This window comes from Diospyros lotus, chromosome 1 (genome assembly GCF_014633365.1).
Source record: "Diospyros lotus cultivar Yz01 chromosome 1, ASM1463336v1, whole genome shotgun sequence".
NCBI classification, from domain to species: domain Eukaryota; kingdom Viridiplantae; phylum Streptophyta; class Magnoliopsida; order Ericales; family Ebenaceae; genus Diospyros; species Diospyros lotus.
In genome coordinates this window covers 27211311-27332108 of record NC_068338.1, presented here as the reverse complement: position 1 = coordinate 27332108, position 120798 = coordinate 27211311, and the positions used below count along the sequence as shown (strand labels likewise).

The window sequence follows — 120798 nt, the reverse complement described above, 5'->3', positions numbered from 1 at the left end:
TTTCTAGACAAAAGCAAAAAACACAAACTTAGGTATGTCGTTTCAGTTCCAAAGGCTAACAAAAACCACATTTGCAATTTCTATCTTTTGACATAAAAAATATTTGGCATTTTTTTTTTTTTGTTTGGGTTAATTACAAAAAAGAATGCCCATATTTAACCAAATTTTTAATTTTTTTAAATAGCTGTCATCTGATAAGTTATCAATTTTATTTTGACAGAAAAGTAATGGGCAATATTTTTGTCTTAAGTTATCAACCCTTTCTTTTAAGCCGTACAAGGCAGAGAGAGACAGAGATTCTTATTTTGAAAAGAAAAATAACTTAGTGTGTTTGATTACATATATTTTTTATGAAAAATATATAATTATTACATATTTTTTATGAAAAACAATCAAATACTCTTAATTTTTTCATAAAAAAATATATATGATACAACCATTAAATTTATTTTCTAAAGGGGTGAGATAATTTTTATTTTCTAGGCAATATTACCTAAAATTAAATTTTAGGTAATGGAATCAAACACACATTTAGTTTAATTAAGAAAAATTAAGTCTAATTGCCTACAGTGAGGGTGGGCCTTGGATTATCAATCAACTGCATCCTAACAAATTTCTCCGCGTACCACCACTGTTACTGTTAGTCTGCTACCACCCAGCACCCAGTTGGTAGCAAATAGCAATCGATGGCTGGCAGCCATTGATGTTGTGAAAAGTTTAAACATAAAAAGCTACATAAGCCAGTAATATTTGGTGATCATATCAAATCCTTTACATATCAACCCACCAGCATGTAATCTGCGCAGAGAGGAAGACGAAGAAGAACGAAACAAAGACAAAAAATGGTTCCTGTTGCTGATGTTGAACAGTGCACTACCAGCAATAGCCCATTTTGGTATACACACTTTATATTATATAAGGCCACACCAACGCAAGACCAGCAGTGCCCTTTTCTCATAACTACACAATTAAGTGCTCAAGCCGACCAACAAATTATAGCATCAACACATCAAACTCTCAAGCAAATATTCTTCTAGCGATTATCTTGCCACATCCATCAAAGTTTGCAGAATTTGAGATATATTAAGATAAGAACAGAAGCAAGCTCATGATTACTTTCACATCAAAAATGGCTCCAGCAACCGAGAAAATATGATGGATGGACAGAGCCTCGTCTTATTGATCTTTTTAACGAGAATTAAAAGAGCACAAATACAATGAAAGAGGTATTCTTGAGACAGAAAAATAGGGAACTGGAATTCCATGTGCTCAAAGTAAACTCATTATATCGTTTATGATCACATCCAATATGACATTCGGCGTTCACTCTAAGGATGGAAACTATTTTACACTAAGAAACAAAGATATACAACTTTGTAATGTTCTCTATATGGATAAGGGAGGTTAAGATGCTATCTAATTTAAATAACTCAGAAAAAGTGGGAAAAAAAAAAATAAAGAGGAAAAAATGGAATATATATATATATATGCTTGAAATCTTACAACACATGCTACGGTCCAGCTCCCTCCACCTTTTCTATCACTTCCAACCTTGTTTTTCTTTTCCAGCCCTTCATGGCTGCTACAAGGTTGATCAACCCAATGATTTGGTTTCTACTATATTCCTGAAAAAAATTCAATTCCTTGATCATAATAAGTAGTCAAGCTGAGTAAAAAACAAATAGTTGTCATGTGATGACATTTACCATCCAGCGATAAGGCAAAATCTTACCGGGTGAGCACGAGCCCAGTGTACATATTCAGTTTCTGGAAGATAGTAAGCCTGTGTGATGAAGAAAATGGCAGTAAATCACCGTGACAGTACATTGAATTCCATTGATGAGTTCAAGACAGAATCTCAGATCATAACCACTACTAAAATTTCAGTCATTTCCTTCCAAACTTCAAAATTTACCATATGTACAGGTATATGCCTACCTTAATGAAAGTTTCAACCGTTTGTAATTTTGGTTTCACATTTGTGGAGACAAAATGCTGTAGGCCATTTATTAAAACCTGAGAGCAATAAAAGGAGTAATCCACTTCATAAATATACTACAGAATATATTAACCATGTAGACATAAAAACATAGGTCCCCACAGAGAGTTCAAGGAGAACAATACATAGGTTTTGACAGAGAGTTCAAAGAGAACCTGAAGATCTAATGACATAAGAGCACGACCCTCATCAGAACACCTCTTCACTCGTGATAAGCCTTCGATGAGAGTTTCAGCAACAATTTCAACTCCATATTCCAAGAGGAGGTCCTGAACCTGAATTCATCCATTCACAGCAGAACAGGAGTAATTTGTGATTTCTCAGTTTTCAAAGAGGAACGCTAGCTGATCACATTTATATCTTCTATTTCTAATCATCAACATTTCCATATAGTTCAAGTCAATAAATTCTCAGTATGTAGGGTGTGTCATGTGTCATGGGTAAACACCATGTGATCAGATCCAGAAACTGCAAAACATTTGGCTAAAAAATTTAGAATTTCTAGCTTTGTAACTGAAAGAACCAATCCACAAATGCAAAAGAAAATATTTCTGAGTGGACAAATTTCTAGGGATTCCAATAGATAGGGACATTTAACTGACTAAAATACTTCAGCCCGCAGCACCCTAAAGTTAATACCATCGCATGCATGCACTACAAGATTCACACTCAGTGTGTTATACACCTGTAATTTTTGATGATCATGTGCAGCCAAGAACATTACAAGTTATTCTTTTTCCAGTACCAAGAGATTACCAAACCGTCTAAATGTGCAGAAACTCCAAATATAAGTTGTCAGATTGTTCGAAAAATATGTTAGTGATCAGTGAAACAAACTTATAATTGTTTGCTAGATGGATGAACTGATGAAAGGCAAATAAAATCTGATATCCAAGCTTCATTCTTTAGATCATGCCATCTCTTTTTCTTCATTTTTTCTCACGTGAGCTCTATAGATAAAAAGTAAAATCTGACTGAGAGTGCAGATTGTTTATTTAAGGTCAACAAAGCTCAAATTCATGTTTGGTGATTAGAATAAAAAAGAGCGCCCCCTTTGCATGAGGCTCCCCACTTTGAGAGGATTGGGGGTGGGTTGCATTAGTAGGCAGCCTTCCCCTTGCTTTTCTTTCAAAGCAGCTGTTTCCACAGTTTTGGTTATTTGGATATGAAGCATAATTTAATAGATACAAGAACACACTAGGCTTAAAATACTAAACTTGGGTAGGTTCTGCAGAACATCAATGGTGAAGAGAGAAATATAGAATCCGAAAAATATAACTATATATGTATGTAGGTGCAACTGTGACTGGCAAATGTAAAATTAGGCATTTTGCCTGGAAAATGACCTTAATGAACATATTTATAGTACCAACAGAACATATTACCTCCTTCCGAATTCCCCCATGAGCAAGCCTTGTCTTGTAGTGCTTAAATTCTCCCAACAGCAAATCAACATACCTATTTACAGAAGTCAGCATGAGAAAATATTTTTCATGCATATGCTAGAAAGAACAGGAAGATGATTCCTATTTCATCAAATGATTCTAAGAACTCAGAACCAATTACAGTATTTTCTTTCTTTTTTATTTTTTGTTTTTGCTTGGTCCAAACTACAGTATTTTAGAGAAGCAAATATAACTTCACATGTTATAGGTATATTATTTTTTTTTCCTCAAAACTGGGAAAATGTTCATACTGATATAAAAACATAGACATTAAATCAAGAATCCTATCACATCAGAATCAATGTCTCAAATTTCAAAGTAAACAATGCACAAGGATGACAATATATATCATTATACCAAGCCTTAATCCTATTAGGAGGGTGTCCACTGTCCCCCACATTGATTCTACCTTGACGGTCATCTCTATCCATGACTACATCCTGTAAGGTCATTCTATTCTATGTCATGTTAAGCGTTTCCCATCTAGTTTTAATAGATTTTCTTCTACCTCTTTTGTTACAAACTAGTTTCATTTCATTCACTATCCTCAAAGGTGTGTCTATAGGCCTTATTCTTACATGTCCAATCCAAACCATCTTAATTTTAGTAGGTGCTCCTCTAACATTATTGCAGATAATCTGGTTGCTGTCTTTTTGTCCATACTATCCTCGTCACAGTTACACTCAAATGTTGTGCATGTTTGTCTGAATGCCTGATATCTATGTCATATAATAAAGCTAGTCTTATATATATCCAATAAACTTTTCTTTTAGCTTAGAAGGAATTTTAAGATCGTGTAAAAAAAGCTATAATCACTTCTTCATTGTAACTATCCTACTTTGATTCTGTGAGTGACGTCCTTAATAGTCCCCCCCTTCCTTGAACAACCAATCTGAGATATTATAGAGCATAATATTCATCCATATTAGAAATTCAAAAAATGTATTCCCAGTGCATGGAACTCCCTGCTTTGCAGAAGTCAGGAGAGGGTAATATTTGTATGCTACCTTACTCTTGTACATTATGTATTCTTAAAAATCCCCCCTCTTTGGACTATGGCTGCATAAAACATTATGCACCACTTTGGTACCGTGTTGAACGTGCTACATGTTATCTGTATACAGCATGATTTGAGGATTTGAGAAACAAACAGCTTTCATGTCATTGATACAGTTTGTCATTTGGGATTGATAGTAGTGTTACACGAGTGTGTCAGAAAATTTTCACAGGTTAAGGAAAACCAAGGATAACAAGCCTGCCTCAGCAGTCACAGCTAAAGGCAAAAACGGTCAATAGTTCATTATTAACTGTAACCTGTCTATGTGAAAATAAAAAGAAAAGAGCTAGCCATCCAACTGTCAACAGGTTGACATAAAAGTGTCAGAACGGTTTTTAACCAAAACGAGGAAATGGTCAGAGTCTGAAAACAATCAACCAAACTTGTGGGAATGTGGAGACACCAAGAGCAGGCATTTTAAGTGTCAACCAGCCACCATATGCAGACAGATTAAATTGTCTTGACAGTGTGGTGCAGAACAGTCAACAGTTTGAATCCAAAATGATTAAATCTTCAGAATTAATAGAAAACTTTAGGCTAAACACAAAATAATGGAAAGGATTTTAATTGAATGACCTAAGACAGAAAGTTGATGGGTCGGGTCTCCATGCTAGGCCTAATATCTGATTAATAGGAAGATAATTTGCAACTTAAAGTAACGGGACTTGTTCCCTAGCAACTTGTCACACAAGGGTTGCGGGATCAGACCTAAGAAGGGTCATGTCAGACAAAACTTTTTATTTTAGAATTCTTGAGCACAAAACTTTCAACACGTTTATTGATGGAGTTTTCCAAAATAGATATTAGAACTTTTTATTCACCTTCTTTTCTTCATATATCTATTGTGAATTCATTTGTCTAGAATTCATGATATTTGATTCAACAAGTTTTAAACTATTTTCAGCTAACTAATGCAACCCTCTTTCTTTATCTAGGCATAGAACTAGTCAGAGGTCTAGAATTCATATAGCTGAGCTCACCTAGTAGGATTTAAGATTCATGATGGCTGACTGGTGGTGGTTGCTGTGTTTTATATACATTGTAAACTATTTTTTGTTGTTGTATATCTATCACATCATCCTGATTTTCTAAAAATTTTTACGACAACATGTTCAGCTTACATGTACGTATCTGTGCTGCTTAGCCCGAAGCTAATGATGTCACTGCTTAACATCATCAAAGCCATGAATTATATAACATCATCCACATGAAGTTGACAGTTTTAATGTTTAGTGAAATCGAACAATGTGGTGAAAGTCATGCAATATAATACATATACCATAACATGCATCACAAGATCATGTCTAGAATATTTTTGTCTCAGCAATTATGGAAAATCTTGCATTATTGTATTCTTTCTGCAGTGATACCTCAAGGTTTAAATTCTTCACCATGTTTACCAAAAACAAATAAAATTAGAATGCCACTTATACTCCCAAAGGAAAAAAAAATAAAAAAAAGAATGGCAAGAAAATCAACATTATTGAATTGGATGACACGTGACTTCAACATGAACTAAGCAAAAAAAATACAATAAAAAATTTAACATGCAGAGATATACATGCCAAAAAGAGATTTGAATATTTAAAACTTGTATAAGTGCATCAGTTTCATGCTCCTCTACTTTCATGCTAAAAGAGACTAGGAAACTGGATATTTTGAATCGTAATGTTGCTCAACTAAAACTAGCATTTTCCACATCATCATTAACACATACAGAGGTCTGCAAGACTGCCCGTATTATCATTTGATGAAATAACAAACTTACAGGTTATAAAATAAACATTTAAAAGGTTTATATCTAGAAAATTACCCATTATGCTCCAGGCCAAGCTCTTTAACTTCCCATTTAGCATTGGCAATCCGATCAACATACCTGTTAAAATTGCATAACAATAAAAAGTGCACCAAACACTTACAACAGAATTTAAGTTCTCACTTTAATCAATTTGGATAAGTGTGCACCAATTTTACCCATTAATATGAAGAAGTAATCTTGCAGTTGTTCTATGAATATGCTGAGTAAGATCTGGTACAGAATTCACCTGATCAAGAAATAAAAAAGTCTTTTTCCATCAGCTTCACTACAACAGATTTACAGTAAGGATAACAAGAAGGTAACAAAGAAACATCCTTCAACGGATGAGGACTAAAAATAAAGAAGCAGTTGAATAATAATAGAGATGTAATTACTTTGCTACCAAATGAAAGAAATACCATCACACATTTCTGAAAATAATACTTAAAAAATTGGATAGTTTCTCTCCTGATAAGCTTAACTCATTTTGCAATTAAAAGAAAAAAGTAGGTAAATATATTGTAGTAAATTCAATATTCTAAAATCTCCAGTCAAGTTTTCTCTCTCTTTATTTAAGTGTGACAAATTCATGACCAAGTTAATCCTCCCAGATACACATAATTGCCTCTACATATTCAAATATCAAAACTAGTACATTGTACCTATAAAGTGTCTGTTTGAACAATTGCATTGACTATACAAAACTTAGAAATTTAAGTTCCACTAAATGGAATGAAATAACACATACAGCACATAGTTAAAGCATGGTTTGGATGCATGCCCACATGCATAGAACTTTGCATGTAAGATCATAAAATTTTCCATACCCAAAAGAAGACAAGCAGTAATTTTGTATGAATAATTTTGGCAGCATTCACAAGCCATCGGGATAAATTTTAATTCATCAAAAGAAATCACATAAAAACAATACCAAATGAGCATAGAAATCTTCAACTATAGCTGGATTATTTTGCAGAAGCATTGATTGAAGATGAGCTTTGGATTTATGCAATAACCGAGCAACAAGAGATACAGTGTCAGCACCTGCACACCTTTCCTGCAGCGTAACATCAATATTGTTACTCTACAAATACAACTGAAAATAATGTCTTTTAATCTCATAAAGAACCATAGTAGGGGCCATAATATTGAATAATCAACAGATAAACATGAAATAGACTGGAAAATAGATAACCTATCTGCTACACCTTCACATTTCTTCATAGTATGGCAATAATTGGAAATAAGAAACATAAATGAGCTCCTCTTCATGGTGTTCAAACACCAAAGTTTGTAGAAATTTGATTATTTTTGTCACAACTAGCGCCTATATCGATAGTATACTAGGGTGGTCTTGGGTAATATTATTGGTTCCATGAAACCAAGAGTCACCTTTAGCTAGCACTTTTGAGCGAGGATATGTGGTGTAACAAGTGGTATCGGAGCAAAACTTGGGACCAATATTAAATGGATGTAGGCCAGGAAAGTGTTTTGAGCCTAACTTGGGTTAGATTGAGATACAAGACTTTTAGTCTAGCAAGGACCCCAAGACTTAAAAGGAGAGGAGTTTATTTGTGCCCAATCCCACATCGATAGTCTACTAGGAATGTCTATTACTTGATCCCTCATCTTCAGTTAGCATGTTTGGGTAAGGACCAAGTTGATGCAAGTTAGGAAAGTGCTTGAGACTGACTTGAGTCAAATAGAGACGTGGATTTCTACCCTAATGCGGACAACAAGATTTGTTTGGGGGGGGGGGGGGTGTTGGAGGAACGGGGACGACCCAATCCCACGTTAGGTAGTTTACTAGATGGGTCTTAAGTAATATTACTCGATCCTATGAACCCACCAGTCACCTTTAGCTAACACTTTTTGGTGAGGACCCATGATGTTACAATTTTAAGACCAAAGCAAGTAGAAACCTAAATGTATTCAAATCTACAACATTATGGAAGGGACTACAACACGATGGGTATCCAACTAGCTACAAGATTTAGCATATGATTTTTGCATAAAGAAAGTTGTTGTATTGGGAGCACTGCAATGCAATCGGATTTGGCCGAATAGAATCACACACACACCTAGATTGATCCGACACAATCACAAAATACAAAAAGAATTTAAATGATAAAGTAAAGGAAACAAACCGCACGAAGAACACCAGCAATTATCTTGGTTCAAATCATCTATGAGTTAGATGATCCTACATCTAGCCTTGAATTTTCCCCCGAGAGCAATCTTACTAATCAATCTTGAGCAATCTTACTAATCAATCTTGAACAATCAGTATAACGGAAGTCCCTCACGAGTACAACAGAGACCTGAGATTACAAAGGCTATCTTCTCTAGACTTTTCTCTCAACATATGCACTCGTTCACATCATCACTCCAACGAATACCCCTGTCCTCTATTTATAAATGATAGAGGCAGACAATACAAGGAAACATATAAAGATATGACAATACCTATTATACCCCTCAAATAGAAAGTTAACATTAGGAAACTCTAACTAACTAATTGTCGCTTGAGATTGACTAGACTCCACTAAGTCTTTAACAGGCTAAACTCGAAGCAAACTTATAACAAATCTTCACCATTTGCATGAGTATTTCGCGAGCTTGATTTCCACGATTTGCTCTCCTTAGAACCTGCATTCATACCTGATCGTTCACAAAACAATACCAGTAGGAGCCTTAAACAATGATGCAATTTGGATATAGGAATTGCTTTGGTAATCCCCTGCAGCCTTAATTAGATTAATTTCTTTCTTTTCAAAAACTTCTCTAATAAAATGATACCTAACATCTATATGTTTGGTTATCTCATGGTGGGTTTGATATTTAGCTAAGTATATAACACTTTGACTATCACACATTAGGGTAGCCTTAACATCTTTCCCTATCAATTCACTAGCTAAACCTTTCAGACATAGGGCCTCTTTAATAGCTTCTGTCACTGCTATATATTCTGCCTCTGTGGTTGAAAGGCCCACCACAGATTGCAAATTAATTTTCCAGCTAATGGTTAAGTTCCATAACTTGAAAACATACCTTGTGGATGACTTCATTTTATCTAGATCTACTGCATAATCAGCATTAGTGAATCCTAGAATGTCTGGCCCTTCTTCTAAGCCTGCTCCACCATAAATTGATGGTTCCTTTTAGATATCTAAATGTCCACTTTATAGCAGTCCAATGATAATTTCTCGAATCAGCCATAAACCTGTTTGTCACACTCATAGCATGGTCTAAATCTAGCCTTGTGCATGCCATACAATACATAAGGCTTCCTACTGCACTTGAATAGGGAATTTTGCTCATTTCCTTAATGCTCTCTTCCTCTATTGGGGATTGCTCATGAGATAGCTTAAAATGCTGAGCAAAAGGAATATTCACTTCCTTTACATCAAGCATATGAAATTTTCTAATAAGCTTTTCAAGATAGGACTTTTGAGATAGCAGGAGCTTTCTTTGTTGTCTATTTCTAGAAATTTCTATGCCTAAAATCTTCTTAGCCTCTCCTTCATTTCAAAAGTTGATTTCAACTTCAGCTTTAATTTCTGAATGTCCTCATCTGATTGGCTTGCAATCAGCATGTCATTAACATAAAGGAGAAGATATATAGAGATCTGAGGAAAAATATGCCTAAAATAAACACAGCAGTCAAATGAACTTCTTTTGAACCCTTGGTTTAACGTGAATGTATCGAATTTCTTATACTACTGTCTAGGGGATTGCTTTAATCCATAGAGAGATTTTTTCAGCAAGCATACCTGCTCCCTTTTACCCCTAGATTCAAATCCTTTAGGCTGTTCCATTAGAATATCCTCTTCTAATTCACCATGCAAGAAAGTAATGATTACATCTATTTGCTCTAGGCTTAGGTTTAAGTGGGCTGTAATGGCAAGCAAGACTCTAATGGAAGTATGTCTCACTACAGATGAAAAAACTTCATTAAAATCTATTCCAGGCATGGGTAAACCCTCTTGCCACTAACCTAGCTTTGTACCTAGGTTTCTGATTATTTCCAGCCCTTTCTTTAATTTTGAACAACCATTTACAGCCTACTATTCTTTGACCTAAGGGTCTATCTACCAAGGTCCAAGTTTCATTCTTCCTTAGTGATTCCATTTCCGATTCCATGGCAGCAAGCCATTTCTTGGAGTCTTTTGAACAAACTACCTCTTCATAAGAGAGAGGCTCTTCTCTTGAAATCTCCATTACACTTGACAGTGCATATGATACTAAATCCGAGAATCCATACCTAACAGGAGGTCTGCTGATTCTCCTTTGTCTATCCATCGCTACATTTTATCTCCCAAGGTCAGGCTAACTGTGTACCTTCACTCTCTTCTTGTTGACCAGTTTCCTGATCATAAGGGCTATCAAAGACATTATCATGAGATTCATCTTGCTGTTCTACTTCCACAACCTTAGATTTGTCCTTCCCATCCTTTGGGTCATCTATCTTAATGTCTTTTATACTGGTACTCTCATTAAAAGTAACATCCCTACTTACCATTGTCCTTGGCATTCCTAATTCCAGGTTCCACAACTTATATCCTTTTTACCCCTGAAGGATAACCAATAAACAGACATTTCTTAGCTCTAGGTTCTAATTTTTCTTGTTTCACATGGGCATAGGCTAAACATCCAAACACTTTCAAATGGTCTAGGCTCGGCTTATAACCAGTCCATATTTCATAAGGGGTTTTAAAACCTATGGCAGCTGATGGGGATCTATTTATCACATAAGTTGTAGTAGCTACAGCTTCACCCAAAAATGCTTTAGGTAAACTAGCATGAAATAGCAAGCATCTTACCCTCTCAAGTAGGTTCTGTTCATCCTTTCAGCTAAGCCATACTGTTTAGGGTTTCCTGGGGCTGTTAAGTGTAAGGATACCATTTTCATTACACAATTAGGTAAATTCCCTATTATAAAACTCCAGACCATTATCAGTTCTAATGATCTTAATTTTCATACCTTTCTAATTTTTTATCACGGTTTTCCAGGTTTTAAAAGCTTCAAAAGTGTAGCCGTTTGCTTTTAATACATAAACTCAAACCATTCTAGAGAAATCATCAATAATAGATAGAAAATACCTAGCACCTCGATGGGATAAGGTCTGTGTAGGGCCCCATAAATCCAAATGAATGTATTCTAAAGGGGCCTAAGTGGAATGGATTGCTTTCTTAGGGAATTTAACTTTTACAGATTTACCAAAAATACATGATTCACATTTATCTAGTTCTGTAACACTCCTAGCACCTAAAATCCCTTGCTTGGACAGTTCTTTAAGTCCTTGCTCACTGATATGTGTCATCTTAAAATGCCATAGTCTAGTATGTTCATAGGTCTTATTTTCACCTATTGTTGCATCACCACATAATGTGGAGACTTGCAGCACATAAATTCCATTATGAAGGACTGCCTTCATGCATATGAGTGAGCCTCTAGTTACCTTAAGAACTCCACCATCTCCTTTATAAGAGTAGCCATTCTTATCCAACTTACCAAGTGAAATTAGGTTTCTTTCCAAATCTGGAACATATCTCACAGAAGTCAATGTTCTAATGGTTCCATCATGCATTTTAATTTTAATGTCTCCATTTCCCATAATTTTACATTCTCGGTTATTTCCTAACAATACCTTACCGCCACCAATGTCCCTAAAATTTAGAAACCAATCCCTACGTGGTGTCATATGAAAGGAACAACCCAAATCCATGATCCAATCCTCTTTATCTGCCTTATCAGATGTAACTAAGGCATCTGCACTATCATAGTCAAATTCACATATAGAAGTTGTAATTTCAGGATTACCTTTTCCTTGAAATTCCTTCTTTCTCTTAGGGAAATTCTTTTTAATATGTCCTTCATGGCAGTGGTAACACTTAATTATTTTCCTGCCATTCCTAGATCTTGATCTAGATCTATTTCTGCCTCTAGGGTCTCTCCTATCAGGCCTTAATTTTACCGCAAGAACATCTCCAGCAATGTTCTTGCCTTCCACCTTTTTCTGTAACTCTTTGGAGTTTAAAGCTCCTATTACATCATCAAGTGTAACGGTATCTCTACCATGTTTCAGAATATCCACAAAAGTCTCATAGGATTTTGGTAAAGAATGCAGCAATACTAGGGCTTTATCTTCATCATCATATTTGACTTCTATGTTTTCAAGATTTAGACACAATTTATTAAATTCATCTATGTGATCTTGTAATTTCTGCCCTTCATTCATCTTAAATGTAAAGAATTTAAGCCTTCAAGTACAGCCTACTTGACAAAGACTTAGTCATATAAAGACTCTTTAATTTCAACCATAATTCTGCTGCAGTCTTCATTTTGGAGACTTCTCCTAGCACGTTATCACCTAGGCTTAGAATTAGAGTGTTAAAGGCTTTCTTACCTATTTCCTTCTTCTTTTCTGTGGAATACGTGGCTGACATTTTGGACTCTCCTTCGAGTGCTTCTTCCAGTCCAAAATTCCCTAACAAGGCCCTCATCTTCATCTTCCATAGGCCAAAGTCGTTCTGCCCATCGAACTTCTCTATATCATATCTTATGACAGATGCAGTTGAAGCCATTACCGCGACTTGGTTGTCTCTAGACTAAGAATCTTGGCTTTTCTTGATGAATACCCATGCTTTGATACCAATTTGTTGTATTGGGAGCACTACAATGCACTCAGATTTGGCCGAATAAAATCACACACACGAGGATTAATTCGATACAATCACAGAACACAATAAAGAATTTAACGAATAAAGTATAGGAAACAAAACACACGAAGAACACCAGAAATTATCCTGGTTCAAATCATCTATGTGTTAGATGATCCTACATCTAGCCTTGAATTCTCCCCTGAGAGCAATCTTATTAATCAATCTTGAACAATCAGTACAATGGAAGTACCTCACGAGTACAACAAAAACCTGAGATTACAAAGGCTATCTTCTCTAGACTTTTCTCTCAACACATGCACTCGTTCACATCATCACTCCAACGACTACCCCTGCCCTCTATTTATAAATGATAGGGGCAGACAATACAAGGAAACATATAAAGATATGAAAATAACTATTATACCCCTCAAACAAGAAGTTAACGTTAGGAAACTCTAACTGACTGACTGCCGCTTGAGATTGCTCCACTGATTCTTTAACAGGCTAATCTCGATGCAAACTTATAACAAAAGTCTATTCAACATATTGTGGTAGCTCCCAAGTCTTTGCCAACAATATTCCTTGCACTGAAATGGTGATATGCATATTGCATGAGTTCAACTATGGGTATATATGGCATGCAAACACATAATCAATGCACAAGCACACACAACATGATGGCAGCTCTCTTTCTAACACATTGTTTGTTCTCAGATGCACCATAGTTTCATACCCATGCCCATATTGGCAACCTCTTTCTTACAGCCTAAGGGGTTTGAAGGCTCACCTTGACCAACATTGTTCCAAAAGGGTATCGTAGGCTCATCCCTGGCAACATAGAACAATAAGCATCATCATTCCTTTATTACTTCTTTACAGAACAATACACAGCATACCAGCATATTCATATGTCCACATCAACAAATACAATCACTATGAAGATTATGCTATCTGCTGCCAAACATTTCGTGCACAGATTATGCACCTTACCTTAGCCAATGTAGATCAAGAACTCAGCCCTTCTTTCTCAACTCCTTGCTTCCCTAGCAACCTTCCTTTTTTCCTCTTCCTTTCTTTTATCCTGACCTTTCTTTCATTCCTCATGTGAGAGCCTAAAAATTCTTGTGTTGGATAATGAGATGAGTGAGGCATATTTTATAGGCACTTCAAGCTGCTGAGGCAACTAAATGGTGGGCACTTCTCCTTGCTGCCACATGGTTGCCTTGTGGTGCAACTCTCTTCCTTTGACATGTCAACACCTGTTTAAACAATGGGGAGACCATCTAGAATGCTCTCCATTCATCTCTGACATTCTCCTTATCTTCCAGAATTCTGGAGAGTAAGCTAGAGAGATGACATTCCTCTAATTTGCTTAATTAGTCTCTTAATATCCTAACTTAGCCATTAGTCTAGCTTCAACGAATCTTAACCAAACTTGATGAATTTTATACCATTGGTATCCTTTCATGATGCTAAACGATATATCCAAGAGGTACTCAAGTCTCCTTCTATTTAAGAGCCCTCAAAATTGCCTCAAAGTAAGCTGCTTACCTGAGTTGTTCACCTGCTTGTAGTAGCCAATCTTGTAGTCAACTATAACATTGACTAAAGCCTTAATACAGCTGAAAATCCTCTGTAGTCAACTATCTAATTGACTATAGGCTGGACATGCCATTCCTTCTCACAGCTGACCCTTCAGTTAAATAGGTAGACTCCCAACCCATACTTCATCCTTAAAAGCAAAGTACAAGATGTTACAATACATGTGGACATTCGATGTTACAAGAGTAGCACCCAAGTTTCAAGTCACATAAAACTTCAAAATGCTCCTTACCCATGTAAAGTAGTTCTCTAGATAACTAGGGTGCTAGCAAATGCCATATTCCAGGAAAGCTAGGTTGAAAGCATGCAGAATAGGCCAGGAATGTCATCAAGGACAATCCATCATCACGAAAGAAGATCAGCAGAGCAAGTACCACACAAAATGGAAAGCTAATAAACTGATCCTTTCCTCAGACAGCTGCAGTTAACTCTCAAGTTGCATGGAAAAATTGAAGTTGGGAGCCAAGTAAACCAGCCCTTATCTCAAGCCACCAAACCAATACCTTCAACTAGCCCTTATCTCTAGATCCACATCTCCTAGCTTGATCAGAATATCTTAACACTCCTACTATGATAGGAAAAAGTTTCGATTCCTGGCTGGGAACTCACTACATGCATGTCTTCCTCATTAAAATATGTGCATATACTTATAGAGATATCCAGTTGAAGAAGAAACTAGAAGTGACCACACAACTGAACTTCAGAATCTCTTTAAACTTGGAGAAAACTAAGTTCTAGAAGATACAGCAACAACAATCACAATCCTTAATCCGCCTAGATGGGGTCAGTTAGGAAGAGAAAGTTCTAGAAGATCCATACATAAAATTCAGTGAAGTCCCAGTTCTCCAATCTTACTTCAAACTTATCAGCAATCAAATAAACCTTCACTGTCTGGCAGCCAACCAAGTCCATTTCCATAAGTCCCAGTTCTCCAATCTTACTTCAAACTTATCAGCAATGAAATAAACTTTCACTGTCTGGCAGCCAACCAAGTCCATTTCCATTGTTTATTCCCAACCTTTTTCCAATTTTGGCCCAACCTTAGCATTCTAAGAACCCACCTGCTTCCATGAGGTTGATTCTTTCCAGAACAATGATAAGAAGATAAGCACGAGGATGTGAGGGAAAAGGGGAATCACAGAGAATGAAAAGATTATAATGACAGGGTGTCAAATAAAATGCTTAAATCTTTTCCACATACGTTCATGGTTGCCACAATCATTATATGTAATGATGTTCACTCTACCAGAATATTATAGTGTAAAGCAGAAAACAAGCTGATACAGTATAGAACATTTGAATACATTAAAAGGTAATAACAGAGGGAGCCTTTCTAGCAATGGTAAGCTTAAATCTTTTCAGTCATTGGTTCAAGTTGTTGAAACAGTCTCTTTGCACCCGAAAAAAAAGGTTTAGGCTGCATACAAATATGACCCACCCATGACCCTCGTGACGCAGGGAACCTAGTGCACTGGGGATGTCCATTAAAAAAAAAAAAAAAAAAAAAAAGCTAATAGCAGAATTGATAAAATTGAAACCTCAGAATAAATCTGAAAATCAGACAAAAGGCTGACAATTTTTGAATCATTACTTATACTTGATTCAAATATGAAGAAAAGGGTAATAAAAACTTACCAGGATCATGAATCAATATTCAAAAAAAGACATTCAATAGTGGCATCATTAAACAGATTAATCACAAAGCAATTGAATTCCACCAATGTGACAAAATCAACCAACAATTTTCTATCAAAACAGTAAGAAATCAACTTCCACATTCCTTGTATCTGAAAAGTATTATGAACACAACATCAAATATCTTTTCCGAAAAAGGTCTATTCACACAAATGAATGTTAGAGAAAGAATTTAGAGGTAGAAATCCTATGTTATCTGGACTCATGCACAAGTGTCGAGTGTAGGTATAAAGTATCAGATTCATCTAATTCTAATGTCCACGGACACAATGATATGAGTAAATTCCAACTATTTTAATTTTTATTAAGGTAAATGATTTTTTACAGGCTAGGTTGAAACTTTTGGTCCATGGAGTAACGGCTTTTTTTTTTCCTTTTTGATAGATAAGCAAAAGGAACCGACCAAAGAGGGGTTCAAACTAATACAAAAATAGCGGGAAAAAAACAGAAGTATAATAAAAACTCAACTACAGAAAGGAAAAGCTCTATGGAAGAATGAGAATCTCCAAAAACCAAGTAGAGAGAAAGAATGTTTACCTTACACAACAACTAAAATTCTCTAAACACAAATGCTCGTGAATTTCTTTGGCAGCAAACATGCCACATGACACAAGGAATCAGTTTCCAAAGACCGCACAGCCTCCTGCCCACCCAAGGTCCATTCCGAGCATTGAAAAGCATAACTACAAAAGCTAGCATACCCACTAAACCCCAAAAAGGGAGGAAAGACTCTAAACATTCTTATCCACATCATAATGTAAAGTAAACAATCCATTGACTCAATATAGCTTTAACACAGATAGTACCAATCAACCACCCTCTAATGCTGCCTCCTCAAATTATCAGAGGTAATTTGGGCAAACTCTAAATGTCACTAAGCACTTCGTAATGTAAAGTACATGATCCATTGACTCCCTATATCTCCTACACAGATGTACCAATCAACCAGTACCTAACCCCTCTTCCTCAAATTATCATATGTAACAATGAGTGGAAGAGAAGCAACCAAAATAAAGGAGGATACCCAAGGAGGAGCTTTAAACCTCCACAAATAAAGGAAATACCTCAATCTTTGCACAAAAACCTCATTAAAGGACCAAAAGATAGACACTTGCACTCAATGGTAGCCACACCCATCTGTCCTCTCACTGCCCCTCTGACTAAGAATAAAGATAATCAGAAACAACCATAACACAATCTAATTCCCAACCAGAAAATTTCACCTGAATTGTGGGCATCAAACTTAATAAGGCACAGTAGGAAGGACTCGCTAACAGGAGCCTCTCTATGGCTAGCTACACTAAAAAATGTACTAGAAAGTGTGAAAGAACATATTACCTGAGTTGCTGCTTAAAGTTTGTTGTTGATGATTTAATTAATTGTGCTGTTATTGTTGTAATTTTGCTTGTATGCTTATGTTGTTGTGTAGTTAGGTGGTGGCTTAGGCTTGCTGAGTACATAATCAGCGTTGCCTTCATTTTATGAATCTTGATTTTCATTTTGTTCATTCAGTTTCTCTAAGTAAAATCCGAGCATTCCTTTCTCTCGGTTATGCCCTAGTTTCGTCTGTTTCATAGTATTAGAGCCAACGACCAAAGTCTATGGCATCTAACCCCAATCACAGTGTCTCCTCTTCCCTTCCACCTCATTCCTCTTCCTCATTCTCCTTTGCCTCGGAGTCAGACTTCACTGCGATGGCGAAAGCCTTCAGTTATATACCAATCAGGCTAGAGCAGAATGACTATATATTTTGGAAGGCGCAAGTTTCGTCTACGATCAAGGCTTTTGATCTCCAATCCTTTCTCAACAAGATGTCACCTCCACCAAAGTATGCGGTAGATTTGGATGCTAGTGATGCCGAATCTTCTATAGTGAATCCAGAGTATTTAAGCTGGATGTGATCTGATTAGCTGCTACTAGGCTGGCTTTTCTCCACAATTGACAAGGAAGTCTTGGCGCAGGTGATTCATTGTGAATCATCTGTCAAGGTATGGTTGTCCTTTGAAAATTTGTATTCTCGCCACACTATTGCCAAGCCTTTTCAATTAAAGCAGCAGCTTTGATCTATTAAGAAGGATTCTGTCTATAAATGACCATATTCTCAAGATAAAAACGATAGGCCATTCACTTGCTGCTATAGGAGAGCCTCTAAGTGACAAGGATTTGATTCTTGCAATCCTTAATGGAATTGATCATGAATATGAGACAATTGTTAGTCTTATTACCTATCAAATGGATGATATTGATATTGAAAAAGTTCAGTATTTGTTGCTAATGCATGAGCAAAGATTAACTTCTAAGAATCTGTCGCATTCATTTGTTAATGTTGAGTCTATTGTGCCATCCTCAATGCATGTTAATATGGCTGCATATACACAGAGAGGTGCTGGAAATTCTATGAACTATAGAGGTGGTTTTGCACAAAATAGCGGTGGTTATGTAAATCAAGGGAGAAGAGGACCGGGTAGACAATCTAGTAGAAAAATTTATTGTCAACTATGTGGCAAGCCAGGGCATTTTTCTAATAGATGTTACCATCAGTTTGATAAAAAATTTCAGAGGAATTCTGCTCCTATGTATGGTCAGAATTTTGGTCGTCCCCAGTCAGATTCTAAAGCATTTATGGCCTCCCTTAGTGATTCTAGCGAGGCCTACATGAGTGATCTAGGTTCTGTTCAAAGGGCTCATTATAGCCATTTTTCTCAGCAGCCTCTAGATAATACCTCACAGTCCTCTTTACCATATCCTTCTTGGTTTGTTGACTCTGGAGCCACAAATCATATAACCTCCAATCTCAGTAATCTCTCCTTGTATGCTCCTTACAACAGAAGTGATAAAGTCTTCGTTAGTAATGGTAAGGTACTTTCTATCTCAAATGTTGGTCTTGGACAGTTGCATACAACTAACCATATCTCTACTATTCCATTATCAAATGTTCTACATGTCCCTAACATGAAAAAGAATCTGATTAGTGTCTCTCAACTCACAAGAGACCATAACCTTGTTGCTGAATTTAACTCCCATTCTTGTTTGATTAAGGACAAGAATTCCGGGCAGGTGCTACTCAAAGGATGTCTTAAGGATGGGCTTTACCAGCTAAGTTCAGCACTTGATCATGCTGCTTCCAGTGCTTTTGCCCAACCTGTTGAGTCTAGTTCGTTTGTTGGCAGTACATTTTTGTCAAATTGTAATGTTTTTCCTTTAAACAAGTGTAAAAGACAGCATCCAATTGGTCATGGATTGTCACCCAGTGTTCATGTTGCCCACAATGATAAGATGTGTCAACAATGGCATGCAAAGTTAGGGCATCCATCATTCAATGTACTACGTTTGGTTCTTAATAAAATTCACATTCCTTGTTCTTCGATTCCTTATTTTTGTGATTCATGTAAAATTGAAAAACTCCATCAACTTCCATTTGTTGATTGTCCAGTTACAGCAAAGAAACCACTAGAATTGATTTACTCAGATCTGTGGGGTCCCTCTCCTACTTTGTCTATTGAAGGTTATTGATATTATGTTGTTTTTGTGGATGCCTATACAAGGTATACATGGCTATACCCTTTGAAGCTCAAGTCTGATACCCTATCCGCTTTTGTAACCTTTTATAAACTTGCTGAAACTCAATTCCAAACCAAATTAAGGCCCTACAAACTGATAACGGGAGGGAGTTCAAGGCATTCTTGTCTTATCTTCATAATAGTGGCATACAACCTAGATTTACTTGCCCCTATACACATCAACAAAATGGTGTGGCGGAGGGAAAATACAAGCACATAGCAGAAATGGGGCTCACTCTTTTATCTCATGCTAATATGCCACTTAAGTTTTGGGTTGAAGCTTTCTAAACCGCGGTTCATACCATAAATTTGCTTCCTTCCTCTCCTCTCAAATTCAAGACACCATTTGAACTTTTATATCATAAGTAGCTTAATTACCTAACGATGCAGCCCTTTCGATGTGCTTGTTTTCCTTATCTTCGGCCTTATAACAAGCACAAGTTTGATTTCCATTCAATCAAATGTAATGTGTTTTCATTGGGTATAATCATGTACAAGTAGGTTACAAGTGCCTGCATCCTTCTGGTCGGATTTATGGATTTATATCTTACGGCATGTGCAATTTAATCTAGATAACTTGCCTTTTCTCGTTTATTGTCCTCTTCCTCTACTGCATCTCAATCATGTTCTAATGGATTTTCCACTATATTCTTTCAGTCTCTTCCTTCGTCTCCTACCTCTAAAGTAGCACAACCCTTAAATTCTTCCTTGTCAAACACTGATTCCTCGGCCATTGGCTCATCTCCTGTTGCTGCCATTTCACAGCCTCATTCTAGACCTGCAACTCATGTCCTTAAATACACAGCTGCCCCAGCACCTTCCACTCACCCTATGCTTACAAGGTCCAAGGCCAAACAACTTCAACTTACCTCTCCTCATGCCCTAGTGAGTTCCCTAGAGCCTAATTTTGTTCATAAGGCCTTTTTAGACTCACAATGGGTTAAGGCTATAAAGGAAGAGTTTGCAGCCTTGCAATGCAGTAATACTTGGGATTTAGTTCCATTTTCTGAGGATATGAATCTCATTGGCTGCAAGTGGGTTTTTAAAGTTAAATATAATCCTAATTAGTGCTCAAGCACAAGGCTCAGCTGATAGCAAAGGGTTTTCTTCAAACATCCAGAGTTGATTATGCTGAGACCTTTAGCCTTGTTGTTAAGGCCCTACTATTCGAGTTTTCTTCACCTTAGCTATTACTTTTGGTTGGGACATTTAGCAGGTGGATGTAAACAATGTCTTTTAGAATAGTGATCTTACTGAAGATGTGTTTATATCACAACCAGAAGGGTTTGTTGATGCTCGGTATCCTTACCACGTGTGTAAGCTAAGGAAATCTCTTTATGGCCTTAAGCAAGCTCCTAGAGCTTGGTACACAAAGTTGAGAGTTGCTTTATAGTTGTGGGGTTTTATACGGACTGTGTATGATGCTTCATTGTTTGTTAAGTGCACTTCTCAATTTGATTTGTTTGTATTGATTTATGTAGATGATATTTTAGTCACAAGATCTGATCCAGCAGCCCTTTGAGCATTTATTCAAGATTGGGACACTAATTTTGCTGTAAAAACTCTAGGATCTATTCATTACTTCCTGGGGTTTAAAGCTCATAGAAATCACAATGGAATTTATCTCACAGAGTCTAAATATACCTTGGATTTATTGAGGAAAGCTGTAACGGTTGGGGTCCACATAGCAACGTATTGTCCGGTTCAGGTTACAACCAATCTCCGATTTTGTGAGTCTAGGATTTAATCCCAAAACGCGCGTCACTATGTAGAACACTCTCCGCACTTATATGCCCAATTTGTAACATCTCGCATCGAACGATAGGAAGGACCGGAACAACTTACCCTGATGACCCTACGCGAACGTCCCAAGGGATCACCCATCCTTGAGTTTCCCTAACTCAAGCACGCTTAACCCCGGAGTTATTTACCTACATTTAACCCAAAAGGTATCCAGCTGATATTGTTTCCGTCCTTACTTATCCTCGATATCTACTACCCTTCTCTAAGCTCTTAGAGTATTACATTCTCCCCCCCCCCCCCCCTCTTGAGCACATGATGTGCTCGTCATGCGACCTTACAACTAGTCCCAGATCTTCTCCCATTTGGGGGCTGCCATCTTAGAAGCCTACCAGAAGCTGCTCCTTGTACAAGCCCTTGAGCCCCAGCGCCACTCCCCACTCTCATCAAACCGCCTTCACCAAGGGTCAGCTCTGATACCACATGTAATATCCCGCATCAAACAATAGGAAAGACCAGAACAACTTACCTTGATGGGCCTACACAAACTTCCCAAGGGGTCACCCATCATTGAGTTTCCGTAACTCAAGCACACTTAACCCTGAAGCTCTTTGCCTACATTTAGCTCAAAAGGTATCCAACTAGTGTTGTTTTCTTCCTTACTTATCCTTAATATATACTACCCTTCTCTAGGCTCTTGGAGTATTACACAATTCCCCCCCTCATGCATGGCCGATGTGGGATTCACCTAAGGTGCCTACACACACCCCCCCTTAGGGACTCAGCGTCCTCACTGAGGTTTGCCCCACCACCGCGCTCAAAGGCTCGGGAGTCGGCTCTGATACCATTCTGTAATGGCTGGGGTCCACATAGCAACGTATTGTCCGGTTCAGGTCATAACTAATCCCCGATTTTGTTAGTTTGGGATTTAATCCCAAAACACGTGTCACTATGTAAAACACTTTCCGCACTTATATGTCCAATTCCCCCCTTTGCACAGTCAATGTGGGATTCACCTAAGGTGCCTACAAAGGCAGCTATGCAAGACTGTAAACCATATGATACTCCCATGAATTCAGCTATCTCCTTAACTAATGAGAGAGATTCTTTCTTAAATCCATCTCTATATCGAACCATTATTGGATCCTTGCAATATTTGACCTACACTAGACTAGACATATCATTTGTCGTCAATAAACTAAGTCAGTTTTTGTCCTCTCCTAAGCAGCAACACTGGATGGCCTGTAAAAGACTGCTTAGATATCTCAAGGGTACTCTTGGCTTGGGCTTACTGTTCTCACCAGCACCTACTGATTTACCCTTAGTGGTTTATACTGATGCGGATCATGTTGGTTGTAGGGTTACCAAGAGATCAACTAGTGGTGTTTGTGTATTTTTTGGGAATAACCTGATAGTATGGAGTTCACAGAAGCAGTCAGTTGTTGCCCAATTTGTGGGAGAGGCTGAATATAGGACCACTGCTCAAGGGGTAACTGAAATATTGTGGCTAGCATCATTGTTTGCAGAGTTAGGATATCAGTGTGTTCATACACCGATTGTATGGAGTGACAATATGGCTGCCAAGAGTATTGCTGAAAATCCGGTGTTTTATTCTCGCACTAAACACATTGAGATTGATGTGTATTTTGTGCGAGAAAAGGTGGAAAATGGTGAGGTAGAGATCCGTTATGTTCCTACTTCACATCAGATAGCTGATATCTTCACTAAGGGTTAACCGAGCAGATTTCAGTGTTTGTGTGATAAACTTAGTCTAAAGTTGTCACCTGTCCAGGCAGCAGTCTCTCAAGAATTTTCAGAGAAGCAACCAGTCAAGAGGAAGTCTAGTTTGAGGGGGAATGTGAAAGAACATATTACCTGAGTTGCTGCTTAAAGTTTGTTGTTGATCATTTAAATAATTGTGCTGTTACTGTTGTAATTTTGCTTGTATGCTTATGCTGTTGTGTAGTTAGGCAGTGGCTTAGGCTTGCTGAGTATATAATCAGCGTTGCCTTCATTTTATGAATCTTGATTTTCATTTTGTTCATTCAGTTTCTCTAAGTAAAATCCGAGCATTCCTTTCTCTCGGTTGTGCCCTAGTTTCGTCTGTTTCAGAAAGAAAACAAAAGGTCTTTACCCACATCAATTGCCCAACCAAAAAGAAGTCAAAATATTGGTTCACGAAAAAATTGTTTACTGTCATCTCAAATGGCTACTTCAAATACAGGTCAATGTCCTATGGTTAAGTGCCTGACATGGGTGTTTCACAATTCCAGAAGAGCCACAATATATCGGGCTCTTTCCTAGTTAGCCACATCAAAACACATATCTACAGTATGCCAACTATCAAGGGTCTGACACTGTTATTTTATAATTTGGGGGAAGTCCATGTAACATTGCAAGAATTATATTGTTTCTTATCTTATTATTAGATATGAAGTTGTGCCCTTCAAACTTGCATTATGTTTCATGTGCTCTAAGCCTCTAGAAATGGATACAAGCATGACCCCCAAGTTTCCGTATAGGCAAAAAATAAACAATAAAAAGCATGCGCTTAAACATGTGTAGGACAATTGTATGGTGCCTGTATAAGGGTCTGAAAGGACAGTTGTTGGACATGGCATATAGGCCCTTGCATAGGTATTGCACCCTTGAAAAGAATCCATGCTTCCTAGAAGGAGAATAGCAAAAACCTCTTGGCTAGGTCTAACATCCATGGCTCAAGAGCCCTGTTAACTATTAACAGGACAATAAAACAGCTTCAAAAGTCTTCTTTGGATAACCTAGTTTATTCAGGTATACAGGTTAATAATTCTAGGGGAAGGACAATAGTACACACTCTTGAAATTTCGGTTGAGTCTAGAAGAGAACAACCAACCAAATACCAAAACAAATGCAAGAAAAGGAGGAGGCGGAGAAGAAGTAGGGAGGAAATAAAGAGAAACCAGATGTGAGAATAGGAGAATTGGAGCTAACTCATTCCTTAAATTTGATGTAGCACTTTAACGTCAATAAACTATATGATCTTTTTTCAGATAAATAATATGATATAATATCTAAGTTGTTCATAGTTTGAGACCTTAGGGTTTATCAGAGGAGTTTTTGGGTTGGGGGGGGGGGGGGGGGGGAGCAAAAGTGAAAGCACCATCGGGTGTCATTAGGCTCTCTCTCAAAATAACTTCATTATCAACAATGTCATTTCAAGAATAGACATGTATATATATATATATATATAAAGAGTCAAAACTTTGTTAACCACAAATCCAGGAATGAAGTTCCACAATCAGAGATGACAGTTTTATCTTTTCTTTTCTTCTTCTTTTTTGATAAATGATAAGGGGGCAATCAATCATTAAGCAATTGGAAACGAGCAGAGCATTACTTCATATATAAATATACCTTGAGGCCAAAAGATGTACTAAGTGGATGACCCAAATTGTTAGCAAGTAGACTAGTAGGTGCCACATCCATATGACTGACAGAAGTATTCATAGCTGTTGGTGAAGAAGAACCAAAAGATAGAAACTGGGGTTTTATCCATTGCTCACAATCTTGAGATATTCTCGATAATGCTGTCTTTAGCTGATCTGCAATCAAAAAATAGAGGGCAATTTATGATCTTGAAATTGCCTCCAATAAAAAATAGCTCATTATGGATTAGTGTACAAGGATATATTAACTTAATAAGCTTCAAGAATACAACATAACAAGAAAGAAATTAAGAAGAATCAGAAAAGAGAAATAAAGAATAAAATAACGGAAAATACTATAAAAGAAGGCGACTAATTGGTTAAAAGATACTTACAATTAATCGAGTCACTCAATCCTTTTCCAGTAGAAGTGTTCTGTTGGCTAAACGTTTCAAAAACAAAATAGAAAAAAATTCCAAACAATTGGCATATTCCCTGTAAGAACGGACTGTCAGACAGAAGTTAAATAGAACTGGAAGTATCTTTGAGAATGAATGAACAGATATACTAAAGAACAAGGAAAAAAAGGCCAGTAGCTATGAGTTTACCTTAAAAAACTCAACATTCACTATCTCCAGTTTCTGTATCAGCCTTGCATATTTATCCATCAACCTAGAGCCAAACACTTTCAGCTAAATGCAACTATGGATGTATTTAATATTTCAAATGTAAGGGTAAAGAATATGTCACCTCAGAAGACAAAGCGAAGATCCTGTTTGAGCTGTCATTTCTTCATCATTGCAGTGAGATGAATAATTCCTTGAATGATTGGGCTTAGAGATCCTGCTCGGTAGTTGACTATCTTCATCAATAAAGTCAGCAAGAAGATCTTCATTTTCATCTTCTGAGACAGAATGACTATGACTTCCATTTATATGATTTGTATCATTGTCTTTTGGAAGAAGCTTATCAGAATGACTATAACTTCCAGAGTCAGACCCTTTAGGTGAAAAGGAATCATGGAACTCTTTGGAACTTAGTCTCACCAAAAATGGATTTCCATCTTTAAGCCAACAGGAAAATCCACTACTCTTGGAGCCATTTCCAACTGAATCTGCAGATCTACTGGAATGCATCACTCTTTTACTAGAAGAATTATGATCAGATGGAACAATCAGTGCTGCCCCATCACCAGTAAGTCCAGAAAAACTGATGACTTGTAGGGTCTCTGCTGGCAATTTTAGCCAATTCTCCTTTTCCAGAACCATTTTTAGTGCCTGCAAAATAAAATAAAAATTAATTTTCGGAAATGCATAATGTTACTTGATGCAATATGAAGAACAGATGGTGGAAACAACCAAATAGCTTATGGTACAATCACATGGAAAAGAATATTATATGCCAACAGACAGAAGACAGTTCGGCTTAAATTGAAACTGGAAGGATTACAGATGCTGGAACACAGCCTCCCTCGGAAAGAAAGCGAATAAATGGAGGGGAAGGGGGCAATATCTCTATATAGGGATAGGAAGGTGCACAGACTTGCTTCAAATTGTTAAGGATACAGATGGTAAAACACAGCTGAAAAATAGGAACAGAGGCCAGGGGGAGATTGCAATATCTATATGTGTCAAGGCAGGTAGACAAGGTTTGGGAAATCATTGGATGAGAGTTTGGGTGGATTGGTGTCTTGGTTTTTGTGTTGGACCTTTTTTTTATAATGAAAAAGAGAATGAACAATTGCTGAGGTAGGCCAAACTACAAGGAAACAAAGCAAACCTAAGCTACAGTAATGCTCATGCAAACTAAAAGAAATAATGCAAATAACATGCCATATGTTTATAGTGCAAACATTAAAACAAGAAGATACAAGGACTAATACTTGGCAAAATCATGGAAGAACAAGTTATATGGCAATATGGGAAAGCTCACATGTTGCACAAGTTTTGGGGTCACACAAATAAGGTTTTCTTGGTCCCATGCATTCTATAAATTTTTCCTAAGCTATAATCAAGTTCCAATGGGAAAAGGTTGACCAACCGTTAAAAAAAAACACCCAAAAGTTCCTATATTCTGACTTGGGCTATGGTTTAATCGGTGAGGGGCTGGTTTGGTTAATTAGGTGTTGGACTTGAGTTTAAAAGAATTAGGTTCTATCACGGTCTGGGAGTGAAATGAACTACGTTAAAGATAAAAACTTGGACTGGGATAGCCGGGACTAAGATATAATTTGGGGTTTGGCTTGGGGTAATAAGCGGATATTGGGTTTCTGGAATGGGAAATTTGGTTCCAAATTGGGTCGAGTAAGAAAGCAATTGGGTTAGAGTAGAGAAATTCAAATAGGGTTGCTGGAAGTTGGGGGGGAAGAGAGAAGGTAATCAGGCTGGCAGCAGAAATCACAGTGGCAAGGACTTTCAACCATGGTGATGGTGTGATAGAGGGTAGGCACCGTCAGCAAGGCCTCTGGTGAGAATTCAATGACTAGAGTGAAGCTTTTGGCTGTGTCGGAACCTGTCAGCAAGTGTTTCCAGTTGGATTTCAACACAGCACGACTTCGCACGACTTCATGCAATGCTCTTGCTGGAAGAATATGCATTGGTCAGGGCATCCAATGCTTCAATGCTGGAAGAATAGGCATTGGTCAGGGCATCCAATGCTTCAATGCTGGGTACTTGAGCAAGTTGAGGGTTTCAAAGGTTGCTAAAGCTCATCCGGAAGTTTCAATGGTATATTGATGAATATGTAGCTTTGTTGATGACTGATGACAGCTTCACAAAATGTCGCTTTGTTGATAAAATCAGGTGTCCTGAAAGATGGATGCCATGTTGATGATGGTTCGATGAAGATGATGCTGTGCTGGGTAGTGGACAATGAACTGTAGCTGAATGTTTCTGATAGATGCATTGAGAAGCTTCAGAATGAAGCAAGATGGATCAAGGTTTCCTCTGATACCAAATTGATGTAGGACAGTTGGGAATGAAGAAGAAGAAGAGCAGAGAAGATTAAGAGAGAGGAGAGCAGTTGACACAGAAATTTATAAGAAAACTGATCACATAACTACATTCCACATTCAAGTACACACACATATATATCCAACGTGAAACAAGAAACATACCCACAAATACAAGAAATTATAGAACCCCCCCCCCCCCCAAACAAAAAATAAATAAATAAAAAAAATAAAATAAATACATCCAAAAATCTACTCCTACACCTACAATCCAAATTTCCCTCAAGACAGTCCTGCATCGCAAAGTTGTACCTAGTCCTTGAACCTACTAAGAAGCCCCTTGAAAGACTCAAGACAGTATAGCGATTGCCTCATTTCCTTCCAAAGAAAAAGGCATAAAAATAGTATCAACCACCTCTTTCCTCCAAGTTCCTGCACCAAAGATCCCTCCAACCCTCTCCACTACCATCCTCTTCTAGGTGAAAAGAGATTGAACAGAACTCCCTAGTCCAGTTAAAGAAATATGGTTATCTCTTTTCAGATTACACTTCAAACCAGGTGAAGGAAAGTCCACCCGTGGAGCAAGAATGCTCAGCATCACAGGACATCCTCAAAAAAACCAGAGGTTAGCAGACAGCCTCCAGAGTCTCATTCTGCACAAGAGCAGCAGGATGGGAACAAAAAAGATAGCTCAGAAAGGAAAACACGGTCACAGAAAGATCTGGAGCACTTACAAAATAAGAAGAGGAAAAGAATGGACTTACAAAACAATCCCCATTGGAACTTTCTGCTTGCCTTTTCCTTGGACTGAAATAAGAAGAGGAAGAAAGAGCTACAAAGATCCTTGACACCCATCCCCATTGGACTTTCCATGTCTGATTTGCCCAATCAGTCAGTTCTAAAGTACCTGAAAAATATCATTCCGACCTTTGGGAGTCACAACCAAGCATCAAAAAACATCTGCGAAGCAGCCTCATCCACAGTCGCGACCCTCATTCTCTCCAAATTTCCAGAGGCTTTTTTTATTTTCCCTAATAACACAATCGGGTTGGCACTGCTGGCATACATCCAGTAGGAAAATACCTGTGGTTTCCCAATGGTTACCTGGTCACTCCACCTAGACTTCAAACAAGTCCGGTGCCTTGGTTTGGGAAAATACCTTTTTAGTGTGGCTAATTAATCTCGTTTATATTATTTTATTTTCCTTAAGGACTTAGAATTCAAACCCACCAACCTTGACCCTCCATGGTCGATGATGTTATTCCCTGTTCTCCTTTTCTTTGTTTTTGGCTGACTCCAGTCGACCAAAATCCAGGTTCAGTTAACATAAGTCATCCAATAGCTCTCAATTGAGCTTCAAGTTTCAGTTGACCAAAGTAAACCAATGAGGTCCTCTTGTCTCTATGTCTATCTTTGGTTCACTAAAATTGACATTCGATCAACCGAAGCCACTCTAGCAACTATTTTACTCCCCTTTTTGTTATAATTGGGAGCACTGGCAGTCCTTGAATCAAGCCCAAATACACTCACCCTTACACACTGATTTAATTCAATACAGAAATATAACAAGAACAGAATTGAAAAGATTAAAGAAAGAACATGCAAACCACACAAGAAACACCCAGCTTTTATCCTGGTTCAGGCCGCATAAAACAGTCCTACATCCAGCCGCTTTCAGAGACAGCAATCCACTAGAACTTGATGAAAAACAGTACAAGAAATACACTTGCATAATCCCTCTTCTCTCACTGATACATGATAATTCTCACTATGAGATTACAAGACTATCTTCTCTAGCTTTCTCTCACAATACAGCTTTTGCACACAACAATAAGAATGATCAATCACCCACTCGGCAGTTTACCCCCACGCCTCTCATTTATAGACATAAGGGCATGAGTTACAAAGGGGGATATAACTGGGAAAATTCCTTAACTACCCCTCACTTAATATAATATACAGTTAGCCTAATTTACCTAACTGCCACTACCTCACATATAATCCTAAATGGGAAGTCTGAGACCTTCTAATCTTTCCAAGGACTGCCAGTGCTCCCAATTATAACACTTTCAAACGATTGACTTTTTAACGTTAATTTATGGTCTAAATGGAGTTGGATTTCCTAAAAGCTTTGACAATGTTGCAGCCCTTCCCATGGGATCTCCAACAACACGTCATGGGCACAAGATCGACTTCATTGAGTCCATTCTTTTCCTTAATCATAAAAAAGCATGTCAATTTTGCCCCCAAAAACTCGGCTTGTCCTTAAAATCATTTCATTTTTGTAAAACCCTTCTTCCCAAAACTCTTAATGGCTATTTTAAATATTAAGATGTGTTACAATATTTGTTTTAAAGCAACTCTTTGCTGTTGAACACAACATTTTGAATAAGACCTCCATTTTCAACTTCAAACCAAAACCCAAAACATTCATATTCGTCTACCCTTGTGAAAATACCATATAGGGTTACATCCATTACAAAAGATACATGCCCACACAACATCACAATACATCCCAACAATAAGATGTCTATCCTACCAAAACATGATACAAAAATAGTATAGCATGCTCTTAAAACAGCTCAATTTATGAGCTACTCTAATGGCCTCTGCTAGCGGTAGCTACCTCATGATCATCTAAACATGTAGAGTGAGAATGCAAGTCATGAGCGTCTATAGCTCAGTAAGAATTCCATGCATACCATGAATGCACCCCCATTTCCCATACTTTCATTTTCAGGGCCTCTTTGACCAAGACAATGCCCCCTTTGTAAAGGGAGTGACCTTTATGGTTACTGTCTTCAGAGAAACACCGTCACTTCCGCGGCGAAAGTCCCCCATGGACAACCTTGCCATACCATCATCTATGCACTCCAAATGCACATAATAGTTATATAACATGAAAATAAAATGCATCACACAAAAATTACATGCCATGTATGTCATGCACCTCAAAAGGGGTTTAATGAAAGACCTACAGTGGTTATGCTTCCAAGCACCAAGGGTTCTCCCTAAGTTGTTGCTCACTCCTCTCCTCAGTCCCTTACCTTGTAAGAGTTTGTCACCCCCAAGCTCCCAAGACTTCTCTCACTCTCCCTCTCTTTCCCTCAATTTTCTCTGCAATAGCATGCATGAAAATGAGCAAAGACACCCTTCTCGAGGCCTTCTATATTGCCCCTGCAATTACCCAATTCCCCCTACTTGATGCCCTAGTAGTCTCTTCCATAAAGGCATTTTGGTCCACCAAGATTTGCAAACAAATTTTCTGGTTTGTTCCCTCTTCTTTCCAGCCCTGTTCAGGCTTTTCTTGACTTGGTTTTTAGGGCAAACATCAGCCCTAATTGCTTTTTCCAGACTTGCCATCAGTTTTGACACTGGCCCCCTCCAACTTGGTTGGCCTCTTGCATGGTAATTCCCTCATTTCCCCATCCTTTTATTCCCCACGTCTATCCAACACTCTCAGAGATACCAATGGGGAAAATTCCTTGTCATTAGCCTAACCACCTCAATTAATCAGTCATTCCATTCTTCTTGTCCTAACTCACCTTAATTGGTCACGTAATCCCCGTCAATTAATCTGTACATGGGCCCTCTTAATTGGGCAATTCTAATCTTTAGAAGTGTCCCATTAGGTGCTTATTAACGTCTCAATGAGATCCTTTTAATTCCAAAAGTCCATGGTCCAAAACCCAGTTGTAATTCAAATTGGTCGCCAAAACCCATTGTTCCAGCGAGCATCTCTTCGGTCGACTGAAACCCTAGTTCAGTCAACCAAACTTGTCTAGCTTATAGAACAAGTCTCGGCCATCTAGCTTCGGTAAACTAAAGCCCCAGTCCAATCAATTGAACTTGTCCAGTGAGCAGAACAAGTTTCGATCAGTTGACTGAAGACCTCCTCTAGGGTATTTTCGCCTCCTTTTTCCACACCCATTTCTTCATACCCTTGATCATTCACATGCCCATCTCAGGCCATGAATTTCCCTCTAAGTTTTTCCCATATAAACCCACAACAGGTCCACTGGGTCCAATCAGGGCCCAGCAGAGATGATCTGAAATATCCCTTGAATATCCCCAAATACCCATTTTCTCCCAAAAATTCCAACTAATGAATTTAATCAATCGAAGCAAAATTACATGTTTTCACATCCACTATCCTTACTCTTATGTCACAACCATCAACTTCTTTTGAAGGAAGAACTTCTAAACGATGCTCAGGCCAAGAAGGTTTAGACACTACCTCCAACAACAATTTCCCTTCTACAACGCAATTCTGGTCCAATCTAAGGCTAACAAAATCCAAAATAAATAATAAATAAAACTGTCACGCACCTTCCCAATCCATATTGCCCATCTCCGATGAGTAAATTAACCTCGACATCCTACAAAGAGCCAATACCATTACAACAAACCCCCATTCCCTGTTAGATAAGCTTCTAAAGCCAACTCTACCAAACTCTCTTTACATAGAGCCTTTGATGCCCAAAATCCAGCCTGAATGAGAGAGTTCTAACACTTTCTCACAAAGCCAAAAACAACTCTGCATTAGTCAGCAAAAGCCATCTGAGGAGCCCTCTTCTTCTCTTGACGACCGTGGAAAGTCATCCCCTTCCTCCCACAATGAGGAAGGATCAAGATGCAGCAACTGAGATCAGGCGCTCTCATTTGGGTCATTTGTTCTTTGAAAAATAAAATTCCTTAAAGAACCAAAATAACAAGCTGTGCCTAACAGTATATAATTTATTTCAAGAAATGATAACTAAAAACTTGTATATATACTTCAGGACAAGGACTTACATATATATTCTGCCGATGAAAAGCAAGATAATAGTTTTCACAGACTGCCTTCACTTTCTGCCTGAACTCAACTGCTTTGGCTCCACAAAAAGCTTCCCCAGCCAAGATGAAGACATTAAGTTCTTCATAATTTTTCAAAAATTGATGAATGCTGGTTGAACAAACAGCAGAAGAAGAAAGCAACACTGATACACGGCTTGTTGTGAGTTGCCAAAGATTTTTGCGGCCACGCTGCAGCGTCTGTGAAACAAATACCATAGCATCTTTCCTCAGCTGAAACCATGGGGATCCACTGCTTGACGCTTCACTCCCACCATTCCTTGATTCATCAACCAGATCAGAAGATTCTGCCGAAATGGAACTATTAGTTTCAGTAGCATTATCTGAAGAGGCGGGCACTGTTGCTTGAACTCTGTCCATGGGATCGGAGATTGAGACATCATCCATACTTGATTTATGATTTCCTGTTACTGAGTCAGCCTGCTTTATATCCCCAGGAAACCCAGAAACATCACCTGGCTTCTCCTTTATATTTGAAGTATGGCATGCTGAAGCCTGTAACAGTGACATAAAACTTCATAAAAAAGCTTATTATACGCTTACACAGCAGAAGCACATCTAGAGTCCCACTATTCTCTCACCAAGAATCAGAAAGGTTTGTAAAAGAACCTTTACCCCTAAAATTTGCTGCAAAAAATTGAAAGTGCTCATACTAAAGATGACAAGGCAATAATTCAAGATCACAAAGCCAAATGCAATTTTGCATCTCTCTCTCTCTCTCTCTCTCACACACACACACAGGGAGAGAGGGAAAGAGAGATTAAAGCAGCTAGGTTCTTTAAAATCTCACTAAAAAAAGAACAGTAAACAGATCGATGATCATGTCAAAAGCAGCTAGTAACAATATATTAGATATATAGACTTCCACTGCTAGAAACATCAGTGATACATGAATAACTAATCTTTCAATAATCCTATAATTTCATTTTCTTTTAATTTTATGTTCTTTTCATTAATTGTTATTTTTTTACTCTTTGGAGGTTAAACAAAAAGAGATCATATTATCATATTACTTTTGAAATGAGCTGATAAGACAGTTTTGGGTTGAGGAAGAACCACCGGTGGAGCTTGATTATCAAAAATGTGAGAATGAAAGCTATGAATAGAATGCATTCCAGTTGGTAATGACCTCACTTCTAGTCTTCTACTCAAGGTATATGCATTTTACACATTTCTTTACAAGAATAAAATGTTGTTCATATAATCCATTATCCCCTATTCTTATACATTGTTTTTTCTCTTTCATTTTTATAAGATGGAAAAATAACGATAATTTGGATGATTTAGAAAGGCTTGACGAAGGTTCTGTGGACATCATCCATCCTTTTAGTGGTTCAAGTTCTACTAGAAATGAAGGAGAAGGATAACACAATGAAAGAAATTACAATGATGATAAAATTCATCCATAAACTTCATATTGATGCATCAACAGTTTTCTGTAAATGTTGACTTGTAATTTGAAATTTTAATCTAGAATTTTATTTTATTTTCATCCTATGTTTGTATTAACATTGTTGTGTAGACTTGTTCTAATTGTAGGAGAATTTTAGTTGATGAAATTTTGATTCTATTAAAGTATTATGTGATATATTTGAATTTCTTTTATCTTTTAGATCTAATTCATAGTTGTTTTTATTTATTTAACTAATATAAATCAACCCCAATCCGACTGCAAAATGCCTGGCCCTTTCTCCTTCCTGATTCAATATCCCAGTCCAGCTTTCAGAATATTGCTTCATGGACCCCATCATCCTAACAGGCATACAAGTACCAACTCACAAATGGAGTTTGCAGGACTTACACTTCATGGGAAGAGTAACACTCATAGAGAGCCCTCATTCCCAAGTCAAAACCAATGAAAACCTTAGAGGGCTTTAATTAGTCCATTAAGCAATTCACCAGAAAACCTTTTACAATGTGCTTTGGTTTTAATTTCAAACCAAATAACCTGAAAGAAAAAATAGTAAGCTCATATAAATTTTAACATGAAAAAGTTGTAAGGATATTATGAATCAGATTTTGAAAAGGATACAGCTTTATCGTCACCTTTAATTGATACAAAGCAATATCCAAAAAATGTTTAATACAACTAGAACCAGCCAAGGCTGCACAAATAGTAAACTGAATACATACAGATGACCTACAAAGAGAAATTTATATGTAGCTAACAATAAATGTATACCAATCCAAATTGAGTAATTTACACAAAGCCACCCATGGAATTTACCTTGTCCTCCGGCTGAAAACTCATGATTGCATAATATGAACTCATCAGCTTAAAAAGGGCAGCCAGTGTTGCTAATAAGCATTGCCTAAACTTGGATTCAGGTATCTGATGGCATAGATCACTGTAGGTAAGTCTGGAACTGGAAATTCAAGAATTAAATCAGAACAAGCATTGTATACATGCAAAAACCAAACAAGTTATGCAGACATAAAAGTACTACCTACTACTTTGTACACTGGAAGTTTCCAAATCCTGCAAAATGTAACCAGTATTTTAGTGAGGTTGTGATTTCATAAAGTAAAAAACAAATGTGGCCAAACATTACACAAAAAATATGCTAGATACTGCTAGGTGCAGGTCAAGAAAAGCAAGCAAGAACAAACAGGCAAAAAAGAGCATCTAATGGGATCTTTATCTTGTTTGCATCTAATGGGATCTTTATCTTTTTAGGCTCCAGTGTGCGGTTCACATACTGTATACAGAGAGGAAACACTATGGAACCTGAAACGTTACTTTTTTTAGGCTTGTAGGTTTTCAGACAAGTGAAAGTTTTAGAAGAGTGTCAATGAAAAAATGAATGTTCGAATGTCTTTACTTCTGCAAATATAATTTTTTTAAGCATATCAAAATGTCCATTATTTTGAGTTAGTGGTACATAAAGAAGCTAAAAGGAGGTGAAAAAGCCTACTATCCAGCACAAATACTAATACCTAAGAAGCGCATAGAAAATGTTGTGAGCGTGTTTAGTGTCAAGATCAAAAGAAAAGTGGTATGTCTCAAATGTCCAAAAAGTGCATAAGGTATCATTAAAGCATAACAAACAGGTATATCATAAATATCTCTTTTAGGTTACTCAAGCTTATAGTTTTACATGTAATGAAATGGCATCAAACTGTTAAACATTATGGAACTCCTATTTCAAGGAATTACTAACAAAAACCACAACTAGGTAATTGAAGGGCAAACCATTGAATATTTTGAGACATAACAACGAGGAGTGATGAGACTTACAGGCACACTAACAGTTTTTTTATTTCTGATTCAGTAATAGGCACACTACATTGGGTAGACTTCTCTTTCTTTTGGTCTTAGAAAATAAAAACACATAGAACTAAACTAGACTGAAAGAAATCCAAAATCCATATAATAGAAAGGAGGCTCTAGTTAAAAGTCAGACAACTTTTAAGAGGGACACACTTCTCTTGGACAGAACACAGTTCCCTTTCTTTTGTTCCAAAGGAAATGTGACAGACTGATACATACACAACTAAGCCAAACAAATCCAAACCCATACAAAATCATAAAATTATACAGAAGTATCTTGTTTCTTTGTATCATTTATTTGCAGCTTCCTCTCTAACAGATTCAACTCAAAAAGAACATTGACTGCGGCACCATACCTCCTGCAATATATTTTTTAAGACTGAATGAGTTTCTGAGAGAACCTCCTGCATAAAGAAGCTTTGTATCTTTTCAGCAAGACCAGAAACATCCCCAATTAGTGCATAGGCATCAACTACCTGTGGAACATTGTGACACATTATTAAGCTAAAAGGTCACACAAAACTTGGAAGAAAATAACATTCATTGATGTATAACATAATATTGAAAAAGATAATAAGGCGGCTCATGATTGTTGTTCCGAACCCAAAAGCATAGAAACCAACCTTTCATAACAAAGAAAATAAGAGTTAATTGCACAAAGCTTCCCTCATTTATGACTTCAGTATCACTAAAAAACCAAAGTAGTCCAGTCAGTTAATATTAAGTAGGATTAATTGCACAAGAAGTGCCCCCACCCACCCACCCCAAAAAAAAAAAACATTTATCCCCTTCCATTAGGTTGTCATTAAAAATGTTAGCATGTGAATTGCACACAATCAAAGAAACGAGATGCCTTTGGACACAGATTCCTTTCCATAAAAAATTAAATCCTCTAGAAAAACTATTTAAAAGACCTACTATTCTTCCCAACTCTAATAATCATAGTTTGACTAATTTTGGTTTTGATCAGAAGTACTGAAAATTTCTCTAGCTAATACTAAGAAAGTAATTTTACAGTTTTAGTTAAAGGATAAACTCGATTTTTTTTTTTTTTTTTTTTTGTGATAGTTCAGGGAGTTAACTTGTGGTGTTTCTAGTTTAGGAGTCATCATGACCCTCGTCTATTAAAAGACGTTCTAAGTTTAAGGGTGCTAAACTGACATTGAATCACATCTAAGAGGGCCTCTCATGTAATTAACCAAAATGATAACTCAAAATTTAGGCACAACATTATTTCCTACCAAAAAAGTTGCAAGATAATTTTTTTTGGTAAATAAGTTACAAGATAAATTACACAAAATTTTGGTTAAGAAACAACCAAGTTTCTACTATTTAGATGTCAATCTCTGGACTACAAGTCATAATTTAATGTGCCCAGATCAGCCATACCAGTGAGATAAACAGGCACTACAAATCTAAATTCCCATCAAAAATCGAAGTTCAGTTCTGGTAAATTAAAATAAAAAGATTCTTGAACCTGAACCATGGAAATATAAATATAAAATTATCTGTAATTTAAACTAAAAGTGCTCTCCCAACATTGAGGTAGGTCCCAAGCCATACTTGCCTTTTCTTGTAACTCTTTAAGGTACTTTTCATTTTCACATTAAAGAAAACTAAAAGCACTCTCCCAGTGCAGGAGGCTCCCCATTCTGCAAGGTTTGGGGGAGGATTTTCTTTGATATGCAGCCTTACCCTTGCTTTGCAAAGAGGCTGTTTCCGCAACCTGAATCCATGACCTTCAAGTCACAAAGGAGTAACTTAACATAAAAAATAATTATCTACTATGATATGCATATGAAAATAAGAAATATTCTTGTTAAAGTGTTGTCTCGAGTAGAGGATAAGAAGATCGGTGAAGAAAGCAGTGCATTTGAGGGCCAATGAAGAATTAAATAGGAGTTTATATCCCAATCTATAATTAGTGATAGTTGGGGGGGTTAAATTGTAAATATGTTTATTTCTTCATCGGGATATCCGCCTAGTCTATAAATAGAGGGCATGGGGTGTGTGTGTGACACGATTCATTCTCATTCTCTAATTTCAAGTGCAGTGTGTGAGAGGAAAGACATGTGTCCAAGAAAGTTCTTAGTAATCTCCAAGAAGATTATTGTACTTGGGTATAGAAAGAGAAGGGCTGCCATTGTACTGATCGGTTTAATCAATAAAGAAAGACTGCTCTGTGGGGGTTTGGACGCTGGATGTAGGGTTGCAAGTGGTGCAATCCGAACCAGGATAATCTTGGTGTTCTTGTGAATGTTTGGTTTGCGCATTCTTACTCTTTTAATTCCGTTTTTTGTTCTGTTTATTATTTCTGTTGATTCTATCAATTCTGTTCTTAAGATTAAATCCGTGAGTGTGTGTTGATGAAGAGTGGCTGAATTCTTGTCTAAGAAAACTGATTCAATGACCCGAGGATTAACAATTCCTTCATGTTTTAGGTATTTCCTTTAAATTAGCAAGGTATGATATGTCTCTAAGCAATAGCACGTAATCCTCACAATATATACATCCCTCCCCTTACCTACCCAAAGAGTGTTAATTCTTGAAAATTAATGAACTCACAGAACACATTTTGTCATGTGGCATACACATTGCGACAAGTTTCTGGCAAGTGTTGCTGTCAGATACATGTTCAACATGAATAAGCCACCTATGTAGAAGTGTTCGTGCATTCTAGAATAGCCCCAATTTGAACTTTGGGCTGATGTTATCTCAAAAGGTGAGTATAGGACACTAAATTTCTCTGTAAACAGTTGTGTGCATGCAATGTTTATTAATGTATTCTAAACACAAAAATAGAACACGTGGATTCCATGGACCATTGATTCTCCCACTCTTCTAAACAGAAACATCGAGCCCTTCAAGTTAAAATTTTAAGTGATCCAAACAACACCAAATTTCTCCACCCCCCCCCCCCCCCCCCCCAAAAAAAAAAAAAATGTGTACCATGTATAACCATCAGCTAAATCATATCATTGGAACAACACCATTAGAAGAAACCAAAACCAACCACATTGCATGCGCAATAAATGTTCCCGGAGAAAGCAGGCAATTAAATACTTTTACAATGATTAAATCAAATCCATAATTAGTATGAGAAAATAATTGTAAGAATAAGTTATCAAATCCAGAATGAGAAAGACTGGTCAACTCTTGCGATTTTTTTACATTACAGTTCAACATTGTGGAGGGGTACCACTGGCTGGGAGGTTCTCACGTATCATTCAGGTTCAGTTGGCAATGGAGGGAGTGCAAGTTTTGGATGTTTGTGGAGCCATCCATGGTGTGAAGATTTTAGGGAGCAGCAGCAAGATATTACCTTTGTTTTGAAGGCACAGAGATGTTCTAGATGTTGCTTTTACACTTTACACTAGGATTATGTGACTGTGCAATAGCAATTTGAAATTTTGGATATCCTTTATTCATTACCAACCCAAGGGCCAACAATCAAAAGACTGGGCTATTTCCGTATCTGGTTGCCTGGAGGCCACACTGTTTTATGATTTGTTGGCTTCCAGCAGAAATACCTCATTTTGTTGGCAAGAAGTTTGGCTTTGTAACACTGCATCCAAGGTTGCCTTCTCTATGTGGACAGCATTGCAAGGTAAGATCCTCACAATTAACAATTTGATTGGAGAATTCAGATTATCATTTAATTAGAGCTATATGTGTAACCACCTAGTTGGAATAAGGCTTGAGATTGTTCTTGTTGCCATAGTGCTACAAGCATAAATAAAGAGTTGAATATGTTAATCGTGTTCTTGTTCATTGACCCATGACTAGCGTATTGTGGCCTTCTATCCTATTCTAATTTGGGTTAGAGGAGATCTATTTCCAGCTATGTCATATGGACCCTGTAATGAAGTGCTAGGACACAAGAAAATGAAATTACGAAAAGAAAGACGGAGACTCTCGATTGATTTACAAATCAGGAACTACAACAATGATAATACAAACAACAGCAAGAGGTGCAGCTATATATATAATAGCAAGACACCGTCAGAAATAAAACAGCGCCTATGCGCTATGCACCTGACTAACTGATTAGCAAACAATGCTAATAAAACAAAACAAACATAACAGAAATACTTATGCTTCCACACTTCCCCTCAAAGCAGACTCCTCTCTGGAGAAGAACAACATTCTGGAACCTGCAACTTATGTTTCCACACTTCCCCTCAAAGCAGACTGCTCCGGAGAAGAACAGTCTGTAATCTTCAACCGATTTAAACAAGAGGATGTAGGAGAAATATGTTGCTGCACAGGAGACACCTTCAAACCAAGCTTAGAGCATAAAAATCAAAACCGATCTTTGGCCAGACTTTTAGTGAACACATCAGCAATCTGATATTCTGTAGGAATGTAACGAACTTCCACTTCACCACTCTCAACTCTTTCACGCACAAAATGCACATCAATCTCAATATGCTTGGTTCTAGAATGGAACACAGGATTTTCAGTCATACTCTTTGCTGCTAAGTTATCACTCCAAACCACGGATGTAGCATGCACTAGATATCCCAATTCGGTAAATAAAGATCTTAGCCACAATAGTTCAGTAACTCCTAGAGCTATAGCTCTATACTCAACCTCTCCTACTGATCTAGCCACCACAGATTGCTTCTTAGAGCCCCATACAATCAAATTGTTGCCAAGAAACACACTGAAACCACTAGTTGACTGCTGAGTTTCTTTGCAGCCAGCATGGTCTGCATTAGTATAAACCTTTAAAGACAAATCACCTATAGAGGAGGAAAACCACAAACCCAATCCAATTGTTCCTTTGATGTATCTAAGTAGCCTTTTACATGCAGTCCAGTGTTGAACTTTAGGAACAGATAAGTATTGGCTAAGCTTATTAACAACAAAGGCAATATCGGGACGTGTATAGGTAAGATATTGAAGAGATCCAATGAGAGTTCTATACAAAGAAGGATTAGGAAATACATCACCCTCATCAGTCAACGGAACACCTGAAACCATGGGTGTATCACAGGGTTTACAGTCTTGCATGTTTGCCTTTTTCAGCAAATCTAACCCATATTTAGATTGAGTCAAGTACAATCCACTTGCATCTCGAAAAGCCTCAAATTCGAGAAAATAATTGACCGAACCGAGAGTCTTTAATGCAAAATGTGTATCTAAATCAGCAATACAAGATTTAAGAGCTAGACTGTTTGAACCAGTAAGCAATATATCATCCACATATACCAGAATAAACAAAACATAAGCTGAGGTCCTTTTAATGAATAAAGACACATCAGATGTTGCCCTAGTGAATCCCCAGCTCTGTAAAGCCATCCTCAACTTATTATACCAAGCTCTAGGTGCTTTTTTAAGACCATACAAAGACTTTTTCAGCTGACAAACATGTGAGGGAAACTGAGAGCTAACAAAACCTTCTGGTTGAGCCATAAACACAGCTTCTTGCAAGTCTCCATTGAGGAAAGCATTGTTTACATCGACTTGCTGCACATCCCATCCAAAAGCTACGGCTAAAGAAAATAATACCCGAATAGTAGGAGCTTTTACAACTGGACTGAATGTATCACCATAATCCAGGCCAGGATTTTGAAGAAAACCCTTTGCAACTAATCTGGCCTTGTATTTAAGAATAGAGCCATCAGTCTTATACTTGATCCTAAACACCCATTTGCACCCAATTAAATTCATATCTTTCAAAAATGGTACAAGAACCCATGTACAATTGCGATGCAAAGCAGAAATTTCCTCCTTCATAGCTTGAACCAATCGTGAGTCTAAGAGAGCTTCATGAACTGAATCAGGTTCAAGAGTACTTACTAGAGCATGAGGAAAAGTAGAAAAAGTTCTGGATTTAGATCTAGTGACCATAGGATGAATTGAGGGTGCAGAAGCAAATGTGAACCTAGGTAAAGAAGGATTTTGAGCTGGCAATGAAGTAGAGGATGAGAAACTTGATATGGTGTGTGGAACAGAAGAAGAGGAAGATAGAGGAGGATTAGGATCCGGAGATGGTGCTACACAAGGAGATAAAGGAGCAGATACTGCAGAAGAAGAAATAGGAAACGAAGAAAACACAGCAGTAGATCTTCCAAATTGAGTCTCACTTGAAATAGGCTTAGAAACAGAAGAAGATGGAGGAAACAAAGAAGGATAGGGAAACTCAATGGGATTGAATTGAACATGCCTGGACACATATACCCTTCCCGAAGGATGCAAGCATTTGTAACCAGCTTGAGTGTGACTATATCCAATGAAAACACACTTGGATGTATGAAAATCAAATTTGTGCTTGTTATAGGGTCTAAGATAAGGAAAACAAGCACAACCAAAAGGTTGCAACAAGAAATAGATGGGAGATTTGTGATACAGCAGTTCAAAAGGATTTTTAAACCTGAGAGGAGAAGCAGGTAAAAGATTTATAATGTAAACTGCAGTTTGAAAAGCTTCAACCCAAAACTTTAATGGCATATGAGCATGAGCTAACAAAGTGAGTCCCATTTCAGCAATATGTCTATGTTTTCTCTCAACCACACCATTCTGTTGATGGGTATATGGACAAGTAAATCTAGGTTGAATACCTTGACTTTGAAGATAAGGTAAGAAAGCCTTAAACTCACCCCCATTATTAGTTTGTAAAGCTCTAAGTTTGGAACTATACTGCAGTTCAGCAAACTTGTGAAAGATGACAAATACTGACAAGGCATCAGATTTCAATTTTAGAGGATATATCCATGAATACCTAGAGTAGGCATCCATAAAGACAATATAATATCGAAAGCCTTCAGTAGATAAAGCTGGAGAGGGTCCCCACAAATCAGAATATACCAATTCTAATGGTTTTGTGGCCTTAATTTCACAATCAGCAAAAGGAAGCTAATAAAGTTTACCGAGTTTACAAGAGTCACAAAAAGATAAGTCAGACTTAGAAAATGGAACATGAATTTTATTCAATACTGTTCTCAATACATTTGATGATGGATGCCCTAATTTGGCATGCCATTGTAAGCTATCAGTATTACATTGAGTATTGGAAGACTTCTGCTCATGAACAAATGAGCGGGGTTGATTACAACTTGAAAAAGCTGAAACATTTGACACCAAAGATACATTTGGAGAATGAGAATGAACGGAAATGCTGGAATCACCATGAGCAAGAGCTGGTGACAGCCCATATAATCTATCCTTAAGACCTCCCTGAAGTAGCACTCTCCTGAAATCCTTGTCCTTAATCAAATAAGAAGTAGCATGAAATTCAGCAATAACATTGTGATCACGAGTGAGTTGTGAAACACTAAACAAGTTCTTTTGCATACTAGGAACATGCAAAACATTGGGTAAAGAAATGATAGAAACAGGTTGTTGATGAGTGTATAAATTGTTGCAACCAATATTCGAGATAGGTAAAGCCTTACCATTACCTACAGCCACTTTGTCATCACCAGTATAAGGAGCATGGATAGAAAGATTGTTTAGATTAGATGTGATATGATTTGTTGCACCAGAATCAACAAACCAAGCAGGATCTGTAATGGATGTTGAAGAATGAGACAGATTATCAGGTTACGGAGAAGAAAAATGACTATAGTAAGGACCACCTGAAACTGATCCTAAATCATTCATGCAAGCTCCATTAGAACCACTAAAGGCAGCCATAAATGCCTTAGAATCTGGCTGACCACCATTATTATACTGAACACCATTATTAAACTGATAAAAGCCTTGATTAGACATTCGTTGAAAGTTCCTGTCAAATCTATGGTAGCATTTGTCAACAAAAGGTCCCGGTTTTCCACAAAGCTGACAATAAATTCTTCTATTTGAAAATCTACCCCGGCCTCTTCCTCCTCTATTAATAAAACCTCCTCCTCTAGGCATGAAACCTCCTCTATTAGAAACAAATTCACTAGTTCTAGCTGTTTGTGCAACATTAATCGTTTTTGTAGAGGTTAGATCCGAATCAAAATTAGAAGCAACCAAAGGTGAATTCTTAGATGACAGCCTTTGCTCATGCATTAATAACAAATACTGCACTTTCTCTATATTGATCTCATCCATTTGATAGGTTATTAAGCTGACAACAGTTTCATAGTCGTGATCGAGTCCATTTAGAATAGAAAGCAGCAATTCCTTATCATCTAAAGGTTCTCCAATTGCAGCTAATGAATGTCCTATAGTTTTAATCTTGAGAACATAATCATTCACAGACATTGCGCCTTTCTTAAGAGATCGTAGCTGCTGCTTTAACTGGAAGGACTTAGCAATAGTTTGTCGAAAATAAAGATTCTCCAAGGAGCTCCATACCTCAGCAGATGATTCAGAATGAATCACCTGTGTGAGAACTTCCTTTTCAATTGTGGAGAACAGCCATCTGAGCAGCAATTGATCTAATCTCATCCAGGTCAGATACTCTGGATTAACTTCATCAGCAGCTGCTCCATCTAACGATGCTGAATCTGGATTCACCAGATACTTTTGTGGTGGAGAAATCTTATTAACAAAAGGCACTAAATCAAACGCACGAAGAGTCGCAAGAATCTATGCTTTCCAAAATATGTAATTGCTCGAGTCGAGCTTGATTGGAATGAAACTAAATGCTTTAGCCACCGCAGAAAAATCAGATTGCGAGGCTAGTGACGAGGAAGAGTTACGAGGAGACGCAGAGGTAGAATTCGAATTACAGGCCATAGGCTCTAATACCATGTAATGAAGTGCTAGGGCACAAGAAAATGAAATTACGAAAAGAAAGACGGAGACTCTCAGTTGATTTACAAATCAGGAACTACAACAATGATAATACAAACAACAGCAAGAGGTGCAGCTATATATATAATAGCAAGACACCGTAGAAATAAAACAGCGCCTATGCGCTATGCACCTGACTAACTAATTAGCAAACAATGCTAATAAAACAAAACAAACATAACAGAAATACTTATGCTTCCACAGACCCTACTAGTTTAGGGTTAAGTACTCATGCTGAAGATTTGACATGTCATATAGGATATGGAACATGAGTGTGAAAAGATTAGTTGGACATGGCTCAAAAAACACATTAATTTTCTCTGAGTGATATATAACAGTCTTGCTCTGTGCATTAAATGCCATATGCTAGTTTACAAACATAATTTTATACTAAATAATGAAAAAATTTGAAAATTTGAGATTTAGCCAGATACACATGTCCTCATCAGACTTCAAAATTAGATGAGTCTGATGCTTGCCTACAGACCTGCACCCAACATCCTATCCAAGCAGGTTTCCAAAGAGAAGAAAAAAGCCTGCTTATCAGTGCCACATGCTTGGATGTGGAGTTTATGAGGAAAGCATTGTATAAGATCCTTCAAATGAAAGGGAAACACCTATACAGATTACATTGCATATTTTTTTACAAATAATTTGCAGATGATATTTTCTTGGTGGACTAGACAAAAGAAGGCATGAATAATAAACTTGAATTAGGGAGAGACACTGTAGAATCCACAGTTTTAAGTTGAGTGAGTCAAAAACTGAATATGTGGAATCAGTTCAATAAAAATAGAACTGGGGATGATGTCACTGTGAGACTTCAAGATCAAATTATCCCAAGAAAAGATTAGTTTAAATATTTAGGATCAATTGTTCTAAAAGAATGGTAGATAATGGAGGATGTTACTCATAGAATCAAGGTATGATGTCAAACTGGAAAAGTGTAGCATTTTATGCGACATAAAATCCCTTCAAAGCTGAAAGGGAAATTTCATCAAATGGCTATAAGACCATCCTTTTTTGTATGGCTCAAATAGTAGACAACTAAGCCCCAACACACACAAAATATGAGCATAATGAGATAAGTATGTTACATTAGATATGCAGCCACACACAAGAAGAGACAAAATTAAAAAATAAGATACATGTAATAAAGTTGAAGTGGTGCCTATTGAAGATTGGATGTGGGAGATGCAATTAAGATGGTTCAAACATGTGAGCCGAAAGCCAATAGATGTACCTATGAGGCAAGTGGATGAAATGAAGCAAGTTTGTGGTAAAAGATGGAGAAGGAAGACTAAAGAAACTTAAAGAAAACCCTTAAACATAACAAAAAATATAATGCCTCACAAAAGATATGACCATTGATAGACATGGTTAGAGGTCTAGAACTTAGGTAGCGGACCACAACTAGTGGGGTTGAGACTTGTAATGAAAGCTGTTATTGATGAGTAGGAAATAACAATATCAGTTCAGGTCTGGGTGCCTAGAGGGGAGAACCCCCTACAAAACCAAAACCTGGTGAGAGTGATTATCTTCAAGGCAAGCCCATCATCAAAGTGGTGAATGAGGAAAAACAAAAGGCATGACCTCCTTTAACCATTGAAAAATACAGGAAAGCAAGAAGTGTTTCCTTCAAAAAATGTAAAGGACTCTCATGCCATCAAACACTAAAGCCTCTCCTTGAAAGCTTCTTGGCCATGAATAGAAGACGTCTAAAACTCTCTTGGGCATTACCCAACAAACACCAGGAAAGAGAAAACTAGACCACAAATATGGCAAATCACCAAACAATGTTGAAAAAGGTGGTCCAATGTTTCTCCACCCCTTGTGCACAGGATACACCAGTCCACCATGGCAAGTCCTCTCTTTCTCAAGTGGTAAATAGTGAGGATAGAACTGTGTAAAGATGCCCACACAAGATGGCAACACTAGGTCGAGTTCTTACTTTCCAAATAGCCTTCAAAGGTAAGCTATTCCACTTGCAACTCTAAGTGCTGTCACGAACCTAGGGTTCGTGATAGGTTAAAGAGGAATTGGGGAATGAAATCAAAGTTGTAGGAGGGGGAAATGGGGCAGAAATGGGGGAAGAAATCAGTAGAAAGGGAGAGAGTAATAGAGAGAAATGAGAGGGAGAATTGGAGAGAAATGTAGAGAGGAAAATAGAGATTCAATATCAATTTTTCAGCATATCAATCTTCTCTTACCATGGCCTTTTTATAGGCATAGGTAGCCCCTTAACTAATTTCTAACAGCACCCATGTGCTCCTAACAAACAACCAAATATCTCCTAACAAACTAATATGAGCCTATTATAATATTACCCCTTTTATTATATCTCTATCCAATATTATCCTTCTAATCCTCCTAGGGACATGACAAGTGCTTCATAAGAGGATCAGATGGTCAAGTATCAGCCACCATATCCAACTTTCCACCCCCTGCCAGACTAGTCATCAAATAATGCAAAGAAAGCCACATCAAAATCCAATGAACAATCCTAGTGATTATGCCTAAAAAGGAGTGACCAAACAATGTGTGTGTGTGTGTGTGTGTGTGTGTGTGTGTGAGAGAGAGAGAGAGAGAGTTACAAATGTGACTGTATCCGCAGCAATTTCAAAGAAGGTCATCCAAACACCTCATAAAGAGACCTTCTACAACTCGCAAAGAGGTTTGTACATGCACCAACTAGACAACCAAAATCTAATAAAACTGGTTGGGAAAAAGATTTCCAAAACAAAACAAATTCCCCTCCCCATACCTGAACTAGAAAAGGACCATGGTGGTACACCAATCTTCAAATGCCAACCAAATTTGTCTTCCGCAACCCTCCTCCAAATGCTATTTTGTTCAACTGCAGATCTCCACAACCACTTTGTATAACTAACTGGAGAAAATTGGTGCAAATCTCCAAAGTGCAGATTTCTTTCTCTTGGTATAGTTGTTTTCCAGGCTGTGTTCACTCATCATTAAACCAAGACTTGGACTACGATGAGCTATTAGTGATTTTTAATGTGTTTTGAACCTATTCTGCTGTATGTGTTAGCTTTTTGGCACCTCTTTATATGCATATCTTTTGCTTATCAGAACACACACAAAAAGGAAGAAAATGCAAAAAAGTTGTTTATCACAATCAACAGACTCAAAAGATGAATATATAGCTAACAGAAAATAAAAGCAAAAAAAATAACAGAAAATCTTGGTTTGCTCGAGAAATAAAATGAAACAGGAAGAACTTTCTGGGCTGAAGTATAAAAAACATAAATCACAACAAGGTTTTGTACTCAACAAAATATTACACAGTAGCCAGTTGAACCAACAATAACCGGTAATCAGTTCAATCATGCCTCTGGAAATGAAGGGCACAATGAAAAAACATTTCAGAGAGAAAACTATTATCCCATAGAAAAGTAAGATACTAATGTACTGACAGTTATATAGCCCTGCTCTTTGAACTCTTGGCACACCCCTAATAAAAGTGAATCCAGTTTTTGAAGAGTTTTTCCCAGCCAAACCTGCAAGAATAATACAAAAAGGCCCACAACATAAACAACTGCTGCATGCAAACAGTGAAATAACAAAATATAATAGATGGTCAGTCCCATGGTCAAATCATTGTCAAAGGAAAGCTTAAAGATGGCTTTCATGTACCCCTGGCAAGACAAAAGAAACATAAATAGTTTTTTAAAGTTTCACCTCAACACCACGGCTCATCTCTTGTACAGCTGAAAGCCCAGAAAAACTATCTAAAATTTGCAAATACTCAGATAGGACTTGGAATGCCTGCATAATACAATAAGTATTTGGTGAACAATTTTTGGTAGAAAACCTATAACCAACAAATTATATGCAACCTAAGTAAAGAATGGAGAATTGAACTGCAATATTTCACACACCAGAACCAAAAAATTCAACATCCAACCTTAAAGAAGTTTCCTTCCTCAACATGGTTTTCAAGGGCCACTTGCATGTCCAATGCATGACGAAGCTCAGTTAAAACTGGAAGCATGTCCTGAATGTTGCAACATATGGTTCAGGGAAACAATTTTTATCAGATTCCTGTGATTATGTTAAGCATGAGGTCAACTCTAGACAAGCTGGCAGGCATTCAGCATAGAATCTGAGCAGCATTACGTGCAACACCAATCAATGACAAACTAACCTCTTAATCATTCAATAACTGAGAAATTGCAGTCAATAATTTTTATAGTTTGTGATTAGTAAAAATGCATTCCCCATAATCAAATAACATCTTCAACACTTATCCCAAGCTGTGAAAAGAAAAGGAAAGAAAGAGAAGAAAAGAAGCAGTTTGATAAACTAATAAGAACAGGAAACAACATTCTACCCTTAAATTTTGGTTGCAAGAAAGAAGCATCTAGCACATTTTAGCAATTGCAGACTTACTTGGCAGTCAATCCAAGGTCTTAAAAGTTACAGAAACATTTACCGTTATAGTCAAAAATGCAATTATCTCAGCTAAAGTAAAATATCATATGCAATTATAACAGAACACGGTTTCTCAATGCTCACACAAAGTAGGAGCAACAAGAACTTACAGAAAGACTTCATTGAGGCATCTCAAAAGATAATGTAAGCTTCTGATACAATGAACAGATATTGATATAATCTTGCGAGAGAAACACCGAAAGGGCATATGAACAGATATTCATATGAACAACTATCAATTTGAAAGTCTCCAGTAAAATTTCCCACAAAACAACATTAGCCTAGGGATAAAATTGGAAAATATCAAATTATTGCAAAAACCATTAGATACCTCAAAAATATCTTCTCTTAGAGCAATCCTATGCTTATGGAAAACAACAGAAAAAGAAAAAAGGAAAAGAAAAAGAAAAAGAGAAAAAATAAAGATTGATTTGCCAGAGTGTCTGGGAAACAAAGAATGAATACCAGAAGAACTTGCTTCTTTCTGGAACTTGTTGTGACAATAAGATCCCTTGATACCTCATTCCTCGAGGAGGTTAAATGCCTTCTCCCATTCTGTGATGCCAAATGAACAACAGTAATGAAAGCCATAACTTTATTAAGGTAAAGTACCCATTAATAAATGAAATACCACTACCGAAAATGAATAAATTAAATAGGATAATTGAAATATCTCAGTTGTATTAAATTGACTGCCAGTCAAATCTGACGGTGATTTCAACTACAATACCATCACCCGCTTACCATGCAAATCACATTTGCCACCTTCAAGTCTTTCTCCAATTCCCTCACCAAATGCATCCCCTTCACTGGCCCCAAAAAAAAAAAAATCACACATGTTGATACCAAGTAATATAAACTAAGTGCATTCACATCTCAACTGCAAAAAGGCAAGGAATCCTCTTCCTCCCAGAAAAGGAAAAACAAAGCTTCATCCAGTATAATAATACCATTGAAACAACTATAACACATATGAGGAAAAGGGTAAGACTGGGTCCTGAAAAATATATTTTAATAAGCCAAAACATTCAGGAAAGAACACCAACAAAAGGTCACAACTGATACCCATTTAAGGTATACACGAACAGTGAAACATACTAATGGCTACTCACACACACAAAAAAAAAAACATACTAATGGCTGAAAGATTTGATTGTTCTCAAAAAAACAGCACAAATGACAAAATCCAGAAACTCAAAATAATAGCAAGAAAATAGAAGAGACTCCTCAAGCCAAAATAAATAGGTAAATAAAACAAGAAAGAAACAGAAAAGAGAATAAAGCAATAGCGCAACAAAGTCAAAGAGACTCCTCAAGCCAAATATATAAAATGATGATATACTGCTTGATTAAATGAAATTAAGTCATCTATTACATTCTAAAGATTAATGTTGTAAATGAAGTCAACCAAAACAAAACAGATAATTATCAAAAGGTAGAAACTTCCAATCACAAGGCGCACAGTGAAGTGATGCCATATTTTTTTGACATTCTCATGGAAAAGAATGCATCAGCTCTTCAACATTGTAGGAATGGTAGGCAAGCTACTATCACTGAGAAACTAATGGTATCCAGACTTATATTCTTACAATAACTTGAGCTTAGTATTGACGCCTTCTTTTGTTTCATCACCATCACTACAACATCAGCAAATAGCATACATCATTCCACCTCTACTTGAACATGTTTATTAAGTTCATCTATTACTATGGAAAACAGGTAAGGACTTTATGCATATCCCAAATGCAATCCCCTTGTAATTGGAAAAGCTTCAATATCTCCTCTACATGTTCTGAAACTTGTCTCTACTCCATGATACATGTCTTTAATAACTTGCATATGAGCAATTCCGACTCCTTTCTTCTCTAAAACCCTCCATGAGACTTTTTTAGACACTTTACATAAACTTTTTCTAGATCTATAAACAACATATGTAAATCCTTTTAGTTATCTCCATGCCTTTCCATTAGGCGCCTCAACAAATATGTAACTTCCATTGTTGACCTACCAGGCATGAAATCAAATTGATTTTCAGATACCTTGGTTTCTCTTCTTGACCTTTGCTCAATCACTCTCTCTCAAAGTTTCATAGTGTGACTCATTAACTTGATTCCTCTATAATTTTTGTTAAACCAAGGAGCATTAGAATTGCAATTATACCGAATTGGAAATGCAGCGTGCGCACAGATGTATTGGATCAATTAAGAACAACAAAACAGTAATGAAAAATACTGACAACATAAACCAAACCATGCGGAGACAACTAATTTATCCTGGTTCAAATCATTCGATTGAATGATCATACATCCAGCCTTCAAACCCCTCAAGAGTAGTCTTCCTTTGAATTGAATGAATCAGTACACAGCCTTACACACGAGTACACTTCTTGATCTTTCCGAGATTACAAACTATTACTTTTCTAGCCTTTCCTCTCACAACAGAATGCACTTGTCTAATCATGTTGTCAAATGACTAACCTTTGCCCTCTTATTTATAGACTATAAAAGGGCGGACTGATCTATACATCATAACCGGGTTAGATATTACCGGTTTTACCCCCAAATAAACAAGTTACCATTGGAACAAAACCGCCTAACTAAACCAGCTGCTTGACACATTTACTACTTCACTGACTCCTGGGGCCTACTCAAGGCAAACTTGCTAACAATTACCACAATTTTGAACATCCTTTGTTCTTGTAAATAGGCGCTAAAATGACCATCCATCAGAAAGAAAATGCACATTAAATATAAAACTAATATACTGAGAAGATATGACCTCATTAGATATGACATAATTCTGTGCAAGTATTTTATTGCTTTTAGAAGTCTAGTGCTAAAAGGATTGAAGTACACCAGGAACATAAAAAGGACTTAGCAAGGAAGTCTAACAAAATACTGCAATTTATACATCAATTGCAGGATGGATATTAAACCAAACCTCAAACATAATTTGGAAATAACTTGGAACTAAATATAAGCATTTAAAAAACAACCAAATAAAGGTAGCTGATCTTTGACAAGAACATTACCCATTTCTTCATGATGCTCCATAACATGGTGGGATAAGCGTTCAGCAATCCTATCCAGTTGTGCTAATCTAAGAGCAGCCTGTAAAAGCATGGAAAACAGATTGTTGTGTAAGTAACAGGATACAAAATGGTACCCCTCAACAAGCACATACCTAAAAAGATCAGCCAAACTCCCTCCCAGAAAGGAAAAAAAAAAATAACACAACAAAAAATAACAAAGAGCAGAGTAGAGAGACAGAGAGGTGAGAAAGGAAAAGAACACAAAGAAATATTCCAGGGAAGGTCAAACATGAGTCAATAGGTCATGGACATGTCCTCCAACTAATCAACGAAGACTGAATGTGTCAACAGCAATAATATGCATGAACTACTGAAATAATGAGTACATAGATCTTATCAATCAATATGACAAGCACAAGTACCAGGGAAGTTAGTGTCTGGTCCATCATCAGTCTAAACAAATATTCCACCTAAAGAGATCTCACAAACCAATAACAATCAAAACAGATCAAATTCCGTTGGCAGATCGTACTTTGTCCAAGGGAATTCATGATGCTAGCTATATCATCAATAAAAAAGAATAAAAAGATCCCATTTACCTAACCCAAAAAAAAAAAGAAAAGAACAAAAAGATCTACTAATGAAATGGTAGGCCTTCAATTGAACCAAATAAACCCCAATCAATGCTTTCCTTTATCCATTAAGAATTGAATCAGTATCATATATTCTTGAGTACAAGAAAAATGATTTAAGAATTTATAAACTACCCATTAACTTTAGTTTCTGATTGACCTTATAAGAAAAGAAGTCCCTGCACTATTGGATGCATAACATTTTAGTACTCAGGCAGCTTAATACAGGTATCAAGAGTCACCATGATAATAATAAATAAATCAGCATAACTTTCAAGTAAAAAGCCCCTTAGGATAATTGGTATGATTTTGCACAACTTTTCGAAATTCAGGAAAATAGCAGACGGAGAGAGGTAATGATGTGTAAAACTAATAGATTGACCTTATTAGAAACAAGTCCACTATAGGAGGAATACATTTTAGTAAGCAGGCAGGTTAATGCAGGTATCAACAGTCACCATGATAATAAATAAGTCAGTGAAATGTTTCAGTGAAAAACTGATAGGATAATTCGTATGGTTTTGAACAACTTTCCAAAAATGCAGGAAATAACAGATGGAGACAAGTAATAATGTGTAAAAGTAACAGATTGAGCAATAACTGCATAAAACATGGAAAATCAAAAGAGTAACTAGAGGCAGAGTCTGTGCATCCCTTCAGTATGAAAACAAATGACAGAGGAAATAGCATGGAGTTTCAAATCTATAAAGCATAAAAGCTCAAATTTCAGTGGGACATCCAAAAATCCTCATGGGTATGGAGAAGGGAGACAGGACATAATAGCCTTCAGAAAGAGGTAAACTTAAATAGCTTTTTTTTAAAACATAGATGTGAGGGAAAAAGGAGACTTCCATGCTACCTTTTCCTCAAAATAAGCTATATCATTTTCCTCAGAAGGGACATTCTGTAGAACATGTCTTACTGGGTCAAAGTCCTGCACACAATGAATTCTACCAGCTTTCAGTTATCTGTGAACCAGAAAATTAATCTGATAAAATAATGATAGATACAAAGAAAAGTACAAACATTCAGAATGAAGAAAATAAATAAATAAATAAAGTCAAATAGATTTAGCACAGGAAGCAAAAAATAAATAAAAAACACTGATAGATTGTGGCAAAAGCTGAGCTGGAACATAAATTGGATCAGACATAAACCATACAACTCACCATATCATTCATATTCATTTTAACAGACTTGAAGAAAAGGAAAAGGCTTTGCCTCTCTCAAAGCTTAAAAAAGTCCCCACCAATATCCTACCATCTCAAAGAAATCCAAGAGCTCCAAAAACATAATATCAAATAGGAACAACTGTTAATGAGAGCACCACAATACACTTATAATGGAGGCACAAGTTTATATTTCTCCCTTCTTTTCTCAGAAGGTGTTGCAAAAAGGAGCTGAATGCCATATCAGGTTTCAATTAACTTGACTTCACATCTTAGGCAAGTCAAATGCATCATGCAAAAAATACATTATGCACAAAACAGTGACTCCATTAACTCTTATTGAAGAGGGGAAAAAGAATTCAATTCATAAATAAGGATCATATATCACAAACCGTGGGAGCCTAACAAATTTTCCTTCTCAAGTTTTGCTAGCTAAAACAGGATCATTTCTATACATTATCAAAGATGAATAAATAAATAACTTCCAAAGAAAATGTCAAGCTTAAGAAAATTAAGATAGACCTTCATTTACATAGGTTACCGCAACTTTCCAGGATAACGTTTACATATCTTATAGGTGCCTTTAGGAAATCACAGAAATTTGTCAAACCTATTGTTTGAACACATGGTAGATTAATATGTCTTCCAAAGTCTAGTTTAATTTCAAGAGCTTTGCAAAATGTTGAGAAATAGATAAAGTTGGAAAATTTAGGGATGTCTACTTAGGAAGAACGTAGGGGACACTGTCCTGCAAGTAGTAAGTACAAAATTTGGGAAAGTTTAAAGCTGCTTTTAAAGTTTAGGAGCCTACAAAAGCACATATCAGCAAAGCAAACTAGTTTCAAGCTGCTTTTAATTAGTTTAGGGGCCTACAAAAATTGACCAGAAAAGGGGAAAGTTAAACTTTCAAAAGCTGTAATAAAAGAGTAATATTTTAAGAGATTAGTGAAGAAGAGAGAATTTTGGTCCATTTAAAGCTAAGAACTGTACTTGCAAAAAAAGATGATATGTTTTCTTCAGGCACAAGGATCAAATAGACTCTTTTTTTTTTTTTTTTTTTTTGGGGGGGGGGGGGGATGTTGTCATGATGTAGGAATTACTGGACAGGGGAAACTTTGAGATAGACCTGGTCGAATTTTATAGACAAAAAAGGCAAAAAGGGGAGGGGGGAGGGAGAGAGAGTTTAAAATCTTCAAATTGTCAAGAACGCGGTTGCCATACAATTAGAAACATTACATGGCTTGATATGGATTTTATAAAGCTACCCCCAGATGGGATTTTCACCTAAAATTTAGAAACTGATATGTAAACTTGATGAAATCTATCTAGAACCAAATAGGACCTATAGCCTTGACCAATATCAGAATACATTGGTCACTGCTACACCTTATATACAGAGAAAACTGAAATGATAAAAATACAATTCATTGACAAAGCACTATGTATAATAAAATAATTAGATATAATTAGTGTGGAAGGATTGGTTTCAGACCAATCAAAGCAGTGATTGTATTTTTATGCTTGTATATGTTGTTGTAGAGGATCTGTTTTATTGTAGGCGGTTAAAAGAATTTGTTAGGCTGTTGAGGCTAGTATATAAGCTAGCCTCGTCATTGCTCTCAAGAAGGCTTGTAATTCTTTTCTTCTTTCAATACAATTTAGTGAGGAATTTTTCTTCCTTTTGTTTTTTGTTTCTTTCCACTATGAAGCTCTCGCTTCATGGAATAAAAACCATCAACTAACTTCAATGGCTTCTCGCAATTCTACCTCTCCATCATTGCCTCATTCTTCTTCTACTGTTAAGATTAGGAGCACTAGGATCCTCTCAATTCAATGTCAATCTCTCTCACTCTTAGTCGAAACAAGAAACAACAACAAAAATAATAAACTGAAAAACAAGAACATAATTTAAATGACTGGAAACAACCAAACCATACAAGTGAACACGCGCAACTTATCATGGTTCGGATTGCACCAGTTGCAACCCTACATCCAGTGTCCAAACCCCACAAAGCAGTCTTTCTTTATTGATTAAACCTATTAGTACAATGGCAGCCCTTCTCTTTCTATACCCGAGTACAACAATCCTTCATCCTGCAAGATCACAAAGCTACCTTCCTGGCCTTTCTCTCATAATGAAATTGCACTCAATAACAATAGAAATGAGAAGATGCTTGATCACTCTCTTCCCTTTCTATCCCACCCGAGTACAATCTTCTTAGAGATTACAAAGAACTTTCTTGGACATGAATCTTTCCTCACACACTGCACTCAAACATAGAGAATGAAAATGAATTGTGTCGCACACACACCCCATGCCCCTCTATTTATAGACTACGCGGATATCCCAATGAAGACATAAACATATTTACAGTTTAACCCCCCCCCCCCAACTATCACTAATTATAGATTGGGATATAAACTCATATTTAATTCTTCGTTAACCCTCAAATGCACTGCTTTCACTGATCTTCTTATCCTATACTCGAGACAACTTTTTAACATCAACTTTGTCCTCGGCCACTGCATCTGATTTTTCAACAGTAGCAAAGGCTTTTAATTTCATTCCTACTAAGCTTGATTCCGAAAATTACCTCTATTAGAAGGTGCAGATCTTGGCCACAATTAGGGCTTTTGATCCGTTGCATTTCATCAACAAGGCCACACCACCTCCTAAGTACATCGCGTCCGAGCATGAAGAGCCAGTTGTTAATTCAAAGTATCTTAGCTGGATTAAGTCAAATCAGCTACTCTTATGATGGTTATTCTCTACTATAGACAAGGATGTTCTCAGCCAGGTAACTCACTGCGAGTCAGCGACTGAGGTATGGACAATTCTTGAGAACTTGTATTCTCAACAGACTGTTGCTAGGTCTTTTCAGTTAAAGCAACAACTTAGATCTATTAAGAAGCATGAGTTGTCCATAAATGCTTATATCTTGAAGATTAAGACTATAGGTCATGCCTTAGCGGCTATTGGAGAGCCTCTTAATGATAAAGATTTGTTAATGGCAATTTTACATGGCTTGGATGATGATTATGAAATTGTTATAAGCTTGATTACATATCAAATGGATGAAATCAGTATAGAAAAGGTTCAATATCTCCTACTGATGCATGAACAAAGACTTGTAGCGAAGCATGTATCTAATTTGTCCTTTGTACATGACTGTGATTCTGTAATTGTGCATGTTAACGTGGCCCCACAACTGTCTAGAGGAGGAAGTAGTTCTAGTAGAGGAAATTTTTCTGGTAGAGGTCAATTTAGTGCACGAGGCGGTGGTTATAAAGGAGGTCAAGGTAGAGGTAGGACCTTTGGTAGGCGCATTTACTGCCAATTGTGTGGGAAACCCGACCATTTTACTGATAGATGTTTCCATCGATTTGATAGGACATTCTAGCACAATGTGAGTTCCTTTGGTAAAGAAGGTGGTGTTGTCCAGTCTGATCCTTAGGCCTTTGTCACATCTCAAGAGTCTAATAGCGATTTCCATGGGTCTAATGGAGCTTCTTGACTGATCTAGGGTTTGCATCTAGGGCTCACTACGGCTATTCACCACTCTTCAGAAACACAGTCTCGAGTTTACTCATCAACACCTCATCCTCATGTTGACCCTTCTTGGTGCGTAGACGCTGATGCTATGAACCATATTACTTCCAGTTTGAGCAATCTGTCTCTCCATTCTCCCTATGGTGGCAATGATAAAGTTGCAGTAGGCCAGTAAGACTCTTCCTATTGCTAATGTTGGACTTAGCCAAATGTTTACTCAGACTAACCCTACTTCTCTTTTTTCTTTACCACGCATTCTTCATATTCCTAGTATGAAGAAGAACTTGATTAGTATTTCTCAGCTTATTAATAATCATCTTGTGGTTGTTAAGTTTCACTCTAATTGTTGTTTGATTAAGGATAAGGATTCAGACTAGGTGCTACTTCGAGGAACACTTAAGGATGGTCTGTATCAGCTTGCACCAGCATTTGTTCATGCTGATTCCCAAGCTGTTTCTTCTTGCTCATCTAGCCATCCTGTTGTGGCTGCTTTTCCCAGGGCATCTAATGTTCTTTCAAAGATGTCCAATGAGTATTTTGTTTCTAGATTGAATAATTGTAAAGGACAGAGTCTGTCCTCTTCTAGTGGATCACCTAGCATGCATTGGGCTTATGTTGATAGGGTTTGTCAGCAATGGCATGCTAGATTGGGTCTTCCTTCTTACCGTGTATTGCAACACATTCTTAATAAAATGAATATTCCTCGTTCTACTACCAATCTTTCATTTTGTGACTCTTGTAAGATGGGTAAAATGCATCAACTTCCTTTTATTAATTGTCCAATTATAGCAAAGAGTCCCTTGGAATTAGTGTATTTAGATTTGTGAGGTACTCATGTTCTTTCTACTGAGAGGTATCGTTATTACATTGTGTTTGTGGATGCTTACACTAGGTATACATGGTTGTATCCTTTGAGACGAAAATCTGATTCTTTGTCTATCTTTTAAAACCTTTCAAAAATTTGTTGAGCCGCAATTTCAATTTAAACTTAAGGCCTTCCAAACAAAATGGTGTTGTTGAACAAAAACATAGACATATAACTGAGATGGGACTTACTCTTTTAGCTCATGCTCACATGCATTTACAATTTTGGATAAAAGCCTTCCAAACAGCTGTTTATATCATTAATTTGCTACCGGCTTCACCCATTCAGTTCCAAACTCCTTTTGAAAAACTCTATCATAAACAGCCTGATTACATGCAGCTGCAACCCTTTGGTTGTGCTTGTTTTCCATATCTTAAACCTTATAACAAGCACAAATTTAATTTCCACTCTACCAAGTGTATAATTTTTGGCTACAGTCATGTGCAAGCTAGGTATAGATGCATGCATCTTTCGAGTAGAGTCTATGTGTCAAAACATGTTAATTTCAATCCTGAGGAGTTTCCTTTCTCTCAGTTGTTCTCTGCTTCACCAACCCATCAGTCAGTGTCTAATGGTCTATCAACTGATATTCTAAACTCTACTTGTCTAGCTCCTTGTTCATCTCCTCAAGTAGCACCACCAAATTCTTTTGTTCTTCCTCCTGTCACCAATTCTATTTTACCTTTTGCTGAGCAGACTTCTCCATGTCTTTCTTCTTCTTCTATTCCTATTGAGCCTGTTGCCCCAGCTAAGCCAACAAAATCTAAGGCTGCTCCAGCCTCTTCTATTCATCCAATGATTACTAGGGCAAAAGCAAAATAGATTGGTCTTTCTTCTCCTCATGCCTTAGTGAGCTCTCTAGAGCCAAATTCTATTCAAGCTCTCTTAGACCTGTTGGACGAGAATGAGGTTCCAAGTGGAAGGAGAAGTCTAAGTTAAAGAGGAGTGTGGAAGCTTTGCAACACTTGGTGAAGAGATTAAATCAGATTATATTAAGTTGTTTAAATTATGTTTTAGTTATAGATAATTGTTGTAAATTTGTATTTTATATATGTTTTATCTCCTAATCTTTAGGAGATAGTTCCTAGATTTTAGGAGTAGATTACTCAAAATCCTTTCCTACTTTAGGAAAGAGATTAAGTTGTAAACCTGTATATATTTTCAAAACCCTCTCAATATCAATCTAAGCAAGCAATCTCGATTTCCTAAGGTTTGTTTCATGGTATCAAAGCCCAGGCGCAGCAGTGACTTCTTTTAGTTTCGATCATGGCCGAAACAAACCCAAATCCAACCCTAACGAAAGCCTCAGCCACCAGTTCTCCGAGAACCTTTCTCCCACTTCTGTCTTCATCAAATCTCTCTACAACGCCTATTGATAACCACCCTCTACAAATTACTCAGCATACGCTAAATTGGAGTAATTTTAGAAAATGGTCTCAATCGATAATGTTAGCGTTCAAGGGCAAGGGCAAATCCAATTATCTAACCGAATCTATCCTCACTCCACCATCCACGACAGCCACCTATGGCCTTTGGGAGGCAGAGAATTCAACTAGCATGGCTTGGTTGATCAACTCTATGGAGCCTAAAATTGAGAGAACATACAAAATAGCAAAAGAGATTTGGGAATCAGTTCAAGAGATGTACTCGGACTTGGAGAATTCCTCTCAATGCTTTGAAATCTGATCTGCCATTAGGACAACCAAACAAGGTATGAGCAATGTTACTGAATATTTTAACGTTTTGGTGGAATTGTGGCATGAAATGGATATGTTTTATACCATCAGTTGTGAATCTCTAGTTAATAGCAACAAATACAATAAGATGATAGAAAAATATCGAATTTTTGACTTCCTATATGGCCTTAATCCCAAATTGGATGAAGTTCGAGGGAGAATCTTGGGCACAAAGCCCTTACCATCTCCTAAGGAAGTATTTGCAGAAGTAAGAAGGGAGGAAAGCAAGCATAAAGTGATGCTTCAGCACCAAACGAACCCTGTTTTGCCACACCAAAACTCAGCCCTTGCCTCTATCAAATAGGGAAAACTTCTTCCCAAGACTCAAGGAAGGGAAAAAAAAAATATGATGTGACCATTGCAAGAAATCGTATCACACTAAGGAAATTTGCTGGAAGATCCATGGCAAACCAGCAAATTGGAAGCCATGACCCAAGAAGGAGAGCCCCAGATCTGCATATAATGCAGAGGTTTCAGCAAATACTAAACCTAGTTTGAACCTATCCGAAGATCAAATACAAGCCTTGTACAGGCTCCTCAATCAAGGTACAGCCCAATCAAGTTCTAATAATCCACAGGCCACTACATCAGTAGCCTTGCAAGGTAATTCCCAGCAATACTCCTTAGCTTCTAAAAGGATTTCTAAGAACATATGGGTAGTTGATATTGGTGCATCAGATCATATGACAAATTCTACATGTTATATGACTAATTATATCTTATGTAACTCCTCCCTCAATATATCTATGGCTGATGAAACCACCTAACCTGCTTTGGGAATGGGAACAGTATGTATATCTAAACTCAGGCTCAATTCTATACTACATGTTCCTAGTTTGCAACATAACTTACTATTAATCAGTCGAATCACCAAGGATATGAATTACAATGTAATCTTCTACCCTTCTTATTGTGTGTTTCAGAATCAAACCTTAAGGAGGAGGATTGGCAATGCTAAGGTGTTGGACAGCCTTTACTGTCTTGCAAGAGATTTCCCTAATTCTTCTTCAAATAAAGTTGTCCTAAGCGTGACCACCAATGCCAAAGTCTTATTATGGCATAAACACTTAGGACACCCTAGCTTCCCTTATCTAAAATCTTTGTATCCCAATATTTTCAGCAATAAAGAGTAGATTCTTTCATGTGAACAATGCACTCTTGCTAAACTACCTAGATCACATCATCCTATTCAATTGTATAAGCCTTCTAAATCTTTCCATTTGATCCATAGTGATATTTGGGGTCCCTCTAAATGCCCTAATATTACTGGTTCTAGATGGTTTATTACCTTCATCGATGATCATTTTAGAGCTTGTTGGGTGTATTTAATGAGGGAGAAATTAGAACCTAGTAACATTTTCAAAAGATTTCATAAGTTTATTATGAATATATTTCAAACTTCTATTAAAATCCTTCGAACCAATAATGGCCAAGAGTATTTTTCAAATGATTTTACAAATTATGTGGTCGAGCATGGTATCTTTCACCAAAACTCTTGTCCATATACACCCCAACAAAATGGGGTAGCTAAAAGGAAAAATCAACATCTCTTAGAGGTGGCTAGAGCTATGATGTTTACCACTAATGTCCCTCGCTCTTACTGGGGAGAAGTTGTCCCCAAGTCGCTTATTTAATCAACCGCCTTCCCTCCCAAAACTTTGCAATTCCAAACCCCCCTTAGCATCCTTTGCACTTTGTATCCAAATGCCTCTTAACATTTTTTCCCTTGATCCTAAGGTCTCTGGATACATTGTGTATGTTCACAACAATGCTCTATCTCGAACCAAATTGGACCCTAAAGCTCACACATGCATCTTTATTGGGTATTCACGCTCTTAAAAGGGGTACAATAACTATTGTCCTACAAATCACAGATTTTTTGTTTCTACTGATGTTACCTTCTACGAGGATCTTCCATTTTATCCCATCACAGGCACAAAACCAATCCCTACTGATCCTCTTCCCTCCTTCTTTCCCATTGATACTATCCTACCAGTGTATTCTCAAGGGGAAGCATCCTCAACACCTTGTGATAACACACTGGCAAAACCAGTTGCTTCCCTTATTGAGCCTGCACATTTTGTTCTCCCCTATGTTTCTCATACCTCTGAATCTCCTCATCATTCTAAACATGAGAAAACAAGTTATGGCCCTAAATTTGGTCCTCATCATCCTTCCCCACATAAAACAGCTGATAACTTACTTACTCTAGAAGACCTAAAGGCCGACCAAAACCAAAGCAAGACCAACCATTACTCTCAGATGCTAGTCCATCAAAAGAGAATATGGTTAATGATGAGGGGACTGCTACACTCAAAAACAATACTGACAGTAATACTAGAGAGGAAGATGGCTTGGATTGCATTGTTCCTATAACTCTGAGAAAAGGGGTAAGGTCTTGTGTCAAATATCCTATGTCTAATCATTTAACATATGCCAAATTGTCTCCACAGTTTAGGGGATTTGTGGCCAAGATTGACAGCACTGAAATTCCTAAAAATATTCAGAATATTATGAGTGATCCTAAGTGGAGAGTGATTGTGATGGAAGAAATGGCTGCCCTAGTGGGAAACAAGACCTGGGAGATTGTTCCACTGCCTCCAAACAAGAAACTGATTGGATGCAGGTGGGTATTTATAATAAAACATAATGCAGAAGGAAGGATTGAGAGATACAAAGCTAGATTGATTGCCCAAGACTTCACTCAAACCTATGAGATTGAATATGAGGAAACATTTGCACCGGTTGCTAAGCTAAATTCTATCCGAGTGTTATTATCTACTGAATATGAGGAGACATTGGCCCCTCTTCCAATTCGACATTAAGAATGCTTTTCTTAATGGCGATTTGGATGAGTAAATCTATATGAAGGTTCCCCCCAGTTTTGAGCATTCGATTGATAATGGAAGTGTGTGCAAGCTAAAGAAGTCCCTCTATGGATTAAAATAGTCACCGAGGGCCTGGTTCCATAAATTTAGCATGACTTTCAACCAATTAGGGTATAAACAAGGACAATTTGATCACACCTTGTTCATTAAACCCACTGAAAAATAAAAAAAAAAATAAAAAAGGCTATATTGATTGTTTATGTTGATGATATTATTGTGACAAAGGATAATTTGTAGGAAATTGATAACCTAAAGAAGCAATTCAAGGCGGAGTTTGAAGTAAAAGACCTAGGAACCATGAGATATTTCCTAGGCGTGGAGGTGGCCCAAAGCAAAGAAGGCCTATTCATCTCACAACGAAAATATACCATGGATTTGCTAAAGGATATTGGAATGATGGCCTGCAGACCAGCTGGAACTCCTTTGGAAAAGGGCAGGAAAGTTGAAGAAAATTGTGATGATGCTCCGGTGGAAAGAGAAAGGTATCAAAGGTTAGTAGGAAGATTAATCTATTTGTCACTAACAAGGCCAGATGTAGCCTCTTCAATTAGTATAATCAGTCAATACATGCATTCTCCTACTCAAAGACACATGAGGGATGTTCATCATGTTCTAAGATACCTAAAGGGGACACGGGGGAAGGGATGATGTTTAAGAAAAAATAGGGGAATTGAAGGCTATGTGGATGCTGATTGGGTTGGTTCTAGAGAAGACAGCTAGTCAACTTCAGGGGATTGTACCAAGGTTTGGGGAAATATAGTCACATGGAGAAGCAAGAAGCAATCGGTTGTGACTCACAATAGTGCTGAAGTCGAGTTCCGTGCAATTGCTCATGGGATATGTGAGGTGATTTGGTTGGAAAGGCTAATGGAAGACTTAGGGATGCCTTTATCTCAACAAACAAAGGTATTTAGTGATAGCAAATCAGTTATAAGTATTATTAAAAATTTAATGCAACATGACCAAATGAAGCATGTGAGAATAGACCGAAGTTTTATAAAGAGAGAAACTGAAGGAGGAGGATAAGTCTGTCCTATATACCTTCCACTGATCAAGTAGCACATGTTTTGACAAAGGTGGTTGCAAGACCATGTTTTGAGTCCCTAATTAGCAAGCTATGAATGACTTCCATCTATTCACCAGATTGAGGGGGAGTGTTGGAAAAGAATGGGATTCTAAGTGAAAGGAGAAGTCTAAGTTAAAGAGGAGTGTGGAAGCTTTGCAACACTTGGTGAAGAGATTAAATCAAATTATATTAAGTTGTTTAAATTATGTTTAAGTTGTAGATAATTGTTGTAAATTTGTATTTTATATCTGTTTTATCTCCTAATCTTAAGGAGATAATTGTTCCTAGATTTTAGGAGTAGATTACTCAAAATCCTTTCCTACTTTATAGGAAAGAGATTAAGTTGTGAACTTGTATATATTTTCAAAGCCCGCTCAATATAAATCTAAGCAAGCATTCTCAATTTCCTAAGGCTTGTTTCAGACCCAAATTGGATAAAAGCTATGGAGGAAGAGTATTTTTCCCTATAGAGGAAGCACACATGGGATCTTGTTCCCTTTTCCTCATACATGAATCTGATTGATTGCAAGTGGGTTTTCAGGGTTAAGTACAATTCAAATAGCTCTATTATTAAGTACAAAGCTCGACTAGTTGCTAAGGGGTTTCTCCAAACACCTGGGGTTGATTTTGCCGAAACATTCAGTCTGGTTGTCAAGGCTCCTATAATTCAAGTCATGTTTTCTTTGGCTATCGCCTTTGGCTGGGATATCCAGCAGGTTGATATCAACAATGCATTTCTTAATGGGGATTTACATGAGGCAGTGTTTATGTCACAGCCTGAAGGTTTTGTGCATCAGCAGTTTCCTTCTCATGTGTGTCGCTTGAAAAATTCTCTCTATGGACTTAAGCAAGCTCCAAGGGCTTGGTATACTAAGTTGAGGTCAGCTTTGCAAGATTGAGGCTTTATTAGAGCTGTTTCAGATGCTTCCCTGTTCATTAAGAGGACTCCAACTTTTGTGTTGTTTGTGTTGGTATATATGGATGACATTCTGATTACTGGTTGCATGCTTGTATCCAGGATTTAGACATCTATTTCGCGCTCAAGACTCTTGGTTCAGTTAACTATTTCTTAGGGTTTGAAGCTTATAGGGACTCTACGGGTATCTACCTAACTTAGTCCAAATATACTCTGGATTTGTTAAAGAAGGCTGCAATGCAAGATTGCAAGCCTTGTGCCACTCCTATGAGTTCTGGTGTCTCCTTAACTGATGAGGGGGATTTGTTATCAGACCCTTCTCTTTATCGAACAGTCGTTGGCTCACTTCAATATCTGACTTATACAAGACCTGATGTGGCATTTGTGGTAAACAAGTTAAGTCAGTTTTTGTCCTCTCCCAAGGTTCAACATTGGTTGGCTTGCAAGAGGCTGCTTCGGTATCTAAAGGGTACAGTTGGTTTAGGGCTGGTTTTTACTCCTTACCCTCAAGATATATCTCTCGCAATGTACACCGATGTTGATCATGTAGGGTGTAAAGTTACTAGACGTTCTACTAGTGGCTTGTGTGTGTTCCTTGGCAACAACCTATTGGTTTGGAGTTCAAAGGAGGAGACAACATTGTAGCCAGATCTGTTGGTGAGGCTGAATATAGGGCAGTGGCACAAGGTGTGACAGAATTTCTATGGTCGAAGTCTCTGTTTTCAGAATTAGGTTATCCATGTGTTCATATGCTTATTCTTTGGTGTGATAACCTAGCAGCCAAGTGTATAGCAGAAAATCCAGTGTTCCATTCTAGAACTAAACATATCGAGATTGATGTACACTTTGTGAGAGAGAAAGTTGAACGTGGTGATGTTGAGATTCGGTATGTTCCTACATTGCATCAAGTGGCTGACATATTTACTAAAGGGCTGCCAAGGGATAGATTTATGTATTTGTGTGATAAGCTCGGCTTAAGGTGACACCCATGCTTCAGCATTCAGCAACTACAGGAAAGTCTGCTATGGAGTCTGGTTTAAGGGGGCAGGTGGAAGGATTGGTTTCAGACCAATCAAAGCAGTGATTGTATTTTTTATGTTTGTGTATGTTGTTGTAGAGGATCTGTTTTATTGTAGGCGGTTAAAAGAATTTGTTAGGCAGTTGAGGCTAGTATATAAGCTAGCCTTGTCATTGCTCTCGAAAAGACTTGTAATTCTTTTCTTCTTTCAATACAATTTACTGAGGAATTTTTCTTCCTTTTGTTTTCTGTTTCTTTCCACTGTGAAGCTCTAGCTTCAATTAGAAACTATCTGACATAATCATGAAATAAGAATCCAATATGACAAATATTGTCTCATGGTTCCAGTTAAATTGTGATAATTTTTCAACTTTTACCACTCCTTAAATTTACTTACTCTTCATCCTTCCCTGGTTCCAATAAACTCTTCTTAAACGTTCTACCATGTCTTCCTTACATTCCCAAGCCACATTGTTTTCGGCCTTAGAAAAAGCACATGTTATGGAAAATTGATGAAATGGCACATAACCATATTTTCAGCACCTAAAACAACAGTACTCATAAAGCCAGGAAAACAAAAATCACATACAAGCGACTAAATAAAGTTTTTTCTTTGTTTACTGCTTTATGAGAACTTTCCAGCGGTAATAGATCCAGAAAACATAACAAAATGTTGGAATTGGATTTTCTGACAACTTTTATGTGGTTTTCTAGATGATTCTGTTCTGTCTAGTCAACTTGAGGACAGCTTGACATGGTGGCCTTCACCTAGAGATTTTTTTTTTAATATTAGTTCTTTCTATGACATGCTTCATTAATGATGAAAGACTGCTATTTGGAGTTCAAGAGCTCCTGCCAGGTAGCTTTCTTAGTATGGTTGGCTAATGGGGTAATTCTATCAGCAGCAATCCTTAATGTTGATAATTTACAAAAAAGAGGCCAGATTATAATTCCTACTTTTCGTGAAAGAACAGTGCAAATCGCTTGATCATCTGCCTCTTCATTAGTGGGTAGAGAGAGCTTTTTTATGATTGCACATTTTCAGTTATGCCAGCTTCAGTTTTAAACTTCTAGTTTCCCTGCTGGTTAGGCTTGTCATTTTTGGAGCAAAGGCAGTTAGGAGACTCTTTAGCTTCACGGTGATGTGGCATCATTGTGAAGAGAGAAGAAAGACTGTGCCTTATGGGATGGAGACTTCCATCAGGCTTCATTTTGGACTTCTGGTTTTCTTGGTATCAGGCTTGTCTTTTCATGGAATGAAGGATATGGCATATTTGGAAAGAAAAGAATAGTTGAATCTTTTGATAGAGTGAAGCATTACACCCATCCCTCAAAGGGTATATTTTAGTTTTATGATTTTTATTTTGCTGGTTGACTACTTCTATCATTTTCTCTTCTTCTTCCTTTGCTCATTTTCTGGATGAAAAATTATGTTTTCCTTTTTTTTCCTGTTTTTAGCTGTTTTTCTCTGCCTAGGTTTGTTCATTCCTAAAGGGGTTAGACCCTTTTCTGACATTTTTATTTATCAAAAAAAAAAAAAATTAAGAATGAGAATTCTCTCTTGGCATGATCAACTGCAACTAAACACCAAATAAGCCACCTTAAAGGTATTAAAATAATCAGCAACACCTAACATCTATCAAACTGAATTATCAGCCACATTTTCCAAATATGTTAAATGCATTCAACATCTATAGGCAGATAATGGATGTAAATTAATAATTTCTGAATGAAATTATGTGAAGCAAAATCGTAACACATGGCCAAAATTCTGAATTCATATTGTTACCATGATTGGCTGCACTATTTGAAGTTCAGATAAACTTCCAGCAGCAATATCATCTCATATTACGGACTAGAATGGGGATGGAAAACTGGGGGGAAACAGGGAGCATACTATGATTGTTCTTTTATGTGCATGTGTTGGGGTTTGTGAGGGGATACCACAACCATAAAACCTCTAAAAAATAATATTATTAAATTCTAAACTTTGCAATGCTTTATCAGATAAGCTAGCTATGACTTCCAGGTAAATTAAATAAATTAGGATTCTTGAACAACTAAAAAGTGATTGGTTGCAAAGATAAATTAGTTTGGAAGACAACAAAAAATTAAATTAACTAGTAGGGAGCATTGCACTTCAACGAAACCAAACTGACAATTGTATGCAAGGAAAACCTCTTCATAAAATTCTTCCTCGAGCTCCTCCACTATTTGACCAGGGGACCTGCTTCCATATATTGAACTCAACTCTTCGGAGCTAGATGGAAGACTGTGCCTCTGATGTGGAGGTAGTCCAGCAAGAGCACGAGCAACAGCTGCTGCTGCAACAGCACGTGCAGGAACCTGCAAGAAAATAGCTAATCATAAGAAGACTTATGAAATTAAAGTTGACAGTAGAAGAAGGTATGAAGGAAGTCATAAGTTCAGAAATAGATTGATCAGACTCCTCATCAAAATAAGGAATCTGCCTACATTAATAACCATGAATTAATGATCACAGTTCATGAGTCAAGGGATTTCACTTATTCTGATGGTTCACCTAAACCTTGTTTACTCTTGATGGTTTGCTTAAACTTTGGTTCCAAACTGGTATAGAGAAACATGACATTTTAGAATTATCTCCATGTGTATAAGTCTAAACCAAGGGCCAAAAATTTTAAAGCCCAAAACTAAGAAACTCAATTAAGTGTTATTTTGGAAAAAAGGAATGCTAATAGATTATTACACCATTATGGATGCCAGAGATACCTCTATTAGCAGTCTTACATCTTCATCTTATTTTGAAGTTCTATGAATTTGCTGTGCTTATTTCCAAGTCAAGGACAAAGCCAATGATTTCTTTTAGGAGAGAAACAATATGGTGGTTAAACAATTTTGGTACACCGTACACAATTTTAACATCTGAACAATGCACTGTCAAAGTGCAACAAAGGATAGTACTATACAGGAAGAACAATTTTGGTCATTGTATTGAGGGACACGATTCAGCTCTGGACATGTAACAGAAAGAATCCCCCCCCTCCCCCCGGAAAAATAAAATAAATAAAAATTAAGAAACTGCTAAAAATTCTGCATTTTTGGGTGGCTATCCTCACTGAACTAATAGTCCAGACAAATTCATCCAAAACAAAGATGGGATATATGAAGCCCACAAGGCTGGAAATTCAATCCTTGCCCCATGTCTTCCAAACAAACATAGACTTGGATCATCCTCTGTGTTAGAGCTATAGTGGGTACCCTCTGTATTAGAGCTATAATGGCACGTGTGTTTACACTAGCCAAATTGATAAACATCATCTCTGAAGTCGAAAAATAACCTTGAAAAAAATATAAAGAAACGATCTAATCTGCTGATTAATTTCTGTTCCACTCAAATCCAATTCCAAATCAGAACAAAGAAAATTCCAGTCAAACACAAATGAGCACTAGTTGATGAAAGATAAGCTAATTACAACCAGATGCAAAACTCCCTCGAACTTCCCCAGCTCAATTCAGTCTACTAACTAAAGTGTTTTATGTATCTTGGACCAAATTCACCGCTACCCAATTGAAAACGATGATGTTGTCAAAATTCAACACTACTTGCAAGTTCACGGACTCAATTGTCCTTGACAAAGTACATTACTGAAGAAAGCAAGAAAATCAAACGCAAATGCTCAAATACATGCAAGTAAAACAAACCTACGAAGTGTGAACTCATTGGCGGGACAATTACCTCGGGACGATCGGAAGTGGAGGGTAGAAGGCCGAGAGATCGGGCGGAGCGAACGGAACTCAGAATCTTCTCTCCTACCTTCGAGAAATCCATGCCGCCCCCCTGGAAGAATAGCAACGAGGCGAAGAACAAAACCCTAGTGCCCTCGAAACCCCCGTCGCTCAAATCGCCATAGAACCCGAATGGAATCGGCGCTAATGGCGATGAATTTGACTGCATTTCAATTCGGGGATCCCAAATCGGGCCGCTGAAACCCCATTCTTCAAAATCTGTTCTACCTCTGCGGCGCCAGTAGTTGCAGAAGTGACAGATCGGATCGGATTTTAGCTTGCCTTCGAAGAGACGCAGGGAGAAGGGTGAGATCAGAGCACGGATTGTGCCTGTGCGGTGTTTGTTTGGGTGAATAATTTCTCAGATTACTTTAATTGCTTCTAGGACTTCGTAGTTTTCGTTGACCATACTAGTCTTGTCGTGTGCCGTGTCCTATGTGGTGTCGTTTAATGGCTCTTCGATTATTCTAAGAATAAATTACAATAATTAATTATGGGATTTGTCTCAATTATATTAATTATATTTTACGAATATTTGAAAATGATACAAAGAAAAGTTGGGTAAATTACACTAAGACTACGTCTTGTTTGGGTCATTTATATGAAAAATCTTTATGATTTATAAAAATGATTGTGGAAGTTTATATGATTTTATATTTTTATTGAGACATCCCTTCATTAATAATATGGTTAATTAATTTTTAATTAAATTATATTTCATTAATAAAATCCTGATAGAAGCAAATAAAGTTAAATTAACTAAAATAAAAATAAAGAAACAAAACAAGAAAATAAACATATATACACATAAAATATTATTATAAACTTATCAGTCAATTGATGGCACTAGTGATTTGTAACATATATAGGTTCTTGTTTTTTAATTCATATAAAAATAATAAGAATAAGGAGAAAAGTAAAACATTTGTGTGTCATCAATTTTCATCATGCTGAATAATTAGTTTTGAAATGTCACACTATACCTATAGAGGTTATAGCAGTCGAAGTTAAGATAGTAAAGAAAAACTCAATGATTTTCAATTATGAATTTCTAATTTAAGAAAAATGTTGATTGTTAATGTCAGCTAACCATTGTCGCCACCCACAAAGAACCTGGCTATGACTAAATTTGCTGACTCATTATCCCTCCCTAAATATATAAAGAATTGTCATAAATAGAGATAAAATGAAGAGTATTGGTGACCAACAAATATAACGAGACATAAAAGATGATGATAGGTAAAATAGAAGAAATAAATACGAGAGAGAAAGTGGGTGGGGTTTTAAATTTTACTAATATTTTTATTAATTTTTAATATTCAATGTACATGAGTAATAATTAAAAAATACATATTAAAAGTGATAATTATTGTATTTTTGTCAAGAATAAGGGGATTTTAATTGCATTTTCCTTAGACTTAAAAAAAAAACAAGTGAATTATTTATCTAGTTCAATTATTGGCTTTTCTCACATTTTATTATAAAAATAACTATAAATGTTTAAAAGTAATATAATTTAAGCACATAATTTTATAATTATCACAAATCATTTAGTGATGGTAGAGGTCGATGATTAATGTCTATTTCAACAAAAACTACTTACAAAAAATATTGAAAATTGCTTGTCGCCCTTACGTTTATAGCAGAGTTAGGGATCGAATTAGACGTTGAGTCATCTGATTTATATATCTTGTCGATATTATGGGACTGAACAGCGGGGCACTGATAATGGTGTGTTAACCAAAAAAAAAAAAAATAGTGAGATTATATTTCGCAATTTAGTATTTAATGCTCATATAGTATGTAATAGGTAAAATGAATTAGATGAAAATGAAATTCTTGATGTTTATCTTAATTAATTTTTAGTCTAAAATTATAGACCAGTAAGTGATTTGTCCAATTGGATCATAATAGTAATAAATATTTTGAATATATTTCGAATCATTCAAATTTAGAATTTATGACTCAAATTCGTTTAAGTTATCTCTTTGAATTTAAATTAAGCAAAGAGATACGTGTTACTATATTATAATCTAATATTAGAGACACGGAACAACTCAAAATTCATTATTCTTAAAAAATAACCCATTAATTGTTTATATTTACATTTAATGTGTTTTAAAACACAATTTATATAATTATATAAGAATATGTTTTTTTTTGTAATGAGCATTTTTAAAAAATCATATCCAACCTTGAAATGCCATAAGTAAACTATATAAAGTATTTGTAAAAACTTAAAAAATGGCCTAAATCATAGGGTTTTGAATCAAATTTACAATATGAGGAAAGAATTGATATTTGTTATTTTGGGACCAATAATTGACCTTGAAACCACATACATACTTGACAAAACACTTTGTGCCAAGGCTTCACATCCTTCATGTCAGATGAAAATAAATCTCTAATTACTTGCACCAACTGGCGTGCAGAAGATTACAACTTTACATGGATATTTAGCTTTTATGTCCACTTTTAGAAGCATTATTATCATCTTTAAACAACACATTTCTTCCCAACTCAGTTTGATCATGGGTTCTCACATGTGAGACGGCCCACAATTGTAGGCCCAATTATGACTCTTTCCTTTGTCTGTTTCACAACTAAAGGGTACCTAGTCAAGGGTCCATCAGAAGTCAGGCTACGTGGATGTTAATAATCTAATACATATAATTCATTTAATTTTCTCAATTAAATTTATAAACCAATTTAGCATTGGATCATTCGAGCTTATATGGATGTTAATGTAATTGAAATTTTAACTTTACTCTTAAGATGAGGTGTTTGATACGTGTTAACTTTTACGTTATCCTTTTATACGTAGTAATTTTAATTTTTTAAAGTCATCAACTAATTATTCTTGAAAGTTATCATTTAACTTATCAGTTAAGTTTATTTTTCTTTGTAGGGGAATGAGCAATTCAAGTATTCGACAAATGTTGTTGTCTTATTGGGATCATCGTTATTGCACGACTTTCATTATTCATGCTCTCGATTACATCAAGAGAGGTAAATTACATGTTGGACATTTGGCTCTTATGCAAAGCGATGATCGAACTTGTAAATGCACGTTATTACCTTATTGATATCAAGTAAGTTGTTGTCTAATATTATAATTTTTACAATATGAGAAGCATACATACACTTAAGTGAATTTGTTGTTCATATTGTAAATAAATTCCTAAATTGGTTCAAGTTAGAAAAAATACCAAAAATGTGTATAAATTAGTAAAAACTTTTATTAAGTTTGACCGGTGCACAAAAGATTCTTAAATAATAATTTTTATACAGAATAGTGAAAGATTCATATTTTGTAGAGATTTATTTTTTTTAAAGAATGGGAAAAATAGTATTGTTGGAAAAAAATAAGCAATAAAGTTACAAAATCATCTCCATACACACAAAAAAAGATGAGATGACTGTGAATAAAAATAATTAAGAAAATGCTACTAAACACTTATTTGTGTATATTTTGTTGTGACACTCAAATGTATAATATATTAATACATAAGTTTCTTTATTCAAATAAGACTTTAATTAATTCAACCTCATTAGATAACATTGAATATTTATCTTTATTCATAACAAATATTTTGACCAAAAACATATTTTTGCTCATGAACTTGTTTGTTTATTTGTTGTATATTGTGGAATTCTAAATTTGTTGCGGTTCAAAATGTGCTATTGAAGTGTGCATAAAAATACTCATTTAAATAACTGATCAATTAGTGATATGCACGTGCACTAACGTGATAGTTTTTCAATGTCTCTTCCTTTATCTCTTTCTCCGACAGCGTTTCATTAGCTCAGGCTACTTATTTGAAATCTTTTCAACTCATTATATGCATCTCCTTATTTATGTCGTCTCCTCAACTCTACCATCTCTTTCCGGTATCTCGTCAGCTCCATATTTCTCTTTCTCTAGCGTCTTATGTGTATTCTCATATTGGACTTGTTGATTTTTTACATGATCAAAAGACGATTTAGGCTATGCTAAAAATCAGCCATAGATATTTGTTGATGAGAGAAAAGGCAACTTAATTGTGCCAACGCTTACTTCACCAAATCGCTTCCACTATCTTAATTCGGACAAACGAGTTTGCCATCGTCGATCTGCAAGTGTTTATCCAATTCATCGAGTATGAAATTGACTTTTCACTATTGCAATTCTTATGCAAGTTGCACCAAACCGACCCCTGATGCGTCATCGACAAACACATACATGTTTTATTTGATAGATTCAATAGCAAATCCTTACTCTACTTCCTCGCCACCTGATCTCATGAAGCCACCACCACTGAACAACTAGAAATCTTGGACTGATAGATGGAGAATCGCATAAATTGCATGAGATATGTTAATCTGTAGAGTTTGATGCATGTTATAAAAGTTGACATATGAAATAAACTATTTGAGTGATAAGATGAAGTTGGAAATTGTCGACGATGCATAAAATTATGATAAATCAGATTGCGACGAATAGTGAAATTGGCCAGTTGATAAAATTGATATTTGAAAAGTTATTGTAAAAAAATATGAAACTTAGAAAATTCAATATAGATAGAGATATAAAGGTGATTAGGGGTTCAAAAACTATCATATTAGCATGCATATCACTTATTGTTTATGTGTTTAAATGAATAATTTTATATAATTTAAACATAAATTTATAATTATAAATTTTTTTAAAAATCTAATAAAAAGTATAAAAGTTCAAGAATAAAAATATGTATCTTGACGAAAATATTTTAGGCATTACAGCCCAAACACATAAAACAAGCAGAGAGAATTTCCACGCAAAGGAATCAAGGGACAGGTGGCAACCAGCTTCCGTCACAACTCGTTTGTCGTGTTGCAAATAAATAAATTTATTAAACAACCGTTACTCGGGCGAAATTTTACCCCTCAACTCCACCCATAAACCAAATCTAAGCCCCAAAGGAGAGACCCAAATCTCGATCATTATAATCATCGGCGAAGAAATAAGCAATGGCTCCGAAGCCATCGGAGAACGGCGTCGACGGCGACGATGAGCGCGAAGAGGAGGAAGATTCGGAGGAGGAGGAGGAAGGGGGGGGAGGAGGAGGAGGAAGAGGAGGATGAGCCGAGGTTGAAGTACCAGAGGATGGGCGGGAGTGTGCCCTCGCTGCTAGCTTCTGACGCTGCCTCGTGTATCGCCGTTGCGGAGCGAATGATCGCCCTCGGCACTCACGGCGGCTCTGTTCACATCCTTGATTTCCTCGGCAATCAAGTTTGTTTTCGAACTCCGCCTTTTTGTTCAATTTAATTGAATTTAGGTTGAATCGAGCTCTGGTTGTTTGGGCGGAAGCGGTAACTGGGTTTAATTTTGTGCAAAAGAGAGTTAAATGGTAGCGATCACGATGAGAACACACAACTCTCCTCCATCTAACTTTACCTACTTAATTGGCAGGTTAAATATATACGTTCTAGTTACCTGTTGGCATTGTATGCCGGGCTATAAACATCAAAAGCTGGGTAGCAGTTTGTCGTAATGGAATGCTGTTCTGTGACTGTGTTCAGGATTGTGGGAACTTTAAGTGTATTTATTTATTTTTGGTTTTTTAACAATTTTTTTTTCGTTTGGTTATCAATAAGTCTAAATTATGAATACTTGTAAAGCTACAGGGTTGAAGCAAACATCAATAGGTATTACAACCGCAAGGCTTCATAGCTTTGAATCACCCACAAAAAGTGCCTTTATTTCTCCACCACTCAGGGGTTATTAGCAAAGTGATTGGACTTCATTCCACATGCTATCACTTCAACTAGTTTATTTATTTATTTTCAGGAATCCCACCCTTATGAACTTGGTCCTGATCTGGATGATTTTCTACCTCAGTTTTTTCCCTCTGGCAAGAAATCTATTGTTTTATTTATTTATTTTCTAATTATTGAAGCATTTTGGAGCTTTTTAGTCAAGCGTTTTAAAATTAAGTTCTAGTGGGTTATACACTGTTGGAAACTTCCCCTAGAGATTCAACTAGTTGATAGCATAGAGAATTGGTGTTTCTTACTTATGTTGCTTTACTTAACTGATGAAATGTTTCATTCAATTCTCTGATGTTATGTTGTGGCTTGAGGTTAAAAATAGGGTTTGTTTTTTACAGGTTAAGGAATTTCCAACTCATACTGCAACTGTAAATGATCTTTGCTTTGACGTGGAAGGTGAATACATTGGTAGCTGTTCAGATGATGGATCTGTTGTGATAAACAGTCTTTTTACGGATGAGAAAATGAGATTTGATTATCATCGCCCAATGAAGACGATTGCCCTGGATCCAGATTATGCAAGAAAATCATCCAGAAGGTTTGTTGCCGGTGGTTTAGCAGGTCACTTATATTTTAATACAAAGAAGTGGATAGGCTACCGTGACCAGGTCTGTTTTCAGTCTCTGTCATGTCCCCACATGACAGTTGAATAATTTAATAGCTGTTAAAGGACTTTTGGTTCTTGAAATGATACATGGAATTGTTTCTAGGTTCTGCACTCTGGTGAAGGCCCAATTCATGCAGCGAAGTGGAGGACTAGTCTCGTTGCTTGGGCTAATGATGCAGGTGTGAAGGTGTATGATACTGCTAATGATCAGCGGGTTACCTTTATCGAGAGACCACGAGGAAGCCCGCGCCCTGAACTTCTGCTTCCTCACTTAGTTTGGCAGGTTAGTAGAATATTTGTTGAGTGATGAAATTGCCTTTCTTACAACAATCTCACACTCTAATACGCCAAGAACAGAAAACCATAGACAAGAAACAATAAGAACAGAATGTACAGGAGGCCAAAAACGTATCCTGGTTCAGACCATGAATAAATCAATGGTCCTATGTCCAAACTGAGGAAGACAACACAATCCACTATCTCACAGAAAAATACAATCGGTACAATTGCACAGTCCTCTTTCTCACAGGCTATCCTATCCAAGATTACAAAGTCTAAAACAACACTAGGCTTTTCTCCCACTTGTACACGATAAGAAGAAGACCTTTTAAAACATAGGCCGGCCCCCTATTTATAGAAGATAGAGGCGGCATTTACAAGGAAATAACCGAAACAAAAAACCAGTACTAACCGTTACATGGTTGGTTACTGTTACAATATTAAATCATAAAATAAAACATACAGTATTCCGGTTTCTTCTATGCCTTTAATTCTCATTTGATGACTTAACTGAGTGCAAACTTCAACAATATTACATGGTAAACTATTGCTGCACACAAATAATAATGAATCCACTGGAGTTGATTATAGTCTACAAAAAATGCAAGGTCAGAGTTATATATATATTTTTACATTTGTATTTTACAGTCTTGTCTCTAAATAGAAATGTTGTGCCATTTTGTTAATTCAAGATTTTTTTGACTAGTTTTCATTAATATTGCTTGCTGTTATATCCTGTCCAAATCTTAATCAGGATGATACTCTCTTGGTAATTGGCTGGGGAACATCTGTGAAAATTGCATCAATAAGAGCAAATCAAAACAAAGGCATGAATGGGACTCATAGGCATATCCCCATGTCTAGAATGAACCAGGTGGACATTGTGGCATCATTCCAAACCAGCTATTTCATCTCTGGAATTGCTCCCTTTGGTGATTCTCTTGTTGTTCTGGCTTACATTCCTGCCGAAGAAGATAGAGAGAAGGGATTTACCAACAATGTTCCATCACGTCAGGTATTTATATGTATTCTAAACAAAGCAGACTTTTGTTTGAACCTTGTACCTGCTGTAGTTTGTAAGAGTATACTATTTATGTCTGATTGCCATTCTAGTTGTCCAAAGAATATGGAATTTTATAATTTTAGAATTAAGCAATTTTCTATTAATGTATTATTCATTTCACTTCTTGCTATGGCATTTGAGCATTTTTGCATATTTTTTAACCATAACTTGGAGGTTGTATGGTCCCTTCCTTTTCATCATTCAAGAATAAAGGTTGAATTTACAGGAAAAAGTTTCATTCTACTTGCAGAGGCAACTGATAAGACCATATTGAGCCATTTTTATAGCTGTATATCCTTCTGCATTATGTTTCACTGTTGGACCTGGTCAACCGGATTCAGACACTGATTACTATGTTATGGTTGTAAAGTTTGTGTTGTGTCCTGGTTTCTAGAACTTTGTACTGATTTATTGTGCAATTTAAAATAATATAAAGCCATTCTCTTTTGAATTTTTTTTTTTTTTTTTTTTGTCCTGGTGCAGAATTTCTTTTGGTAACTAGGATATCCAAATTACTGAATTGTGCATTAGTGGGTGCTTTACCATCTGGTTTTAGATTGATCATGTTGGGGATGGAACAATGATGGGCAAAAGAGTAAGGTGTTATGAGATTTGTACAATAGACCCGACTACAATATTGGGAGGATGACACTTGGAATTCTTCTCAATCAGAAAAATCTAAATGTCATGCTTTAAAAAAGATGGTTCATTTGTATCTTTTTTTGGAGCGAAATGTGGAGCTCTAAGTTCTTTCCTTGGTTGCCTTATTTATTTGGACATCGATTGGTGTAGCATTGTGATTATTGTGAACTTAGAGCCTGTTTAGCTTACCTTTTTTTTAGTAAGCTTATAAGCCTTTCTATTTATAAGTTGTGTAAAGTTTAAAAACTGGTTAGCATTTAAGTTGATAATGTGTTTGGATAAATGTGTTTTAAGTTGTCATTTATATAGTTATGTGTTTGGTTTGAAAAAGATGATAAGCTATCATAACCTAACAAAAAGACTAAAATGAACACGTTGTTGAATAATACAAATAAAATTCATAAAAATATTAATTTTTAATAAAAATAAATTATAAATTGATGTCCAACTGATAAAATTGTTACAATTACATGTTGATAAATTGTACACAATTATTAAAAAATATATTAATACAATGCTTTATGTTTAAATTTAGGTTTAATTAATAAAAATGTTAAATATATTAATACAATAAATATTAAAAAATATATATGTTAAATATATATATATATATATACAGAGATGGAGGAGGCGATGATGAACGATGGAGAAGGCGGTGATGGAGGCGGCGACGAACGATGGAGGAGGTAGCAGTCGGAGATGGAAGCTACGAATCGATGAAGGTCATGAGAGAGTATTGTTGGAAATAGTTGAGTTGTTTGAGGACAAATTGATAATTGACTTGGTCAACGAAATAAGCTACCAATAGTTTATTTGGAAAAGCTCGGGGGAGGGGGGGTAGTTTGTTGAAAATGCTGTTAAAACAAATTATAAGCTTGGCAGTGTGTTAAGCCCTCAGATTGGGGTCAAACAATTGAAGGAATTCGAGTTGAATTTCGAAAAAGAATTGAATGTATGAAGAACAGATAGAATGAGAAAGGGAGAGAGATAGAACAGAGAGAGAGAATTTGAGAGATGGAACAAAAGAGAATTCAAGAGGGAAACATAGGGATTCTTTTATTCAAAACCTCCTTCTCCTATTACACCAGCCTTTTTATAGGCTCTCTTCTAACTATCCTGCAACTCCCTAACAACATTCAGCTACCCTTATAACTCCCTAACAGCTTACAACAACAACCTTTTGTTAGTTATAGTAGTTATAGCCCCGTTTGTCCCCTTACACCCCTAGGTTCGTAACAATTCCCCTCCCCTTAAGGAAATTCTTGTCTCCAACAATTTAGACAACTGTACCTTCTTCTTCACCCAATTCCAGCTGGTTCTTCTTTGTTTCCGTCCTCTCTTCCTTCCATGTGAAGGAGCTGTTTTTGGCATCGATGGCTAGGGATGAATTTACCGCCATACTTATAACATAATCCCAGCTTCCGTCTCTGCTCCATAGTAACTGATTTAGCTGCATTAGGGTGGGGATAAACCTTAGAATTCATCCGCACTTGATTCCCTTCCAATGGTTGATAAAGCGAAGGCTAAATTTCCGTTTCCACCATGTACTTATTGCAAATCGCCTCCAACATAAGCTCTTGTAGCTTTGCCTTCTCAGCCGCTTGCTTTACTGTTGTAGGCGTCAACATCTTGACCATAGATCATAATTCATCCTTTAACCCACCAATGAAGCTAGATACAAAATATGGTCCAGTTAAACTTGATACAATCTCACTAACACCCTCAACTCTTCAAACTTCTTTTGGTAGTCTTCAACCGACCCCCCTGGCCTCAATTTGGTAAATTCTTCAACCACATCCACCATACCCTTCTCATCAAACTAACTACACAATTCTTCCCAAAATTCAAGCCAAGTCATTGCTCCACCCTCAGTTTGCTTCTAACCTTGATGCCATGCGTCAGTCGTATCATTGAGATACGCTATCGCCAAGGATACCTTTTGCTCCTTGTTGATTTGATAAAATTCAAAAAATCTCTCATAATGGCAGATCCAACACCTCAGTTTAACCCCCTCAAAGATTGGAATTTCCAATCGAGGCATGGGTGTATGGTTAAAAACTGAAGAAGCAGTACCCCTCACCTGATTTTCCCTCTCCCCTGCAAACCTATCTTCAATGGCCCGCAATCCATCCGATTTGGCCAGAATACCATCCCAGCCTAAGATTAGTTCAGGACTCGTTCTTGGAGGGAAATCTGCTAGTAAACAGAACTGTGGTAGGGCGGACAACATGTTAAACATGTTGTCGATCTTTTGCCAATAGTGATCCGTCCTTTCTTGGCCCTTCTCCAACTCGCGAATGCTCTCCTTAATGGCTGCTATATCCTCCTTGCTCTGCGACATGTCGACTTCTAGAGCCTCCATTCGATTGCTTTAGTTGGGTGCCTTCCGCCATGATGTTAGGTTGATCGCCCCCCACTTCCGATCGACGGCTACGAAAATCCTTCGCTGTCCATTGCGGTCCACTATTGCCTTAGAATTGAACCTCGTTGATCGCCACCCACTTCTGATCCTAATTCAAATCAAACAACAACTGAGAATTGATTAGCTTGAACCTACAATCAAGATCGCTCTTGGCTATTGTGTGTTCAACTTAATCGAATCGACAGATCCTTCTTGCCACGTTCGTATTGTTGCTGGGCTTGCCAACCTCCGCCTTTAACTTCCGACCCCAGCTTCGTCGGAATTTCTTGGGTGTTATACACAATTGACACCTAAGACAAGAAACACACTTCGCCTTCAATTCAAATCACGTTCCTTGTCATCAAATCATCCCTACAGTCCGCTTCCAACTTCCGAATCAGTGAATCCACCAGTCACTGCCTACCCTTTCATCGTTGGCTTCCTGCTTCGGTCACGCACCTTCAGTCTGATCGTGCCTACTCTATTGACCCACCTAACTGCCAAGAACGCCAGCTCTGATATCACTTGTCAAGCCCTCAAATTGGGGCTCGAACATTGGAAGGAATTCAAGTTGAATTTCGAAAAATAATTGAATGTATGAAGAACAGATATAATGAGAGAGAGGATTGAATGTATGAAGAACAAATATAATGAGAGAGAGAGAGAGATGGAATGGAAGAGAATTCAAGAGGGAAACATAGGGATTCTTTTATTCAAAACCTCCTCCTCCTATTACACCAGCCTTCTTATAGGCTCTCTACTAACTATCCTGCAGCTTCCTAACAACATTCAGCTACCCTTATAACTCCCTAACAGCTTACAAAAACCCCTTGTTAGTTACAATAGTTATAGCCTTGTTTGTCTCCTTATACCCCTAGGTTCGTAACACAACGTTTAGAGGGTGTTTGGCGCACCGTTTTGACCGCTTATAAGTTGTCACAATTCAAACAAACCCCCCCTTACAGCTATAATATCCAAACTAATACAAATACATAAAGTAAATAAAACATAACAATATAATATAAAGGAAATGACTAAGGAGATAGTGCGGAATGTAAACAAGCTACCAATGTCGCGCTAAGATATTAGTGTGTGACATAAGTCACTAAGCTTATTTAGTTACACGTCTGTTAAAACTCTAAGAGCTTAAACGCTGTCGAGCTTATAAGCTATTTTAACGTTGTTTTCAATAAGCTTCCCCCCTCACCCCCCCCAAGCTTTTCCAAATAAGCTGTTGGTAGCTTATTTTGTTGACCAAGTAAATGACAAATTTGCTCTCAAACAACTAACATATTTCCAATCTCTACCCATCTCTTTCATCCCTTTGCCTTTTCTATCTCTGTCTCCCTCCAACTTCTTCGTCGTCATCGTCGCTACCTCCATCTCCTCCATGGTGGTCGTCACCTCTAGCCCCGGCCCCATCCCTAACCCCATTGGCCATCGCCTCTAGACCCATCCCCATTGGCTGCCGCCTCCTCTATGTCCGTCGTTGTCATCTGCCGCCCGTGCCTCTATCGTTCGTCGCTTCCTCCATCGCCGCCTCCTCCTCCTCCATCTCTATGTATATATATATTTTTAATAATTATGTATAATTTATCAAAATATAATTGTAACAATTTTATCAGTTAAACATCAATTTATAATTTATTTTTATTAAAAATTAGTATTTTTATGAATTTTATTTGTATTATTCGATAACATGTCCATTTTAGTCTTTTTGTCAAGTTTTGGTAGTTTATAAGACTTTTCAAACCAAACATATAACTATTTAAATGACAGCTTAAAACACATTTATCCAAATACGTTATCAACTTAAACACTACCAAACTTTTAAGTTTTACACAACTTATAAGTAAAAATCCTTATAAGCTAGGAAAAAAAAGGGTAAGCCAAATAGCCTCTTAAGCTCTTAGATTTTTAACAAACGGGTAACAAAATAAGCTATATTGCGTTTAAGCTGTTACAGTAGTTTATAAGTGGTCAAACTGCTAAGCCAAACATCCCCTTAAAGTCGTAATGGACATGCATGATAGGACAGTTCATTTTGTATTAGTTGGTACATATCGTACTAGACAAACTCCAGTACAAAAAATAGAAAATTCCATTTCGGCCAAAAGTCTTAAGATTTCCACTTCTAAAATTCCATTTTGGCCAAAAGTATCAAAATTTTGCTAATATCATAAAAACATCTCATTTTTTACTTATTTTTGGTTCTTGGCAAAGTCTCTCAGCTAAAAGCCTAAAATTCCCAAATCTAATATTGAGCCACATAGATACTTTTTTAATTTCAGTTCTTAAGTACCTGTTTATCTGCAGAATATATATATATATATATTTTGCTTCAGTATATGCATTTTTGTCTGGTACAATTAATGAGAATATACAAATTTTGGTGGAACCTGTTTATATATTTCACTTTAGTTACTTTCAATTGCTTGAATTGTGTTTTCCTTCTCCATATCTGAGTATTTATTTTGCACAATATTAAGTTCATTTTTCATAGGACTTATTTTTAATTTTTCTGTATTAAGTATCTATTTTGTTTATTACTGTTATTTTTTGTGTCTATATCTATTTCACAAATTGTTTTGTATTGTTTCGTATTAGTTCATATTTTATTCTGAAAGAGAAAAAGGCAAATAACATCTCATTTATACCCGAAAATAGTTTAGATTTAATTGTTTTCTATTGGTTAGATTTATTTACTGATTTTGTCGGAAACTGAAGACTAAAAAAATCTCTTTCAAACTAGAAGGAAGTCAATTTATTTTATATTGTTTTGTGATACATATTTTAATTTGTTATAGCAATATATTTCAAATGGTACGAACTACTGTTTAGTGTTGGTATCACACAATACCAATAACAAAATTGATGCTTTCTCCCGTACAATATTGACATCTATGTGGAAAACCAAAGACCAAAGTTCACAAATTTTGACTTGTTTGATAAATTGATCCAATCTTTGACCATTTTCAGTTTAGAATCTTATTTAGCCTAATCTTTATATTAAAACCAACAGTAAATATAAGTTAGGCAAAATTTTAAGTGAGAACAAATATAATATATCCATATAACTTCATTGTTTAATTGTAGAAAATAAAAGTATAGAAATATTTGGAAATTTAGGATTGAACATATATTTGGAAATTGGGCACATTTAGTTGTGAATAGACAATTTATATTATGAAGTGCCTTCATTTTTTTGCTATCCTTATGTATGAATATTTTTTCATAAAATTGCAAATTTTGGAATTTCACTAGTTATGAAAAATTTTCACTCTTTTTTGAACTTCCTATGTGAATAATTTAAAAATTATTTATTTCCTTAAGTTGTTAAGAGCATGGGACATCTGGGCAGACCTTTGTTTTTTGTTCTATTATGATAACTTGATCATGTGAAATTGATATGATTTGCTGCTTGATATATGGAACTTTAATTAAATTAATTGGATTATCTGGATTATGGATTGGACACTTAAATTTTTGTCATGACTCGGGAAGTGGGGTCCATGATTGGCACTAATCCCAAGACAGGGAGGACCCCACCTTGGAACTAGTAGGCCAAGCCACATTTACACATATAATAGAGTAAACATCCACAAAAGAGAGATCTTCTTAGAAACCCAAAAAAAAGAAAAAGAAAAAGAAAAAGAAAACCCACAATAGATAGATCTCTAACATTGAGATTTCTAGGAATGAACACACCAGTTTGGCAGTAAACAGAATAAGGTGATAGAATGAGCATACATTAGTACATATGTATCATCAGAATCAGAGGATAATGATGGACAGAACCATCTCAAATATAAATAGCGCAATGGTATCCGTATATCAGAATGTTGATAGAACAAATATGATATAATACACCTCCGTGGGTGAGACAGAATATCATAAAAAATTTCTTATTTTTTATCATGCTGCAAATCATCTGTCCTGACATGCTTAAATCATGGACTTTCTGTTGTCTTAGCCTTCCTTTTGTTAACTTTTATGGTTTAGTTTTTGGTCTTTGTTCATCTTCAATATTTATGGTGCACTGCCTTTTTTTATACCTGTCTTTAGAAGCCAGAAGGTTCTGTCAATTTAAAATCTTGTTGCAAGCAGGGAAATGCTCAGAGACCAGAAGTGCGTGTAGTCACATGGAACAACGATGAGCTTGCTACAGATGCTCTACCTGTCCATGGCTTTGAGCATTACAAAGCGAAGGACTATTCACTTGCTCATGCTCCATTCTCAGGTAAATTGCGCAGGATTTTATGAATTTGTAATTGAACAATGGGTTATAACTGTGGCATTTGGATGCAGGTAGCAGCTATGCAGGTGGTCAATGGGCTGCTGGTGATGAGCCATTATACTATATTGTATCCCCGAAGGATGTAGTAATTGCAAAACCTAGGTTAGAGTCAATTGCATCCTTCTCTTTGTTTCTAATGAAAGTTTCTATTGGTAAAATTGATTGCATCAATGCATATGCTATTTTAGCATCTTTTCTATACTGGTAAGAAGTATCCTTTTTTGGCATCTGGAGGGATAACATGTTTGTTGTTACAGCAAGTTTTTGTCACAAATAAACTATTTTATTGTCGTTATGAGTTATTGATCATAAATCCTTCCCTGCTTCTTATGCTTTTCGTATGTCTTAGCATATTATGTAGCTTGATTGGCATGAATATTTGTTTATCAACTTACTGGATATCTGAAACTGGGACATTTAATGATGTTTGTTGATGTGGAATGGTAGAGAATAAGAGTAAGTGGAGGCCTGTAAGAAGTTGAAAAAAAAAAAAAAAAAAAAACAGAAAAGAACCCAGGAATGTGTAACCTCTGGACCCAGCTCCCTCATATAGTTGCATACTGGACAGGTAGTGGATAGGATAGACTGCCTTGCTCCTATTTTGCTGAAAGAGCCCAATTCGTCTGACTTATATTGTGTTACAGAGCTTTACACCTCTGCAATTTTTTTCCTAAATGAAATTAATTGTAAAAAAGACTCAACATTCACAAGCCACAAAATAATGGAGAAGCAAATGATGAACCAATTATCCATCCTGCTAGCAAAGGTAGCACCAATTAGTCACAAAAGACTCATCTTTCTTAACTTAACAGGTGTTAGAACAGATCCAAGAGAGGTGGCCAGACAAAAAGGTCAACTTGGAGGAGCTTTCAATTTTCGTAGAAGTCTCCATGGGTAATTCAAGGAGCTTTGTAGAAAAAAAAAAATGAACTAAGAAAATCTCCTTGCTTAGACATGTTCAAACTCTTTTGCTGTTCCACTGTCCTATATAGATGCAAAATCAAACAACTCCATTGTTGAATCTAATTATAGTCAAGAAGATTGTGCCTGAAAGCATTAACCAAACCACACTAGAAGAATAGGTGATTTGTTCAAGTGTATGGCCCCTCTTTGAACCATGTGGATTTTGTTAGGATTTTTGAGTGGTTAATGCATACGGGATATATGCTTTTTGTGACTGTACTTTATTTATACGTTGGTGGTGCCCCTTTTCTCTCTTTAATCTTTTGTCAACTTCTTGTTATCACTTATTTATTCTCTGCTGCAAATAATTGCATATAGCTTGGCAGTTGGGAATTGGGATTGAATTGAGCTCTTGTCCATAAATTACAAATATATTACACAGAATTTTCCAGTCCCTTGATAATGTCACCATTAATATCTGTCTACATGTGTTCTTGCTAGTATATATAAAGGAAATCTCTATGGTTATTCTTTTTTTTTTTGCTTGCTAATCCCTATGACTATTCTAATCCTTAGCATTGTTTATTTTTATGCTTGGAGATATTTTTGTGATTGCTTAGATTATATAATTTATTTTTTGTGCTGTTATAGGCTCTCTAAATTTATATTGTTCATAAAGAACTGAAAAAAGTGATGGTTTGGCATTGCTATGAAATTTTTGTTGTCGTGAGAATTACATATGTGAAAAGAGCTTTTGCAAGAATCAGTTTCCGGAAGAAGCAGTTCAGTGTTTGGTCAAATTATTTGAGAAATGCTTTTTGTTGTTGCTTGCATTTGGCCAATGATTGATAAAAAATTAAAGTGTTTTACCATCAGATTATCAGAAAGAACATTTACACAAGTGTTTTGGTAATTAATACCGTAACACCCCAAAATATTTTTAGAATTTTTGGAGGTTTAAGGAAATAAGCCCGAATTTAAATTGGAGAATAATTTATTTGGCCAAGTGAATGGGTCAAATGATTTAAAAATATGTGGATATATATGTATAAGTGTTCAATATATGTACATGTGTGCATATATTATAATAAAGTATAATATATATAATTAAATAAAAAATAGTGTATATATATATATATATATATATATGATATGAAGGAGAGGAGAGCCAGTGGGCTGCAGCCCACTGCCCCAAAGCTTTAAGTCCCTTTCTGTGAAAGGGTCCCCACAACTTTGGTTTTTTTTTTTGGGGGGGGGGGAGCAGCTGCTCGCCTGTGCGCCCAAGGCAGCCCCCTTTGCACCCTTGGGGGATGCCTTGGAAGCCATCCCTCATGGATCCCATTGACCCCTTTCCTTTTCCTCCTTTGTCACATGTATATATAGGTGTATTTCACAAGAAAGTTAGGTTCAAAAAATAGAAATAAAGCACAAAATCCCTCACATTAATTGGCTTCTTTATGGGGAAAATTAGGGGTCCTAAAAATTGGGGGAGGATCTCTTAATTGAGGGAGTTGAAACAAGTGTAAGAGAGGATAGAAAATAGAGAAGGAAAGATAGAAGTGAGAAAACTAGTGAAGGGTAGAAGAAGCTTCCATCAGGGTTACCAAGGAGAGGTTTGGAAGCTAGGAGTAAGCAAGATTCTCCAAAGAGACCCCAAGGTGAGGTTCCCCTACCTACAAACTCATGACTTTTTCATGTTGCATGAGAAATCAGTTTTGGAAATGTACTGTGTATGGCTTTTTATTTGCATTCATGATCATGTATGGCCATGTTATTTTGCTCTTCGCCACTTAGGCCCGAGGTGACGTGGTCTGGGACCTTCCAAGAGGCATTTAGGGTGCCGCTCTTGAAAGGAGGCTGGCATGATCACAGGTGACACCATAGAGTAGAAACTTGCATTTTCTTTTATGCACGCATTTTATATAATGTTTTTTCTTTGGGGGGCTTCCTCACTTAGAAGGTTCAACTTCGAACTTGATTTCATTCCTTGAAATATTCAAATGTTCTAGATGAGGCAAACAGTTCGAAGGTGAAGGAAGTCCTTGAAGCATAGGTTTTGGAAGCTTCACTATATTTTTGAGGCATGTCATGTTTGGTAGATACTATATGTGTTTTTATGTGACGCACTAGAAGCATATATAGGCTTTATTTTGGTGATATCAAGTGTATTAAATAAATCAAACTCGTTGTACGAACTTGGTTCTTATTTAAAGTACGCTATTTTATTTTGGCAAAAATAGACAACTTTAATGTTCAAATCTTGAGTTGTAGTGATTCAGAAATTTATTTTAAGGAATTTAAAGATTTTGGGTTGGGATGCCTGTCCTTTTTTTTTTTTCCCTTTAAACTTGATATTTCGGAATGATTCAAAAATTTGGATTTCTTAATATGAGTTATGAATCAAACTAGGTTTGATATGTGAAAATGAGTGCACACACAAAGACCCCACCTTGATAAACTAAACCAAACACAAGAGTTTAGGTGGAAAGGTGATGCCACTAGAGGTAAAAGCTTAGGAGAATAATCTCTAGTGAATTTGAGAAAAATAAATAATAAAAATGGAAAGTCAAGCAAATGAAGGTTTGAAAGTAGGATGTAAATCGTAAGGGTTAGTGAAGGGCTATTATGGGAAATATTTTTTTTAATAAATTTTTTTCCAAATTATGACGTGGAAAAACACTCTCAAGAGAATGATGTTTCAAATATTATTTGGATATTGACACACGTGTTTTTTGCTTTTCAACATTTTTTTAACTTTTATGATTATATATTCTTTTTAATTATACAAATGAGTTAAACCACAAAATTATATTTAAGCAACAACAAGATCTGGTGAAAACCTGTACCCATCTTTTCTTTGTCCTCAACGATTAAAAACAAAACAAAAACATTCAAACACGAATACTAGTTCACTATCTTTTAATAAATGTATTAAGCTGTTAAAGGATTATAAAAAATCGTAAATAATTAGACAAACCCAGATGGAGAATTTTAAGGATACGTAAATCTGAAACCATTGATGAGAGATCATTTGACAATTGGAGCATCTTTTTTTTTTTTTTTTTGTAGAATAGATTTAAAATTTGCTAAAATTACGAAAAACTGTGGTGAGAGTTAGTGGGAGGAGCATGATATGTGATTTTCTTCTAGGTGGTTTGTGATGATATGGATTCTGTGTCAATTGATTTGTAAAGACATGGAACAAGAATTAGATATGATTGGTGAGGGTAATATGTTTAATTCTAACTGCTGGTCGGGGGTAATTTTGACTAAACATAATTTTATTTTCTGGTTCTCTTTTTCTTAAACGTAGAAACTCAAGTTTTCTGCTTTGTCTCTACAACAGAAAAATAGCTTTTCTTGCCAGTAATAGTACTTTTCAATTTTGGCTGAACACCACAAAGAACTCACAGAAAGAGTTTTTGTTAAAAAAACACTTTTCTAGATGCCCACCGGACAGCCAAACAGAGGCTAAGAGTCTAAGATATTGTTGCTTCAGTTGCAAGAGTTTGCAGCATTGGGAATTAATAATACTTACTATTTTTCCATATTTTTTATGAGTTCAAGGATTATTTTTTGATGGTCTTAAGTGCATGACCATTGAATTAGGGTAAGTGGATGACCTGAAAAATTGAATCTTATCAGTGATCTTGTTAGGAAAACTCCAGGATTTAAAATCTTAGTGTTTGTTTACAGCTTACACGTTTGGTTGCCCATGTTGTCTTCCATGCTGTATAAATTTTATGATTTTCAAAGTCTGTTGTTTTGCAAATCCAATATCTTCTTGATTAAGTGGTTGATGAACAGAAATTGAGTTTTTATGTTGATTGCTAGGGATGCAGAAGATCATATTTCTTGGCTTCTTCAACATGGATGGCATGAAAAAGCCTTAGCAGCAGTTGAGGCTGGACAAGGGCGGAGTGAGCTTCTCGATGAGGTACTTTTGTTTATTTTTCTTTTATGTTCGCTAGTCTATTTGTCTCATGTTACTTTCTAAGTGGTAATTGGAGAGTTAAATCTCTTTGTATGTGTTAATGTTCGCAATTAATATCTAGATATACAAGAACAAGTAGAATTAGAAATGATGTTATTTGCAATGAAATAAGAGTGGTGCTTATTGAATTATAAGATGTGCTAGAGCATTTAAGATGGTTTGGACACATAAGATGAAAACCAATAGACACTTATGAGGAAAGAGGATGGGATGGTAGAAGTTTGTAGGAAAAGAGGTAGATAAAGAACAAAAAAAAATTGGTGGGAAAATCTTAGATAGAATGTAGAATACAATGGCCTTACAAAAACATGATCATGGTGGACATGATTGCCAAGTTAGAATTCCATGTACGTGACCCTTCCTAATACTTGGTTGTTTATGTTATTGTTAGAGGCTTCATGTACACCATACAGTTTGAGAAGGCTATAGTGACAAAAGTATTAGATGTCCTCAATCTTGCAACATGGACATGTGTCGTGCTGCGACAATTAGCAACTCTTCTGATTCAACGTGAATTGGAGGAGTGTGCTGGAACAGAAAAGAAGAACGGAGAAGGAAATGTAGAAGAGAAGAGAAGAGAAGGGAGGGAGAGAAGTAAGAGAGAGAGAGTAATAGAGTCTTTGATTGAATTTCTTGAATACCTTTTACAGGAGAAGGAGCAAGTTTATATAGCTTGATCCGTGGGTGCTGCCACAGCAGATCACACTCTCTCTAACTAACTAATTTGTCCTATTTTAGCACCTAGACACTTGATAGATTTTGCCATAACAAATTAACTAGCTGGAAAAAGAAATGCAAGCAAGAAAATAAAATACTAAGACAATACAAATAAGTAATATCCAAATCTAATACAAAACTTAGCCACAAAAATCAGATGTCACCCCTTGTCTCATGACAACATGCTAGAAATAATAACATCAACAATATTTTTATACAATCGCCATCACAGTCCATAATCCTGGTAGGTGGGGTCAGTTAATATTATTGCGTTTAACATATAAACATTAAAATCCAATATCATCTCAGTCTAGAATAGTTTATGACATCTTCCTAGCCAATATTTCTTCTACTGGAAATTTTTTTCCAGTTGCCCTAGTCTTCATGTGTTTATTTCAGGAAAATCTTTAGCATGTTTCCTGACAATTGCAATTTGTTGAGTTATATAGTTATACTTTAAGGTTAATCCTATGTTAGAGCCCATGGCCTATTGTATTTATATATATATATAAGTGTATAGTTTATGAATTTAATTAAGTGTTTTATACATATTAAAAGCTAGATTTTACATGGTATGAGAGCCAAAATACAAACCCTAACTTTTAATGAAAACCCTAGCAGCCACCATACAAACCCTAGCCGCCGCCGCCGCCGCCGACATCACCGACGACTACCGTCGGTCGCGTCGCCACCGACTGCCGCAGCTTGCCGTGCCACCGCCCGTCGCCGCCCACTGCGTTTCCACCGCGCGCGCTACTGGTTAGTTGCGGGTCTTCACCGTCCGGCCACCGATCACGCACACCACCACCGCCGTTGCGTTCGCCGGCCTCCGATCTGTTGACCCCCGGAGGACCGTCGCCGTTGCCGCGGCCGCGGCCACGCGCCGCCTCTCTCGCACTGTTCACGGAGACGTTTTTGCTCCGATCTCTCTCACCAGTGCTCCGATCTCAACGCCGTCTTCACCATTGGACTCGCCTCCTTCAGTCCATCCCAGCCCCGGTGGTTTCATCGCCATCCGCAGCCGCCGGTCACCGGCATCCGCCATCTGCCGTCGCCCCAGCGAGCCTGTTTTCTGTGTTGGATCATCCAGCCTTTATTTTTTTGCTTATTTAACTCTTTTGTTTCAGATCAGTTGATCTTGTAGGGCTCTCTTTTGTCCAACATGGCTGGTACTAGTAAATCTAGCTCCTTTTCTGGTATTTTGTCTCCCTCTCTAGCCATTGCTACTGAGAAGTTGATGGGCAATTCCAATTATATCTCTTGGTCCAAGGCGGTTGAATTATGGTGTATGGGTCAAGGCTTACAGGATCATCTGACTACTAAGGCCGAGAATGTGACCACAAATAAACCTGAGTGGCAGAGAGCTGATGCTCTGTTGTGCAGTCTTCTGTGGCAGTCAATTGATCCCTCTCTTCATCCGATCTATGCTAACTATACCACGTGCTGTGAATTGTGGGCTCAGGTCAAGACGTTATACACTAATGACATTGAACGCCTGTATTCAGTGGTGTCTAATCTGCTTAGTTTACGACAACAGGGTTTGACTCTTCTTGATTTTCTTAGTCGGATGGCCTCTATTAAAGCTGAATTTAACTCCTTGTTACCTGCTGGTAAGACTGTTGCAGAGGATCTAGTTCAGCGGGATAAGTTCTTCATGGTGTGTGCTCTTGTTGCCATTGGTCCTGAGCTTGCTCCTGTTCGTGATCAAATTCTTGCTAGTCCTACTGTACCTACTATGGATGAAGTGTATTCTCGTCTTTTTCGAGTTTCATCTATTCTTACAGTGCCTCCCTCTTCTGTAAGTGATCATTTTGTCATGGCTTCGCATGTTCAGAGTAGTGGCGAACAGGGCGGAGATTGTGGTAATCGGGGCAAACGCCCCAAGTGTAACTATTGTCACAAGTGGGGGCATACTAAGGAACAGTGTTATAAGTTACATGGCCGCCCTCCTCGTGTTAATGTTGCTCATGCTGATGGTTCTCGATCTGAGTCCTTTGATGGTCATCCACTGCAATCTGTCCTTCTCACTGGGGTTGACTATGATGAGTATCTCAAGTATAAGACATCCCAGCAAACCTCATCCACAGTTGCTTCTGTCGCCCACTGTGGTGATTCCATTGCTTGTCTCGCTCAGTCATCCTCTTTGGGACCATGGGTCCTGGACTCAGGTGCTTCTAACCATATCTCTGGTAATCCCCATTTGTTCTCTCATTTTACTAATTCTATTTCTTTACCTTCTATAACATTAGCCAATGGGTCCAAAGCAGTTGCTAAAGCTATTGGCACTGCCAAACCCTTACCTTCTTTGCCTTTAGATTCTGTCCTTTATCTTCCTCATTGTCCCTTTAATCTTGTCTCTATTAGTAAACTTACGTGTGCCTTCAATTGTTCTATCACCTTTAATGATTATTCTGTCACTATCCAGGATCGCGGTACGGGACAGGATGCCCTCATCGGTTCTTCAGCACCAGATTCCTCACTCTCTCTTGTTTCTTGATCATCCATTATATGTTCTTCCTCTCCGTGTCTTTGGTTGCACTTGTTTTGTCCATAACCTGTTTCCCAGTCAAGATAAATTGTCTGCTCGGTCCATCAAGTGCATTTTTCTTGGTTACTCTCGCCTTCAGAAGAGTTATTGGTGTTATTCTCCTGACACCCGCCGCTATTTTTTTTCGGCGGATGTTACTTTCTTTGAGTCGTCTCCTTTCTACTCTTCGCCTCATTCCGAGTGTCAACCCATTTTTGAGGCCATCCCTCTTCCCGCAAGTCCTCCTGCTCCTATTCTCCCAGTTCCTTCCTCTACTCGATTGCAGGTTTATCATCGGCGTCATCAGCCTCGGTCTCCTCCTGGTAGAGATGTTGTTCTTGTGCCTTCTCCCGCATCTCCTACTACTTCAGCGACTCCTGCTGCCTCATATCCTGCTCCAGTCTCTCCACCTGCCGCGGTCCTGCCTTCTGAGGATCTGCTTCCTATTGCCCTTCGGAAAGGTACCCGTTCTTCTCGCAATCCTCACCCCTTTTTGTGCTTTTGTGTCTTCCTTATCCTTTGTTTCAATACCTAAGACTGTTAGTGAGGCACTTTCTGATCCGGGATGGCGACAAGCAATGGTGGATGAGATGACTACTTTGCATTCCAATGGTACTTGGGATTTGGTTTCTTTACCCCCAGGGAAATCTCTCGTTGGCTGTCGGTGGATCTATATTGTCAAGGTGGGTCTTGATGGGCAAGTTGATCGCCTTAAGGCTCGTTTGGTTGCCAAAGAGTATACTCAGGTTTATGGCCTTGACTATGGTGACACTTTTTTCCCTGTTACTAAGATGGCCTCTGTGCATTTGTTTCTCTCTATAGCAGTTATGCGCCACTGGCCATTGTATCAACTGGACATTAAGAATGCCTTCTTACATGGTGAGCTTCAAGAGGAGATTTATATGGAGCAACCTCCTGGGTTTGTTGCTCAGGGGGAGTTTGGACAGGTTTGTAAACTCCGTTGCTCACTATATGGGTTGAAGCAGTCTCCTTAAGGCTGGTTTGGTCATTTCAGTGCTGTCATTCAAGACTTTGGTATGATTCGTAGTGAGTTTGATCATTCGATTTTTTATAAACACACATCACATGGGAGGTGTATATACTTGGTTATCTATGTGGATGATATTGTTATTACCGGTGATGATCAGGATGGTATTATTCAGTTGAAGAAACATATTTTCCATCATTTTCAGACTAAGGACTTGGGGTTACTTAAATACTTTCTTGGCATAGAAGTTGCTTAGTCCAGTTCTTGTATTGTTATCTCTCAAGGGAAGTATGTGTTAGACATTTTGGAAGAAACTGTGATGCTTGATTGTAAACTTATAGATTCTCCTATGGACCCCAATGTAAAGCTCTTACCAGGATAGGGGGAGCCTCTTGCTGATCCTGGAAGATATCGCAGGCTAGTCGGAAAACTTAATTATCTCACTATCACTCGCCCAGATATTTCTTTCTCAATCAGTGTTGTCAGTTAGTTTTTACAGTTTCCTTGTGATAGCCACTGGGATGCGATAGTCCGGATTCTCAAGTATATTAAGGGAGTTCCAGATAGAGGACTATTGTATGAGGACAGAGGTCAATACTCAAGTAGTCGGATATTCTGATGCTGATTGGGCAGGTTTCTCCTTTTGATAGACGGTCTACTTTAGGATATTGTGTTATGGTTGGAGGAAATCTAGTATCTTGGAAAAGTAAGAAGCATAAGGTTGTTACTAGGTCGAGTGCCGAAGCAGAATATCGTGCTATGGCCTTGGCAACATGTGAATTTATCTGGTTAAAACAATTGCTTCAGGAGCTCAAGTTTGGGGAGATATCACAGATGAGATTAATTTGCGACAACCAAGCTGTATTACATATTGCTTTCAATCCAGTCTTTCATGAGAGGACCAAACATATCGAGATAGATTGTCATTTCATTCGAGAGAAAATTTTATTTGGCTGTATTACTACAGATTTTGTCAATTCCAATGACTAGTTAGCAGATGTCTTCACTAAGTCTCTCAGGGGTCCTCGAATTGAGTATATTTGTAGCAAGTTTGGTGCATATGATATATATGCTCCAGCTTGAGGGGGAGTGTTGAGTTATATGGTTATAGTCTAAGGTTAATCCTATGTTAGAGCCCATGGCCCATTGTATTTGTATATATATATATATATATAGGTGTATCGTCGATGAATTTAATTAAGTGGTTTATACATATTAAAAGCTAGGTTTTCTTTCTAAGCTTTACACAATTGAACTTCCATTTTTGGCTTGCTTCTGGTTAATCATTTTTGCAGCCATTTTTCTGTTTGTTTTACAGATTTCCTGTTGTAATTTGACTCTCAAACCTTTTCCTGTAAACCGCAGAAACTAATTTATGAATTTCATCCTGTAGTTCCATAACTGTCATGCTATTATTGTGATCCAATTTGTCTTTTATCTGCTTAGGTGGGTTCAAGGTATCTCGACCATTTGATAGTGGAAAGGAAGTATGCTGAGGCAGCATCTTTATGTCCCAAATTGTTGCGAGGATCTGCTTCATCATGGGAGAGGTACTAAATATCATTAAACATGAAACACTTCTGTTAATTTATTTTTAATAACTCGCAGTGGGTTATTCTCACAGCTGGGTTTTCCGCTTTGCTCATCTTCGTCAGCTTCCTGTGTTGGTCCCATACATACCAACTGAAAATCCAAGACTACGGGATACTGCTTACGAGGCATGCAACATATGACATTTCCAGTAAACTTTATTTGGTACTTGGACTTGCCAGATTTGATATATAGATTTGAGTAGTTTTTGTTGTTATACAGGTTGCTCTTGTTTCTCTGGCAACAAATCCATCTTTTCACAAGGATCTTTTGTCAATGGTCAAATCTTGGCCTCCTGTAATTTATTCTGCCTTGCCTGTTATCTCAGCCATAGAACCTCAGCTTAATACTTCATCCATGACTGATTCACTGAAAGAGGTCTGAATGACCAGCTTTTCTCAATATTCCTTGCAGATTGTGACTCATAAAAAATAAAGAGTTAGTGAATTTTCTGGTGGCTGAAAAATTTTCTTTGTGCATTAATTTATCATGTCAGGCACTAGCAGAGTTGTATGTCATTGATGGACAGTATGAAAAAGCTTTTTCACTATATGCTGATGTAAGTGCTATTGGTGTGATTGTGCTCAATACTTTCCATGAAAAACCCTGCTACTGTTCAGAGTAATTTCTCTCTACTGAATGCATATTCTTTTATTCTTCAGCTTATGAAGCCAGATGTATTTGACTTCATTGAAAAACATCAGTTACATGATGTGATTCCTGAAAAGGTATATTTAAACATAGTAGGTGAAAATTTTACTTCATATGATATCCAAATTTAAAACTTGCCATTTCCATAATTCCCTTTGTTGTTCCCATTGTGAGTTGTTCCCAAAAAGAGAAAAAGCAGGGAAGTTTCAATATCACAAATGCTATTACATGACTCTCGTGAAATTTCAGGTTGTTCAACTTATGATGGTAGATTGCAAACGTGCAGTACTTTTGTTTACCCAGCATAGGGATTTAGCCACTCCATCCGAAGTTGTTTCACAACTACTGGCTGTTGGGAATAAATGTGATTCCAGATTCTTTTTGCATCTATACCTACATTCTCTATTTGAAGTTAACCCGCATGCTGGAAAGGATTTCCATGATATGCAGGTAAGTGGAAAAAGAATTGAATTTGTAGTAGAATTGATTCTTTCTACAGGTAGTTTTATTCTTAATTTGTGGATTGTTGCAGAGACTGAATGGGAATAGGGCCTGTCTGTAGTTTCTTGTACCCATAAAATGATTTTGAACAAATAAAAAAAGCTATGACACCATAAAAAGAGTTTTGACACTATCTGCCTGTGCGCTTCTCCATTTAATGTACCTTCCAGTCTGAATCTTTTTTATTTCTTTATTTTTGTATTGGGACTTGGAGAGTGTGGAGTTGTACATTTTTGCTTGTTTTAAGTTTGAACTTTTGAACCTTCAGTTATGGTAGTTGGTGGCCATCCTTTCCAGTTGAAAAAACTATTGGAAGTGATTCCCTCCAAAATTGGGGGGATATTGTGGCAATCTTGTCAGTGTGTATGCCACCTTCTGAGGATTAGATAATTATATGTTAATTGTGTATTGGTTTTTGGTACATTCAGAAGAAATTCCCAGTTTTTGTGATAACTTTCATTGAGTATGTATCTTTAGGTATTTTGAAATGTAATTTTCTTGTCTTTCTATACCTATCAAGTGGGATAACTTAAACTGTCAGGACTTTTTGCTTACACTGTAATTTCAAGAAACCAGTTAAGAGAAACAAACAAGATCGACTGGGTGAACCATTTGGCTTTCCTAAGCCTGGCTGAATGTCAATTCTTCCGGTTAGTATAATTTAGAAAAATGCTGCTCCTGGTAAAAACAATCCTAATTAGTTTCAATATTTTTGTCATAATTGTAAATCATGCTGAAAAAATGGCACCCAAAGAAAAATAGTGGTAAGGAGAAAGTGGGAAAGAAGAAATAGGTGAAAAATAGTGGTGTTTTCGGGTCAGTTGTGATCTGCATCTTTAAAGTATTGAATTGTTAACCACCATTCCATCTAAAGACTTGAGTTGTTAGATAGAGGGTTAACTTTTTTTTTTTTTTATATTATCATTTTTACTCTTAAACATGCCCCTTCATGCGTGGCCAAGCTTCACTATGTAACTGGTCCAAACACGTGCAACAATTTAAATATTGGGTCAGCGTTGAGATTTGAAATCCGGACCTTTGCCTACTCTATTATCATGCTGAATTGTTAACCACCATTTGATCTTAAAAGTAGCTTTTAGATTAGATGGTGGTTAATAATTCAATATTAAGAATTGTTGGAAGATACTTTGCCATTCAAGTTAGTCTTGTTAATAAAGATCAGGGATTATTTATGAATAAATTTTTAATGGCTCGAATTTGGTGAAATACAAGTTATGTCCAAACCCCATGCTTAAGCCTCTTCCAATTTTACTAACACTTCTGTGTCCTGCACCATATTCTTGGGGCATTTCCATACCCGTGCTGTGAGGATCAGGTCGGATCTAGAACCTGTGTTCTCAGGTCAAATTGCATTCCTATCTAGTTATTATTTGATGTATTCATCGGTTGTTTTGGTGTCTATATTACAACTCCTCTTCCACTAAATTTATCTGACTGTTTTATTTCTTGATGTTTTGACGCAACGTGTAGCGTGAGTGTAAAGAAAACACACCAAAATGAACCTTTAGAAGAACAAGCTTTAATGGCCGAAGTTTGGCCTTCAAGAAGATGCAAAAACAAAACTGTTTTGTTAAGAAGACCCAGATAGCTTGCTGAAATTGTACTGAGAAAACTTGATTACAACCCCTAACTTCTATGTATATTTATAGTGTTTGACTAATCCAAATTCATCTAATATTTGTAAATAAAATTCAACTAGAATCCTAATAGAAATAAATCCTAAGTAAAAGTCAACTAGAATCCTAACAGAATAAATCCCAAGTAAAATTCAACTAAAATCTTAATAAAAATAAAATCCTAATCAAACATGAAGTAGAATCCTAAATCAAGTAGAACATATGAAATATTAAAATATTGTTTGCTACTGTTTCAGTGCTACTGTTCCGGCGCTACTGTTCCGATTTGATTGGGTTAGCCTTGGATCGGGTCTTGATTGGTGACCGCATCATTCACCTCCACTTGAGAAAAAATTCGACCTCGAATTTTGATTCGGGTAGGACAAATCCATGTTTGACAAGTATAAAGAGAGATTAGTTACATTGAATGTTAATACCAAAAGCAGTTGCACTACTTCAGTTAACTAGCCTGGGAGATCTAACACCCTTATCCACAAAGAGATCTATGTGACCATCTTGCTTTTGCAATTGCAAAGGTGAATGTGTTCCTATTGCCTTCAATTCAACCATGCCAGAGCCTGAATAAACTGCAGAAGAATCTGCTACCATGGCCTCCATCTCCATTACAGTCGCAAGCTGATCAGAAGAAACACCACCATCCTTGGATTGCGAAGCAATGCCTGAGCCCTCGAGATTGGAAAATACCCCAGTATGAGTTAATAACATTGGAGTTTCTGTCATGTTAGCAGCATAAATTAGATATGAGTTTGCAAACGTTGAGGTTGCTAGGATAACATAATGTTCAAGATCAAGCTCCAAACTCATCGAAAAGCCATTCTTTCGTTTATACTCATTGTTTCCCCAATGGTTGTGTTGTTGCGCATTCCTCCTAACCCCTTTACCACTAGGGTTGGCTATCATACGACCAAGATCATCTTCATTATCGTTATCATTCATCATTGGTCTTTTAGGATTAATGAGGACAGGATTAATGGTTGGTCTTCTCGGTTTAACGTAGCCGGCTTGATTCACGCCATTAGTCTGGTTCCGATTATCCTTAACTCGTTGTAAAACGTCTAATTGGTTGCGGATTCGCTCCAATTGCTACTGTATTGTACGAGTTATTTCCCTTTGTTCTTTGATTGCTTTCCAAACCGCAGGCAACCCCTGATTACTGTCACGAGGCTGGTTGCTATCATTACCTTCAAGATTGACCATTTGATTGGTTGATAAATCGCTTTGATACCACTTGACGCAGCGTGTAGCGCGAGTGTGAAGAAAACACACCAAAATAAACCTTTGAAAGAACAAATTTCAATAGCCGAATCTTGGCTTTTAAGAAGACGCAAAAACAAGACTGTTTTGCTAAGAAAACCCAAATAGGTTGCTGAAATTGTATTGAGAAAACTTGATTACAATCCCTAACTTCTAGGTATATTTATAGTGTTTGGTTAATTCAAATTCATCTAATATTTGTAAATAAAATTCAACTAGAATCCTAATATAAATAAATTCTAAGTAAAAGTCAGCTAGAAGACGCAAAAACAAGACTGTTTTGCTAAGAAAACTCAAATAGGTTGCTGAAATTGTATTGTGAAAACTTGATTACAATCCCTAAGTTCTAGGTATATTTATAGTGTTTGGTTAATTCAAATTCATCTAATATTAGTAAATAAAATTAAATTAAAATCCTAATATAAATAAATCCTAAGTAAAAGTCAACTAGAATCCTAACAGAAATCAATCCTAAGTAAAATTCAACTAGAATCCTAATAAAAATAAAATCCTAATCAAACATGAAATAGAATCTTAAATCAAGTAAAAACATGTAGTAGAATCCTAAATCAAGTAGAACATATGAAGTATTAAAATATTGTTTGCTACTGTTCCGACGCTACTGTTCCGGTTTTGTTGGTTTGGCCTTGGGTCGGGTCTTGATTGGTGACCGCATCATGTTCTGCATTACTACAACCACTTGTAATTCTGGTAGTTTGGCCATGCTTCTTGTCCTCCTCTTCCAGCCTCTCTCTCTCTCTCTCTCTCTCTGGGACACCTGCATTTAATTCCAGAGCTTCATCACTGTGATATTTAGGGTCCATCACATTTTTTTGTACATCCCATGATATTGCAACTTTCATTCTAACAATGAATCCATACTCATGGCCTTTTATGAATATCTAACAATCTTTTGTTTTGTTTACTAACTGCAATAGGTGGAGCTTTATGCAGAGTATGATAAAAAAATGTTGCTTCCATTTCTTCGCAGTAGTCAGCACTATACCCTTGAGAAGGTTGGCAGATTGAATAACTATAAATATAACTGATGATTTATTTTTGCCTTGCCTTTTTTGTGTTTTCATGTTCATTTAATGATGCTTGCAATTTCATCTCAGGCATATGAAATTTGTGTGAAGAGCAATCTTTTGAGAGAGCAAGTTTTCATCCTTGGAAGAATGGGAAACTCGAAACAAGCACTTGCAGTGATAATAAATAAATTAGGGGATATTCAAGAGGTTGGTACTTGCCTTTTGAACTCTGCTCTGCCATCTGTATTTGTTTTGAATTTGGTGGCGTTGGTATAAATATCATGACTTGTGCAGGCTATAGAATTTGTGAATATGCAGCATGATGATGACCTTTGGGAAGAATTGATAAAGCAGTGTCTTCATAAGCCTGAAATGGTATTCTAATAGGATCATTGTCTGGTTCAGTGCAATAAAAAACACATTCATTAATAACCAGAGGTTCCTTTATGTGTCTTGATGCATGTGTCTGCTAATTGGCAGGTGGGGGTGCTGCTGGAGCACACTGTTGGCAATCTTGATCCTCTCTATATTGTGAATATGGTGCCCAATGGCCTAGAGATACCTCGGTTAGCGTTACTAAATGTCTTTCTGTTACTTCCTTGTGACTTGCAGGTCATGATTTTGAGTTGTGAAAATAGCCTCTTTGTTAAAAAATCATGAGGAATGCTGTGTACAAATATGTCCCTCCCTTAACACTCTTAAAGTGGGAACCTCATGCACTGGGGCTCCCTTTTAGTGTTTCCTATGGCCATGTTTGTATTAATCTAATCAGCTTCTTTGGGTCCTCTTTATTGACAAAGAGAGATGTTCTCTGTGGAGGATAACAAGTCTTTCTGTAACTTCCCAGTTCTTTGAACTGTTTCTAGTGTTTCCTAGCAACATCATTATGGTCAATTAATCAATTTCTTCATCGAGTTCTCCTCATTGACAAAGAGAGATGTTCTATGGGAAGGGTAATGCTGTTGAATTCCTCCACCAAAATTCTGTTATTCTAATGGAGAGGCATGTTCCAAGAGATGACAGTAATGATAGTTACCTCATCTTACTGAGCAAAGGCAAAAAAAAAAGGGGGGGTGGGGGGGAGGATAGTAGCTGTCAGATTTTATGTTTGTTTGCTTTGTTCCATTTCTGTTTCCCCTCCTTTGGATAAGGTCTCGACTGGAACATTTTTAGAAGAGCTAATGATGGCAGGAGTTAAACAAATTCTCTGGGATAATTTACTTGCCTGAGGTCGAACACCTGTAGTTTTGTGTGAAATGTTATGTTGGTAACATTGTTATTGAAATATTGAGTCAACTTCTGATCTTACAATTTTTTTTTTTTCGCTGGAAATTACTGTTACTTGATCTGGATGTCATATTTTCCTCTTTCAGGTTGAGGGATCGGCTAGTGAAAATCATAACAGACTATAGGACGGAAACTTCCCTTAGACATGGATGCAATGATATCCTTAAGGTATTCGTAATCCTTCCCTTTGATTGTTCCTTTCTGCCCTCCAATTTCTCCCATGATGACTAACTGGAAATATTGACAATTTGGTTTGAATGTTGAGCTGGCAGACGGATTGTGTTAACCTGTTGATCAAATACTATAATGAAGCAAAGCGTGGAATTCAATTGAGCTACGAAGAAGATGAAGCGCGTGCTAAAAGGGACGACAGTAGGGCTTCCGGGTCAACTGATAGAGTGCCAAACACAAGAACAATCGAGGTCAAGTCGAAGACTAGAGGAGGTGGAAGGTGTTGCATTTGCTTTGATCCCTTCTCAATACAGAATGTATCGATCATAGTATTCTTTTGCTGTCATGCCTACCATATTAATTGTCTCTCGGATTCTACCAATTCGGTTACTGCTGAGAAAGGGGCAGCAGCAGCCGCTTCCCGGGAAGCGTTATCCTATTACGAGTATGATAATGGTGTTGACGATGATGAGGAGGAAGACCACGAAAAAGATTCTGCTTCGGGTGCCCCTCGGATGCGTTGTATCTTGTGTACTACAGCAACCGGCCGTTGACCATGGCTGCGTGAGGCTTGTGATGCGTTTGTTTTGTGGTGTGTCCATGCATGCTTAGAGGGTGGGTGCGTGTGCGTGTGTGCGCTAGTTGGTTTTGTCCTTGTGCTTGTTTTTCAATGAGCTGTGTAATTTATTCTTCTATCTGGCCCTACCTTTCATTTTCTGTCCTCATCAGGGTCTCATTGTAGCATTTTTTTATTTTTTGGTTGTGGGTAGCTTGATTACTTCGACATGTCTAATTAATGAAAATGGCCTTTTAACCACAATCAAAATAATCATCTTTGACCGCCCTGTGGTTGTTTTGTCAGTGATATCTGAGATTAAGTTGATGACATTTTTCTTGGATTGGTTCATAGTAGGGTGTTCTTGATTCTTTAGTTTTTTTTTTTTTGCTAATTATCTTTGCCCTGCACGTATGATCCATCTATTTCAGCCTACAAATTTTACAACACTTTTTGATTAATTTTCTACTGCAACCATTTTACTTGAGGCACGGAGGCAATTTCCGCACTCTTTTTAAAGAAGTCCTTTATTGGCAAGGCAGAAAGGATTGGATGGCGGACACTTTTATTGATATTTTGTATTTTTGTATCGATATGATACATAATATAAGACATGATGATACATAGTAAAAGACGTTCATATAATTGTTAAATTTGAGTAAGAAAAGGAAAAGAATCATGTTACATGTACATTATTTTTGTATATTTTGGGCTACACAAGGGATATTATGACCAAAATATCCTGCGTCTCATGCGTTTCTATGAGTCTCATGAGAGATATTTTTGTCATTAGTATACCTTTGTGTAGTTCAAGGTGTACCAATAACATTATTAAAAGAAAAAAGGTGTCTTGCCTCTTTTTTTTTTTTTGACAGAAACGTTATCTTTCTCTATCCAACCGCCAGAGACGTGAAGCTTTGATGTATTCATTCTGTCATGCTGCAATTAAATATCTGAAGCGGATATTTCTGCACATTAATTCTCATGTGTAAACAGTATGTGAGATAACATATATCGATGACACTTTAGTAATTTATTGAAGGCAAGAGGGCCATTCAATTTTGGGTAAAACGCCATTTAGCTCCTTTAATTTTAAATTAAATCTATCATGACTCTCAATTTTTAATTTTGTAACAATCTCACACTTAAGGTACTGTAAGCATAGCGCGTGGACACACGCACCGTTAAGGAGCGTGAACACATCCATTATCTTCTTCTTCCTTATTCCTTGCGCCGACGACCTCTTGCTTTTCTCATTGTTGTCGACAGAGCTCTTGCCTACCTCGTCGCTGATTGACCTCTCATATTTCTTGACCCGACCAACCACCTCTTGTCTTTTTTGTTTTTGACCGATCTTAGTTTTTCTTTCCTCGCTGTCGACCAACCCTAGTCTTGTTTTCATCGTCGTCGAATTGATGATGACACCGAGTAATCAGAGTTTGTGTTTGTGAATCGAAGGTGACAAGGGGTAGCGATGATTTATGTTGCACGGAAACAATGACACTAAGCACGAAAACATCGATTTGTGTTCGTGAATCGACGGTGGCTCAACCCAGTTTGTGTTTGTGAATCGATGATAGTATGGAACAAATGGAGTTGTGAATTGACGACACCGAGTATTGCTGGGGGTCTTTGTTGTCTTCACTTTCCTAATCTGCAAGGCCAGGGTCGTTGGCTCCTACTTCTGCTGTTGGCCTCGCTTCATCTTTTGTAGCGTTGAGACACGTGGTGCCTTCTCATTGGCTTGGTCAATGAGGGGCTCCCGTCAGACCGTGTGTAAGTCACGCATATGTTGCTAGGTGAAGTGTGTGATTGTTCTAAAATTAAAAATTTAGGGGGGCATAATAAGTTCATTCTAAAGTTGAGGGGCCAAATGACTAAAAAGACAAAGTTGAGAGCATAAATATGCCGTTTGCCATTTAATGAATATTATTCAAATTATTGACTTCGCATATTTGAAATGTGGCACAACTTGATGACTGAAATGTTGAATGAATCAGCTCATTTGGTTAGTCGTTACTGCCATTATTGTGGGGATCAAATCAGAGAAAAGAGGCGAAGAGAAGAAATAAATGAAAAAAGTAATGGAAAGATGAGTCACAGTTAAAGAGGAGCATGTGAGAGAAGCCATCAAGTTATGGAAATAAATCACGTTATGTTGAGCCCCACCTCTGGTGAAGATTGTCTCTCACTCAAACTTCATTGCATACCCATGAAGCAAATCAACTGCAACCATAAAATTCCGTTCAATATGGATCCCTACAAAATATGATTCCTCTCAAGTTGGTGAAGACCTTCTAGTGAGTTAATTTGTTTCTTTTAGAGCTAATTCAGCAAACTATTGGCAACTACACACATTTCATAAAACCTAAATAACAGGTTGATTAGATTCTTTTATTTTTTATTTTAGTATTGACCTGTCAAAGTCACCAATGTGGAATAGATTTTTCTACCCATTAGGCGTTTTATAAAATTACACAAAACTTGTAATAATTTTTACAGATAGTTTCCAAAATTTGGGAACACTAAGCATGATCAATGAATGAATTACTAATGAAATATGAGGCTATGAATCATTTGTAGTGATTTCTTACCTCCATATACAGACAGCCCTCTGTCTTTGGGAATACCTCCATCACTCATCCAGCCTGTTGATTTTCCTTGGGGTCTTACTTCTAAAGCAATCATGCAGTCCAAAACAATCTGTTTCAGCCAACCCAGCACCACATTATCGTCCTCCAATATCAGCTCTCCCTCTGGCATATAAATATGCAGCCACTATACCAAAGATTCAAGGCTCAACATTAGACTTCAGAATCACTCTTCAAAGTCCTTCCCCGTCATGAACTCTGCAACAATTTTGCTCCAATGGCTTCCACTCTTCTTCCTTCTCTTCTCAACCTCTGTTTCATCGTCCCCGCATAAGATCCCAAAGCTCAGTCCGCTGCTAGAGACAATCCTGGCTAGCACCAAACCGGGGTCTCTTTCCGATGATTTCAAGACTTTCTTCTACAATCAGACACTGGATCACTTCAACTACAGGCCTGAAAGCTATGCCATTTTCCAGCAGAGATATGTGATCAATTTCAAGCACTGGGGTGGTGCAAATACAAGCTCTCCAATCTTGGCTTACCTTGGTGCGGAGGCTCCACTAGACGGCGATCTAACCGGTGTTGGATTTCTCACTGAGAACGCCCCAAGATTCAACGCTCTCCAAGTTTACATAGAGGTATAATTGTCATTACTCAATCCCACATCGGTAGTCTTTTGGGAAAGAAGGCAGTAGGTATGCTTGCTTCATCTCATAAACCCCCAAGTCAACTTTTATTTTTTTGATTAAATCGATAAATATGTATAAATAATTAAATATACAAGCAATCATTGGATATACTCAAAAAATATGGCTAACAACCAAAACCTATAGGCCGATAACAAGGCCTTCAAAATGGTCCAAAAAGTAAGGATATATAGCTAACATTACTTTATATACAAATATTTTGATCTTATGAATTAGCCCCTTCACTGAAGCTGAACAAAATAAAAAATTAAACGATTCCTAGCTACCCAAATTTGGTAGATCGAAAAGGCCAAGGCGATTTTCCTAGTCTTTCATGTCCAAGAGAATCCTCTAACTTCTTTATTCAGCCATTTGAGGGCATTGGGGACCGAAGTCATGGCTCTAGAGATGCCTATCTATATTCTTATATGCTCCCAGATTGCCTGGCTGAATGGCCAAGTCACCTATTTTTTTAGTATTATGTTGTTTTGTCATCAGCATCGGTACTACGGGAAATCGATTCCATTTGGGACGCTGGAAGAAGCTTTGAAGAATGCCAGCTTGCGTGGCTATTTCAATTCAGCTCAGGCCATAGCAGACTATGCAGAGCTGCTGCTATACCTCAAGAAGAATTTGACTGCTCAGCATTCTCCAGTTATTGTCGTGGGAGGATCTTATGGGGGAAGTATGTGGCTTAGGACACCATTCTCGTCAACTTTGTTAAACAATGAATTTTGCGTTGCTTCCACTCAATTCTGTGGTTGTTGTATAGTATAAAGCCTAATATACAAGAAAAGTATACAACCAGAAGTTGAACTCAAAAAAATCCTGAAGAGAGAAAAGCCCAATTCGAATCGCAACAAACTTAATGTTATTCGAATTTGCCTCAATGTTGTTATTGTTGTCTTCTTCCTCATCTTTATAGGCTAAATTGCAGTGCTTGCTTCGTGGTTTCGGCTCAAGTATCCCCACATTGCACTTGGAGCTCTGGCCTCATCAGCCCCCATCCTTTACTTCGACCACATCACCCCACAAAACGGATACTATTCCATTGTCACCAAGGATTTCAAGGTGAGATCTTTCCACCATTATTTTCCAGGAAAATGAGTAAGGACAAATTAATATCTCTAACATGGAGTTGCTTCCAGGAAGAAAGTGAGAGCTGCTACAGGGCAATACGCGAATCATGGGCTGAAATCGATCTAGTTGCTTCCCAGCCTGACGGTCTCTCAATCCTGAGCCATCAATTCAATACTTGCGCGTAAACTAGCATATGTTTTCCACCTTCTTCTCTGAAATCTTTGCATGACTTGAATTGAAGCAAGCTCTTGACATGTCCATTTCTGTGCTCCTCCAGGCAGCTGAACAAGCCTTCTGAGCTCAAGGACTACTTGGACTCGGTCTATTCCACTGCAGCTCAATATAACCATCCACCAAATTACCCAGTTACTCAAATCTGTGGAGGCATAGATGGGGCACCAAAAGGAAGCCATCTTCTCAGTAAAATTTTTGCCGGCCTTGTTGCCTACAAAGGCAAGAAGCCATGCTATGACACAGACCAGTACAATTATCCCACAGAAACAAATATAGGATATGGATGGCAAGTAAGTTACCGTCCAACCCCCGTCTAGCAATGACAATGGGTCGGGTTTGGGATTGATTCAATTGAATTTTAGTTGGCTCTACATTATTGTAGAGATGCAGTGAGATGGTGATGCCAATTGGCCGGGGCAGCAACGACACAATGTTCCCACCGGCGCCTTTCGATCTGGGCAACTTCACAAAGGACTGCAAGACCCAGTATGGTGTGTCACCAAGGCCCCATTGGGTCACAACTTACTATGGAGGCCATGTAAACATCTCTCTATATATCAACTACTTCTATAGCCATCTTACCAAATATCAATGCTTATAATGCACAAATTTTATGCCAAATTGCAGGATATAAAGACTGTTCTTAACAAATTTGCCAGCAACATCATCTTCTCCAATGGACTCAGAGATCCTTACAGTAGTGGAGGGTAAACAAGGGAATTCACTTTCTTTCATTTGCTCGTTTTCGTTTTGTACTAACTAGGTTTGCTTTTCTCATCTTTGACTTTAGGGTACTGGAAAATATATCAGAGACTGTTCTTGCTGTTTATACAGTTAATGGTGTGTGATCTGACAGATCTTGATACTGTTATTTAATTTTTTTTTTTTGAAAAGATGGCAACTTGGTATTATTTAATCTTCTAAGTTTTAGCAGATTGAGGGTAAGTTCTTACTGCATTTAATTGTGGAATTATGATTAAAATAATTATGATTTGCAGGATCCCATTGCTTGGATATTATCCTAGAGAAGCAAAGTGACCCAGAATGGTTAATACAGCAGAGGAGCACAGAAGTCCAGATCATTGAAGGATGGATCGCAAAGTACTATGCTGATCTTCTTTTGTTGAAAAAATGAAAGGATAATATATAGAGATAAGTCCGAATTAAATTAAATAATTGTTTTGAAGATCAAAACTATATTTAATCATAACCCACCATTATTCTACTAAATGGTTTGCTTTATACTTTGATTCAACATTATAAATACTTAGTAGGCATGTGTTATATTCCAAAAAATTCTATAGATGGATGTTAATTAGTATAATTTTTATTAATTGGTACAAATTAATATAGATTTCGGTGATATGTCAAATAAGTTATCATATTTCAAAGAACATTACAAAGTTACAGTTTCTGTGCAATGAGCAAATTGACTCTCAACTCTAAAGTATAATGGCTAATTTCACTCCAAAATTAAAATACGATGACTTATTTATTGCCTTACCCTATAAATTAATATATATATTAATATAATAACTGGAATAACCTTACTCAACCCAATTGTAATGACAACAAAATAGATATACAATAGTATAAGTGGGATTTCAAGATAGATGAAATTTAGAACAGAATTTCGTTATACTATATATTATGTATTATTACCAAATTTCAAACTTCATGAGGGAAAAATACTGCCTTTAATGATAAGATTTTTTTTAATTAGGTAAAAATATTAAAATAGACAGTTTAATTAGAAAGGGTTTATAAAACTGACATTCTGCTGTAAACAAGGAATTATCTTCTGACATCACTATTTATTTTGGATAACAATTGGGTCATTAACATTAACATAAAATATTACTTTCTAAAATGATAATAGCATATTTGAAACAAGAAAAGTGCAAAAAACTAAGCAATATAAATTAAATAATCCCATAAGGTGGGATAAACTAAAATCGCCTGCTATTTAATCCCGATGCCAAACGGGCCATTAGTATTAACACATGACATTACCTTACCATATTTAGAATAACAAAAAAAAAATGTAATAAACTAAGCAATATGGATTAATCCACATAAAATCTCTTCACAAATAATTCAAAATACACGAGATTTGAGAATTACTTCCTATTTTTATGCCCAAATTTTGAAATATCAAAATTGTTTTACCATAACTAATAATATTGTCACCATCTACAAAAATAAAGATCAGGCATGCGAATTATTTGTAATGGTGTCTGAAACTGGTCTGTATTAGTTTTTTCTCGGGCTCTTCAGCTCATCTTTTCATCTATGTCGGGTTAGCCTTGGATCAATTCTCCTGATCTCCAGAGGTGGTTCCCCGCTTTTGATGATGTTTTTACAATGTGATTAGCAATGAGGGCTCTACAGACGAATCGCAATAGAGTCCTTTGGTTTCACCTTATTTGGCATAGCTCAGGGTCCTTATGCAAAAATGAAGAGTTTTATTATGAAGCAAAAAGGAAGTTTTTTATTTGCATTGAAAGTTACATTTTTATTAATTCCGCTTGGTGATGTTATCCACTGCCGGTCCCAAACCCGGATAAAGGAGGAGGGTTGTGTTGACGTTAGGTAGCCGACAACCAATGTAAACTTATTCGGATCCAAAACATGAACTCTAGACAAATTAAACTATATATCTACTGAGGCGCCTAATGGAAAGGTATTGGGATCATTAGAAGGACCTACATATGGTGTTTATAGATTTAGAAAAGGCCTATGATAGGATCCCTAGAGAAGTATTATGGAGTGTTTTAAAGAAGAAAGAAGTTCGAATAGCCTATATACAAGCTCTTAAGGACATATATCACGGTGCAGAGACAAAGGTCAGAACATGCGGAGGGGATACTGAACTGTTTAAAATTACAATAGGACTATATCAAGGTTCTGCACTAAGTCCATATACTTATTTGCTTTAGTAATGGATGAACTCATTAAAGATATTCAGACAGAGGTGCCATGGTGTATGCTATTTGCAGACGACATAGTGTTGGTGGATGAAACAAAAGAATGAGTGAACACTAAATTTGAGTTGTGGAGAAACAATTTAGAATCTAAGGGATTTAAATTAAGTAGAAAGAAAACAGAATATATGGAATATAAATTTAGTAAGAATGCAAGAGTGGAGGATATTATAATAAAATTAGAAAACCAAATCTTATAAAGAAAAGACCATTTTCGATATTTGGGATCAATGATTCAAAAAGATGGAAAATGGAGAAATGCATCGAGGGTATTATGAGATGGTAAAATTCCATTAAAACTGAAAGGAAAATTCTATAAGACAGCTATAAGATCAGTCTTGTTGTATGGCTTAGAATGTTGGGTAGTCAAATACTAGCATGGGCAAAAGACAAGCGTAGCGGAGATGAGGATATTAAGATAGATGTGTGGCCATATAAGAAAAGATAAAATTAGAAATAAAGTTATTCGTAATAAGGTATAAGTAGTGCTAATCGAGAAGAAGATGAGAGAGACTAGACTAAGATGGTTTGGTCATATGAGAAGGAGACCAAGAGACGCTCCTATGAGCAGAGTTGATGAAATGGAGCAATTAATCAAAAAAAAGAGATAGAGGTACCCAAGAAGACTTTGGAAGAGATATTAAAGTTTGATATGAAGTATATGGATCTAAATGAAAATATGACAAAACATAGAAATATATAAAAGTCTAGAATTTATGTAGGTGACCTCACATACTGGATAAATACCGAATATGTTGTTGTTGTTGAAAGTTACATCTTTATTGTGAAAATATAAGCAAATATTTGGAACCTGCAATGTAAAGAAAAAGCGAAAACAAAATATTCTTTTACTAGTATTGTGTTGAATGTTCTATAGGGCAACGCCTGATGAGACGAAGCAACACGGTGGTAAGGTACATGACACAGCGCCTATCTATGGTTTCAAATATTCTTTGCTCTATTGCGCTGTTGGAGGAGGTCTTGTCTTCAGTGCTTGCTTTTGGTATTGTGTTTCCATTAATTTGTAATACGAAATGGAGTATAGAAACTCTTGATCCGGGGGGTTTTCTTTTGTGATTATAGTTTTGTTGCTGTGAAGTTTCCTGCATTAAAAGCGAGTTATTCAAATGGTTCAGCTGTTGAACTTCCCATGCTTGCAATGGTAATAATGTTGTTGAAGCATACAAGTCAGGGTTTGACACTTGCGTAGTATTTTATATTTGGCCCGGCAGGCACTGTTGGCTTTTGGTTCCTACCTTTCTTCGTGTTCTCTTATTCATCACTCATGGAAGCCTACAACATGGAGATCTTCAAGAAAGAGACTTTTTCTGGTTGGCGTAGTCTTGAACTTGACATTAGCCAACGGATGGGCTGTTGGCCTCCCTTATGTCGTCGCCATTCGCCATGCGCCAACAGACGAATCCAAGCGCTGATCGGCTATTTCAAGGCTACGGAGAAGTCGGGAAGACCACTGGAGCTGCAGTGGTGTTCTACTGGAACATTCAGAAATTAAAATCCGTGGCTTGCTTGTTGACATTCTTGTTTCTTGCTTGTACTTGGTTCGTTCTGCTTTCTCTGTAGCGTGCGAGCTTGCAGAGACTTTGGAATTCTGGGTGCCACTTTGAACGTGGCGCTGAGCCTGTTTGGGCTTGTTGACATTCTCAGTTGCTGTTTACCATGGAGATATACTTGAAAATGAGCTCTCCGTTGGTAAATGATTTCCACATGTGGGCTTACGCTAATTATTTTGTTTGTTGAAAATCAGTTAAATATTAAGTTGGAAAAGCCCGTATAATCATTTGTGATGCATCGAGTTGGTCTTAGACTTGTCTTAGTTTTTGTTTGTTAGTATAAATGTGACATACATGCAAGGTATATATATAGGTCCTTAACTTAAAAGTGTGCTACTTGATGGGGCCTAAAATAAAACCCTTAACTTAGGCGAAGAAGGATATGGGATAGATAAAAGACAAAATTGGCCCCACAGGTATAGCTCAGCGGTTGAGACCGTACATGTATTGATTCCAAAGAGTTTTGGATTCTAGCTGTTATATAGGCAGTCACAGGTTCTGTGTTTGAATCTCATTGTTGAGTTCTGTGATTTACCTCTTTTGCAAAAATCTTAGGACTGAACTGCAGGGAGCCCTTAAGGTGAGGGATTTCATCTTTTGGTCCCAAAGATAAAGACAAAACTGATTTTGAACCTAATCTATAAAATTTGATAAAGAAATAATTAAAAGTATATATAGTATAATTTTGAGATTACTTTAATTATACAACTCACAAAATTGCATATGGATAATGGAAGTTTAAATGAAGTAATTAAAAGAGTATATCTTAATAAATTAATAATACTTCTACATAAATTGTTAATTATTTTTTAAGAATTATAAACACTTTAAAAATTATAAAATTTTTAAGTATTATAAATATTCATGCTGTGTAAAAAGTGTTTAAAATTTTGAAAAGTTGGGAATATTTTTAATTTTTAAAATATTTATAATTTTTTACAAAGTAATTGATAATTTATGAAAAAATGTTTTTAGTTTTTGAGATATATTTATAATTCTGTAAATGTTAAAATTAACTATAAAAGACTTAGGTGTTGTTGGACAGGCCTTTCCATTTGGGCCCAATTAGGGGGCCCGTTTCTCGTCACGGCCTGTTACTCGTAGCACCCCTCCCAATTCTTTTGCTGGCTGCGAACCAGTGAGCGATACGGGACGAGAGAGAGGGGGGAGAGAACTAGACTCAGTTTCAGAGAGGGAGAGAGAAATCAGATCAAAGATGATGTCGAGGTTGAATCGATTGAGCTCTAGGGCACCTGCAATTCTGAGTTCTCGACTCTTCTTCTTCTTCCCCTTCGAAGATCAGCCGTTTCCACACCACCCATCACAGAGGATCACCAATCGCTTCCTCGACATTTACCAGGTCTCCCCTATTTTCGTCTTTTCGTTTGCCGAGAAAACGTAGCAAAATAGATAAAGAAACTGGAGTTTAAGTTCAATTAATCGTAAATTCTTGTTGCTCTGTGTTTTCAGATTGGAAACAAAGCTGCGATCGAGAAAGAGCGTGCTCGGATGTACGTTATTGTACCTACTGTTGCATTCTGACGTTTCTAATAGTCCATGGGTTGAATTTGTACTGTTTTTACTACTTATGACAATGTTATCTGGGACAGTGCTGATGAGATGAATAGGGGCTACTTTGCCGACATGTCCGAGATGAAGCAACACGGTGGTAAGGTACATGACGTAGTACCTTTCTTATCAAATATTCGTCGATGTGTTCCCTTTTCTGAGGAGTTGTTATGTTCAGTATCTTCTCTTGGTTTTTCCAGTTGTAATATGAATTGGTGCATAGTTAATTTTTGATTGGTGTTCAATGTTTGGCTTGGGAGTTTTCTGTTTGTGATTAGAATTTTGGTCATTTTACTTTGTGTAGATTGCAATGGCAAATAAGATTATAATTCCGGCAATGGCTGCTGTGAAGTTTCCTACAATAGAAGCGAGTTATTCAGATGGTACAACTGTTAAACTTCCCATTGCTTCCAATGGGAATGATGTTGAAGCATACAAGTCAGGGGTCCCCAAGGCAACGTTGCTATGTCTTTCGTTTCGAGCAAGTTCTCAGGTCTGACTATTTGGCCATGTTATAGATTTATTCTCGTACTAAAGATTATTGTTCAACGGTTGGAGTTTATTCATGATGATTAAACTCAATATTAGCAAGGTTTTAGCAACATTTATTTCAAAGATAATTTGCCTAACATTCAGGTTTCTTCCAGAGTTTTTGTCTCTACTGAAATTTCTATTGTTTAACAGGCAATGGTTGATTCCTGGAGCTTGCCTTTTCTTGAGCATTTCAGTAACTCAGAAAAAGTTAAGTTATACGAGGTACTATTTTAACTTGAGTGCTTAATTAAAAGACTCGTTCCATTCAGTTTGCCATAATTGCTTCCAGCTCATCTTTTTCAATTAGATAAAGAAAAATAATGATCAAGAACTAGTTTTAAATTAGAAGGGGAAACTATTTATGACATTCCTAGAATATGGACTTCTTAGCTTGTTCTATTGAAAGATTCATTTAATATTTGAACTTTGTTTTCACTAGACTGTTTTTGAAACCCAAATTATGCACTTCAAAATTACTATCCTTGAGAAGAGAAATTTCAGAGTAGCTGACTATGTGTTATAGAGTAAGCTGTATTGTACCCTGTTTTAGATGGGATATGTATGAGCTATCAGCCTAGTTGAGGGGATTCATGGTAAAACACCATGTGTTTTCTCCTTTTTCTAAGATCAAGCAATATGTTTGCCCTTATATTAAGATCATTTGGAATTTGGATTATGAAATTTTTTGAGGATCAATTTGATTTAAAGATTACCTATTTCAAAATAATGTGAACCAGCTAGCATAAATATATATTTATCTTTTACAATAATAAGAAAGGCTTAAAGTTCTTTTTGTTCTTATCCTTTACAATAATAAGAAAGACTTATAATACCTGTTCATGAGATTTTGTCAAGACTTAAAGTTCTTTTTTCTGCCTTGAGTTTTTTTAACATGAAACACATTCACATTGTGCTTTGAGGTGGTTTGATTGCCACATGCATATAAAGTTAAACTTGATTACCAGATGCCTTCCTTGTTTTACTTTATTAGTTATTGGTCCTGTGTATGCACGTTCTGATTCTGTTTTTAGACCTTGGATGATGGTTGATCTTTTGTGTATGGATCTTTTTTTTTAAAGCTATATCAATCAAACTGTAAGGAAATAAGTGACTCATCTCTCTCTCTCTCTCTCTCTCTCTCTCTCTGTGAAAGAGGTCAGATCTAAGACTGCTTGATTCCTGAGTAACTAGTTGCCTGGTTGGTTTACTTTAGTTTTGCCCGTCACTTGTGTTTTTGCCTACAAATTTTGTGTTGTGATATGATGTCACTTTTTCAGATAAAGAAAAGAACTGTATGATTATGTCTCTTTCCTTTGTAAATGGGGAGAACAGAATAGAAATATTCCAGACTTCCAATATATAATATATCAATGTGGTAATACAAGTCATGCCTTTACTTTTAAATTTCTTGGCCATTTTTACAATTTGAGGAGTTTTTCTATTAGAATGCATCATGTGTGGTAACATATTGATGAATGAATAATTTCATGTTTAGGTCTCCTTTATTGACTCGTGGCTACTATCACGCAATCCAATCAAGCGGCTACTCCTCCGGATAATGAGGAAGTCTAAACCCAATGAAAGGATGGACGTGTTGCAGAGACAGATTGTCTATTCATTTGGAGATCATTACTACTTCAGAAAAGAGCTTAGAATATTGAACCTTCTCACTGGGTATGAACATTTTTACTTTGATAATTTCAATCTTCATTAGCCAGATGCAATTTGATTGTTTTGAAACTTTATTTTTTTTTTTTTTTTGCCCATACTCTACAGGTATATATTTTTGCTCGACAATTTTGGTAGAATTCGGTGGCAAGGTTTTGGCTTGGCAACAGAAGAGGAGTTATCATCACTGTTATCTTGCGCATCTCTACTATTGGAAGAGAAGTGATACGTCCAACATATATCTCATATTCTAGGTAAAATCAGAGGCCACGGTAACAGCACACAATTGAGTCAAGTAAAAACGTTTCATGGTGCCTTTCTGTATTCTAGGTATTGCACTTTTTTGGGGTCCATTTTCAGCTATTTAGATAGGGGATATTTAATCAATCTATTGTCGTAGCATTCTCAACATCCAGTGGCAGTGGCAGACTATAAATTGAAAGGAGACAGTGAGAAGAAACCACTGGCTGTTTACGGCAGAGCCACCTGGAGTTATGAGGGGCCAATCCTTGTTGAATGAGGCCTGTTAATAGTATGTTAAAATTGCTCTCCAACTATTGTATAGTAATTTTGTTTTGAGCAAAAATTGAAGATCTATAATCCTCCTTAATATTATGTTTTAAACCCACTAATTGTCAGATATCTGGTAGGCGAAGTAATTGGAATGAGAAATGGTTAATGTTTGGAGAAACATTAGTTGTAGATAGAGTTGTGTCAGGAGAAGTATGCATGAAAGTTGGAATGGAATATTGCACTAGGGGCATTCTACAAATAGCATACTTCTTCTACAAATTATCCTCATTCAATGTACTGAATTAGTACTTGACGTGGCTATCTCATGCCACCTTTCAGTCCTCTGTGTGGAGGGGACTTCTGGTGTTAATGTAGTCCCGTCTTTCTTTTCACTTGAACCAAGTGTGGGAGAAACTTGTCTTTTTCACATTCACCTACGTACCTTGACACCCACTTGAAAGTGAAAGAGACAGTCAATTATTTGCTTCCAATTCGCATGGTTGTCCCAAATTTGTTTACATTTGGAACTATCACATCTTCAACTCTGGACTAGAATCATAGCCCTTGGATGAATATGGAATTCATCCAAAACAGCCAAAGAAACAGCAGAACAATGGACGGACGTCCAATCTTTGCTACATCCTACTTTCATTTTGTTACTGCATTATTTATTGTAGCCTCTTGTATTAGACCTGTTTTTCTTATTCATGGGCGTCCTTTTCTCTAAACTCGCTCATGGAAGCTTACAACATGGAGATCCCATGAATTCTTTCTTTAACGGTTATTTACTCTCACATGGTACTTCGGCAGCTCATAGTTCTTCTAACCCTCCTTTATGAGCCAGGCCAGCTATCAGAATAAAGCACTACCCAACATTTTCATGGCTTCGGATCTTGATGGGAAAAGTTCCCACTCATTTAGGGCACCCCCATTTCAGCTTCTCGATCATCTTTGGCAAAAATTTTGGTATGTTCTTTTCGTATTTTAATTTTTAGTTTTGAGTTTTAAATTCATTTTTAATTTTATACTTTGAGTGTGTTTTGAGATCGTAAAAATGCATTTTTTTTTATTGTAATATTTTTTGCCTTTTGAAAATTTTGAATGCATTTGGGATGAAAATAGTTAAATGATTTTTTTTATTGTTTTGAGTATTTTTTATATTTTTTTATTTATAAAAATATAAAATAAACATATTTTTAATAATTTAAAAAACTAAAAACGATCTAAAAATAATAAAGAAAACAAAGTCTTCATTTCTCAAAACGCGTTCTGTTATTGTTGCCGAAACAGGGACTCATTTGACCCCTCGCGCCCCTGATTCGGCAATGAAAATCATTTTTCATAATTGTAATCAAGTCAAGCCAACCTCAGGAGTGCCGAGAAAGAGAAAGAGCGGGATTTCCGCGACTCAGCGTCACTCAGTGGTGCTTGATCAATCAATGAAATAGGTCATTAATGTCTCCAGCTGCTTGGTCGACTCTCCTTCAATTGGTTCCTACTCATCTTATATATCTATCAATGTGTTGGCATGCACTCTTGTGATCCAACCAATCCTCAAACCAAATGCGTATCTACAGGGACGATGCCGAGATGGGTAGGGGGCCTTGTTCCCACATATTTAGCTCAATCTAAATAAAGTTAATTGGTTTATTGTTTTCTTGCTGTTGTGTTCTCTTATCTTGTTGGCCTCCGGTCCTCACGACGGTGATGATGCATGTACAAGATTTCTAGGATCATCGAGAAGGCCAAAGGTCAGATATATATCTACTCTCACCCTCTCCCCGATCACTGAGACCATTTTTGTATATAATCAATCCCATCCATCCCATAGCTGGTGCATGGATATCATGATATATGCCTGTTAATACGGCGACGAATAAGGTGAGTGAAAGGGACAACGGACATGGAGGCTCTGTCTGGGCTGATACACTTTGCGAGAAGCTCAGGAGAACCGTGGAGGTGGAGATTGTCGATGTTGTCAGGGGTCAATAGGGCTTGTGTCGCAATTTAAAATTAGGCCATCACTGGCAATAGAACCCTAGTTCGTGATGGGGGTTGCACAGTCAGGGGTTACTTTCTAGAAGTTTAAAAGCTACTGTCACTCTCTCTCTTCTCCAAATGTAGATCTCTCTCTCTCTCTCTCTTAAGTCAAGAAGGGCTAACCATGATCGGTCGCCTAGCACTACGACCGTCATAATTCTGTCTCCGACCACTACTTCACTCACCACCGGCTTGCCTCACTGACCTGTTCTCTCATCTCTCCCTCTCGATCAAGCGTAGAAGGCAGACCATCATCTGCCTGAGGAGCATCTCCACTGTCACTATTCTCCGTCATCAACCACCTGTTCACCCATCGTCTCACCTCATCTTTGTTCTCAACACGTATGCTGCTTTCCCCCGCCACCGCCTCTCCTTTCTTCGATCATTGCATCGCTCACTGCCAAATGAACATATCCGCGTCCATATCGCCGCCTCATTGTTAGGGCACCCTTCTCTGTTAAATTTTTTTCAGATCAATAATTTGTGTAAAATAAAATTATATTAAGATAAAGATTAAAATGTTTTATATAAAATAATTAAGATAAAATTAAAAAATATTTCAAAATTTTTAACAAATTGTTTGTTAAATTTTATGAAATGCAGTGAAAAAATATGTGTCATTTTTTTTTTTGTAAGATTCAAAATAAATTTATGGAATAAATAAATTTATTTAAATAAATTTAAATAAAAAGTCACGTAAGTACTTTTTTAAGGTTAGCAAGTTGAACCCAGATTCGCCTTTTTTTTTTCCTTTCCAAATCTGTTAAATTTTTCCACATTTGACAATTTTTTTCTAGTTAAATAGCCCGACTTAGCTTTGAATTGTACCAAGTTCACCATGAATGATGGTTGAGCTACAATCAGATTAGAAGCATATACGTGATAGGTCTGATTCCAAGATCAAAATGGTAAATGGGTAATTTAACAATTAATGAGTAGTGTATAATATTCCACATATCAAGCCTGGTATAGTAATAATTTCAAGTAACATAGTATCTACCAAACCTGAAATCCAAGTGTTGGGCTCGCTATTTGAAGGCTATGGAGGCTTTGGGAAGACCAGCGGAGCTGCAGTGATGTTCTTCGGGAACATCCTCGTCTACTACTTGACACAAAAATCCGTGGCCTGTATGTATGTTGGTATTCTTGTTCCATGCTTGTACCTGGTTCTGCCTTCTCTGTTTACTGCTAACCGTTGCACGGATTTTGGGGTTTTGGACTTCCTTCTCAGTGCTTGTCTGAACGAGGGGCTGAGCTTGTTTGGGGTTGGAATCTACACGTGGGTTGTTTCCCTTGCCTGCATCGCGATCATTGTACTGCGCTACTGCCTTGACCCGATGCAGCTTCCTCAGGAAGCTGCTAGTCCAGTGCTGCAGTTGCAAGATGGAAGTCGAAGTTAGGTCCTTAGTGACCTGACCCAAATTGAGAACTGATTTGCTGATCTCCCCCCCCCCCCCCCCCCCCCCCCTTTCTGTCTCTCGATATATATGTATACATACATACAGTATTCTTTATATTATGCTTCCGTGACAACACCATCAACTCTTTCACCCTTAAACCCAACTGGTAATACTAGAGAAGCTTATAAGAATTAGAAAATATGTCTAAAAGTCACAAGTTTAGAATCTCGATGATACAAGGTTTTAAGGGCATCTATACATAAATTACACCTCGATGATACATAAATTAAAGTGGTTTAAAGGTACATGAATATGTCAAAATATCTAATTTTAATAATAAATTTGTAAGATCATAAAAAAATTAGTCTTAAAGAAAATAGCATTTTAATTATAAATAAAATATTAACATTAATTTCCTTCCAAATTCATATTTTGTTGCTCAAATTGCAGCAGAGCAGCTTCCATTGGAGGCGGCTGGATCCAGTCTAGGAGCTAGATTTGGGGAAAGAGGCACACACAACAATCCCAAACATAAAGAGATGAGCCAGATGGCTAAAAGAGCGAGCAACAGAAGGAAATAGATGAACAACTGCGACCATGAATTGAATTCCTGACTAATAGCCAGGTTGCTCGGGAGGTGGTATCGGGCCGGGCTTAACAAATAGTGCAGCGCGTGCAATGATAGCGATGCAAGCGAAAGAAGTAAGCCACGTATGGATTCTAATTAACTCCCGAACAGGCTCAGCGCGCGGCAAGTTCAAACACGCGCTGAGAAGGAAGCCGAGAACTCCAAAATCTGTGCAAGGTTCGAGGCAATAGAGACCGCAGAACCAGGAGACAGCAAGAAACAAGAAGGCCAACATTGCAGGGCACTGATTTGTCTGAAGAGTATGAGACGACAATGTTCCCCAAGAACACTACTGCTAGTCAATGTGCAGAGCTTCCATGACTGAGATATAAGAGAACACGAAGACAAGCAGGAGCAAAATGAGAATAGACTCAGTAGCTGGAGACGGCATTAATTAATTGGAGGAACAAATTAAATGATCGGCTTACATACAGCTGACGAGACTAATAAGAATATTAATGAATGTAGGCGGCCAGTGCTTGGGAAATGGGAATGGCGCTAGCTTCTCAATGTACATGCAGATTGAGG

At 36.9% G+C, this 120798-nt stretch overlaps 4 protein-coding genes across 5 annotated transcripts; 3 read left to right on the top strand and 1 right to left on the bottom strand.

Annotated features, from left to right (window-relative positions):
• Positions 1-1151: 1151 nt before the first annotated feature.
• LOC127802681 (uncharacterized) lies at positions 1152-70232 on the bottom strand. 2 transcript variants are annotated; one of them, XM_052338640.1, is made up of 25 exons: positions 69816-70232; positions 68276-68443; positions 53749-53823; positions 52258-52336; positions 49971-50035; positions 49692-49781; positions 48700-48789; positions 48474-48560; positions 48209-48292; positions 36401-36520; positions 35221-35252; positions 35001-35139; positions 32714-33268; positions 25720-26246; positions 25578-25641; positions 25365-25464; positions 24959-25146; positions 7231-7356; positions 6476-6546; positions 6315-6377; positions 3385-3457; positions 2155-2274; positions 1939-2016; positions 1733-1783; positions 1152-1625 (listed from the first exon to the last, which is right to left on the bottom strand). In XM_052338640.1, the coding sequence occupies exons 1-25, from the start codon at positions 70032-70034 to the stop codon at positions 1512-1514; spliced, it is 3378 nt and encodes a 1125-aa protein (XP_052194600.1). In that variant the 5' UTR covers positions 70035-70232; the 3' UTR covers positions 1152-1511. The 2 variants fall into 2 exon arrangements, with proteins under 2 accessions (XP_052194600.1, XP_052194607.1); XM_052338647.1 differs by lacking the exon at positions 69816-70232 and having other exon boundaries at positions 68257-68418.
• Positions 70233-74767: 4535 nt separating this feature from the next.
• On the top strand, positions 74768-103059 carry LOC127803342 (vacuolar protein sorting-associated protein 41 homolog). The gene is given in 20 exon segments (XM_052339503.1): positions 74768-74941; positions 74943-75116; positions 75994-76263; positions 76366-76545; positions 77296-77556; positions 84755-84887; positions 84956-85046; positions 89682-89784; positions 95520-95623; positions 95698-95791; positions 95886-96041; positions 96160-96222; positions 96326-96391; positions 96564-96764; positions 100666-100743; positions 100846-100965; positions 101053-101133; positions 101239-101324; positions 102132-102213; positions 102318-103059. Coding segments are annotated over 20 exon segments (2883 nt in total). The 5' UTR covers positions 74768-74854; the 3' UTR covers positions 102771-103059.
• A 2407-nt stretch (positions 103060-105466) lies between these two features.
• Positions 105467-108593, top strand: LOC127794661 (uncharacterized). Its single transcript, XM_052325911.1, has 9 exons — positions 105467-106001; positions 106548-106734; positions 106987-107120; positions 107198-107310; positions 107407-107653; positions 107746-107901; positions 107991-108070; positions 108154-108203; positions 108362-108593. The coding sequence occupies exons 1-9, from the start codon at positions 105615-105617 to the stop codon at positions 108496-108498; spliced, it is 1491 nt and encodes a 496-aa protein (XP_052181871.1). The 5' UTR covers positions 105467-105614; the 3' UTR covers positions 108499-108593.
• A 4443-nt stretch (positions 108594-113036) lies between these two features.
• LOC127795955 (uncharacterized) lies at positions 113037-116289 on the top strand. The gene is made up of 7 exons (XM_052327946.1): positions 113037-113278; positions 113389-113429; positions 113529-113592; positions 113792-113980; positions 114172-114243; positions 115517-115695; positions 115798-116289. The coding sequence occupies exons 1-7, from the start codon at positions 113135-113137 to the stop codon at positions 115913-115915; spliced, it is 807 nt and encodes a 268-aa protein (XP_052183906.1). The 5' UTR covers positions 113037-113134; the 3' UTR covers positions 115916-116289.
• Positions 116290-120798: the final 4509 nt, after the last annotated feature.

What these genes read in the sequence shown, in the direction of transcription:
- LOC127802681 (XM_052338640.1), bottom strand. Translation starts at nt 70,034, where the DNA reads ATGCAGTCAAATTCATCGCCATTAGCGCCGATTCCATTCGGGTTCTAT. An exon ending in AGATGAGCCGTGGTGTTGAG is followed by an intron (nt 48,293 to 48,473) that starts GTGAAACTTTAA and finishes TTATTCTTGCAG; the next exon opens with GTTTGGCTGGGAAAAACTCT. An exon ending in TTCATCGGCAGAATATATAT is followed by an intron (nt 26,247 to 32,713) that starts GTAAGTCCTTGT and finishes TTTATTTTGCAG; the next exon opens with GCACTAAAAATGGTTCTGGA.
- LOC127794661 (XM_052325911.1), top strand. Translation starts at nt 105,615, where the DNA reads ATGAACTCTGCAACAATTTTGCTCCAATGGCTTCCACTCTTCTTCCTT. An exon ending in CTCTCCAAGTTTACATAGAG is followed by an intron (nt 106,002 to 106,547) that starts GTATAATTGTCA and finishes TTTTGTCATCAG; the next exon opens with CATCGGTACTACGGGAAATC. An exon ending in GGGAGGATCTTATGGGGGAA is followed by an intron (nt 106,735 to 106,986) that starts GTATGTGGCTTA and finishes GCTAAATTGCAG; the next exon opens with TGCTTGCTTCGTGGTTTCGG.
- LOC127795955 (XM_052327946.1), top strand. Translation starts at nt 113,135, where the DNA reads ATGATGTCGAGGTTGAATCGATTGAGCTCTAGGGCACCTGCAATTCTG. An exon ending in GAGAAAGAGCGTGCTCGGAT is followed by an intron (nt 113,430 to 113,528) that starts GTACGTTATTGT and finishes TATCTGGGACAG; the next exon opens with TGCTGATGAGATGAATAGGG. An exon ending in AAAAAGTTAAGTTATACGAG is followed by an intron (nt 114,244 to 115,516) that starts GTACTATTTTAA and finishes TTTCATGTTTAG; the next exon opens with GTCTCCTTTATTGACTCGTG.